The 144,179-nt window shown below is 33.6% G+C and overlaps 2 protein-coding genes across 2 annotated transcripts; one reads left to right on the forward strand and one right to left on the reverse strand.

Moving 5' to 3' along the window:
* Positions 1–5,418: 5,418 nt before the first annotated feature.
* EIF3H (eukaryotic translation initiation factor 3 subunit H) lies at positions 5,419–111,671 on the reverse strand. The gene is made up of 8 exons (XM_051971008.1): positions 111,518–111,671; positions 87,097–87,253; positions 25,024–25,191; positions 23,447–23,546; positions 21,974–22,123; positions 11,041–11,161; positions 7,239–7,371; positions 5,419–5,716 (listed from the first exon to the last, which is right to left on the reverse strand). Exons 1-8 carry the CDS (start codon positions 111,650–111,652, stop codon positions 5,619–5,621), a joined length of 1,062 nt encoding a protein of 353 aa, XP_051826968.1. The 5' UTR covers positions 111,653–111,671; the 3' UTR covers positions 5,419–5,618.
* Positions 111,672–134,984: 23,313 nt separating this feature from the next.
* UTP23 (UTP23 small subunit processome component) lies at positions 134,985–143,040 on the forward strand. The gene is made up of 3 exons (XM_051971009.1): positions 134,985–135,346; positions 140,826–141,000; positions 142,553–143,040. The coding sequence occupies exons 1-3, from the start codon at positions 135,159–135,161 to the stop codon at positions 142,961–142,963; spliced, it is 774 nt and encodes a 257-aa protein (XP_051826969.1). The 5' UTR covers positions 134,985–135,158; the 3' UTR covers positions 142,964–143,040.
* Positions 143,041–144,179: the final 1,139 nt, after the last annotated feature.

Genomic DNA, 144,179 nt, shown 5'->3' on the forward strand with positions numbered 1-144,179 from the left:
GTCAGATTTGAATTCAGGAAAATGGGTCCAGGCCCAACATTCTATCTACTGTGCCACCTAGCTGTCCAAGTATTTTCCTATTGTGATGAATTCAACCATAAAAATGGACCTACTTAGAATTATAGGATCACTTAAGTAAAGATCAAATTATTTTAATATGATGCAATTGTGAAACTATTGCTTTAAAAAAAAGGCAATCTCTTCCTTTCATATAACATAGTGTGTAATAACATACTAAAAAAAATTAATTATGGGGTTATGGAGTAAAGGAAATCTGGAAATCTGTGCAAATGTCTCATTTTAATACCTTTTAATTTCCATCAGTGTAAAAACTCAGTTAATGGAAATGATTTTTTTCTGTGTCTAAGTTGAAAGGGACACCTGACAAAAAAACAAGATCATAAGAGATAATTGTTCAAAACAGTTCCTTCAAATAACATTTCCTGTGGTCTCTACAGAGGCAAACCAATGACTTTCATGATCTATAGACCTAACAATGGTAATTTGGAGTCAGAATGATGAGCCTGAGGTATAAAGATCCTAAACTCAAGAATCGACATTAATTCTCCTTATTAAGGCAAGTTAATACTTGAAAGCAGGTTTTAAGAGCTCAATTCAATAAACATTATACACCTTATATGCTAAGTACCCTATTGCACAGGTGATACAAAAAGGAATATAGTCTTTGCACTCGAGTTTATAATCTATTAGGACATCTTAAATTCAACACAAATGCTCCATTGAGCAGAGAAATGCATATTAACACAACTGAATTTATTTTATAATCAGAGAGGCTAATAGGACAAAAAAAGGAAAATGTTGGATTTAGAGGGGATATGGGAAAAATGGGATATTAATACACTTTTGGTGGAGTTGTGAATTGAAAATATTCACAACTTTGGAGAGCAATTTGAAACTATGCCCAAAGGGCAATCAAACTGTATATACTTTTTGATCTAGCAATACCATTTCTAAGTCTACATTCCAAAGAGACACAAAAAAGGTAAAAGAATCTATTTGTATAAAAATATTTATAGCAACTCTTTCTGTGGTGGCTAAGAATTGCTGAGGCAGTTGGGTTTAAGTGACTTGTCCAAGATCACATAGCTAGGAAGAGAATTATCTTTTTTTTTAAGAAAATATTAACAAAATATGTAACATATGTATAAAGAAATTTGCCACATTAGCTGGGTTTTTTTAAAAAGAGGTAATCTACTTACAGATTCTGTTACCATTCTTTCATTATTAGTCATTGCATTGATTAAAATTTCTAAGTCTTTTAAATATGATTTGTCTTTAAAATATGATTGTTATCATATAAATTGTTCTCCTGGTTCATCAGTTCATTTAAGTCTCCCCAGGTTTTTCTGAAATCATCCTTTACATCATTTTTTTTTTTACAACTACAATAGTATTCCATTGCAATCATATACCATTTCTTTAACCTTTTCTAATTGATGAGCCTGCCTTGGTTTTCAGTTTGCTACTACAAAAAGATCTGCTATAATTTTTGTGCATATGGATTCCTTTTCATCTTTGATTTCTTCTAGTGGTATAACTGGGTTGAGAATAAGCTTAATCTAAGAACTTGCTTTTCCAAAATGCCTGGACCAATCTACAACTTTACCGATACAATAGTACACGTTGATGCCTATTTTCCCACAGCTTCTCTAACCTTTGTCAATTTTTTGGTCAACTTTATCAAGCTGGTGGTTTTATAAAGTAATCCCAGAGTTGCTTTAATTTTCACTTCCTTAATTATTAATATTTTAGAACTTTTTTATTGTTGTTATGGCTATTGATAAATTGGATTTTCTTTAAGGTACTTGCTACCATGGTTTTTTATAAGCCCTTTTCAATTTTGACTTTTGAACCATACTGGCAATAGTACTTTGGATCTAGGGAGCATAATTCTTCTTGGGAAAAACTTGATTTGGTAAAGCTTGAATTTAATGTAGAATAGTCTAGAATAGACTATTGCAGAATAGATTAGAATTGTCTAGTCCTTTTCCAAATAACATGCTAGAATTTTTATCCTTTCTTCTTTCTGTGCTGCACATGAATATTATAAAATTCACTGGGCCACCTGAAAAGAGAAGATGTCTACATAGTCACTGAAGAAAATTTACTAGTGGGGTAAAGAAAGAGGAAACAGTGAATCAAAATGTGTTTCTGGACAGAATGGGAGAATATGGTGGAAGCCTGCATGATAATAGAAGAACAAACTGATAATACCAGATGGCAACTTCACTGCCCAGCAAGGATGAAAAGACTAAATCCTGAAAGCAATTCAGGTCATCTAGTCCAACCAGCTCTGTCAAACAGCCTCAGAGAGATTAAGGGAGCTTGCTAAGCTCACACAGGTTGCAACCAGTAGAAAATAGACAATTCAAAAACCTTAACTTCTGAGGTAGGGCTTTCTCCACTGGACCCAAATGACTTAGGTTATTTGAAGTTATGCTGAAATTGTGTTCCAAAGTGATGAGTGAATGGTATTATGTGAATTACTTAAGAAGATGAGTACACTCCTAGCAGGAGTCTGCATAAAGAAGTCAAAAGTTGTAGAGAAAACTATTTCAGAATCCAGGAGGAAAAATTTAGTTATGTTTTGTTGCCTTAAATAATAGGTGAGGAAAAAATTTCTTGAATAAATGTTCTCTCTTCTCTTCTTGTGTTTCCCTCTCCTCCTTTTGTTCTATCATTCTCAGTCATTAAACCCCATTTGGGGTTTTCTTGACAAAAATATTGGAGTGGTTTGCCATTTTTTTCCTCCAACTCATTTACACATGAGAAAACTGAAGCAAACTGGGTTAAGTGACTTGTCCAAGATCACCCAAGTGTGCGAGGCTTCCTGACTCCAGAACTGGAATTTTTTAAACTGTTCTATAGCATCTTTTTTCAAGAAACTACAAGAAGGCCAGTATCACCAGTTAAGTGGTACAGTGTAAGAATGATTGGAAAATTAGGAAGGGGTCAGATTTTAAAGGATTGTTTATGATCTTGGAGGTTAATAGGAAGCCACTGGAATTTATTGAAATAGGTAAGAACATGGACAGATCTGTACTTTATGACTGACCATTTGACAGCTGAGTGGAGGATGGATTGAATGGGGAAAAATGTTGCAGGAAGACCAACTTGGCTACTGCAGTAAGTCAGGCACTGGTGATGTTGGGCCCTGGGAGATGACAGTCATCACTATAGTGTTGCCCATTTTGGAGGAAAGAGAGGATCTATAGTAGCAATGTGAAAAGATATAGTTGGTAGGACTTAGCAACAGCTTGGATGTGATGGGCGAGAGTAAGGAAGGATAACACCAAGATTTTGAGCTTAAATGATAAAAGAGGGTGCCTTGTACGGTAAATGGGGAGTTAGGAGTGATGCAAGCTTTGGGACAAATTATAACGAGTACAGACTCTTTCTGTACCAGGTCACCAGAATGATGCAGGTTAGCCACTGAATTATGGGGCACAGGGTGAAACCTCAAAAGTATATCGGGTTTAAACCTGGTGTCACAAGTCATCCCAAAAGAATCTGCAGACATAGACCTCCAAATCAAAGGGCAAAGATTTTATCGCACTGCTAAGAAGGAGCTAACTTCCAAGAGAAAGGGGTTTTAGCAACTAACAAGGGGAAAGACAAGCTCCTTAGAGAAATTCACAATTAACAAGAAGGAAAACCCTATAAAATGGAAGACACGAATTGGGAGTATGCCATTGACAAGTCAGCATGCTAAATTCAGAGAAGTTAGCTATATTAAGGAGAATGCCATTGACCTGCAGGAAAAACTCAATAAAGTTAGTGAAAAAAATTCAAGAAAGTTAGTATGAGCAGATCTTTTATAGGGGAAATAAAATCTCAGGGGTTTAATATCATGATTGCATAGAATAAAGACAGGATTGCTGAGTGAAATGAGCAGGACCAGGAGATCATTATATACTTCAACAACAATACTATATGAGCATCAATTCCGATGGACGTGGTCATCTCCAGCAATGAGATGAACCAAATCAGTTCCAATAGAGCAGTAATGAACTGAACCAGCTACACCCAGCAAAAGAACTCTGGGAGATGACTAAGAACCATTACATAGATTCCCAATCCCTATATTTTTGTCCACTTGCATTTTTGATTTCCTTCACAGGCTAATTGTACACTACTTCAGAATCAGATTCTTTTTGTATAGCAAAATAACGGTTTGGACATGTATACTTATTTTGTATTTAAGTCATACTTTAACATATTTAACATGTATATTGGTCATCCTGCCATCTAGGGGAGGAGGTGGGGGGAAGGAGGGGAAAATTTGGAACAAATGGTTTGGCAATTATCAATGCTGTAAAATTACCCATGCATATAACTTGTAAATAAAAAGCAGAGAGAGAGAGAGAGAGAGAGAGAAAGGAAGGAGGAAAGGAAAGGGAAAGGGAAAGGAAAGGAAAGAAAAAAAGGACAGGATTTGAAGAGACCTCCACTTGGGGTGGGACTGTAATCCTGCTTAAAGCTGAAAAGATCCCATCTAGGCCCTTCCCATCTTGCCAGGGAATATTATAATCCTATTAATGCTTAGGCTTTCTCTGATAACACAGTGATGCCCAGGACCTCATCATTACTGTATATTTCAAGCATTTGCTTCCTCCTCCCCTTCTTCCCCCCCATTTAAGATGTGGGGAAGAGAAAATAGAATTTTAAGCAAAATACATGTCCAAATGTAAAAACTCAGTGTTTATTTCAAGTTTCAATACTAATATCTGGCAATTATATGCCAGTTTCAAAGAAAAGAACAGTAATTAGTTTAGTTCAACTTTGTTGTAACAGACATTTTGAACAGTTTTGAAAAATCCCTGAAATATTTGTTGTGTAACTGAATATAGGAGTTGCAAAAAAGTTGTTAAGAGTAAAAAATTTCTGAACACAAAAACCAAAAATCATTTCAAAATCAAAGGTAATGTATCTGAGATGTTTCTGACAGCACTTGCCCATGTTGCATGGCACAACTTCACTGCAGTGTTGGTGCGGAACACATTCTACAGACAGAAACACCTCAGCTCAGATTTGCAATGGGAGTTCTGTAAAAAATTTTCAGGCAAAACGGGACTGCAAGTGGAAAAAGTTTAAGAAGTCCTGGTGTAGGTAGTGAAATCTTACCATGCACATAAGTCTCTAAAGCCAAAACAGTGAGCTGGTAGCAATTATAACTGACATATGTAACATTAAGGGTAGTGCTCCACGAGCAGGTTTGGGGACAACAAAGTTGAAATGTTGTGACTAAAATGCAGCATTTTCAAATTAAGGAGTGAACTCGGAGTATAAGATAAGAGGACCTAGGGAAACTCTATTCAGTATTTTGTGTATGCTTATAAAAACATAGGGAGCAAATCAGTTGCAAATCAGACTAAGAACCAAATAAGGAAACAGTAGGAATATTAAAAACAAATTTTATTTTTTCTTAAGAACAATTTTACTGCCAAAGTTTAAGTCAATGATATCAAATTATTACTATCAATTTCATTAAGAAAATCTTATTTCTTGAAAGAGCTGTCAGCCGATGACCTCAGAATACTTATCAGCACCTTATCTGGAAATAACTCATCAAACCAGAAGTAGCGGATTTCCTCTTTCTAGTTGTTGTACTCTTGGAGAGCCTGAGCCATGAAGAGTTTGCCCAAGTTCTGTGCAGTGAACTCTTTGATGTTCTGGCAGTAAGTGTTAATTTGGCCTATCAATGAAGGAGAGAAATTAAGAATGCCATGAGATTTAATTAAGTGAAGGCAATAATATCTACAATAAAAAAATTAGAATGAAAGAATTCGTTCTTATCAATTACGATGCTTATAAGAAAAGACCCTATTTAAAAAAAAAAAATAGGGTAAAAAAAAGTATCAGAATCACAGAATTTGAGAGTTGAACCTTGGCAATCAGCTAGTTGAATCAATACACTTAAAGAATCCCCAAGATCACATATTCAATTAGTAATGATCTAGTTTCTGCTTGAAAACCTCTAAGAAAAAGATCACGATGCTTCTAAAATTAGATCATTCTACTTTTTAATAATTCTTTAACTGTTGTTCCTGACATCAATGCATCTTTTAAAAACAAATTCAAATTTTAGTGAAAACACTTGCATGATACAGTATCACAAAAGAAAAGGGAAAAAACTGTTAAGAAAGTTAACTAGTTAACTTTAGTCTAATCAATCACAGATTGCTGACTACTCAGGAATATGGTTGGGATTGTCCTAAGTCTAATGGAGACGTGGCTTTTGTCCATTTTGGTCCAAGTACTGGTTTACAAAGACTTCACATAAATATAATGAGAAAGCAACAAAAATTCTAGTATCTCTTAAGTATGTAACTCTAGTTTATTTTGATTTCTAGAATTCAATGGAAACACAACTTGTATCTAAACCACATGGTAATCAATTTATAAGACTCATACTCAACTTGTAAATTATTCTGTTTAAGATAATTTTATGACATTTGCATCTTTTAAATACTACGAAATACAGTTCTAGCTCATCTAAATGGAAACCTCGAAGATTACTGTTTTGAATTTTTCAAAGATAAATGATAAACTGACTCAAACTACATCCTAATCACATTTTTTACTTCATCATAATGAAGTAAAAATCAAAAGAGATTTAATTACACTTATAATATTAATAGGTCAAGATAATATCCCATCACTTCAAGGTTGAAAGGGTTAAGAGACAAAGGCAAACCAGTCAAGAACTATATTCTTTAACTCAAATTTAGGTCCACATTAAGAGAATGGTACTTACTGCCATATGTGTAAAAGAGGGGAAAAAAGTATAAACATGTTTCTTGTTAGAGTATAATTGTCTTCTTGCTAAATTTGAAAAAGGCCTCACAATAAAACCACATAATTGTAAAGAATCTGCAAATGCAATGATGCTTTATTTAAAATGTTTAAGTTTAGATGTATTCTGAGAAAGTACTGATATATATGGCTGAAACAAAATCACTTCACCTTAAAAGAATCCTGGGACTCCAGAGAGAAAAATAAACTTGATTTTTTTTTTTTAAAGACCTATTAAACTGCTACTTTATCCACTACTAAAGCACTGGTATACTGAAAAGTAATTCATTACCACAAATCCTTTTAATGACTTTTCATTTATCCTCAACCAATTTGTGATGGTTTTTTCTTTCTATATTTTCCTTTTCTTATATTAAGTATCAATATAAGTGAGAAGAGCTGAAAAATGGTTGACAAAATACCTGCAATAAGAAGAGACTCCATCCTGGCAGGGGGCTGAAGAGGTTTGAAGAGTTTGGACATGTCCTCTTCAGGGAGAGGAGGTTCTCCTCGGCTCTGGCGCTGTAGATTTTCCTGCTGACGACGTTGCTGATACTGGAAAAGGAAAATCAAGTTTGTATTATTGTAAAATTTGCCACCAGCTTGAGAGAAAAAGGTCTCTATGATTTATGCAATAAGCAATGACTCTAAAGCTCTGGATTCTCCACTACAATCTTCTTCCCCATAAGCTATTACCTTCCTTCCCCCACTTACTTAATCGTTTTAAGGTTTTCAATTCTAATCCAAGTTCTGTATTGACTACATGACCCTATTAATACTGCAAAACCAAAGAAAAATGTCCCTTCATCTGAACAGGTGTTCTTGAACAGCTGAAAATTATTTCGAAGAATTTTGTCACCAGAAAATACTATGTAAAAACTAAATCATTTGAATAGAAAAAGACACTGTAACAGCATTTGGATCAAAAGACATGTATTTGTGTTCAACTTCACAATCTTTAAAATCTGTCTGGTCATAAAGAAGCTTAGACATGACTAGTTTGAAAAAGCAGAAAAATGTGTGCCCAAAATGAAAAATGGGGGGAATTCTCGATGATATTATGTAGTAATTTTACAATCAAGTCAAAAGCAGATTTTATAAAAAAAGGGATAAGAGGCTTGGCAAATAGAATGCCTATTTAAAGAGGAAAAAATGTTCAATAATTTCAGTAGTTAAGAATTACTTGAGAAATCATGAATATTTCCAAAGAGCTAAAGGAACTGGATAGAAAACCATTTATCCTGGTTGAATACAGATTTGCTTGAGCCAACTAAACCTCTTGAAGTTCTTTAAATTGTTTTCTTCCTTTCCTCCTTTCTTTCCTTCCTTCTTTCTTTTGCTGAGGCAATTAGAGTTAAGTGACTTGCAAGTGTCTGAGACCAGATTTGAACTTAGGTTCTCTTGACTTCAGGGCCGGTGCTCTATCCACTGCGCCATCTAGCTGGCCTGAATATATTGTTTTCTATGATTTTATGAAGAATTAAGAAGAAAATGAAAGATCAGCCTAATTATATTCCAGATAACGTCTAAAAGACTGATGATTGCATTTAAAAAAAAAAAATCAAAGAAAAAAACTATGACAAGTTATTGTTAATTCACAAAATCTGGAGCCATCTTAACAGTTCTTGATTTTGCTCAAGGAATAAAACCATCCACTAAAGTCCAATTCTAATGTATAACATGGATGTACAGATGATTTGTGTTCTCAAAAGCTCTAAGGTCTGGAAGCATCTCCCAAACTGACCTAGAAAATGTCCCTGCATGATATTTCGAGGAACAACCAGAATTCAGACTCACTTATAATGAAAGTCCCAGTAGGGAATCTTATTAATCTAAACTAAATTAAACTAAAATCGGGTAGATACTCTGATATTTATCAAAAACATACCCTGCAGCACAGGCTGAGAAAGGTCAGAAGGCTATCAAATACCAAATGTTGAAGACACAGATTATTTATGAAAACTACATTCAAAATGAACTTACTTTTAATAAGAAGATATAAGAAAATGTGTTAGTAAACTCTTGGAGTTTGAGAATCTGGATATATTCATTAATCTTTTCACTGCCTTCTTTTCACATCAAAAAAATGTCCAGGAGAAAGCTCAAATTTACCTTCTTTTCCTTTACTTTGTTGAAAGTTCTGGTAAAATGTTTAAATTAAATTTCTTTTCAATGAATATACAATAATAATTTAAAATAGGCATGGACTCATCAATATTTTAGCTAAATACTACAGTAACAAAGATATCCATGTAAAAATTATTTCACAGTTTTATAACTGTTCATAAAAAAAGTTACATATTGCCCACCTGTCTTTTCTTCCAGTGCTATTGCTAGAGATTTTCCCCTCTCCTTTCATTTTTCCCTTGGCCAGGTTACAGCCTGTGACCTGTTCATTTGCCCCATTGGCCTCCTCCAAAATGTTATTTTAAATCAGTATCAATTTAGAGAAAATTGGCCAGGGAGAGGTAAGGGAACTGCCTGATACCTTAACATGGCTAACACTACTGTTTGCTCTCTCACCTAAATTACGTATTACCATTCTCCTTTTACATAAAGAGATTTTCATTGACATATTTTGTTTCTATGTAGCCTGCATTTCCCCATATCCTTCCTTTCCCGATTCAAAGACCTATTCCTTATAACAAAGAATATTTTTAGAGAAAAAAATATGGAAAAAAAAAATCAATCAATGCTTCCCCTCTGCCCCCAATGTGACAATGATATTCAATGCTTCACAATTGAGGACTCCCAACATTATAAAGAAGAGTTATATTGCAAGGTGGAAGAATGTCTTCAAAAGAGAAAGGAATTTTACATTTCTTCATTAAGGCCAAGCTTGTTCTTTATAATTTTGTATTATTCAGTTGCCATTGATTTGTAGTGGTTCAAGTCACTAAGTATATCGCTTTCTTGAGTCTGCTTATTTCACTTTGCATCAATTCATTTATTGTACAATTTATATATTTGTTATGTTCATTGTTTCCTAAGGTACATTAACATTCTATTTTAAATTTGATCTCAGTGGCCCTGAGAATATTCTCTGAAATATAGATGGGAAAGAGGACACCATTAGAACCTTCAAAGCACTGTATATATGTATGACTTATTCTGCATAAATTAAGATGTGAAATATTACAATGATCAGAAGCAACAAGAGTTAGCAAAAGAAAAGAAACCATTTTTAGGGTTTAGGAATATTTGCATATAAGGAATTTGGGGCCATTAGTAGTCCGTCTCAGTCTCACTGAAGGCAGGATTATTCCATTTTCTATTCCTTGCATTAGGGTAAGAGGCCCCCCCTTCAGTTAGAAAAGTACTCTATTTTAGGTATATTGTGGACATTTATGAACTGGACTGAAAACATAATTATCTTTTCTAATTCTGTATACATGGAAGAAACTATATCTTGAATCACTAAAGACTGATTTATTTTAAAATTAAGAAAAAAATAGCCTTATTATGGAGGAAATAGGAAGGTGTGAGGTGGGGAATTGTTTAAATATCCAAATATAATTCAGTTGAAAATATTTTTATGAAGGCTTAATAATCTAAGAAATAATACTTTTTAAAGACATAAGCTAATTTGAAATCATCTTATCTAGGAATCAAATACTTAGGACACATTACAGCAGTGTAGTACAAAACAATTTTCTAGTAAATATAAAAGGCATGCATGGCCTTCAGGCATTACAACTAACACAAAGGTAAAATATACTTTCTATGTGAATTTATGTAAGAAAATATTCAGGTAATTTCCCCCATCCATCTTTGAACTATATTCTTCCACTTCACAGTGGTTGGCTTATTTCCTAACAAAATTCCTTGTTCTTAATCACAATTGCTCAATTTTTTAAATAAAGTAAAAATCTGCTATAAGCCACTATTAAAACAATTATAGTTAGTAATGAAACGAGGTGTGAAATTCTGGAAACTCTTTTCCAAGTAAATACATCCTTGTTATTTGCATAACCTTGGCAATGAAATCTCAGTGAAGTATGCCAGCTGATCTTACCATCACTTTTAAAAGGAACAATCACTATTAACAACTGCTAAAAACAAAAAAAAATTATAACATTAGAGAAAATATCTATACACAAGCAAAACTTAAAAATTTTTAACAGTTATCAGTTTATATTCAATGCTTCTCCAGAGATAATGTAATGAAACAGAATATTCCAAAAATAGTGGTTAATCTTTGTTAAGTCTCTACATAATACCTACCTGATGTTTCTGTTGCTGCTGCTTACTGGTATTTCTCATATAGGTGTTATATTTAACAATATCCTGGCTCATTTCATCCACTCTGTCCATCAATAACTGTAGGCTCTTCCCCAGATGATTACTGGAATTTAAAGAAAAAACAAGTTTACTTAGAAGTTGAAGGATATGAGATGAGGAAATAGGGAAATTCTATTGGTGATACAAACATTTCCCTTTACTGGGGTTCAAAATCAATCAGTTTTCTGGCTATTGAGAGTAAATTTCATACTTATAAGAAAGTCTTACACAGAAAGAATTGCTATGCTACAAAAATCTTATGTAAATCCAATAATGTATTTATATGAAATGTCAAAGAGTTGAAAATATTTTTTTAAAGATCATTAAATACATGTACAGCATTTAATGGAAGATGAAAAAAATTAATATATTAAATAAGAGAGCTTGTTAATGTTCATTTTGAAACCCTTTAAATACTGTATGAATGCTTTTTCATTTCTACACTGAGACATCTTTCTGTTGTCCTATCAAAAACTTCTTCCTCATTCAGGGAAAAGGGCTTGTAAATATTAAGGATATTCTTTGCATACAGTCCCTCCATTTTTTTCCTGCCCTATTTCCTCCTTCAATTTTTTTCTCTCTCCTCCTCTCTCCCCATCTTCCTTCCCTCTCTCTTCCCTGCTCCCTTCCTGTCTCCTCCCTCCCCTTCTCTTTCCCCACACCCTCTTCCAATAATCCAATAAATGATCAAATTAACTAAAAATATAAAGAATGAAATAATTCTTACCATCAAAGAGTTTACATTTTAATGGGGGAGGGAAGTGTTTAATATGTATATACATAAGTATATATAGAATAGATATAAATAAAATAAATGCAATTGATAATATGGTAGAGACAGAAAACAGTACCAATTAAGGGTGTGTTTTTTTTGTTTTGTTTGGTGAGATGGTAAGGAATGAAAGATTCTGTGAGGAACAAGTCAAAGATAAATGCATCCTAGGGATAAGGGTATGGCCAGTACAGAGGCACTGAGGAAAAAACAGAGTATCATATGCAAGGAACAGAGAGGCGGAAGAATATCAGTGTAGGGAGTAGAAAGCAAAGTGCAATGATGCTAGAAAGATAGTTTGGGGGCAAGAAATAAAGGGGTATAAAAACTAAACAGACAAGGGCAGCCAGGTGGAACAGTGGAGAAAGCACCAGCCCTGAAGTCCCTGGAGGACACGAGTTCAAACACTTAACAATTCCTAGCTGTAGTGCTACTATTGGGCTTCTACCCCAAAGAGATACTAAAGAATGGAAAGGAACCTGTATGTGCCAAAATGTTTGTGGCAGCCATTTGTAGTGGCTAGAAACTGGAAAATGAATGGATGCCCATCAATTGGAGTAAATTGGGTAATCAGTTGGGTAAATTGTGGTATAAGAATGTTATGGAATATTATTGTTCTGTAAGAAATGACCAGCAGGATGAATACAGAGAGGCTTAGAGAGACTCACATGAAATGATGCTAAGTGAAATGAGTAGAACCAGGAGATTATTATATACTTCAACAACAATACTGTATGAAGATGTATTCTGATGGAAGTCGATTTCTTTGACAAAGAGATCTAACTCAGTTTCAATTGATCAATGATGGACAGAAGCAGCTACACCCAAAGAAAGGACACTGGAAAATGAATATAAACTGCTTGCATTTTTGTTTTTCTTCCAAGGTTATTTCTACCTCCTAAATCCAATTCTCCCTGTGCAACAAGAGAACTGTTCGGTTCTGCACACATATATTGTATCTAGGATATATTGTTGTATATTTAACATGTATAGGACTGCTTGCCATGTGGGGGAGGGGATGGAGAGAGGGAGGGGAAAAATCGGAACAGAAGTGAGTGCAAGGGATAATATTGTTAAAAAAATGTAAAAAAAAAAATGTTGTTAAAAAAAGGGTTCTGTCAATAAAAAGTTATTTTAAAAAAATTTAAAAATTAAAAAAAAAAAAAAAACTAATTCCTAGCTTATGACCCTGGGCAAGTCATTTAACCCCAATTGCCTCAGCAAAATAAAAAACAACAACAACAAAAACCTAAAAAACTAAACAGTCCAGTTTATATTTTACAGAAACAGGAAGAAATAAGGAGTCACTGGAGTTAATAGGTTAGGAAGTGACATCGATAGAAATTTAAGGAAAAACAATTTGACAACTTTGTGGATGGGGGACTGAAAAGGAGAGATGTGACACAGGAAGACCAATTAAGAAAGTCATTATAATAGCTAGCTGCCCTAAACTAAATTTTTTTTAATTTAAATTTTATTTTATTTAATAATAACTTTGTATTGACAGAATCCATGCCAGGGTAATTTTTTTACAACATTATCCCTTGCACTCGCTTATGCCTAAACTAAATTTTTAATGACTTACGATCATTATTATGAGTATCACCATTTTATACAATGATACACATCTGTCTAAAATCTAGTAACACTTTTTAAAGTCTATGTATTTAAACTGTTTGAAATGGTTTACAGTAGTTATTCTGATCAGTTTTTATAATTTTACTATCTTATTTTTTTCCATCATAACATCTGAAATGCTGTCAATGTATGTGCCTATTGATAAGAGCCTTTTTCCCTTAGCTTCCCATTTCTAATCTTCTGTTGTAAACATAAAAACCTGATGACCATGCTAATTAAAGCTCTATATAAAGAAAGAAGAACAAAACTCAGATTAAAGGTATCTTCAAGCTTACAAAGTCCTTTCCGTCCAAATCACCAAAGGATGCAGTTAGTTAAGGTTAAGTAAATAAGCAGCCATTACTCTCATTTTGCTTCAGGAATCTGAAGCTCAAAAATCAAGTAATTTGCCTGTAGTCACAGTTAACTGTGTAGTTAACTGTCAGTTAAATTTAAATCAAAATCTTATCTTACTAAAACTCCAGTGTTTTCTACATTAGAGTAAGTCAAGCATGATGGCTGTTTAGGTCATTTCAGGTTACTTCCTCATTCTAGACTAAGCTACAATATATTTTTTTGTATCATCTATAGTGCCAAGTATGTGAAAGACATTCATTTAATGTTTTTACTATGACTACACTGCAAAAAAATCTTTACAGATTAACTCCAAATAAATAGATTTGGATTTTAGCTCTGATACTAGCAATAAGAAAGCCATGAGATAGCATTTATCAACCTGTTAACCTATTTATAAAATCCACTGGATTAGAAGATCGACAATGCTAAATACATATAAACACATAAGCTTTCAGCTTTATTAGTGAGCTATAAATGGGAGGTTAAGAAGCACCCCTCTTTTTTTTAGGTCAAGCCCAATTATTTTATTATGTTTCCCCATCATCTTCACTGTGACATCAGACACACATCAAATTCTGTGCCGTCACTGAAAAAAGAATAAATATCTAAAAACAGACAGGAAAACATTAAACAGTCTATGAAATTCTAATTTAGTTCTACCAGCCCGATAGATAGTCAATTTGCAAAATACTAAAGAGATCTCTGGTTCAGAGTTATTAACATTTTGATCACTTCTTTAGCTTAATTCGATAGAGTGTTTTGGAATAACTGAACCAACAAATAGAAACATGAACTGTATATTGGTATATCTTTCCACTGTACTTCTTACACCATTCCCAAATTTTTTATCATTTTTTCTGAAAAAATGAAAGTGATTCTACCTTGTAAATGATTCTAATTTGTTATTACTGCCAACATGTTTTGTATTCACTAAGTTATTTCTTTGTCCCTAAGTTAAATTCAAGAGTTAAGCTTTCTTTTTTTGAAATTAAGTTTAGAAGATCAGGTTTCCGGCTAACAGGTGTTCTATTCCTGTATCAGGGAAATCTGTTATCCTTGAAGAATGAAGGTAATTACCAAGGAGTCTTGAGTGGTTATCTCTATAACAATGATTGTTCTTAGAGGAAGTTTGATTCATTATTGCTGTGAAACTAGCCATGCAGGTGGACACTATCAATGAGTTTTCCATAGCAAAACAAGCATGGAACATACTTGCCATAGCAACAAGATAGAAGAAGGGGTAATTGCTAGCCCTCTATTCCAAATTTTCAGTCAGTTACATGCTTAGAACCTTGTGCCTCAGTTGAGCCTAATTTCAATAGCAGCATGACTAATTTACTGTGAGATAAAGCCTAAGAATTATCTGGATTTGCATGTCTCTTAATTATTAAAGATTTAATTTGCAATTCTTTTGAGAATGGTTTTGCACATGCTTTTTGATTCAAGTCTACTCAGGGGTAGTTACTGGCCTCAAATTTTGTTAGTTTTCTAAGGATATTGTTAGGAAAACCTTTGCAATAATTATAGCAATCCCAAAAAGAAAGTGAGTGACTCAAGATTCAATCCAACTATACATTAACTCCCACACGTATAATGGCTGAAATACCACTGTGGTCCACTCAAATTCTCAAATTCTGCCACTCTTTGGGAGTTTAGAAATCAGGTCACATTTTGTATAAGATGCTGGAATGAACTTAATTTCTGCCAAATTACTTTCCACTTTTCCAGAAAGTCTATATCAAATTATATATAATGTAATGGATTTATATTTTTAAATGTGTTACTGTTTCCAATTTTTCTTTATCTAGTTTGTTCCATTGATCATATTCTCTATTTTCTGAACCTACTGATTAACATTTTAACTTAACGAGGTCTAAAAGTAAAATTTTGCTTTTATTCTTACTTTTTAATATTTCTTTTGAAATTCTAGTGTTTTGTTTCTCCAAATGAATTCTAATATTGTTCAGTCAGGTTCAATATTGTATTTCCTTTGTAATAGTTATTACAACTAAAAGTATCAATTAATTTTGGTAGCATTATATTAAAGCCCAATCATGGGCAACAAATACATCATCATTATTTTAAATTTTTATTTCTTGAAAATGTTCTCTAATTGTATTTATCTTACCCTTAAGCATGCCCTGATATGTATGTTTTCATGTACTTCATAGCTATTTTAAATGGAACTTTTAGTTTTATTATTTCCACATAAATTTTGTTACTGCTAAATAGAAATACTGATCTTTGTGGATTTATTGATAACTACTTTTGTAACTACTAATTATCTTAATTTTTAAATAAAATCTTGCTATCAGCAAATTTGGTCTCTCCTTTTTTATGGTCATTCCTTTAATCACCTTATCTTTTCTTGCCATAGCAGCATTTCTAGAATTACATCAAGTAATCAAAATAAAGGCATTTTTGTTTTGCTTCTGTATTTATCAAGAACCTTCGAGGAGTGTCTTTCCAATGCAGATAATTTTCTATTTTATAACAAAATTTTTCCACATTAAAAAGAGAATTCTTTGACATATTAGAAATGCTAATAAGAGTAATTAGAAATAAGAGTGAGAAATTTAAGATGGGGGGGTGAAGAGATTCTCTATATGCTGATATTAAAATGGTTTATGCTAAAAAAAGAATGCTAAGAAATTATAAACTAATTAAGATGATGGATAGCTTCAGTCAAATTGCAGGCTGCAAAACAAAAACTACTAAAATCAACAGTCTACGTAAAAATAACAAAATCCAAGAAAAGGATGGGAATGGGGTATTCCATTTTTAAAATGCAAAATTCATAGAATATTTGGGAATCAACATCCCCCAAGATATTGGTTGCAACATCTGTAAAATCTATAAAATAATGCTAAAGAGAGTCAAGAAGAAAAAATGGCACTCAAGAAATGAAGGGGTTTCCAACTGTGTCAGTGGAAGGATAGAAGGGTTGATACAATCTAATGGGGAAAAAAAAAAAAGCACAAAGGATCTAAGGCCAAAGACTGGGCCTTACTAGAAAAATGGAATGAGCTCAAGTAATATAAGGAAAAATTACCAAAGGAAATAGAAAAAGTAAAAAGAGAACAAGTATATTAAAGTGTCCAGGAAGAAGCAGAAGCAGCAAAGAACAATTCAACATTACTAACGTATTTATAAAGAAAATAAGGACTAAGAAAATGATGATGTCTCTGTCAATGAGGAAATCATTCATAACCTTTTAGTGTAAAATTTCAGTATCATGGAATGATGGAAATGGGTGCATGGGGATGCTACAGAAACCAGAATAGCATTAAGATTATGGCAAGAAAAAATAAAGGAAGATGGCAAAAAAGATGCCATATTGTTTACTTCCTCCAATTAAATGTTTAGTACTTGATCTAATTTTCTCTGAAATTATTTTTACTCCTTCAAAAACTAGCCTAATAGCTAACTATATGTGTATCTAACATGCATATAGTGTCCCCAAAATTAACTTTTAAATGCATATAGGCTTTTTTTTTTAAATCTTAAAATTGCACTAAGACTAGTCATATATATGAAGTTGCACTTATGATATGCCTTCTAATTTGAGATACAGGTACACTGTGAAAATGATTCCGATATAAAAAGCTACCACTACAGGAAGCCCTTGAAAACTATCCTACTATAGAGGGTTTACATCTGGTAACTGTATGATATGTGACACTATATATTATGCTCAATGTTATGACAAGCATATTCTATTATGTTACAATGAGATTTTTATAGTTTGTAGAACACTGAAATTATTAGAATGGAATAGTATCAGAAATTTGAAAAAGTTGAATAATACTGACCTCAGAGGACATCAGGTCTAACAAATTCACTATTCTATTACAGATAACATTCACAGGAAATCAGATCAGGCATAGAGATTGATTTTATGTGAATATCTTCAGGACTAGTTTGTTTTTAGAAGTTGTAGTAATATAGTGTTTGCTTTCATTGCCAAGGAAACAAACTAAAAACAGATAACTTAAACAGATGTGAACAGAGATACAAAGTAACAAGTATACTCTGGTTCTTCCTTATCTTTGGTGTTTAAAGCCCTACACTGGCCTAACTTTAATTCTAAAATGTACAAAAAAAAAAAAAGTCACAATGATTTTTTGCCTAAGTAAAGCTTCAGACTTCTGTCGCTTTTCCTTTACCCCATAATAAAAGCTATTATGAATAATTGTAACTGAAAATTTTACCTAATAAAGTAAAAATACAGCACTATTTTTTAAAGGAATGAAGTCTGTTACTATGCTTTACTCATGATGTAGAACAAATTGACATGTAAATCAAATCACTGGGTACCCTATCCACTTGTGGGTGATGAAAGACAGGGCCCAAGCAAAATGCTTAAGGAATTGCTTAACTACAATTCTTGATGAATTTGTAAAAATATTATGGCAACTGGCAGAACAAATCAGCATACTAAATGAAGTTACTAATAAGGAAAGTGAAATGTATGGCAATAATGCTCCAATTTTAAAAAAATATTCCTAACTGTTAAATTCAATGGTTCATTATATTTTCAGCTTCAATGTTGTCTCATTTGTTCTTGCAACAAAAAGACCAATTGAGTCTTTAAACAACTTCATATGGAAAGCAAGCAGCCCTTTCCTTATTTCGTATAAAATTAAATGCAGAAGAGGAAAACTGAAATAAACATTTCTGCCTAAATCTTTGTTGTTGCAGTGAATAGTGAACATTTTCTTGGCCATTATTAAGTGCCACTTTGAATAGAGATTCCACATACTAACTCACTGGCTAATTCAAAGGGAAAAAAAGATGATTGTATTTCTTTTTGAAAAATGGTATATTCTTTTTAGGTAATACATCAAATTTTTAACCTGTTCTAAATACAACAAAGTTCAAACTTAAGAAAAAACAAAGAAAAGTAAATATAGAATTACAATAATCAATAACAAATATCACAAAGTTATAACAATAGATGCAGGAAGAATTGCCGACAAAATACTTATTCCTATTAAATATATAAATATATACACATAAATGTATGTATGTACGTATATCCCAAAACACAGGTATAAATGGAGCTTTCCTTAAAATGATAAGAAGCATCTACCTAAACCATCAGCCAAGTATCATTTGTAATGGGGACAAGCAAAGTGTTCCCAATATAGTGAGGAGTGGAACGAGAATGCCTATTATCATCAATATTATTCAATATTCTCTTAGAAATGAAGGAAAAGAAACTGAAGAACTCAGAACAGGAAGAGGTAATAACACTATCTCTCTTTGCAGATATGACAATATATTTGGAAAATCTGAAAGATTCAATTAAAAAGTTAGTTAAAACAATAATTTTAGCAGAGTAGCAGGGTATAAAATAAATCCACATAAATCATTAGCATTTCTATATGTCATCAACACCCTGTAAAAACAAAGTTAAGAGATACCTCATCTAAAAAAACTTTTAGATTGTATAAAATACCTAGGAGTGTACCTGTCAAGAGAAACCCAAGAACTACATGAATATAATTTTTAAAATAACAATTCTACATAAACTAAGTTATTCAATGCTACTCCAATTAAATTATCAAAAAAAAAAAAAACTGAGCTGGGAAAAACAATTAATTTGGAAGGACAAAAATACAAAAAAGTTTTGAATGAAATCAATTTTTAAAAAAATAAAGGAAGGGTAGGTATAGCAATATCAGACCTTAAACTGTTTATAAGGCAGTAATAATCAAAACTACCCAATATTGACTAAGAAACAGAAAAGTGGTTTAGTAGAAGAGAGTAGATAGCATAGATAGTCATAATTCTAGTAACTCTGTGTTTATCAAATGCAAAAGATTTAAATTTTGGGAAGAAGAATACACTATTTGATAAAAAATAGAGAAAATTGGAAAGCTGTCTGGCAGAAACTGGGTACACACCAGTATCTTATACCATTTATCAAAAGATTGTCAAAATGGATGCATGACCTAGATATAAAAGAATATATCACAAGAAAACTAAAACATGGAACATATTACCTACCAGATTTATGGAGAGAAAAATTTAAGAACAAACAAAAGATATAGAAATGTAAAATGGATAGTTTTGATTACATTAAATCAAAAAGATTTTGTACAAATAAAACCAATACAGCCAAGATTAGAAGGAAAGCAGAAAATGGGGGAATATGGCTCATTCTTTTACTGGACAGAGTCAAAGGCTACAAACAGGCAGTTTTTTATGAAGAATTCATATATATACATATATATATATATATATATATATATATTCATATGAAAAATATTATTAATTAGAGAAATACAAATTAAAACAAGTTTGAGGTATCATTTCATATCTACCACATAGGAGTTGGAGAAGATGCAGTCTACTACTGGTGTAGTTGTAAGTGATCTAACAATTTTAAAAAACAATCTGGAATTATACCTAAATAACATCCAAAAAGTTAAAAAAAACAAGCAAACCATATATACCCTTTCACCTGGTAATACCACTTTGAAGTCTGTTTCCAAAGGTGATTGGGGAAAGAGGAAAAAAAAATTATGTGTTCTAAAAATTTACAGCAGCTCTTCTATGATAACAGAACTGGAAATTGAGGGGAATCAACTGGGGAATGACTAAAGTTGTACTATATGACTGTACTGTGCTATGAACAATAGTGAGATGGTTGGCTTTAGAAAAAACTTGGAAGGACTTACATGAAATAATGAAAAGTGAAATGAACAGAACCAAGAGAACATCATATACAAAAACAATCATATCATTTGAAAAATAATTGTGAACAACCACCTTATTCTAAAAATACTACATATACTCAAATAAAGGACCTATGAAGAAAGATGCTCTCTAGCTCAGAGAAAAAAACTGACAAACAAAAGTATAAGTTTTACATATATTTACAAATTTATGTCAAATGGTTACCTTCTCTGGTACAGAATAGGGAAAAAAGAAAGGAGGGAAGAAACACTTTGGAACTTAAAATGTAACAATATATTTTTTTAATTTTTTAAAAATGAGTCATAAAATGAATATTTATTCATGACTATTTTAGCATTCAGTCATAGTCTAGTGCTCAGAATTTTCCTAGGAAACTGAGTCCATTGGTGCTAAACTCTTTTCATAATCCTTCTTCAAGTCTTTATTATTATTTGCTTTTTAATTCCTAGTCTTTTCCAGTTGCACATTAAACCTACTGATGGCCTGAGAGAGAATAGAACAAGGAACTTCCAATATAACCAACTTAAGCCCAAAAGTTGTAGCAGAACAATGAAGCAGCAATCCAGTGTGGTCTTCTGTTCATGTTCTGATATTTTTGGAATCACTGGAACAATGACATCAAAAACTGGAAAAAAAATGCCGAAGAAAGCAACATCCTATTTCACTCTACAGCTCTCCAACCTGCTTCCTCTTTGCAAAATAAATCAAAACCGATCATAAGTAAATACAAACTGGAGCCATCCATTGCTATCACTTTAATTTGCTTTTTCTGTATTTTTTAATGCTAAAATTACAGTTCCTTCTTAAAGAAATTTCCTTGTAAATTAAGAATAATTTTTCAAAAGCTCATTAGCAACTGAATAAGAAAATATCACCACTGAATTTTTTTTAATCTGATTTTAATTGAAGATCAAATAGTTAAACTAATATCTCACTGTAGTGATAGAATTTCTTGTCCCAAGCTTCTAGTGAATGGGAAAAAAAAATTGAAAACACTGCTTAGATAAAAAGTATATTTCAACAGACATTTATTTATTCTCTAAATGGCTCCTTAAGTATGAGGCCATAGGACAACAAAGTTATGTCAAATTTTAAAATCCCTACCACTCAAGGCATATCAAAGTACAAAACAAATAAATAAGAAATAAAAAAGTAAATTAGGAGATTATCATTTGGGTAGTAAGGATTGAAGTCCCAACATTTATTAGTTGAATGCTATTTCATGCCTATTTCTTAGCAAAGTCTAGAAAGTACTGCTAGCATATGCAGGCAACTGCTAACAAGTTTTTATGTATTTCAGTAACTGCCTAATGCTATGGGAAAACCATTTCCTTTAGGGAAGGTGAAGACTGAGTAAAAGTATCCTTTCCAGAAAAGTGGCAAAAAACATATAAAATTTCCATTAGATTAGACAGGCCCACTTACCTGCTGGCTAAACTGAGCAATTCATGTTTATCTGCCACAGCTGATTTCTTTTCTAGCTCCCACATTAGTACGTTGATCAGATGTGAATTTTTAATTATAATCGGTACTTCTTCAAACATGTGCTCAAAGGTGATGTTTGCCTTTTTCAATCTGTGAAACAAGTTAAAAATATTTCAGTCTTTATGGTCATAAATAAATGTTAAAATCGCTTGTATTTTAACATCTTTATTCCATTTAGCTTGCTATCCCTTGGAGTTAATGTTGGTTATAATACCACCCCCAAAATGGGTAGGGATTATTCTAAAGGCCAATCAAAAGGCAAATTATTAGGATAATTAAATATTAGGTTATTAGAGTATTTATTCAATTTATAAACCTAGCAATTTTACTTACTTAGTCCTTCCCTTCCCAATAGATATCCTTAAAATAGTGCCAGAAATAATAAAATTTTAATTTCATAGTCACTTATACTTAGAAGTCTATATTTACAACATGAAAAAACTCAAATAATTTTTTATGCAACAAGAAATAGGTTAGTACTCAGTAATTTAATCTTAAAAACCTATCAAAGGAAAAGAAATTAACAATTAATAGAAAGACTAAGTACCCAGAAATTAGACATAAAATAGTTGGCAATACTATCAGTGCAGTATTAAGGAAAGTTTGTAATAACATTTCTTAAAGCATGTTTTTCATTTAAAATTCTTTCAATTCTTCTAAGAGCTCACTGATATTTAAAAATCTACTGATATCTCTTCACTATCTGGGAAGCTGTATTATTTCCCCCATATTAATTGTGATTACTCAGGAAATAAATTATATAACATGCAAAAATTTCACTATTCTGGAGGGGAGGGAAGTACAGGGCAAAAGAACATTTTGAGTGCTAAGACAAAAAAATGAAATGTGAAAATTAATATGGAAAAGGTTCTAATACACAATACAAGAGAATGTTATGACTAAGTGGAATTACAAAGCACCAATACTGATATGCTAATTCCTATTGCAACTATCAATCTGATTTAAAAAATTTTGTAAAGCTTCTCCTACATAATATTTTTAACTCAAGCCTTTTAAAAGATCATTTATGTGTTCTTCCATCCTGTTAGCTGACCGAGAATGAATTCAACACACCAGAAAAGACATATAACTTACAGACAAAGTCTGGTCATTCTTCAGATCTCCCTTCATTCCATTCAATTCAACCCAACCAAATTCAGTGATTCATTTCTATAAATATATAATCTAATTTTAATTAATTGAATTTCACTTTCTGTGAAGGAGATACTAAATCTGGAAAGGGAGAAAGAGGTTTTTGCTAAGTAATTTTGACAGCCTATACTATATATAAGGTAAACCCAGTATATCAAATTAACACCTAGATAGTACTAGGAAATATAAGGTAAATTTCATCAAAATATTTCAGAAACCAAAATGTTTTAATCCCTTTTCAAAAGATCAAAAAACACTTACGCTTCAGGAGAAAAATCTTTCTCTTTACAAACTTCCATCAGTTTAGGAGTCAGCCTGTATGCCTTCAATGACAGAGACCCTTGAGCAGTTTTTATGGGATCTTGAATAAGAAAAAGAATAATTACCAAAAAAAAAAAAATCTGCCATCATTCTTTGATTCATTCTAAATGAAATCCACTGCTTTCCACATAATTATTTTGCAAAGTAGATGTACAAAAGAGAAATTAATCTGACTATAATTCAGAACAGAAAAATAGAACGCAACAGAGTAAGCAAGTATGTGATAACTAAAAATTACAAAGTATAAATATCTGTAGAAAGAAAAAAAACCCTAAAATCCTTTGAATTTATAATTTTCTGCAATTAAAAAAATACCTTTTAAAGATGTATTATTTTCATCTTAAATAAAAAGGAAATCAATTTAAATATGAAAATTATAGTAAACAGTTCCTTAAAAAATAAGTTATATCTACATTTATGTGTCCTGCTATTTCTTCTATATTTTTCACCTGATTAAATCTAGACTGCTTAGATGAAAGTGATTTCAAAACAAAGATCACAGAGATTAAGAATGCTGTCTTGACATTGTCTCTTTACATTGAGGGGAAATAATTTTGTTAAAACTAACTGTTTAAAAACTCCTACAATAAGGAAGCTTAACACTTGGAGCATGATAATGGCTCAGGCAAGCCAATATTAGACTAAAACCTGTGTTAACATTCATGTTGTCTGAAACTTAACACAGTGAAACTTTTAGCAATAGGTGATAAAATGAAAACCAAAATAGACTGAAACAAGTGGAAAATTCATCAAGGTCTGATGATGCAATGTTTCCAGCCAATATAAGTACACTTTAACAACTTGTTCTTTACTGTAATCCAATTGTTAACATACTGAAACAATTTTGGGGCAGCTCATAAGATTGATCGTATTCATTAGTATTTTTTCTGACAGATACTCAGGACGTTACATTTACTTCTCAGCTGGAAACTATATGCAAGTCTGCCAGATATGGCAAACTGTGAGTGTTTGGGGAGGGGGAGGCTATAAAGCTGTTAAATTGCCTACGGTTCTGATACAGCACAGAACATCTGGTCTGGAGAGCTTGAGGAAACACCATTAAACAGGCAGAAAAGAAAAAAATCTTTGTGCTAAGAAACAGTCCAGGTTTTGTACACTCCTGTCAGAGGTATTAAAAAAAAAAAAATCTTGGCAAGTTGTGTTATGATTGGTCAGTCACGTACAGAGCCAGACACTCTAGCAATCGGGGTTTGTTAGACATCTGGTCTAGTTCCACTAGCCCCTTCAACAAGGGAGGGGAGATGGAGGAATAAAAATGAAGCAGCTACTCCAGCATTCCAAAACATACACATCAGGGCTCTGATAGCAAGAAAAATAAACAGAAAGAAGGAAACCCTGTCTAGACTTAGCTGCTGCTGAGGCTGCTGCAGACACAGGGTTGGTATTTACTTCAGAGGGCCTGCCAGGCTACTCTTATAGACAAAAAAGACAGAATGCAAAAATAGTAGTAATAATATTAAGGGAGAAAAGAATAATAAAGAAAAATTTCTACGAACCATAAATGAGAACTACAGACTCTTCAATTGCATGTTGGTAACTGAATTGGGAATCCAGAAGAGCACGGGTTACAAAAGAGCCATAGTATGTAGACTGGTACCAACCAACATGAAGATGATCGATATTTACATGACGAAGACTGCGCATCATTTCCATCTGATATTGGACTAAATAAAAAGACACAGCATTAAATTTTTAAACCACACATAAATACAACTACATTACACAAAAGCATCTAAAACAAACTAAATGAAATATTCAAAGCATCACACTGTCCATTTCCAGATCTTTTTTAAGGTCAATTTATTTAATGCACTTGACAATTATTTCCTTCCTTTTTTAAAAGTAATATGAGATTTTGATTTAGGAAACAGTAAGAAGATGCTATGGTATTAATATAATACAAATATATAATTATTAAACTAGTTAACTTAATTCTCAATAATTTGATATAAATACTTCAAGAGGAAAATTTTCATGTATACAATTAACTTGGGCTCTAAGAGGTTAAGTTTCACTGAGGGTTATAAATGAGTTCTACCTGTTTTTCCCCCACTACTTATGTACAATAGAAAAGTTGAAACCATAAGAGGAAGCAATGTATACTAAGCTGATTGAAAAAGACTAAAAAAATATCAGAATTCCTTTTTGTCTTCATCTGGTGCCCCCTACTGCATATACTGATTTTTAAAAATCCTTCATATTTGTTACTGTGTGTTCGTCAGTGTAGCAAGTTATAAAGAATAAAAGAAAATTACCAATGATCTGAACATATTAAATAAGAAAATATTTTATAAAGACATTTTAAGTCTATAATGTGCTGAACACATTATATGTAATGGTCTACTTAATAAAGAATTAAGTTTCAAGAATCAGAAAGTTGAGAAGTTCAAAACCGTAATCTACATTCTTTAAATACACTGAGAAAAATAATCTTAAGGTTGTGAAATAATGATTTTTATTAACTTCTAAATGCATCAAAACTAAATTTTGATGATGTCTACATCTTCAACCAAGACCTAAGAATTTACTGGAAAATTTTGCAAAAGACTTATAACACACTGGAGTCAAATGGGAAAAAAAATTGCCCCTCAAAACTTTTGACTAGAGCCTCTGATTCTGGAAGGTAAAAAAGTAGTCAAAGAATGCCTTAAGTTACACAAAAAAAACTCTCTATGGAGTGGACAATTCTTACCCCTCCCCTCCAACAGAAAAGGCTAAAAATTTGCTTATTGGCATTTCCCAGTCAATTCACTGAACTATTTGAGAATAAAATGTATATTACTATTTTTTAAAAAAATATTCTTTTCATGCTCATTTTTAAAAAAATCTAGTAGAGTATAAAGGGTCTTTTCGACTCATTAGGCTATGACAAAGATTTCAGATTTCTCATTTAAAGGCTGATTTCACACAGAGCTTCTATCTAATACAGTGTTTTTTCAAAGGAATAAGAAACATGCCTAAAGATTTTCCAAGCTCTAATGTTTGCAATTCTGAATATGAATATTTTTCTTAAAAATTAATACATAATTATGACCTTTGAACAAAAGACTGAATTCATTAATTGGTCTTATATCCCAAGGAAGATATCAAAAGAATAAAGTCCCCATATATTCCAGATATTTTTTTGGTAATAGAAAGAATTAAAAACAAAGTAGATGCCCTTTAATTGGGGAATGGCTAAACACACTATGGTGTATATATATATGTAATAAGACAATTAGTACATTCTAAAAACAGTTTGATGTAATAAATGCACAATACCTAAATGAATTGATGCAGTGAAGTATACAGAGCCAAGAAAACAATCTTTAAAATAACTACAGCCATGTAAATGGAAAGAACTACACACAACCAACAACAAAAAAATCAAAAGTGATTGGGACAGAATTATAATGCTCAAATGGAACTCAAATGAAGAGAGAGGAAAAGACATTTCCAGTTCCATTCCCCTCTTGCAGAAGGTAGGATGTCTACAGTTATTACGCTACATATTTTTGTTTTTTCAATGTATCAATCAGTTGTCCCGATTTTTTTTCTCTTAAAAAATAACTACGTTTTATATGGGATAGCTATCTGGATGAGAGGGGGAAAAGATGCTGGGAATACCTACAATGATATAAGAAACAGAAGATATCAACAAACACTTATTTATACTCAGCTATTTGAAGTCTTTTTGCTATTTTATGTATTAAGTAAATCTGCCCAAAATGGCAGGATATTTAAGCATGTTTGCTAACATTACAATAAATTTGTCTTTTTGAGGAGGAAATTTTCAAGTGGCTTGGTAATTCCATGATCCGAAACAGTTCAATTAATGGCAGGAATCATTGTGTACTCTAGTAAATATAATAAAATTATAATTAGTTTCAAAAGATTAAGTTAAAAGTCTAGAACTAGTGACAGTGAACAAGGGTTAAAAAGATATTTGAAAAAAAAATTTTAATCTACTAAAACAAAAGGCCAGAGTACTCCTAATTAACTCATTCATATACAAAATCCAATATTTAAAATGTAAGCAGAGTTTAGTTTAGCATTGCTTTTGATGATCTAATTACAAAACATCACAAATATAAATCTTTTATAATGTTAGGAACTAGAAGAGACAAAGTAGGATCTCTACTAAGAAATATGTTGCTTTGTCCCTGAAAATGTCCAATCTCAGAGCTTTATATAGGAACTCCCTACCTAACTATCTCAATTTAGCCTCCACAATTTACCTGAAACTGAGAGCTTAAGTAAACTTGCTCATTTATGATAACAAAACCAATGAATAATATTATATGCAGGTCCTTCCCACCTGCAAATCCAACACTGTAAATTACACCCTCATATCTCTTTTAAAATAAGATATAACTTTTAAATATGTAGAACTTAAAATTAATCATAAATTTAAAAATTCAAAGCAATCTAAGATTACTATAATATTTAGACAAGAAAATTGAGGCCCGGAGTGAAATGATTGCTAATCAGAAGCAAAACTGGTTATCGAAACCTAAGAGGTCAGAGATTCTTGAAAGAGTTAAAGTAAATTGGTTTTACATAACTATACCTCATTGTTTTGTATAACATGTTTTCATTATGTTCACTTAGATAAGGAAACTGAGGCTCAGAAGGGTGAATTTTTGCTCATCAATCATTGGTAATAAAGTTATTTTCCAAGATATCTAGCCAATCTGTTTCCACAATGATGTGAAATTATCATTTACCCCATACATTTATTAAGGACCTTGTGCAAAAGTGATTTTTACTTATATCAAAGGCCCAATAATATTAAAAAGCACATTAAAAAAGAGAGAAAGAAATATTCTTATATGATACATTTCAACATTACCTACCTTTTCCCTTAGCTGGCAGTTATTTCTGCTTTAACTACTTGCTCCCACCTTAACACCACTCCCTTGTCCTAGCATGCACATTTTTGTCAAGTCAATCTAACCATTGTTGGTTATATCTTGATTTTGCCTCCGTAAAACTCTAAGGCAAAAATAATATATATAAATGTAAATATTTTACAAGCTATAATGAAACTGCCAATGTCTTGGTAAATGTAATCTGAAGACCTAACTACCCTGGAGTCTTCCTGTTAATCAAAGGGGTAACATACCAAGAGTACTTTGGTACACTTTGGTCTCCTGTACAAACTTTAAATGAGAATCTCTGTGTAAATTCTGTAATTAAAAGAGAGCTGCTGATCTATTCCCCACAAATCCCACCATCAAACAATGATTTTTCTAAAAAGTCTATTCACAAAGGACCTCCTCCTGGGAATTAAAGGGTCTGTCGGAAAAGGTGATTCTTGAAAGGTAAAAATAATTTTTACAAATAGTGAAGTTTCAATGTAAATGTACTTTTAAAAGTTCCTTGGATTTAACAGAGAAGGAATTTTAAATTCACTATAAATGTCTTGCTTTTAAAAAAAGGCATTTTCATATAGAAGCATTAAGCATCGTTTTAAGTGGTTATATAGAGTTCTTTCTGTCTTTACCTCTATCCTTAAGAAATGTAGCATAGTGAAAAGTATGCTAGATTTTGAAAATTAGAACCTGAGTTCAAATCCCAGCTGAACCACTTAAAACCTGTGAAGCCTGGAAAAGTCACTTAATTTTAATATCTTTCATCTTCAGGTTCTCCATAAAATGAGACTGGACTAGAGGGAACCTGTAAGATCCCTTCCAAATATTATTTTTAGACAACTTCAAGACCTGTAAGCCATTTTTATACTCAGGAAAGTAGCATTTCAAAGTAATTGGAACGATAAATAGTGCTGCTATTTCTGAAATGGCAGTGATTATGTGACAATATAAGCAGAGAAAGCTTCAACTGTTCCCAAACTTTTACAATTTTAAGCACAAAAGTTATATTCAGGAGAATCTGTGGCCAGCTATTTTCAAATATCTACTTGGTATTGAAGAATGGGAAGCCCCAAATATCTACTTGGTATTGAAGAATGGGAAGCTCCACCCATTACTAAGTGGGTATATCTTTTGATACTATTAGTAGATTGCCTAGCATTCTTGATGCTGACAGAGTCAATGTGCTGGCTTTACTGTTACATATACTGTGAAACTTAGGGGTCTATCAGTGCCAGGTCAAAAAACTGAACTGCTTCCACTTGAATTGTCTTAGGAGGATTCTGAATATTACTTGGCAAGACACTGAGATTCTCTTTCAAGGTGAATTCTGCTGGCTAGATTTCCTTCTTAAGGACAAGACCTTAAACCAAAACCAATCTGATTCTAATTGGCCACCAATAGGTCCTAAACCAAGTTCCATTTGGTCATTGCCTGGGTCCTCATCGACTGAGACTGAATGTAAATGCCAGTCATTTCTGCTTTGGCTAGAAACATAAGGGTCATCCTTTTCCAGATTCATTCATTCACTTATTAATTTATTTAGATTTTGGGGGGGCTAAGCTATGGAGGAGATTCTTGCCTCAATTGTTACCTAGCCTGAATCACTGAATTGAACAGATGCAGCCTCAGTCAAACAGAAGACCTTATCTTAAGTTCTCCCATTTTATCCAAGGCCATCTCCAGTTGTCTTGATCTAAATCTTGCCAGTAGATCCACATGGGTACAAGTTCTAGGGGAAATAGAGCAGTAAGCATGAGATCCCTGACCTTAGAGTGCTATTATTCTAACAATCTGTCAATAACCATCTTCTGGCCTTAGGAATAGTAGTATAGCACAATCCTACAAACTTTGCTGACTGTCGGAAAGACAATCTGTTAGTAAGTGACAACCAACTTCCTGAAACAAAACTGAATAGCACACCCCTTAAACTTTAAAGTCATAAAGTTAGCAAAAAAGTAACATGAAGCTTTGGTCTCTCTAATTTTATCCTATAGATTTATCTTGTTATTCCTGGTTCTTTGCTAACTCCTTTCAGAACTTGTCTGCTTCAACTGGCATTACAACTAAAATAAACTTTGCCTCTTGACTTGGAGATGGATTCAAATCTGCAAATTCTTTTGCGATAAATCATGACACTGGTCTGTACCAACTTTTTGGAATGTCCTTTTGAACCTCGACAATGGCATCACCTTCCTAATGTCATGGTCTTCTTTGAGAATGAAGGACAAACAACAGCCAAGTATTCAAATTACTACAGAGTGCACAACTCTTGATGGACTGGTCACATAGCACAAAAGGCAAATACACACTTATGTAAAAGAATATTTTATGAAAATCTCACATAAGGCAAACACCCACATGATCAGAAAAAATAGTTCAAGGACACTAAAACTTTAGTACTGGCTGTGAAATATAGGATATGCTGGCACAGGATAGTCACATGAAATAATGCACCATGCGCAAAGCAGAATAGCAATAGCACAAATAAAATATGAATTGTGCAAATTCAGAGACATCTCCATCTGAAAATGTTCTGATGATTACTTGTTCCTGACTTGTGGTAAAGCCTTCCAAATTCATACCGGATTGATTAGCCAATGTACTGTGACCCCAATACTGTGATGTCACTAGTTCTCTTCAAAAAGGAAGAATGAACAGCAACTACGAAATCTAGACTAGATATCAAAGGAGAGGAAGAACAGAAATGATAAAATCTGAAAGATCTAAATTGAAGAAAGCAATGACCAATCATGAATCTACAAAACTGATCAAATATGTTCCACTTGATATGGAACTGAGAGATTAATTTGCAGAGACACAGATTTTGAACACCAACAATGGGGGAACTTGTTTTCTTTGACTATGCACATTTAGTACAAGGTTAACATCAAAGAGAAAAAGGAAAAAGAACATGGGGAACCAGGTGGGAGGCAGAAAAAAAAATGCTTCTTGATTAAGAAATAAGATGTAATTAAAAAGAACAGATGGGCAGAAATAAGAGCAAAAGGGAGGCAAACATAAATAAAAAGAAAAAAGAAATTTTTACAGAAAGTACATAAAGTATTTTTTGAATTAATGATTGCTCCTTGGAAGCATATATAAGAGGTCATAGACAACTTTGTGAAAGCAACATGGTGCTATGAACAATGGTCTTGCATCTCACAATGATGTCCTTTTACCTAACACAGACTCTTATTAGCAATTTTCACTATTCTCATCTGAATTAATGGCAAAAAAATGTTTAAAAGTGATAGACTATCTATAAATGGAAAGAAGTGACTATTAGGCTAAAAACAAATTACAAAACATCTTTTCCAGAAAATTAGGCTTCAAATTTGTAATTTGACATTTTTATGTCAAATTGTTAGTGTTCAAGAGTAGGAAACTGTCATGCTGGTTTTAAGTTAAAAAAAAAAAATTTAGAATTAAACTCTTTCCACTAAAGGAGAAGAGCAGGTAAGTCAATGAATTTCAAAAACAAGCTATTCACTATCACTGAAGCAACTAAAATTATGAACACAAAGCAGTATCTAGAAGCAACTGAGTAAGTGCTAAAAAAAAAATTGGAAGGGCTTTAAAAGTGAGCTTCAGTTTTACACTAACCTACAACCTCTACAATTATCCTAATTAGTTAACCCTATACTAAGCCAAGGAGTAACCAATCTACAACACTGAGTAACTCTTTGCATAGCATGGCACCAAGACATTCATATTCACTTAAAAAAAAAAAAAAACCACTACCAACAACAAAGCAGAAAAAAAAAAAAATTTGTGTGTGTGTGTGTTTTGGCAACGGTAAATTTTTAAAATTTAACAATTTAAATGAACTTGGATTTGTTTTAAAAAAAAAGCTGGCTGAGTAACTATCATTTTTTAAATTTAAGTTTTAATATATGTGGCTTAGATAAAACAGGAGCATGCAATGAAATGAAAGTATATAATCTATCATCTAACAATCACTATAAAAGATAAGAGAATTAGAAATTTTAAATAAGAAAACCTCATCTCCACTTGAGTAAAAAAAAAGCCTGATGCCTTTTTGTACTCTCTATCCAGCTCTGTAATTTCCTTCTTTTACAACAATCCCAACCAAGACATACTTTAAAATAATAAAAAGAAATAAAAATGCCCCCTTCCTTTTATTTAATACATCTACTTCAGAAAAACATTTTCTTATTATAAAGTAGGAAGAAACTATTGAATACACTTGACTCAATCTAAAGAGGAGAGTAATGGGTGGGTGGGTCGGGGAGACAATACTCACTAACCTAGCAAAGCACAATGGAAGTGAATCAATAACAGAGAAGCCCTACTAAACTGGTGGAAAGGGCTCTCACAAGCTGAACATCTATGAAATACATGTAAGTCAAAGAAAAATAATAAAATAAGCTATATTTTACAAGTTACTTCTTAAGGAATTCAAAAAAATACCTTAAACAATTTCAGGAACTCATTATTTGCATATAAGCTAAGTGGTTATTTAGTCATTTGAAATTTGTAAATAAATTCAATGAAATCTATAAAAAGTGGATCAAAATTATTTGGAAAAGAAATATCTAACATTGTCAATTTGGTTATTAAGTGAATTAAATTTTGCTTAAAAGCTTTTCTTAAATTGAATAGGACTGTGTTAAGCCCTATTCAAATATCTCATTTGATCCTCACAACAACTCTGTGAAATAGATATGTTTATCACCTTCATTTTAGAATTGAGGAAACTGAGGTAAACAGAGCATAGTTCAGCAAGTGTTTGAGGCTACAAGTGATTTTAGGTCTTCCTGACTCCAGGTCCAGAAGTCTGGCCACTATATCTCTATTTATCTCTAGGTCATATAAAACTAACCACTAATAAAATCCAACATAATTTTCTAATTATCAATAACAATTAAGAGAAAAACAACACATGCTAACAGTCTATCGAATAGAAATGCTTCTAAATAGTTCAAAACTTTCCACAAAACTTCACAACTTCCTTTTGAAAATTGCATCGTACTTCACACATATGGTTCAACTGCAACTGTAATTTCCAAGGGGATCAAATTTATGTGTAATCAATAATAATCTTATCATGATATCAAGATATGAGTTTTAGATGATTTTATTAAATGAAGATTAAATACAAAGTAAAGTGCTGGGCATGAGAAATAATAGAAAAATCATTTACTAGAAAAAAAGCTCCTCCAAAGACAATGGATAATTTAAAGAATTCTAAGTTAATAAAGGTTAATTGTTTCCCAAAAGGAAAACATCTTGGGCCATGGTGATATTTTTAACAGGTATACTCCACTGCTGGATATTGATTGGGATTAAAGATGACCATGAAGGTCAGCAGGGAGATAAATAATCCCAATTAAGGGTTATTGATTCAGTCAGAATATTTAGATTACCTAGTTATCAAACTGCATGCCCTTTGATCCAGCAGTGCTACTACTGGGCTTATATCCCAAAGAGATACTAAAGAAGGGAAAGGGACTTGTATGTGCCAAAATGTTTGTGGCAGCCCTGTTTGTAGTGGTTAGAAACTGGAAAATGAATGGATGCCCATCAACTGGAGAATGGTTGGGTAAATTGTGGTATTTGAATGTTATAGAATATTATTGTTCTGTAAGAAATGACCAGCAGGATGAATACAGAGAGGCTTGGAGAGACTTACATGAACTGATGCTAAGTGAAATGAGCAGAACCAGGAGATCATTATATACTTCAACAACGATACTGTATGAGGATGTATTCTGATGGAAGTGGATTTCTTCGACAAAGAGAAGATCTAACTCAGTTTCAATTGATCAATGATGGACAGAAGCAGCTACACCCAAAGAAAGAACACTGGGAAATGAATGTAAACCATTTGCATTTTTCTTTTTCTTCCCGGGTCATTTTTACCTTCTGAATCCAACTCTCCCTGTACAAGAGAACTGTTTGGTTCTGCACACATATGTTGTATATAGGAAATACTGTCACATATTTAACATGTATAGGACTGCTTGCCATCTTGGGGAGGGGGTGGAGGGAGGAAAGGGAAAAGTCAGAACAGAAGTAAGTGCAAGGGATAATGTTGTAAAAAATAACCCAGGCATGAGTTCTATAGATAAAAAGTTATAATTATTTAAAAATTATATATTTAGATAGCCTCTGGGGAACAGGAAATATTGAAGGAGGAAGGCAGGAAGGACAGTAAGGAAAGAATATCCTCTGAAACCTATCACTGAATTTAACAGATTGGGTGAACACTGAAGTATACACAAGTTTCAGGCCTCTGTTCTGGCATCAGTGTTAACAAGTAGCACTTCCTAGAGAATGCTTCCAGCCCTCTTTTATAACAGTACCATGTGACAACCAGCATGAAGGCCCTGGTCCTTCATTTAGCTGGACAAAACTTTCACTGTGCTATTCTTCTAACAGGATGTTTGCCAAACCACACATACATTTCAGACAATGTTGGAGGCAAGTAGAATTTAGAAGAAGCAGATTCAGGCAAACATCTTTTGCATTTGAAAATAAGTTAAAATGGGTTCTCTGTACACTCAGAACTATGATGTGTACGGATTATTTAAAACGTCTGCATTCTGTCCACCAGTATGCATCAAATATTCATTAATTCACCCCCAAATAAATAAATACATCTGTTATTAATACCACCCATATGATTGCCTAAGCGTTTTATTAAGTATTCACTGTTTCTCATTAAAATATCCCACACAAATTCTCATGTACCTAGGTAATTAGTCATTCCATTCAACAAGCATCATAAATACAGTCCTGTAACATTAGTGGACTTACAAAACATTTTTAGAAAAAGAACTTCATTTTGTTCCTGGATAATTCTCCTTTAAAGTGTTAATGAGTTCTGACAAATAATTCACTTGCCAAGTAGCAAGCAATATGGATAGTAAGTGAAGCTATGCTTCACTTATATTTTGCAGGACAAGAGGAAAGGATTTTGTATTTCAAATTCCATTTTAAAAAGTTCTGAAAAAATACCAGAAATGAAAGAGTTTTTTGTAGTTGTTTCCAAGTTGGACCTTTCTCAAGACATAAATATTATGTGTTATGTAAATATTGCAAGAGATTCATACTGAGCTTTTTCAAAGCAAATAACTCAAGATATCCTTGCAAATCTATTTCATTTTAGCTACTGGTGTTAAAGCTACAAATTTATTGCTGTCAATTATGAAAGTATATGAGTAGGTAGAAGATGAAATGGAAAATTTACTTCAAGTTGGTCATTAAAAATGTCATGAGATCTGTTTCTTCACTCAATTTCAATTCTGAAATTCTACCTAGGGAACACAGAAACAAGGAGTTCACTTACCATGGAGAGCTCTCATTTATAAAACACCACGTTAACTATGTTTCAGGTAAAATGGATCATTCTGGTTAAATACAATTCATGTTTTAGCAAAAATAAAACCAACATCACTAAAACAAGAAGTAAAAGAAAAAAAACTTTCACAACAAACTTTGCTGATAAAAGTCTCATTTTTAAAATACAGAGGAAACTGATTTGAATGTAAAAGAATAAAAATCTATTCCCAAATAGATGAAAAATCAGATTAAAAACAGGAAGCTTTTAAAGGAAGAATTCAATATATCAAAAAAATCATATAAAAATAAAGAGGTGAGGAAGCAGGGAGATGGAGATCATCAAAACCAACCAATACACTGAATAAAATCTGAAAACATGAATCACATCACATGCATGCACTCCCATTTCTGCAAAGAAATAAGGTGGGGGTATCTTCTCATTTCTCTTCTATGAGTCATGATTTTTTTAAAAATACTTTTGCAACATTCTTTTTTATTGTTTTATATTTAATCTCTCCATCTAAATTGATGTAATCATAATGTTATGTTGTCTTCTAGGCTCTTCACTGCATCAGGTCATATAAATCTTTTCATGCTTCTCTGTAATCAACTCACTTGAATATATTACTATATCACAATAATACTACTATTATATTATAGGATTATAACATGTTATATGTTACATAAACACATATTATTACATGCTATGTATAACAATACAGACCATATTATTATTGTTACTATATTACTTATATCAAAATAATATTGTTACATTCTTGGATAGCCATTTCTCAAATGATGAGCATATACTTTCGACCCCATACTTAAATAATTAAATATACATGAATGATAGCAACGAACTAAAGTTATAATACCTATCAATCATATCTTTGTGTTGGCAAAGAACTAGTTATAATATCTAACACAAAGAATACTATTAGTATTTTGGTGCATAAGGGTGCTTTTTTCTTATTAACAATCTCCTTTAAGTATAATCTTAGTAAAGCAATCTTTGGATCAAAGAACATAGAACAGTTTGGTTATTAGAGTCACAATTCTAAACTGCTTTCCAGCTTTACAATACCAACAAAAATGTATTTATGTGCCTATTTTTTCTACTGACCCTTCAGCACTGACTATCTGATCAATTTACTGGATTGTTTTGGTTTACTTTTTTTGTAAATTATTTGAAATATTCTTCCTTTGAGGAAGGGGTTGGTAAGGTAATTGGGTTTAAGTGACCTGACCAGAGGGTCACAAAATTATTTAAGCATCAAGTGTCTGAAACTGGATTTGAATTCAGGTCCTCCTTACTCCAGTAGAATATTTTTTCTTGTGATTTAACAGTTTGCAGTTATTCTTTTGAGAATTCTGTTCATATCTTCTGAACACTTTACTGGGAAAATGCTTTTGGTCTTATAAGTTTTCTATGTATCCTGGCTAACACCAAAGTTTTCTTAATCGTTAAATCAGGTTGCCTGTTCTCAATCCTTATCCTATTTCATTTGACACTATTGATCACTTTCTCTTCACACATAATTCTCCATTTTAGGTTTCATGGAACTGTCCCTCCAAGTTCACCTGACTAGTTTTTTTTAGTTTCTTTCATTGGTCCATTTTCCATATCACTCCTCTGAACTATGTCTCTTTGCCAGGGATTCTGTTCTAGGTTCTCTGCATTCTCCTCTCTGCATTCTCACTGAGTAATCTCATCGAAATCCTACGGATTTGATTATCATCTTGCTAACTTGATGGTTTACAGGTAGGTTTGAAGGGTGGGCTATTCACTACTGTCTCAGGAATCGGGTTGTCATTAACATCGGTTGGTTGGTCAGATAATCTGACAGTCAGCAATGTTTATAGGACTGTGCTATGCTATTTATAAGGCCATGAGACTTTAAAATCATTGACAGATTGTTAGAACAATAGAACTCTAAGGTCAGGGAACCTCAAGATTACTGTTCTATTTCCCCTGAAAGCTGTATCCTATCACCATGACATTCAAGTGAATTGGATTTAAGTGAGAGAAGGCTGTGCAAGGTCACCTGCCTCATTTTCCCCTTCAGAATCACATGAGTCCAATGGCAAGAGTTAGACAAGATGACAGGAGATGGCCCTGAATAAAATGGGAGATTCTGGTCTTTTTAAGCTAAGGTCTTGGGGCAGCTAGTTGGGGTAGTGACTTCAATTCTGAAGTCAGGAGGACCTGAGTTCAAACCTGGCCTCAGACACAACTCTTCCTGGCTGTGTGACCATGGGCAAGTAACTTAACTCCAACTGCCTCAGCTTAAAACAAACAAACAAACAAACAAACAAAAAAAGAGCTCTGGTCTTCAATAGCCTTAATTTGACTGAGACTGTACCCATTCAATTCAGTGATTCAAGCTAGGTAGCAATAGAGTCAAGAATCTCCTCTTTAGCTTAGTACAAAAAAATCTAAAAAAATTAGTGATTGAATGAATCTATCATCTTTATTTAGGTGACTTAAGTATACAAGGTATCCCAAAAGCCTCAACAATTTTAAGCTATATTTAGCCTCAGTCTCTCCTTTAACTCTCTGCTCAGCATCTCCAATTGAACTAGATAGTTCCCCTTCTAAACTTTAATCTGGTGAAACTTAATGACACTTTCTCAGGACAATGTTTTTAAGCAATTGAATGAAATGTAAATTTTCAGCTAACTCTTAATGTAAATAATGATGTTCCTTTACTTCCTATCCACTTTCATGGACCTATGGGTAGTTATATAGCAAAAGATATCAAATGGGAAAAACATGGAGTAAATATCCTATAGCTTTTCTTGATGCTTCCTTGATAGAGGGGAGAAAGCAGCCAATCATCACCTATATAAAGAGGGTTGGTGTCAAACAAATTGGCAAGGATTCCCCTGAATGGACAGGACAGTCTAAAATAAGAGAAAATAATTAACATACTATTAACCTGGGGCTACTTGAAAATATTACAAAGCAAGTAATAGAGATAAGGCAAATTATCAATGTAATATTGGTTAAATAACATATTTTCTTTCTTATTTTTCATATTAGTAATCAAGGAAGAACAGAGGATCTAAATTCATCTATTTTTTCTCCACATTAAATATCCCCAATTCTTTCAAATAATTCTCAGCAAATGGCCTCAAAGACTTCCATCATTCTAGTTATCCTCACCTATATTTCTTATCAATGTACTTTCTGAATGGAATAAACACAATATTAAGATGAATTCCAGTACAAGCAAAGTACATACATATAGTCTTCTTCATCAAGGCAGCACCCAAAACTACATTAGCATTTTTGGTTACTCCATTAAATAACTGATATTAAGTTTTCAGGCCCATAAAACATCCAGATCTTTTTCAAACTGCAGCTAACTAAACCTTAACTCATCTTTTACTAATGAAGTTTTTTTTTTTAACCTAAATGTAAGAAATGAATTTGAACTTACTACTTAGATTCAGTCTGATGCTTCATCAAGTTTCCTTTGTAGTCCTACTGTTATGCCACAGTCTCCTTGAACTGTCCTACCTCAGTTATTCTGCCCCAATCCCTAGGTTGCAATACCACCCTTCCCTCTTAATCATCAGGATGTTTGAAAGATCTTCTATCTTAGACATCATGACCCCAGACCTGACCTACTTATCAAAATGTCTGGTGCCTCCCCCCATTCTGTCATTGATCTTCTTGATCCCAACTTGATCAGAATGTCTGGTGCCTCCCCTCACCCTGTCAGAATGGGATTGATAGTCCGATCCTACTCTCAGTGCTCTTGACTCTTCCCCTGCCTCGGTCTAACCCCCTAGTAGCTTGGAGCCACGTGTATATATGCTTCATGGGAAGTACACATTAGCTGCTTGAATGCTTTGGGCATCAGCCCTGGGGACCCCATGCCCCCTGCACATTCTCTCCCTTCCAAATAATATATTAAAAATTCTCTAATCTCTATCTTGCCTCAGTTTCTCCAGCATTATACTACTGTCATTCAATGTTTTAGCTATTTTCCAAGCTTAGTACCATCTACAAATTTGATGAGCACATCATTGTCAAATCACTTTAGTCAAATCACTGATTTAAATATTAAACAACACTGCCAAAAATGGACCTAAAATATTATACTATATAGTTTGTCACAAAGACACTGAACCATTTACAATTACTCTTTCAATCTAACTATTCAGTTTTGAGTTCATCCATTTCTCCTCATCTTCTATCCCAGTATGAGATTTTATCAAAAGATTTGTTAAATGAAGTTCTATAATAACTTCCAAAAAAGGGAAAGAAAAATAGCTCAATCTGGAATGGTCTGCTTTTGATGAACCCATGCTAGCTCTTTGTAATCACTGCTTCCCTTTCCAGTTGTTCATTTACCATATATTTAATGACTTCAATTAGAATTTTCTCAGGAATGAAAGTCCTGGCCAACACTATACAGATTAAACATTGTACCAACACTGATATACTGGCCAACCATGTACAGATTAAACTTTCATTTCAGTTTTGCTCTTCTCCAATTTTATGTTACCCCTACAGTCATCTGCAGTCTTTTACAGCTAAGGAAACAAAGAATGATAAGAGGTTAAAATGACTTGCAGAGGAATATATATATAAAAATATTAGTGTGATGCAGAGTTCAATCCTACGTCATCTTGATTCCAAGTCAAGGACTCAAAATACTAGAAAACTAGATATCTATAGTAGAAAAATCATCTAAAATTAAAAAGCTACATTGCCTATTTTTTCTTTTTAATCGAAAGATAAAGTAAATGAATTATTCTAGTTGTTATTCCACAATGACAAGTGAAATGTGGATTTATTAAAACTTCCATTAATGACAACGATTCTGAAATTAAAGTAAAAAAGTAAATCAGTAATAGAGCAAAGTATACCAATAGAGCAAATTTTGAAAATATTTTATCAATCAAAGGAAATACAGCTTATAGAAATATCTCTTTCTTTAAAGAACTTACTAATCAAAGAATAACTAAACAGAATGGTTAAACAAACTTTGGTTTAACCAGTTTGGCTACATTTATTATATAAGACAATTCAGGATTAAGTTCCAAAATGAGTAGTATTAATTATTTAGGACTTCGAAAATGGAGCTAATAGCACCATCCCTGAAGTCATGAGGACCTGAGTTCAAATCTGGCCTGTGACACATAACACACTTCTTGGTTGTGTGACCCTAGGCAAGTCACTTAACCCCAATTGCCTCAAGAAAAAAAATGAAGCTAATAAACAGGTACACTAATTAAGGTTGTTAGTTCAAAAGGAAAAAGCAAGGCAAAGGAAAAACCTACAAGGCATACTGAACAATATCAAGAACTCACTTAAAAATGATAGGCTATAATCTAAAAAAAATTGTCTTAATATTTAAATTTCTAGTTACAGAAATTCCAAGTGAAGAGTATATCTTCTTGAATATTGAAAACAAAGATAAGCATAATTACTGAGCAGGAAAAAAACATTGTGAAAAGTATAATTATATTTATATTCTTTTTTGTTTCAATTTCAAACACTGAAAGAATATATTTTATTGCATTTAGTAGCTAAATACTATCACTCACAAAATTTAAAATTCATAGAGTAAAAAATTCTAAAACATGTTTTTGTAACTATATACATTTAAAATGTTTAAACTGAATGTATCACTAAAGGGTACTCAGATGCTATAATATATTAAGACGACTACTTTAGGAGTAATTAATGAACTTGTGAATATCTACTATATGGAATTTCTGATGATAACCTATTTTATTCCCTTAAGCAAAACAGAATTAGTAAACATAACTCAGAATAAATAAATTGCTCATTGAACAGTTCTGAATCTGTAATTAGATTCATGAAATTAGAGTTTCTACAAAAGGAAATCTCTACCACTTCCTTTCAAACTCTTCCTTTCAATTCCATATACTGAATGAAAGAAGAAAGGTAAATAGATTAAGTGTATATAAATTAGTAATAGAGATTTATTATTTTCTACTGTGTGTCCATGTATGTTCTGAATTTTGAGAAGTGAATTTTACATTCATTATTTTTTTAAAAAAAGGTTTTCAGGATGATACAAAACCTAAACCAGATGGTACTACTCATATATGCTGTTCATCTACCCTATTAAGTAAAGCCCTTCTAAGCTTCTATATTGTCTCTGTCACACACACACACACACACACACACACACACACACACACACACACACAGAGACAGTTGAAGGCAAAACTGTTCATTGGGGAAAGAGTAGATAGACAAGTACCTGCTACTTTTAGCAGGCATATTCAAAGTTGGCTGTCACCTGAATGGAGAAAACATGCAAAAAGGATCATCTTCAGAAATGGAGTCAAATGAGGAATATTTTTAAAGTTGAAGAATGTCCTTCATGTTGCCCCTAAATTTTTAAATTTAATCTAACTTAATAAAAAATACTTCTATAATTTTGTTGTTTAAAAGATATTAATTACTATCCAGTGATTAACTGCTGCACTGTGATTCATTTTTTATGCATATGGTATAGACACCAAGAAGGCCACACTAACCACTAGCATACTACATGACACCACACAAAGGTGTCACAAGGAAATCACAAGGAAAAAACAAAGAAATCTGTTAATCAATTTAGCAGAATCTATTCTGCCACATATGTAAAACAGAATAAATTTATGTAGACTACATTGATGGAAACAAATCAGTTTAGGGAAGGGAAGACTTGATTTTATCATTCCTCACATATATCTTCAGGAAGCACTGAAACTTGAAGATAAAATACTTTTGCAAACAGCCAACATAAGAATCGGTTTTCTTTGACTTCATATATTTGTTAAAATGATTTTCTTTTTCCTTTTTTCTCCACTAGGGGAAAGGGAGGAAAGAAGAGATCTTTTTCCTTAATGCAAAGAGAAGGAAGGCTTGAAGAAAACATAGATAATAAGCATGACAACTTTAAAAGTTACATGTGGGAGGAATTTTAAAATATTTAAAAGAAAAAGGATATTATAAAAAAATTCATTGCTTCATGAAATTTCTTTTCCTCTTGTATTTTATATATATAGACATTTTATTTAGTGTTTCAAGTTCAAAATAAAATTAATTTAAAAGTGAAATTCTGTCAAAATTGATCACTGAATAAATGCAGGTGACTTAACAGAAAAATCCCATTCATTTAGCAAAAAGTTTTTTATTTTTAGTGACATAATCTGGGGCAATGAGATGGTACAATGAAGGAGATGCAACAGATAGCCTGTCAATACTAAGTTAAAAAAATTTTACCTTATTTAGTTCAAATTCAGTCTATGACACACTAGTTGTGTGACCCTGCACAACTCACTTAACCCATTTGCCTCAGTTGCTCATCTGTAAAATGAACTGGAGAAGGAAATGGCAAAACTACAGCAATATCTTTGCCAGGAAGATCCTAATAGTGTCATGAAGAGTTGGAAATAAGTGAATATCTAAACTGAAAATGAATGAATAACAGAAGTATAATTTTGAATAAGATTTGGGAGTGTTCCTTAAATAAGTCAATCAGATCCTTATATAATAAGTCTTGTAATTACACATATTTAGAATCCTGTCAATGTTAGACTGAAAATATGTTTATTCATTCTTTCAGAAGTCCAAACCTAAGAGATATATTATGGTTAAAAATAAAAGATAAAAAAAACACGCATGGCTGATATTATTTTAGATTCGGCTTCTTATAAATGGGGGGGAAAGAAACAAGTATAATACAAATTACATGTAAGAAAATTTACACACACACACACACACACACACACACACACACACACACACACATTAATCTGGCATTTTTTTAAACCAAAAATTTTAAGAACAATTTACCAATAAGATACAACATATCGAGGCAGAGCCCAGGGATACCTTAGCAGATTTTGAGGATGGATAAAGTAGCAAAATTAAAAATTTATGAAGCTTAATACTGGCATATTCACGTTAATCTTTTATTGTTATTTGATGAAAAAACCAGTTCACTGAAAGAGACACAAATAAAGCTGCTGAAATAGGACTACTAAAAATAACATCAACACTACAAAATACATACCCTTAAACCAAGAAAACGATTTGTTATAATGCTCTGTTCTGAGAAAATGATGGGCAAAGATTAAAAAAAAAAATCTCTTATCTAACAATGTAGAAAATAAAAAATTTAAAAGTATTATTTATAAATATAACATATTTTAATTAATTTATTTACTTATTTTGTGTATTTATGCATTTATATGTTTATACATATTTATATATAACATATAAATATACATTTATAAATGTATAGATTTTTTAATTTAATTTATTTAAATATTTTAATATAAAATAAAATATAAATAAATAAATATAAGATTTATAATTGGCAAAGACTTAGAACTTCTCAATGAAAATAGTATGGTAACGTGGGTGATTGTAAGGAGGTATTTAAGATAAAAAAAATACTGTCTCTGGGAGACTAATCAGGGGAACCAGTTTGAAAACCAAGGGCTAGAACTTTTATTTTAGAAACTATTAAAGTAACTCAAGGAAATTGTTAAATAAAAGCCACTAAAGGGCAACACTAACCCCCAACCCCCCCCAAAAAAATAACAATATGCTAAATACAGCCTTAAAGTAACAAAAATACAAACCACCTGACTACATGTGCACTAGTGGCAGTATAGCATGATTTTAAATATATCTGGTATTATTAATTCAGCAAATGGAATTTAAGTAGAATAGCATTTTGGTATCACAAAAAAAAAGGATTTTTATTGAGCCAAACAACACAGGATTTAATCAAGCAAAAAAGCATAATTAGAACAACGATGAGACAGGCACTGTACTAGACCTCGAGGATACAAAGATTCTATCTTCAAGGAGTTAAGACAAGTACATGGAGGTATAAACAAAATACATACAAAGCTGATAAAAAGTAGCCTTGGAGGATCAAGAAAGGATTCTTATACAAGGTCTTGAAGGACCACAAAAAATAAAAAATAAAAAAATAGGCAGATTTCAAGAACCTTTGTGGCAGAAAATGAATGATCACATATGGCAAAAAGCCAAATGGCTAGGTTAAGTAGATAAAACAGGATTTAAAGGAATGCCTCAGACTCATATACAGGGAATAATGAAACAAACTGGTATGTGAATGCAATGGATTATGACTACACCTGCACAAGACGATTTCAGAAAATCTTTAATAGGAACTGTGGCAGAGTGAAGTAAGCAGAACGAGAAAAGCAATTTATATAAAAATAGCACCAATAAAGAAAAATAACTTTGAAAGACTTAAGAACAATAATCAACCTAATTATCAACGGCTTCCAGAGGGTCTATAAGGAAATATTATAACAAAGGTAAAGAACTTCATAATACAGGTAAAGGGCTCAAAAGTGAGATATTTTGGGATCTGGCCACGGTGTGGATTCATTTTCCTTAACTATGCTTATTTGTGACATGAGATTTCTCCCCTCCTCCCCCCCCCCCCGTTTTTATGAGTGGCAGTTTGGGGAGAAGGGGTTAGTAACAGTAATAAGGGGACGGGGAATGAAGAAAAGGAGAAGGAGAGACAGAGAGCTATTGAAACTTTTTTCATGCACAGAAGTGAACAGAAATTCAGAAAGAAGACAAACAAGCAGAGCAGTTTTGAAAGTAACAAGTAACATGTGGACTTTATTATAAATACATATATTTAAAAGCAAGTGGCATGAAATGGGGATGCAGTTTCATATAGAATCCTTTTTTTTTTGGGGGGGGAGGGCGTTTTGCCATATGTGTGTGTATGGAAATGGTGGGGTGGGGATGGGAACTGTAAGGGGAGACAGACAGACAGACACTGCATTCCTTGACTTGACTTGACTTTCTCAGATCCTCTTTTTTTTCAATCACTTGCAATCTGTCTTTCATCTCTACCACTGAACCAAAACTGCTTTCTGAAAGGTCACCAAAGATCCATCCTTTTACTTTTAAATCCAATGGACATGTCTTCAATTCTCTGAAGCATTTGCCACTGCTAAGCCACACCCTCCTTCTGGAAACTGCTCCTAGTGCTTTTCTGAGAGAGTAATCTGACCTGGTTTTCTTTCTATTAGGTATTCTTTACTGGCTTATCATCTTTACTCGACCCCTTTTGCCTTATATCCAAGGGCTCTGTCCTGAGGGTGGAGGGGGTTCCTTTTCTCTTTAACAAATGCTCTTATGTATAAAACAATCAAATCTACATTGATGTTTTTCAGATCTGCTTATCCAGACCTAATCTTTCCTCTTCTATCTCCAACTATCTATTGGACACCTCAAAGTGAATGACCCCTGGACAGTTTAAAATTCAAAACTGAATTCATTCTCTTTTCCCCATCAAAAAAGAACCCCAAAGTTCCCTCTGCCTATTCCCCCTTCTCTATCCTCCAGTCTGAAACACCATAACCCTCCTTCTCAGTCTCCTCATCTCCCAAATTCACATCCTATGGATCCTCATTCTCACCCAATCATTTGTCAAATCATATCATTTTTACAGTGACAACATGGCTCCTGTACACTTGCTTCTTTCCTCTGACACAGCTACCACCACTCAAATACAGATCCTCATCACCTTATGCCTGGGCTACTCCAAGAGTCTTTTGGTTGGTCTTCCTGCCTCAAGTTTCTATCTACTAGACTACATCCTTATCAATCACAATGATCTACCTAAAACTGACTATAACCCACTATTCAATGAACTCCAGAATTTTTTATTTCTGACTACCTGATGGATTTCTCAAACTAGATGTTGTATAGACATCTTAAACTCAACAAGTCCAAAGCTAAGCTCACTATTTTCTTTCAAAACCATGCTCTCTACTAAAGTTTCCTATCATTGTCACAGATGCCACCTTCCTCCCAATTACTCAAGTTTGCAGCCTGGACTCCTCCCCTTCTCTCCCTCCCTTCCCAGTCCTACCCTTTCTGTCTCTCTCTCTCTCTCACTTCTCATATCCAAAATGTTGCCAAGGCACATCTATTTTACTTTAGCTACATCTCTCACACATGTCCCTTTCCTTCCTGGTGCAAATCCTCATCATGATCAACATGGACTAATATGTAAACAGCTTGCTGGTTGGTTCTCCTGCCTCTCCTTCCCCTCTCCCTCCCCGCCTCCCCAGACTATAATCTACTCTGCTATTCAAAATGATCATTATCAAAAGTACAAATCTGACTATGTCATTTTCTCCTACATTCCATTCAATAAACTTCAGTGGGTCTCTATCATCACAAAGATCAAATATAAATTACTTTGGCATGCAAAGCCCTTCATGCCCTGGCCCCTTCCAATTTTTCCAGTCTTCATACATTCCTTCTCATCCCCCATGTATTCTGCAATCCAATGATAGTGGCCTCCTCACTATTGCTTACACAAGACACACTTCATCTCCAAGCTCTGGACATTTTCGCTGTCTATCTCCTATACTTAGAATTCTCTCTTCATCCACATCTTCACTTGCCTTTCCTATTTACCTTCAAATCCTGGCTAAAATCCCATCTTGTACAGCTAATTCTTCCAATCCTTATTAATTCTATTACCTTCTCCTTGTTATCTCCAATTTCTTATACATATGTATATGTATACACACACACGTTTATTTTATTATATATACATAGTTGTTTCCATGTTGTATCCTATTAGTTTGTGAACATCTTGAAAGACTAGTGTTTTACTCATCTTTATCATTCAATGTGAAAAAAAAAATCATTGGTAAGTCTAGGTAAGCCTTTAAAATGTTGGCATTTTTCATCAGATTAAAAAAAATCTACCTCCCCAAAAAGTTTTGGAATTTTTTTTTGTCTCTGCCTTATCTCCTCAGAGCTTATGAAAGCACTTAAATGTTTGCTGACTACTAACTTTAGAGTATAATGTGCAGTGTAGGCTATCAGAAGTTAGATGAACAGAGCCCCCTCTCCAAAAAATTCAACTAATTGTTAGGAAGAAGAAAATGTTTGTTGCAGGAAGGTCAATATAAAGGTTAATGAACGCAGGTTTTTTTTAGTAATAGAACTCATCTTTTTCATTCAATGTGAAAAGAAAATCATTGGTAAAAGTTCAGACAAACCTATATAGACATTTTTCATCAGATTAAAAGAAATTTACCTCCCCAAAAAGTTTTAGAAATTTTTAAAAGAAATCTTGTTGCCATTAAGAGAATGATGAAATACAGTTTTAAAAATTAATATGCTGAAAAAATGTAATTGTTTTGGAATTAACTAAATTCCCAGATGGAAATGGAAGATTAAAACCTATCTTGAAATGTCATGAAAACTTGAAAAATAGGTATCCAGGAGATGGAGATAAACATGCTTTGATGGCCAGGAGAATTCAAATTTAAACCCCACTCAAAACACATGGACTACCTTAAAAGCGAGTCTTAAAAAATGAACAATTTACCAAAGGCATGCTTAATATACAATATTATAAAAACTAGTTTCATGACGAATCCAAAAACTGTCAAAATCTTATGAATTTAGTGACAGTTCAAATAAAATAAGTGATTACTGCATATTATAAGTTCTTTTAGAGATGTAATAGTAATTATACAAATCAATAAATTATTTTGCCCCAATTAAGTTCTCACATCATTTTATATACATATATATACTGCTGTATTATACAAATGTATTCTATCCCCATAACAGATGTCAGTTCCTCAAGAGAAGGGGTAAGTTCACCTTTATACTAATATTTACTTGGTACATAGTAAGCATTTAATAAATCCTTATTAATTATGAGAAGGAAGACAGGGAAAAAGTCATGGGGTTTAATAACAGAACGATCATTAGTAATGGCGGAGAGAGCTTTCGCAGGCAATCAGGTGGTTCTGTGTAGAGAGCAATAGATTTGAAGTCAAGAAGACCATCAAATCCTGCCCCATATAATAACTGATTAATCCTGGACAATTATTTTACTTCAGCCTCAGTTTCTTCCACTATAAGAAAATAAAGGGGGGTGGGGGGTGGGAGGAGGTAGGGGGAAATAATGCTTTCAGGGAATGGCCAGATCAATAAAGGTGATTTTTATTTGCTTTTTTTTTTTTTTTTTTTTTTAAGGCAACAGGAGGCTTAAAGGCATGCTCAAGTTGAAAGAAAAATCACTTGGTAAACATTTATCAAGCATCTATTATATGCCAAGCACAGCATAAGCACTAGGGATAACCCTCCTTCCCCCCAAAAAAGACAAAAGGACAATTCCTGACCATGATGAACTTAATGAAGGAAACAACATGCAAATAAATATATGCATAGCAAGTTATACACAACGATAAACAAGAAATAACTAACAAAAGTAAGGCACTAGAATTAAGAATGGTTAGAAAACGATTGCTGTGAAGATGTAATTTTAGTTGGGAGGATGTTCCAGAAATGGGAGAAGAAAGAATGCCCAATACTGAAAGATAGAGTATCTCATTTACAGTCAGGGGAAAAAAGACAGAAACACTCAAGAAGCGTGAGATAGGAAAATTGATGTAGCAAGGTTAACGAGGAGGGGAAATGGCCCAAAAATACTCTTGAAAAAGTTAAGCTAAAGAAGGCAGACAGGAAAAGGAAAAGAATGGGTGGACAAATTAAGAGAAAGGTTAGAACAGTACAAAGGAAAGCTGAAGTTCAAGATCAGATAATCTCAGTATTCTAAATAGCAGGTAAAACCATCCATTTAGAGTAAGAGTTACTGTGCTTAAGAAAATTAGCAAAGATTTGCATTGATTCTCTATTGTGGAGGTTCTCAAAATGTATCCTAAGATATTCAAGACCTTTTCAAGAGATTGGTTAAGTCAAAAATAATTTTCATAATAATACTAAGATGTTTTCATTTCTAACACAGAAAATATAATTATAATCTATATAAACAAAAGTTACTGGGTCTGGGAGGAGTTTTCAATAATTCAAAAATATCATGAAGGGCAGAGTTCAAAAAATTTGAAAACTGTTATAGGTAATATGGTGAAAATTTCTTTAAAAAAAAAAGTCTTTTAAAAATGAATTCCTCAGTGCATCTCTTCGATAAAGAGAGCCTTAATTGATCAAAGATAGACAGAAGCAGCTACACCCAGAGAAAGAACACTGGGAAATGAATATAAACTGCTTCCATTTTTGTTTTTCTTCCCGGGTTATTTATACCTTCTGAATTCAATTCTCCCTGTGCAACAAGAAAACTGTTCGGTTCTGCACACATATATTGTATCCAGGATATACTGTAACCTATTCAACATGTAAAGGACTGCTTGCCATCTGGGGGAAGGGGTGGAGGGAGGGAGGGGAAAAATCGGAACAGAAATGAATGCAAGGGATAATGCTGTAAAAAATTACCCTGGCATGCGTTCTATCAATAAAAAGATATTTTAAAAAAATGAATTCCTCATAAAGAGATTCTTTGCAATATGAATACCTTGAAATTTTACTACATTATAGTTGCCTGACCTTGGACAATACAAAGAGAAAGCATGATTTTTTGGCTGTCACACTTTAAAATGCCAAGTTAAACAATCTTTATGAAACCAACTTCACTTAGCATATACAACCAGATACATACAATAAGGATGTTAATTTAAGGTAATACTACCTGTAAAAGGAATCTAAAAACTTATGTTGAATCAGTCACATCAATATATTTAAATAGGTAATCTGAATGTTATCACAAAGTTTTCAAATCTTGCTAACATCCATAGATTTACACTTAATTAGACTAAATAGGCTAAGAATCAACTGGTGTTTTTAGCACTAGAAATAATTTCATGAACACATCAAAAAATTTTAAAGATAGAGAAAAATATAACCAGGACTATGAGTTCAAAGAGAGTACATTCTGTTCTCTAATTCATAACAAAATTCACATGCTCTCAAAAGTGGTAGTTAAGTTTAAAGATACAGATAAGATTAAGAGAAAGAAAGCCATGTAAGAAGTTTGAAAAGTTTGGTAATAAGAAGAGTTTAGAATTTCAGGAGGTAAACCAGATGTTTCTATATAAAGCTATGGCAGAGGGTCCAGGAGACAGAAACCCATAATGTCAAAGGCTACTCAGATCAAAGAGAATAAAAGGAGGAGCCATCAGCTACAGAACTGTCCATTATGTGGAAGGAATCAAGACACACTAAGCTTCAAGCAAAACTCAAATTGAAATCAGTTGAAGGTATTGCAGTCTAAGAAGGAATAAGAAAGATGAGAAGATCACTTCCTCAAGCACTTTACTTAGAAAAGGAAGCTTGGCAATCAGGCTAAATTCTGAGGTCAAGAACATGAGTGAAATGTATCTATTTCAGATTGTTTAAAAAAAATTGTAAGTATTTATTAACAGTCTTTAAGTCCTTTCATTTTATTTACATGGTGCATCTTCCTTGTATGCCCATCTCTAATATCCTTTAGTAATATTTTAAATGAATCTGTGCAAGTATCACTTCCCTCCAAAAAAAGTTGAATTGATGTTATATCTTCTATTATAATGTCCTTAAATAATCTCTTCTAGGCCTATAATGGTATCTAATGGTTGTAAAAGAAACTCTATAAATCATGTGTCTATATAAAATAAGCCCCAATGTTTAGAATGGTTCCTATAAATTCTAAATCTGTAACAAAAAGAAAAGGGAGACTTTACTAAGATTTTTTTTTAAACTACTAAGAAATATTTGAATTTCTAAATCTAAATTTCTCCACCTCTTAGTTTCCCTGGCTTAACTTCAAGAATCAGCTCAAAATCTACCTTCTGCAAAAGGCTCTTCTTAATCTAAATGCTTTCTCTTCCATTTATGCTGTATTTAAAGGGGGCAATATATTATATAAGCTTTACCAGCCTAAACCTGCACCAGTGCTTTTGGAATCTCAATTATGTTTATGTATCTAGTGATACAATAAAACTATTTTTGCTGTTAAAGTGGATAGAGAGCTAGCCAAGAAGCCCTGGATTCAAGTTGTTCTACTAAAACATACTGGCTGTGTGACACTACAGAAATCATTAAATACAGACAGATCTTCAAGACTGTACACAAGGTATCAATCTTCACTAGTTCAGGGAGTTTCCTCACTAAGTAAGTTCCCAATATTCAGGAAATCCCAAATTGAATTCTTGATCTTAGATCCTTCCCCACATTAGAAAGTGAATTTCTGGAAGGCAGGAATTATTTTTGCCTTTCATTCTATCTCCATCATTTAACAAGGTATGTACTGACTTAGCGACTGATTAAAGTGTCAAAAAAAGGCATCCTTAATGTAAGTATTAGACTTCTAAGCAAGTACCTCAATCTCTCTTTGTGTGTGTGTGTGTGTGTGTGTGTGTGTGTGTGTGTGTGTGTGTGTGTTTCTATCTCTGTCACACACATACACACACTCCTACATACAACCAAATATTTATAGCAGCATTTTCTTTACTGGGACCAAATAAAACAATAACAACAAAAACATAAATGCTCTTTGATTAGACAATATCTAAATAACTTCAAGTGAAACAAAAAGGTTAGCTATTATTTTCTTTCATCCTTTCTTCAAACTCTTTAAATAGCAAAGGCTTTCTGGCTACAATGGAAGGAGGTATATATTGGGAAATGCAATGAATCCATTAACAGGATGGGAGGAAGGTATAGACACATTAGGAAATATAACTGATATAAAAAATAATTTGTGAACCAGAAGACAGAAGAATTAAGGTTTCAGTTAGATGAAAAACTGCCACTTACTGGCTATGAGAGCATAAAATCAAATCATTTCTCTGAGCTTTGGTTTTAGAATTATTCTTAAAAAGAAACTAAAATTAACGAACAAGGGTATATCATAAGAATCAAATGGGCAAAAGAATCTGAAATTAATTTATAAACTAAATATTTGTCTAAATGCAGTCTTTTTAAATGTTAACATAATCCACATTTATGAAAACACTGTTTTCATTGTACCCATGCTGAATATTAAATTTTTACATCACAAATGTTCAAAAGTTGATTTAAAAAAATCTCAAAGTGATTGGCTTTCACTGACAGTACTTATCACAAAACAAATGTATTTTTCCCCCCAAACATATCTTCAATAAGAAGTAACTATGAAAAAATTTAAAGAATTTAAATTACAATGAATATTTTCTGGGTTGGATCTATTGTCCCTGTGGCCATTCACAGTCATTTCAATTTCATCTGATTGTGCGACCCTGTTTGAGGTTTTCTTGACAAAGATACTAGAGTGGCTGGTTAGTCATTCCTTCTCCAGCTCATTTAACAGATGAGGAAACAGAGGCAAACAGGATTAAGTGATTTGCCCAGTGTCTGAAGCCTGATCTGAACTCAGGAAGTTGAGGTCTTCTTGACTTCAGTTCTACCACCTAACTATAACCACCTATCTCCTCTGGTTTGGACACACAGTTAAAAAGGTAAGGGGAAAAATACCTCCTTGTTCTCAAATAATTTCAGGTCTCCAAATCTGAATTAATTACATCCCAAGATAATTAAGCAACCTATAATAGTGACCACTGAGGAGAAATCATGGATAAAAGTTACAGTAGCAGAAGACTGACACTGGACAAATGTTCTAATTTTCAAAAGAGAGAAATAGAAAGATTAAAAAACACACACACACACAAAATTAGTGCCCTTTATGTGAACAGGTAACATATTTCAATAACAGAGAAATCCTAAATTTTAATAAAGACAGGCATAAATTAATAAGAGCCAGCATGAGTTCACTAATAACAATTCAAGCCAAAGTAACATGGTTCATTATTTTGACATCTCTCAGGAAATCTTCTGTGGATATGATAAAGAAATGTAGATTTAAAGGAGGATTCTAGTGACAGGCTTCATCAAATTCTTCTCAAAGACACAGAAAGCATGTTTATTAAATGTATGGATGTTGAAAACAATGGAAGATAAATAAAATGAAAGAAAAGGAACAATATCCATACATAAGGGATGAAATGTTGAATCCATTGCACAAAATAAAATTTAATATGAAAAAATGCAAGCTCATATGTAATTTTTTAAAATCCAGCTATAAGGTAGAGAATTCATGACTCAAAAGCGGTCCTCCTCAAGGGCAAGGGCATGCCAACTGTTTCCTGGATACCAAAAACCTAACATATTTTTGGATACTGCATTATTAAAAACATAGTATAAAAAAACTGAGGGCATAATAGTCCTATTTATTCTACACTTGTCAAACCCCTTGTATAATGCTGTGTATAGTCGTAGGCCCAATTTGGGACCTGATAAACTGTCCCATGAGGACAACTATCATAGGAAAATGACTCAAAATAACCTCCAGTAAGGAATGGCTGAAGAAATCTGACCTAGATAAAACAAAAGGGAGGTACTACAAAAGAATACTCTTAACATCAAAAAATGAAATCGTAACTGTAAAACACTCAGTTCAGTGTCTAGAACACAGCAGGAGCTTAATAAGTGCTTATTCTTTTTTCTTCCTCTATATGAAAAGTTACTTGGAAAAGGACACAATTACTCTAAATATTTTGGGCTACCAAATATAGAATAGGGCTAGTTTTTAGATTCTAAACTCCTAATCCCCGAAAGAAGACAAATGGATCCAGAATAACCAAATATTAGCATTATCATAGCACCAAATAATTTTTTTGAGACCTAATCCAGGAAAATAGAGCAGATTATACCCATTGCCCCTTCCAGTTCAAAAAATAAAATAAATCTCAAAGGAATAAACTAATGGCTCTTTCTCACAAGTATTACAAAAAGTGCTGACCACTAATTTCTCTTTCCTACCTCTTACTTCTCTGTACTACAAAAATAATGTCTTTACTCATTTATGAGGTTTTTGGAAAGTAACTGAATGTAAAGTTTTAAGATTGAAACGGTAGATATATAACGGTATCAAAACATCAATGATTGGTTGGTTTTATACAACTTTTTTTTTATCATAAGAGTTCACTGGCAGATAGAAAACTAACTGTGATGTAAAAACAAAAGGAATTAATAAAAAAATATCAAGGAAATCTTTCTCCAGAAATTCAGAATTATTACTATTTAAAAAAACCAACCAACAAACAAAGATCGAAGGAAGCAGATAAGACAGTAATGCTTTTGAACTGAACACAGACTACAATCAATGTGCATAGCATGAAAACAACATCCCACTACAATGTGGTTGGTTTTTTTTAAGCTAGCATTCTGAAGATCTTATCATTAGGAATATCTATAATTCGTTCAATTATAAAAGGTTTATGATAACTAAATTAACAGGCTAATATATCTAGCAGAGTAAACAACACATTCATTTTAGCTTGCTCACTTCTGCCCTCTTTTCAAAAATCGGTATTAATAGTTTTACATATTTTTGTCATAAAACATTTTTCCTTAAATATCTGCTCATTTACCATTTTTTGGTAGAATAGACAAAATATCAAAAAGCAAAATGTTTATAGAACATATCAGAAGATTTGTACCAACAGCTTACTTGATATTATGCAAGAGAGTTCTCCTTCTTTAGCTTATGAAAGGGCTAGAGACATTTTCCTCTTATCTGTAAACAACCTTAATATGTTTAAAACAAACTTCAAATTCTTATTTCTCATAGTGTTTGATATATGAAACAAAACAGAAAGTTAACCTAAAGATAAATGAAACATCTGGTGAAACATGTAATAAGCTTTAGGATCACATCTGCTACTGAAATTAGTATTCCAATGGATAGCTACATGCTTCATACTAAACTGTAAAAGGTAACTTAAAGTAAGAAATTTATGCTATCAAAAAGTATATTATCTTTAGGAATCTGAGCCATCTTTGCACAATGCAAATAAAGATTACAGAGTTTCATTACATCATTTCTACTAGGTAGCTCATTTGCATCCAATCAGGAGAATACTTTTAAGAAATAATCAGTTATTGATTAATCTGTTTATATAACATAATTAAAATTATTAAGACAAATAGCTGCCACTAATATAATTAAGAATTTAGAAGAAAAATAAAATCAATCTTGAGTTTAAAAATCTAAGCAGTAAAATCCACATTATCAAAAACTCAAAGCGAGATACTTTCATATTCCATATTCAAAAACATTTCTTTTCCATTTACTTCTTAACCTTTTATTTTTAGTCATAAATAATCACAACAAAATATTATGCTTACTACCAACACATACTGCTCTGCATTTGTGACATTTTTAAAGGTCCCAATTCTGTCATGAAGGGTTCAAAAAACAAGGAAAAATTTGCACAGCAGGAGGAAAAACCCATTTGTTTTATAACAGCTGTGAAAAATCAGTTCTCTGGAGTAATTGAAATCAACTGCAAACTGAAGTGTTTAGAAATAAAATGTTTCCATCATCTCATACTATCAGCTACTTCCATTAGTACTGATGAAAGAGACACTAGATTTTACTCAGTGTTATTAATGCAATGAACCTTACTCATATTGGAAAGAGAATACAATCACATACTAATCCTACCATCAAACTCAGGAAGTCATCAACATAGAAAGAGAACTCTGAATTTTCTTGAATCTTTATTGTTTGAACACAGAATTAATAACAAATTTTGGAATTCTAATTACTATTTATAAAAATAATTTAGATGGCATATGCTGAAAGAAAACGTATTACTTTAAATATTAAGGTACTCAAAAGTAAGCAACAAATTAAAGTTCAAAGTTAGACTAACAGAATGAAAGAAATTGCTGTGAAGTAGCTCAACACTGAAAGAAAGCACTTGACCTAATCAATCAACCAATAATTTATAAATATCATGTTTTATATCTAGGGCATGTATCTACTTGAAGTTTACTTGTGTTATGTCTTGTGAGATAGTTTGATAGTTATGACAATGAAGAAGAAATCTCTCAGGTATTAAGGTCACTATTGTATTGTTACACTAGCTCAGCCTATTTATGAGCAATTAATAGTTTTCCCCAGTTATTCAGATCTGTACTTCCATTAGTGTTTTATAGTCGTATTTATATTTCTCTTGCATTTCCTCTATTTCTAAATTCCTTTCTAAACTTTCTGCTAGAGAATTATTGGTAATATACAGAACAGATGAATTATTTTGCATCCTGAAAAATTGTTATCGTTTGAATTAATTTTTAGTTGACTATCTGTAAAAATCAAAAGTCTTATTTCTTATTTTCCTTTACTTATTAATCAATTTTTTTCTTGATCTTTTTATCCTTGATCTTACTGGAAAGTTTTCTACTTTGTCCCCATCACATGTATGTGCATATATATGTGATTTGTAATGTAGAATTTGATAGTGGGTCACATGAACAAAAAGATAGAAGACTAGGAAAAAGAGGAATAATTAAGTAACCAGATAAAGCACAAGAAAAATAAATACATCAAAACTCCCAAAGAAAAAAAGGGTAACAAATCAGAGAAGGGGAAAAAGATCAAAGAGAAAGCAGCCAGTAGGAATAAGGCCACCTTAAAAAAAGATTAAAGAACATAGCAGTGTTTACTTAAGTGGAAAAATCATAACTTGGGAGAAAACATTAAAGACAGGAAAGTTTATCTAACTCTACCAAAAAAAATATATATGAAAACAAAACTCTATGATCTATTTACAAGAAACATGCATTTAAAAAAGTCAAAATTGGTTAGAAATCACTTTTTTTTTTTTTTTGGCAATCTATGTAATATTGCAATTAATTTTTCGTTTAGTGGTTTTTTTTTTCCCCCCTTAGAAGATGCATATAAAATCCATAGTTTCAGTGACTCCCCTTTCCCCAGGCTGATTTATGACTTGTTCCACTTTCCTTTTTTATATTATTCTTATTATTATATTATATTATTATATTATATTATTCTCCATTATTTATTCTGTGAATGTGAGCATTTTACGTATTTGTAAATATCCATTTTATTTAAGTTGTTGATTTTAATGGAAAATAACTGAGAAGATAGTTTTTAATGATATCCTATATTTGTTGTGATTTTGATTTTCCATTTTTCAAATTACCACTAAATTTTTAAAAAATTGTAATAATGTCCTGAACTTATTTGTTTTTTTAGTCTGATATCTGTCTACGGTTTTACTATTTGTCCTTATGGCTCGTAATTTGATTTTGTCTTTTTTTTTTAAGCAATTAGCTTATAGCTTTACGACTTTCTATTAGCTTTTTGAACAATTAATTTTATTAATTCAGTGAGTTTACTTTCAATTTCATTTTTCTTCTTTTAAAGAGGGGTATTATGTTTTATTTTGTTTTTTAATGTGTTGGTTTTCTAGTATATTATGTCTTTTGCAGATAAATAAGTATACACATAGAGATTTTTGTTTACAAAATGCTGCATGCCCCAAATTTTGCTATGTTAACTTATTGTTGTCATCTTTAAGGAAATTATCTATGATTTGTTCTTTGGCACACCAATTTTTTAATATTAACTTATTTAATCTCAAAATAATTTTTAAAGATTACAGAGACTCCACCTTTCTAGACCCAACTCTCTTCCCCTCTTTTCTATTCTTCATTTTTAAGATCAAGTACTTCATACTTTCTGTCTAATTAAACTTCCTCTATGAATCTGATAATCATAGAGTTTGGAAGAGATGCATAACATTTCTACATAGCAAAAGACAGAATTGATCATTGTTTAGTCCCCTGAGTAATAACTTTTTATTTTTCTCGATTTTAGCGTTTGCATTTCAAAGATTCTACTTAGCTTTAGTCTTTTTAATCAGGAATACTTGGAAATCCTCTATTGTCTTATATTTCACCATTTTCCTTTTTAGAGGATTATACTTAACTTGGCTAAGTAAGTGATATTTGCATGTAAGTCTTCTTTGCCTTCCAAAAACCAAAAACTTTCCTCTCTTAAAGTGCGGGGCATAAAATTATTTATGATCCTAACAGTAGTTCCTTAGAAGAACCTGAATTCTTGTTTCTGGCTGTTTGCAATCAACCTTTGATTGAGAAAGTGTAGATCTGGAGGAGAAAGAGGGAGAGAGGTGGGGGGAGGGAGAGAGAGGAGGAGAGGAGGAGAGAGGCGGGGAGAAAAGGAGGAGAGAGAGAGAGAGAGAGAGAGAGAGAGAATATTTTGTCTTAAGGATCTAAGATATCTGGATAATTTTTTTTTATGATTTATTGAAATATGATGTTGTAGCTCCTTTTTATCCATGGATTTCAGGTAGTACACTCTCTAAGCATAAGTTTGTTCTCTAGAACAGGTTTTTCTAAGACACATTACACTTTTTTTTTTTAAGTTAAATAAGTATATTTCAATACTTCTTTTATCTGTTTCTCATCTTCAGAGAATTTGATGCTTGGTTAAAGTTTTAAATCTCTTGTGTTAGCCTATTAATTTTCTTTTCAATTCTTTTTCTGTAGTTTATGCTTCCATTTTTTTCTACTACTGTTTTCATTTATTTTAAAAATTGAATTTTTAAGTCTCCGAATCATCTCTTCCAGATATTCTAGTTGAATGTACCCAAGCTGTCTTTTTTTCTTGCAATTTTATTCATATTTTGTTGTCATTACCTTCTTTTAAGCACTGTCTTTCTCAAGTGTCTCTATCACTAAAAATAATCCTTTTATGGGGATTTTATTGTTTGCTTATTTTTCCAGCCTACTTATTGATTCTGGATTTTATGTTATGTCTGGGCTCTGTAATTTTTGGAGAGAAGATCTAGACTGGATGTCCTTGGTGACCATACACCTTTCTTTCTGTCTCCCAATGCCTATCTGGGTTGGAAAACTGATTCACTGTGAATTTTCCCCAAAAATTCTTGATCAGAATTCAGTCTAATAGATGTTCTATTGAAGATGTTTTATTTGAAGAGTTGTTCAGGGTGAGAGGGAAGCTCATTGTACTTTCTGCTATTTTACCATCTTGGTTTTCCTCTAAGTTTATTTTTGTTTCTTCTGTCTTAAATAATGATTTCTATGATTACTACTCCTGTGGGTTTTTTTTTTTTAAGTTTAGTCAAACACAATAGTCAATGACTATAGTAATCTAGTGTTTCATAAACTTTCTGGGATAAGAACTGACTAACTGACAAAAATTGCTGGGAAAATTAGAAAATCGTATGGCAGAAACTAGGCATTGAACCTACTCCTACCAAGCTAAAGTCGAAATGGATTCATGATTTAGACATAAAGAGAAAGCACATTAGAAGCACAAAGGATAGCCTATCTCTCAGATCTGTGGAAAAGAAATTTATGGCCAAAGAAGAACTACAGTATGAAATGCAAAATTGATAAATTTGATTATATTAAAGTAAAAAGGTTTTGTAGAAACAAAACCAATACAGATAAAATTAGAAGGGAAGCAGAAAACTGGGAAAAAAATCTTTTACACCCAAGGCTTCTGATACAGGTCTCATTTCTAAAATATAAAGAGAATTTATTCAAATATATAAGAATACAAGTTATTCTCCAGTTGATAAGTGGTCAAAGGATATGAGCAGACAATTTTCAGATGAAAAAATTAAAACATTTCTAGTCATATAAAAAAATGCTCTAAATCACTATTGATCAGAGAAATACAAATTAAGACAACTCTGATATACCACTTCACACCTGTCAGATTGTCTAAAATGAAAGGAAAAAATACTGACAAATGTTGGAGGAGATGCAGGAAAACTGGGATGTTAATACATTGCTGGTGGAGTTGAGAACTGATCCAATCATTCTGGAGAGCAATTTGGAAATATGCCCAAAGGGCTATAAAACTCTGCAATAGCTTTTGATTCAACAGTGTCTTTGCTGGATCTCTATCCTCAAGAGATCATAAAAAAAAAAAAAAAAGAAAAGAAAGAAAAGAAAACAAGACCTACAAATGCAAAAATGCCTGTAGCAGCCCTTTTTGTAGTGTCAAGGAACTGGAAACAAAATAGATACCCATTAGTTGAGCAATGGATACAGAAGTTATGGTATATGAATGTTATGGAATATTAAATATTATGGTTCTACAAGAACCATCAGCAGGATGATTTCAAAAAGGTCTGGAGAGACTTATATGAACTGATGCTAAGTGAAGTGAGTAGAACCAAGAGAACACTGTACATGGCAACAACAAGATTATGTGATGATCAACTCTGATAAACAATGAAGTGATTTAGGCCATTTCCAATAGACTTGTGATGGAAAGGGCCATTTGCATCCAGAAAGGGAATTGTGGACATTGAATGGGGTTCAAAACAGTTTTTTCACCTTTTTTGTGTTTGCTTGCTTTTTGGTTTTTTCTCTCTCATTTTTTTCTATTTTTTTTCTTGTGCAGTATGACAACTAAGGAAATACATATAGAAAAATTGTAATGTCCGGGCTAGCTCTTTGGTGGGCCTCCAATTCAGCCCGAGGCATTGGGCTTAGTGAAGGAGTGATGTGAACGAGGGAGGAGAGCCGCCACATAGCTGGTCAAAGATGGACTCTGGATTGGACTCCGGAGATCATCGCAGCTGGAGAATGAGAGTCCTTTGTGATTCCTTTAAATACTCTAGTACAATCACATCACGACCTCACACAGAGCTTGTCCAATCACATTTGAGCATGCGACAACTTGTCAGGAGAGCCATCACATCACTGTACCTGATTAAAGTGAATACATCAATAGCTAGAGAATTATCATCTTGTCAACTATACTGAATCTTAAGTACAACTTTTCAGTTCCAGCCCTCTACAAAGAATTATACATGTCTAACACATATTGGATTACTTGGTATCTAGAGGAGGGAGTGAAGGGAAGTATGGGACAAAAAGTTGGAACACAAGGTTTTGCAAGGGTGGATGTTGAAAACAATCTGCATGTATTTTGAAAATGAAAAGCTATTATTTAAAAAAAAAAGTTTAAAAGTCAAGGTAAAAGATTTTGCTGCCACACCTTATTTTAATCTAGCAAATATTTCTCAAAAGAAATCAGAGATACCCACCCACATAAAAACAATTTATGCTAAAATGTTGAGATGGGGGAAAAGGGGAGTAACAGGAAAACAGAATATATTTTTAGTGGAATGGGAATTTTTAAGCAGAAATGACCAGAGTTGGGCAGGAACTTTGAAATACAAAAATAGGAATCAAGAAAAACTTAGAAAGGTAAATTATTTGATCATCCAGAAAAGCTAATGATGAAATAATGCTAACAATCTAATATCAAAGGAGAAGAAATAAATGTTGGTCTAGATACAGGGGTCTTCAAACTTTTTAAATAAGGGGCCAGTTCACTGTCCCTCAGACTGTTGGAGGGCCAGACTATAGTAAAAACAAAAACTTTGTTTTGTGAGCCTTAAAATAAAGAAACTTCATAGCCCTAGGTGAGAGGAATAAACAACCTCAGCTGCTGTATCTGGCCCACTGGCCGTAGTTTGAGGACCCCTGTCTAGAACTTTAAGGTCTTCAAATGATTTTGAGGGAAAAACAAAATTTCTAAGGATACATTAGTTCTGTTTTATTTGAAAAGGCACAAAAAAGAAAAAAGGAATACTCTAATAGGAAGGGGAGAAGAAACGAGAGAATCTTGATTTAGATATATTTCTCATAATTGAGTACATGAGAAGAATCATCAGAAAAAATTCTGATATGAAGAAAAAAGGGTTAAAGAGACTCAGATAAAAGCCTAGTGTGGAAATACATGAACTCGGGAAAAGAAAAAAGAAGAGAGGAGAGAGAACACCAGGGAAGAAGTGTCTATGCAAAACAAACTTCCTGGGATGGAGCCAAGATGGCAATATAGAGAAAGGATTCAGCCAAGATTTTTCAACATTCCCCTCCAAACAACTCTAAAATACCTCAAGTAGAATTCTAGTATGGCAAAGCCAATAAAAGGTCAAAGTGAGATAAATTCCAACCCAACACAACTTAAGAAGTCAGAGAGATCTGAGACAGAAACAGAGGGTGACTTGAGATAACATAAACTGGCAAGGGTGGGACACTTATTATGGAATTGGGCTTAACCATCCCTAATGATCAGATAACAATACCAAACTGGACTAATAAGGAACAATGCTATTGTTTACTGTGATGATGTTAAAACAACAACAAGAACAACAAAGACAAAAAGAGTCAACTTCATATACCATCTTTTGTTAAAGAGAAAAATTGCTAATTAATAGTTTTGGGAATGTAAATCAAAAAACATTTTTATTTTCCTATTTCTTCTTATGTAAAAGTTACAACTACCACTTTCCCTACCTTTCAGAATTATAATCAAATGAGATAACACATGTGACAAAATTGTATAAATTTTTTAGTTTTTATTCAAATCTAGATGGATTAATCATTCAAGTGAATGAAGGTTGAAATTACAGGAAAAAAAAAATTCTTATGCCAAGTACAGTAAGGATTTTTCCTACAATATCTTTAACAAATTGTCATCCAGTCTCTGCCTAAAGACTTTCAGTACTAGCATCACTTAAATTCTGCTTGGCAGTCCATTTTATTCTACTTTTGGAAAGCTATAACTCTAGGTAGTTTTCTTTCCCCTCCCTTTATAGTAAGCCAAAAACTGTGGCTACAATCTTTATTTATCCCAGTTCCTTAGAGCTAAATAATATAATTCTTCTAAAAGACCACAACACCTCAAAAATTTAAAGATAACTATATCAAAAACAATTACATAATACAAATCACCACAACTAGTTTTTGAGCAGTTTGCAAAACATTTTATGTTATTCCACTTAGTCTTTATAATAATTCAAAGGTAGGTGCTATTATTATCAACATTTTAGAGATAAGGAAATCAAAGATTAGAAAGGTTAAGTAAAAGTGACTTGGCCAGGTTTCTCAGAACTAGTTAAGTGTCTGAGACAGGATTCAAAAATTCAGATCTTCTGAATCCATTTACTATTTACAGTTATACAATCCATTTACTAGGTCCCCCAGCTATTTGAACTTATACTTTTCCAGGTTAAAGATCCTCAGTTTCTTCAACCTATCTTTTTACATCTCCAGTCCTCTTCACTTTGGTTAATTACTCTGGACACAATCAGATTTGATAAAATCTGACACCCAAACACAATGTTCCATATGTCATATCATTCATCACAACATCAGTATAATATAACTATTACATTCTCTTATTCAGGATAATATGCTTCTGAAAATGCAGTTTAAGATTGTTGTTCCTATAGTACTTTCCTAATCTACAAAATGAGGATGTTGAACTAATTGATTTCTGAAGTCTTTGCCAAATCCATTATTCTTTATACAAAAGTGAACAACTTTCTTCTCCCTTGACCAATCAATATAAAATTAAATGCTTTACTGTATCTCTGATAACTCCAGCACTAAGATACAAATAAAAACAGTCTCTGCTTTCAAGTAGCTTATACTCTATAGTGAAAGACAATATAAACAGGAATAAGCAAGATACTTTCAGAATACAAGGGCCTAAGGAATTTTTTTCATTTTCTCTTTTTGTCCTTATTACTACCATCTAACAGGCACTAAGCCTAAAAACCTTCAAGTCAATTTTAATTCCTCTATCCTCTCTTGAATTCTGGATTTAATCATTCCTAAATTTGTTAAAATTAAGGACTTAAGGACAGGGATAATTTTTTGCTTTTCTTTGTATCCTCATTCTTAGTACATAGTTAACCGTGAAAAAAAACTGCTTACTGATTATGAACCTAGCTCCACAAGAGCTCTTGCATTGTCATTTTTGCATTTCTGCAACAACCATCATAATTCAGGATACATATGATCTTTCAACTGGACTACTGTAATTGGCATACCTGTCTCCAGGTCCTGTCCTCTTCATAGCCCAACTATCAGACTAATACCAAAGTCATCTTCCTAACATACAGGTCTAATTTTGTGGTTACAAAAACCTTCAACATAATAACTAAACAAAATAATAGATTCTTTTTAGCCTAACATTCACAGTTCTTTGCAATCTGACTTTAGCCTACCTTTACATCCATATTTCATACTTCTATGATAGTACACAAAGCTAAAGTATACAGAAACATCTGATCTCATCTTGATTACTATATATTTCCATACCCCACTTTGCCTATGTCCAGAATTATACTCTTCCAAATATCTCCAAATATTAAAATTATTTTCTTTCATTTAAAGATTTAAAAAGTATTTGTTCTTCCAGGAAAGCTTCCTTGATAACACCATTAAGCAAACTCTATCCTCTCCAAATCTCACTCACTTCGTTTATATTTTATATTTATATTACATATATGGCAGTTTTCTTAGAATATTATTTCCTGCTGAAAACTGAGCAGATGTCCATTTATTGGAAAATGGCTGACTAAGTTATAGTATATGAATGTTATGGAATATTATTGCTCTATAAGAAACAATCAGCAGGATAATTTTGGAGAGGCCTGGAGAGAGTTACATGAACTGATGCTAAGTAAAATGATCAGAACGAGGATTTCATCGTACCAGACAACAGCAAGATTATGCAATGATCATAGGGCACCTAGGTAGTGCAGCAGATAGAGTACCAGCCCTGAAGTCAGAAGGATCTGAGTTCAAATCTGGCCTCAGTACTATAGCTGTGTGACCTTAAGCAAGTCACTCAACCCCAATTGCCTCAGCAAAATAAAAAAAAATAATAATAAAAGATTAAACGATGATCAATTTTGATGGACATGGTTCTTCTCAACAATGAGATGATTCAGACTAGTTCCAATAATCTTGTGATGATGCAAAACAGAGAGGACTGTGGGAACTGAGTGTGGATCACAACATAGCATTTTCACTTCTTTGTTGTGGTTTGCTTGAATTTTATTTTCTCTTTTTGATCTGATTCTTATGCAATAAGATAATTGTATAAATATGTATGCCTATATTGAATTTACATATAATTTTATCATATTTAACATATATTGGAGTATTTGTCATCTAGGAAAGGGAGTGTGGGGGATGGGGGGAATTGGAACACAAGGTTTTTGCAAGGGTCAATGGTGAAAAATTATCCTTGCATGTTTTGAAAAAGAAAAGAAAAGGAAGGAAGGAAGGAAGGAAGGAAGGAAGGAAGGAAAGAAAGGAAAGAAAGAAAGGAAAGAAAGAAAGGAAAGAAGGAAAGGAAAGAAAGAAAAGAAAGAAAAGAAAGAAAAGAAAGAAAGAAAGAAAGAAAGAAAGAAAGAAAGAAAGAAAGAAAGAAAGAAAGAAAATATTCTAACTTCTATTGATTGAAGAAATGAAAATCAGAATGATTCTGAGGAACTACCTTTTATCTCCTAGATTGGTTAATGGAATAAAAAAAGAAAACGACAAATGTTGAAGGGAAGATAGGAATTTTTAAAAGACATTAATGTTAAAAAAAAAAAAGTTATTTTCTGTTTGCGAATCTACTTTTTCTACAAAGCCTTACTTTCATTGCACATGTTCATACCTCCTTAGAAGTATGCATATTTTCTCCCTAAAATGTTTTCAGTAGATGTGGTTATTTTATTCTACCAAAGAAAAGAAAAGAAAAGAAAAGAAAAGAAAAGAAAAGAAAAGAAAAGAAAAGAAAAGAAAAGAAAAGAAAAGAAAAGAAAAGAAAAGAAAAGAAAAGAAAAGAAAAGAAAACAGAAAAATCTTGTTCTACCTCAATCTCTATGAGCCAAGTGCTACAATATTTCTCTAGGAAGTCTTTAATACATTACAAGATGAATTTCCCTACCTCCTCTAAATTTCCTAAAATGCTGTGCTAGAAGTGCATTTGTCAAAGCATGAATCTTGAGAAATGCTGCAGCACAGTACAGTAGAAAGAATGTTGGATTTGAAGCCAGAAGTTGGGGGTTCAAATCTTAGTCCTGGTGCTTATTATGTCTGACATTAGGCTGAATTTCACTGGAGTCTTAGTTTTTTCCTTCATTTTTAAACTCATTCTCATGATTCCTAAGGATATCAATTCTCAATTTTATTCCACAAAATAACAAAATCCCTATGAATTGCCTGATTACCCATTTCCTACAGAGCTACATTTGATTAAAAATTAAGCAAAATTCATACTCAATACAAAATCATGGATACTGCTACAGAATACCAACTAGAAACCATATTAGATGTCATATACATACAGATTATCCTACACTGCTTCAGTATCAAAGAGACAAACTACCAAATCTATTATTTCATAGTTTCCTTTTAATAACCAGAGAAACTCTTCTCTTCTCCAGTTAACATCTAAAAGTATGCATAGTTCAAACTTTAATAGGAAATTACTAGGCTTATCAAACTCCTTCTGTCACTTTCTGGTGACAGTACTCATTCCCTGAGTGTCAAGAAAAAAACTAAGTAATCCTATTCAATGTTTTCAAATTCTTAAAAAAGCCAAGTCATTACTTCTCTAATTTCTAAATCTTTGCTGCTTCTGTTTTATCAGTAGGAAAAGAAATCAATTGCAAGATGTTTCTTCGTTGTCTCCATCAGTAGTTTCTAAAGTAGACTGATTGCAGTGGCTCACTAGGGGCTTGGGACCAAACAATCTGAAGATGGGTCCAATCATATGCATGAATATTTAAATCATCAGATGTTTCTAACACAAATCCACTACCTTTTCCACCCCTTATCACCACTACTCCTAATTGCTGCCAGCTAGGGTGACAAACTTTTCCCCTTCTGTCACCTATGAAACTGAAGACATTAGTCACTCACTGATTTCTACACCAGCTAATCCAGATTATGACCACAACCCAAAACCAAAGGGAAAATTCATTGCCAATTTCTCCAGATCACCACATGGCACACTGAGAGGAAGTGTTCTTTTCAGTTATAAATTCACATGCTCATTGTATTTACAATGGCTAACTTAGCTGGAAAATCTTTTTAAAACTTTTTAAAAATTGTATAAATTTATCCTATTTCCAAGAACAAAAGGATCTTTAAAACATGAAACAGTCGTGATTATTAACTCACATTAGATAGTCATTAATTAAGTATTTGCCAAATTACTCAATTTTAAGGGTTTGTTAAAATAAAATTTAAAATTAAAATTTGTTAATCGTAAATATAAAGAATAATATGAGTAATCTTATTTGGTCCATGTCAGAGTCATGTGTTATATACAGTATGCTATTAACATTAATTTTCTAAAATGAGGACAGAGAGGTTTTTGTGTCATTAAAAACAAAAATTAACTGAAAATATTGTTTATTTCATCTTTTTAAATTTCTAATTTTTTGTGTTTTATAATGTATGAACATATTAGTGCAACAGTACATATATATATATAAAACTGTTAAATATATAATGGAACACACCACCAAATTTTGACCTGATTGAATATATATACACGATTGGGGATTAAAAAAGAGAGAGAGAGAGAGAGAGAAACCACTGGTTTAAATTTTAACACAAGTTCCTTTTAATCAAAAGTATTGGCACCTTAAAAATATATCTGAGAGAAAGAATATTATTTGCAATTCATTATTTTGCACTACAAGTGAAATTTTCTATTCTTTGACTTTTTAATATACGTATTTTATAAAGATCATAGAATTATAGATTTAGAGATGGAAGAGGGCCCTTGCTGGTCACCTAATATAGATTCATCATTTTACAAATCACTTCACCAAAACAACTCAGAAGTAGTAGCAAGATCACTACTTGAAACTTTAAAGTGAATCTTCACCATACTACCACACTATATAACAAGAGAACTACTTTACAATTTCTAAGCAGAGAAACAAACTGTGAGGAACTGTTGGTCAATTTAAAATCAATAAGAAATTAAAATAAAATGTATTGAAAATAATGAATCAATAGGAAAATGGTTTAAATAATTTTTAAAAATCTTACTGGTACATTAACTTTTTCAAACAAACTGCATTTTTATCACATTGGGATCGACACATTATATTTTTTCTCTATCTCCTATTTTACTTTGCAAAACTTGTTAGTAAAAACATCATTATGCATGATAAATTCAATTAGAAAAACCATTTAATGGCTCTGAAAGAAAACTACACACAAAATTTTATTAATAAAAATCCCTCTTCTAAATGTTTTTGTACTATTAAATCACCACACTATTTCCATTTATCAGTATTAATCAAATAAAAACATTGGGATTAAACAGCTACACTTCAAGTTCAAAGCCTAAACAAGACGAGTTTGACAAAGCAAGTTAAATTTTGTGAAAATGTTTATGTGATTCAGGTATTAACTATTAATGAAGCTAAATCTATTCTATAATGCCTCAGAGAAGTTGGTCAAAACCATTTGAACAAACACTAAATAAATGGCAATGTATCCTCATGAAAACTCATATTCATTCATTTTGCTACATTAAATGGTTGAATTATATATATATACAATAATTTACAATAGTGACAACACTAAACTGCATCTTCATTTTTCCTTTTTTAGAAGAGTATTATACAAAAGATACATGAATAAAACAAGAAGAAGCATGGTCAACTGAACTTGACCAATTGCTCCACTGGCAAGCTTTTAATCTTTAACAAGGGTTTTGTTTTACGTAAAAATAACTGTTGTGCTTATCCCTTTTTAGAATTTACTCATGGTTTGAGAAAGGCTTTTCTTTTTTCCTAAGTCTTCTTTGAATTACATCAAATTAAAGTCTAAAACACTGAGATGACAAGGAACCTTAACAATTTAAGTAGACAAGCCTTGAAATAATATTGTGATCAAAGTATCAAGCAGTCTAATAAAACCCAGGTGGCTGAGGCTTATCATATATGGTCCTTATTACCTCAATTGCCCTATTTAATCGATTTCCTGGTGTCAACAAAAGTTTCTGTTATTAATTCTTCCAGTTATGGACTTAGTTAAGTTACTTGAGCTTTCTGATAAGATAGCTTTTTGTGCAAAGAAAAGCTAAAACATGGAAAAGCCTCAGTTTAAAAGTTTTAAGACCTGTAGCCAAGATGTTAAAAAGCAGGAATAGGCAACTAGATGACACAATAGATAGAATGTTGGGCCTAGAGTCAGGAAGACCCGAGTTCAAATCCATCCCCAGAGACAGTGATCCTAGGCAAGTCATTTAACCCATTTGCCTCAGTTTCCTTATCTATAAAATAAACTGAAGAAAAAAACAGCAAACCTCTCAAATATCTTTGCTGGGAAATCCCAAATGGGGTCACAAAGAATCAGACAGGATGGAAATATCTAAGCAACAATAAATATCAAGCCAGATTAATCACAAAGAGAGCAAATGACTCACGCTTACCATTCTGCCAATGGGCTAATATGTTCACTCCACCAAATACACACACACACACACACACACACACACACACACACACACACACACACACGAAAACTGTTGCATAAAGTTACATACTTGAAATACAAATAAGAGGCTGATCCATGATAAGTAATGTTATGTGTATAAATCTCCTATCCAATGTATTAACATACACAACTTTTCTATCATTCAAGTAGTACATGAGGTATAATATGCAATAATTCAAATATTTTTGTTAATACTTTTTTATTATAATTTGCATTATTTAGAAAATAGTTCATGTATGCAGTCCTCACTGCCATTCTCTTTTAAAGAGACAAAAATGTTCCTATGAAGTTTGTCTTACAAAGTAATCATTATCAAAGATAGTTCAATTTTAAAGACAATTTATTGTTTTAGTCCTAAAAGATTCACCTTAACTGTTCAAGAATTCTAGAAGTAGCACCCAGTGTTCAAATAGATTTCCCTTTTCATATTCTTTCATTCTGCTCTCCCAGATGGTACTCACAGCAGATTGCTAACACTGCACAATGTACCATTTAACCATACTGTGTACTCAGTAAAGTAGGAAACTTGCATGACAGGCTTTATCAGTATTGTCTGATTAAGTCATCCACAAAGCAATGAAAACAGCTTCAATTCCAGCATAATCGTGGTATTTAATCAATCATATTTATATTTAAGGCAAACTAATTCATCTATTAAAACTCTATTCACTGGGATTTAATATGACAACATGAATTAAACTTTTTCTGAAATTCTCAGCTTTATCAAAATTGTTAAACTGATTTAGTACATCATATGAGAGCTGTTAAGTCACACAATGTAGAAAATGTCAGACTTAGAGTCAAAAAGAACTAAATTCAAATTCAATCTCAGATACCTGGGCAAGTCCCTTAACTTTTGTTTGCCTCAGTTTCTTCATCTGTATAATAAGGATAATAAAAACTCCTACCTCCCATGGCTGTTATGAAGATCAAGTGAAATAATAATTACAAAGCATTTAATAAATGATTATTACTTGCTACAATGCTTGGCACATAATAAGTGCTATATAAACATTAGTTATGAACAGAACACGCTCTAAACAATACTGGACTGCAGGTTAACTCAGATTAAGGCATCTTACTAAATAACTACTAAATAGCCATATAACAGTAGTTTTCTACCTTAAAGGCCACAATTTCTTATTAATTTTACTTAACATCTATGAAATATTAAAGCTTTACTATTTTCTTCCAGACTACAGACCATAAAAATGTCCCCACACATTTTCCCTTTACTTTGATAAAACTGTTGTTGTTGTTGTTGTTGTTTTAATGAGAAAGATTAAGATTTCAAAAATCATTTCATGAAAATTTTCACATTCTAGCACAAAGCAACAACTGAGCTATTGGCAAATAAGAACATCAACTGAGTAGGTTTAGCAGGTAAATACAGATAAAAATAATAGAATATTAGTATTATCAAGATGCCTCTAGGATAAATGAGGGAATCTAACAGACACATAACACATTGAGGCATGGAAATGAATTTTTAAGTCTGGATTCAACCTATCAGGGCCTCACTATTTGTGCCTCCTACTGAGCCTAAAAGATGCCAAGAGTTAAGAAATAAGCAAGTTGTACCCTGTTATTAAATGTCTCAATCAAAACAATCCACGAAAACCTTTAGCAACCTCCTCCTTCGCAAGCACCAATGATTTGTAAGTATTTATTTTAAGCTAAATTTTAATATAAATGGTCCCAACTTTTGTGACAAGTGCTCTTAGGAGCACAAAAAGACATTTTAAATTGAAATGAGCAAACATGCATTTGTTTGAACATGTTCAAAAAGCAGTGCCTGAGGAGAAAACAGAGTGGTATTTATCTTTGTAGCCACGGAACCTAAGGAGTGCCTGACATATAGAAGGTACTTAAAAATGCTCTGGGAATTGGGATTAAAAATAATATCTGTACAATGGATTAAAAGTGTGCCAGAGACACAGTAGGCACTTAATCAGTGCTTTATATTCAAAGAGATAGACCATGTTTCCTAACTATAAAGCACTACATAACACTACATAAACTACTATGTTCAGGAAACGAGGAATGAGTCTATTAAGTGATACCCAATGAACAACAAAGTCAAGTGTAAAGCAGAGAAAAGGAGGAAATGCCTATAATGAATTTTCACTTACTTCTTTGGAAGTAAAAATTGCAGACATATAAAAATGCAAGAATGGCTGATAAAGGAGACCTAAATAGGCCTTTACTTAATATGTTCATTTTTCTTGGATCAACTTAACTGAGAGATTTTAAAGAATGGGAAAGATGCTTTAAGAATCAGAAGATGTACCTAAACAGATTCAAAATTCCAGAATCCAGTATTCTAGTTTTTAATAAGCCTATCTTCATCACCATGAAGAATACCAAACTATTAGGCTGAAATTTAGGATTCACTTTGGTGCCCTAGCAATTCAATGATCAGAAGTATATTTAACATTTAATACTTTTCTTTATTATGAGATTAGAGCTTTAACAAAAATTATTACTCTTAATAAATAAAGTTAATTAAGAATAGAGAACTTCCTTCAGTAAACCAATCCAACTGTCTATAAGAATTTAGCCAAAAATCATATATTATTTGGTCTCTTAAACTATATTTTTTTTTTTACACAGGCAAATGAAGTACAGGTGATCTATAGCTTCAGAAACTTTATGATCATGCATATTCATATTTTTTCAGAACCAGACAAAATGAAGATAACCAAAATGAGATAACATTCATTTTCAGACTCTCTTCAATACTGTAAACCTAGTCCCAAACCTTGACAAAAAATACCTCAATCTGAGATAGCAGCAAATGTACAGTGATAAATGGCATTATTTAGGACAAGAGCTTAGTGGAATTGAGGCTTTAAAACTTCAGGTTCTATTGACTACCAGTAAAAAATGTTCCCATACTGCAGAGAGCACAAGAGAAAGTGAAAATTTATCAAATGAAATGTGAATTTCAAAAAACTGAAAAAGGATACCCAAGTTATAAAAATTCTTCCTTTAAAAAAAGTCATATATATACAGATTATTAACTGTCACCAAAGGGCAACTGAGTAGGCTCTCAATTTTTAAAAAAGCATCTCTGGAACAAAAAGTTAAGTCAACAAATTTACATATAATTTAAGAATAATAAGCACGTAATATACAACTGCTATCACTTTCTACTGCAACTTTTATAATCAAGTTATGTGGTTTCAGAATTCTTTGATAATAACATTGCAAATAAAAAGAGAATTTACAAGTCCACAAAATAATTTTCAGACTCTTATCCAGTAATATAATTCAACAAGTCAGCATTTTATACTATCCGCCTGACATAAATCATCTACCTGAGGTTCGGAGCTTCAAGTCAAGCCTGCATCTTCATATATGTTGAATTTGAGTTTCTTAAATACTTATTAGTCTAAATATAAGCTGTACTTTTCAATTTTTACTTACACATTTTTTAAAGTGTTCAAAAAAGCCTCATTTTAGGGGTGTAGTCTATATGTGTACTGGACCAATATAGAAATGCCATTGATTAATCGCCAATTAAAATTGAACCCCGGTAGAAGAATAAATAGATTGACATTTTCATCACCTTAAGGAATATGAATCATTACTGTGATATGTAGCTCTTATTTAAAAGCGCAGAATGTCTGACACTGAGTATTTATTTGTATGTACATTTACATATATGATACAAATTATATAAATATATATACGTGTATATAAAACTGAAATATTTCTGCAATATCTGAATAACCATTACTTTGCCAATTTCATAAACTCAAAACATTAATAATCACTATACATTTCTGTACATGCTACTGAAATAAGTAAAAACTGAAGTCTAAATATTACTAGTATATGATATTTGTGATGAAGGAAAAAGAGAAAAACTAGAAAACTTATCTGAAAAGCTACTACATTGTAAATCAAGTAGTGACCTCAGCTAAAAATGTAAGCACTGCTTTTCCACTGTAGTCCAAGTAGTCTAAAATTTACCAAATAAAAGCTACAGTACTACCACAAGAAAAGGGATACAAACCTCAAACTGCCCCTCCTTCTCTTTCCTCCTAAAAAAGGAAGTGGAAACCCCACTCTAAAATGGAAGTAGTTAAGCCATGAAGCCAAAATGGGACAAGCAGTCAACCCCAAAACAGAAAGAAACCTCATAAGCTATGAAAAAAATCATCTAAGGCTGAGTAGAAAAGCTAGGACTAAAAACTTATTGGTAAAGACAACAGGATTGTTACAGACTATTGTAATTATGTGAAAAACTACCAGAATTAACCACAAAAATAAGATCATCTATACTCTATACAATTTAAATAAATTAGGAGGTAAACTGGCCCAGAAGCTAAACTTCAAAAAAATCAAGACAATTTAAAGGAAATAAAAACAGTAGTGACCTATTAAATTGTTCTATGTTTACATATAATTTTTTTTTAATTTCAAGTTAGCCAATATCAAGCCAATTTATTATTTAATATTAACTTAAAGAAAAATGAGAAATCACATAAATATGTTTAAATTGTTCTCATTCCAAAGTTAAATGTGTATATATTTATATGTGTAAAATCTGAAATTTAAACTATTGGGAATAGTAATTTAAGGATTATTTCTTTAGACTTTAAAACCAGGAATTTAAAAAACTGCTTAAATACTGTATCCACCTGTAATTTTAAAATCTTAAAGTATTATTTTAAGTCTACTCAAAATTTGAATAGGTTTTATTTGGATTCATTCCAAACCATAGCACTTAAAAGTTTGGGGACCAAGGGAGGTCATAATATAAAACTCTTTAATTTCTTTAAGCAGAAAATTTTTTTACCTTAACCACATTTTCAATCATAGATCCATATAATGCACATGCACTTTTCTAAATTAAAACAAAAAATTGCTCCCTAAAAATACATGAAACAAATTAACTTTGCATTTTCAGGTCCTATATTCTAAAATTTAGAGAATGAAATACATTAAAATATCAGCATGGATTTTCTTCATAAATAAGCTTTAGTTCTTATGGTTTAGTGGATCAAGAGACTGTTTTTAAATTATTTTGTTTTTATTAATCAAAGACCTCTGGTGATCAGAATAACACAAGTAAAGTAAAACCTACAACTATATTACTGCAAATGCTCAGAGGGAAAAAAAAAATCAATATATGGGAAAGTTTTAATATCTTCAAAACACTTCCATGAATAACAATACAATTACAAAACCCACAGGATTTGAAATAAAATTCATTTTACAAAGTCCTTAGATGGTTATTTTTAAATGTTAATTTAGGTGAATGATTTAAATAGGGCTAAGTGCCAGTTCAGTTACTCAATTTTTATTAAACATAGAAGCCGATTTTGATATTACAATGGATTCTTTTTCTTTTCAAACACATCAAAAACCTGATGACTTTTTTCCTTGGCTACCAGACCAGTAACGACAATTTCTTTAATATAAATGTTGGGAAATGTGAAAAATTAGTATAGGGAAAACTATCTACATTCTTATTTTTAAATTTCATACTGATCAAAACAACATTTCCATTATAATTGGTGATAGCAATGCCCGAGTTGTGTTTTGTTTTTATGCTCCCCAGTGCCAGACCACAGGGTCAAAATTCGTAGGACTGAGTTTTCCAAATCAATTATTCATAAATTCAGTCTGTTCTGTGACCAAGCACCATGAACTAATATCTACAAGACCCAATTATTTGTGGACCCTTAAAATATTTTGAGAGAAACCTGGAATATCTACTTTGTCTAAGTAGTTATTAGATATTTAAACATGAATAAATAAATCAAAATTCCTCACCAGTAGTTACATAAAGCAAAGAGCATTCAATTTTTGTGTCTTTGGTGTTTTAACTACAAGCATAACTTGTTTTTTTTCACTTTTTTTTTATTGAAGATAATTTGAGTTTTCAAAATTCCTATGTATTTTGAATATTCCCTAGTATTCTTTACCTCTTAAAAGAGATAACTTGTAAAAAGAAGTATTTGGGGGGGGGGGGGGGGGAGAGGCCGGGAACAAGATAATCAAATAGCTGACTTGTATTAAGTAATGGTAATGAACAGTTAAAAAGCATGAAAAATTATTTATAATGCTCCAAAATAATTTATATTTATAAAACAATTAAGTCACACTAGGTAAAGAGAAAAAGGTAATAGTAAAGTTTTCCAGGTTTTCTATCGTTATAGCCCAAATCCTTCTGGGACTAAATAGCTCATCTCAGTATAATCCAAGTGATACATACAAAACAACAATTTTTACTCAAATACAATCAAAAATTCTCACAAATCTTTTCAATTTCCCAAAAGCTTTATTCCTATTGTAACCTTTAAGCAAACTAAATGTAATAGGAAAGAAAGTAAAGCACCAAAGGAAATAAATGATTAAGCAGAGAAAAAGAATAAGATGTTAAGTATTATTTCTTCATTTAGACTTTATTATCATACACCACTATCCCTTTCTATACTCGCCACTCCCCCAAAATAAAATTTTATTTGGAGATATTATATAGAGAAGAAACATACTATTTCTAATTCTTAACAGCTTTTTCTTTACTATAATCTGACTTTAAAAAAAATAAAAACTCTAAATATGGAAACAAAAGGATGCCAATATTATAATATTTGATCTCTTAAAGAATATGTATACATTTTTTAAAAGGAAAAAGACTTTATATAACTAAATTGCATGTATTTTCAAATATCTTTTGATTAGTCAATATTGATACATTGAAGAAATAAGCTAAAAACTCTAACACCAAAACCTATTAATAGGCAACTGGAAAGGTTACACATAATATCTCCATGCTTCTTTTTGAGAAACAACCCACTTAGATAAACCAAGGGTCATTCATTTTCTCAAATCAGGAACTGGCCAAGGCAAAATCTTAATGCTTCTCTTCATCCTTCTCCCCTCTACTCTCACCTATTCCCTCCCTGCCCCCCCAAAAAAGCAACCAATGTATTTTGGTCTGAAGCTGATCATACAAGTTATGGCTTTTTAGCACCTGTAATATTAGTTAGCCTGCTGAAAAACAAGACAGTGAATTATTAGTTCTATATTTAATCAGTGTACTTTATAACATTTTAGGAATTCAAATGTATAAAACAATATCTGAGTCTTATCAGATGAACATTTTTTTCCCTTTTCGTAAACCTCAGGTTGCATGTCTCAGAAAACAAATTAGTCCTGATTCTTCTAAGCTTGATAATAGTGCCCCCTAATGGGAAATTTAGTGAGGTCTTCAACCAATTTTTAAAACAAATATGTTTTAATATAGCCAGCCTTATTTCACAGATAAATGACACATGTGTACCCAGGATTTTTAAAAAATAATAAAATTTAATGAAAGCAAACATGGAGTGGGGAGGAGAGAGAGAAAAACTACATGCAACACTGATTTTTTAACCTTGTGCACACATCATAAATACTAACAGCTCAGAACAAGTTAACAGTTAAAATCAGCTAACAATTCCTGTGTGGAACATATTATGGATTCAGTTTGCTTTTCATGAAGCACTAGATTTGAAAAGAGCATACAAGTCTGTGATCATATGCCAAAATTTTAACCAGTTTCTTCTTCTAGGACAGCAATAGGCCCAAAAAAAAAAAAAAAAAAAAAAAAGTTTTTGTAATTGAGGTCAAAAGACCAAAGTCCAAATACCAGTTACTTACTAGCTGTTTGCCTTTGGGAAAAATCATCTTAATGGACTTCAGGATACTGATTTGTAAAATGAGGTTATTGTAGTTGATCTCTACAATCAACAAATTCCTTTCACATTCTTACCTGACTCACTTTGAATTCTGTGGCATCTTTCCTCAGATACCACAACAGTTGACAAAACAAAATTTTTAAATCTCATTTATATATGTCAAGAAGTAAAAGAATCCACTTCTGACTTTTCTTAATTTAACTTAGTTCAATTACAAAAACAACACTACCCAAAGTCCATAGTCTGTTAAGCCAAAAATTTCACTTGGGCTACTCTCTCTCTCTGCACAGACACAACATAAAATCACTGGTTAATGCACATATTGAGAAATGCAAGACTAAATGGCAATGAAATATTAATGTAGTTTTTAATCCAAATGAAGCTAGAAAGAAAGAGCATTAAAAATACTCCCATTTATATAAATTGATATATGAAAAGAAGCAGATTATATACAATAAGGACAATAAAGTAAACAACACTAAAAGCTATGAGAATTCAGATTAAATACAATGACTGCTATTGGTTCAAAAAGACCTTTATCAAAACATTTGCTTTCTCTTGGCAGCAAAGTGATAGATTTTACTATAGAATATTTTTTTATTGCTAAAAGTTCCCGGAATCAGCCAAACATTTATTTATTAAGCATCTACTTGTGTGCCAAGGCAAAATGTTAAAAGCACCAGGTTATATATAAAAAGAGGCAAAACCAGTTCATGCCCTCAAGAAGCTCACGATCTAATAGGAGAGACAATGCAAAAATAAATACAAATAAGTTAGGTACAACATAAATAGAAAATAATTAACAAGGATAAAGTCCAAGAATTGAGAGGACCTGGGAAAGATTTCTTGGAGAAAGAAGAGATTTTGGTTGGGATATAACAGAAGCCAAAGAGAATAGCAGTCAGAAATGAGGAAGGAAATCATTTCAGATCTTGCAGCCAGTCTTGGCCTACACACATGGAGGGTCTTGTTCCCAGAATAGCCAGAGCAGTGTTAATTAAACTGAAGAGTTTAATTATTGCAAGGTTGCAAGGTATAAGAAGACTAGATTATGAAGGGCTCTAAATGCCAAACAAGATTTTTTTATTTAATCCCAGATAGGAATGATATGGTCAGACCTGAGTTTTAGGAAAATCACACTGGTGGCTGACTGGAAGGTATATTAGAACCCACCAGCAAGCAGGTGTGAGTTGATGAGGGTCTGCAATACAGTAGTGGCAGTATCTGAAAGGAGAAGCAGGGCATAGTTAAGAGATGTATGTTGCAATGGTCACATTGACAGGCCTTGGCAACAAATGGATGTAGGGAGTAAGAGATGGTGAAGAATTCAGGATAACTCCTAGAGTATGAACTTGAGGGACTGGGAAGATAGTTGTGCAATAAGATTCTGGAATTATACTAAGAAATTAAGAAAATAACAAAAACGTTCTTATCTTTAACTGAGATCCCAATGCTAGGCACATTCTGAAACAGAGGTAAATAATAATAATAACAACAACAACAATAATAATAATAAGGTTCCATACACAGCAACATAGTTACTGAACATTGGAGAAAGCTAAGCAAGTTATTATACACAAATTCAATGAACTCAGGTTCAAATTCTGACTCTTCCATGATTATTATGTGTCTAGATATGACCTTACCTATCTAAGAGAGATTCAAAAATTCAAATGTTTTGTACTATGTCATGTCAACTACTGGATGACTTGAGCCACACAAGAAACCAGTCATATTGTGGATGTGGAATAGTAAATAGTGCTTCATTTTTAAGGAAATAAAACTAGTAAAAGCCAGATAAAATTGCTTCTAAATTTATGGCTATGTAGTTATCTTTTTCTAAGTGCCAACTAACTTTGCTTAGTAATTGAAAGGAAGAGTTTCCTGATACCACCATAATATGGACCTTCATTACCACATGCCCAGTATAATCGCATTTTCACATAATGGAACTTAGTACATGTGGTCATTAGGCACACACTAGGTACTACATTGGTTATAATAAATCATTTCCTTTTATGTCATATCTCCCTAATATACTATAAGCTCCATAATGACAAACATAATATTTTACTAAAATGTATATTTGCCTCAGTGCTTATCAGTGATCTGCACACAAGGATGCATAATAAATATTATGGAAATGTTGTTCAGCATTCCCTACTCCTACAACAAATTCTGATGACATTTAAAGGAATATATTTTCCAATTTATTCATGTGTACCAAGAACATTCAATGAATATCCACTGACCCATTAGATAATCCTTTAAAAATAGATTTTTAGAAAAGAGAAAGAAATACTATCTAGTTCCTCTATTCTTCAGTAACTTTTCATCTACTTGAGAAGATAGGGCAAAAAGGTAAAACCATTAAACAATAAGAGAGAATACAATTATACTTGTTTGTAATACTAAGCACCAAAACAATGATAGTTAATATAGAGTCCCTGGGTATGAATGTTTGTTGTACCAGTAACTAAAAGACAAAATCTAAACTTAGAAATCATACCTCCAAAATAACAATTTTCAGTCATAAAAGGTTCTGTATTGTTCAAAGTGTTTTCATATACATTATTTCAATCCATGTTTCCAACAATCTTAATACAGTAGGTGAGTCAGGTATTACTATCCTATATTATTGATAGATTCAGTAGCTTGGCTAAAATCAAAAGGATTGGTATTACAGCCTGATTCTTCAGTTTAGTGTTCTTTTAAAAATAAATTATTTTTAATAATGCTTAAAACATCCTACCTTAGGGAGATCAATCAAATAGTCAAACAAAACAAATAACACATTACTCATGTCTGAAAATAAACTTCATTCCACACCCATACCGGACTATCTCTCAGATGAAAGGAAGCAGGCTTCACCATTAGTACTCTTTTATAAAGATTTAAAATCGTCTAAATGTGGAAATATGTTTAGGAGAATTGCACATGTTTAACCCATATTGGATTACTTGACCTCTAGGGGAGGGGGGATAAGAGAGGGAGAGAAAAAAATGTGGAACACAAGGTTTTGCAAAGGTGAATGTTGAAAACTATCTTTGCATGTATTTTGAAAAAATATTTAAAGTCAGCAAAATTTCTATCACAATCCTTTCAATGGAACTTTATTTACATTTTTAGTTTTGAAGTTAACATTAAAAAAAATTTCCAATTCATTCTCCATACCAACTATTCCAACCTCCAAACTTTCCTATTAATGTAATGGGTACCACCACACTCAGAGCCACCCAAGTTTAAAAGACCTAGGTCTCAACTCTTCACTCTTCCTTCCTCTTCCCATATGCAATGTGGCACTAAATCTTACCAATTTCACCTTCATTACACTTGTCTGTACTCCTTTCTCTCCTAAGCTACTACCTCTAGACTTCTGGTCAGTCTTTTTGCCTTAAATGTCTATCCACTACTCTATCCACTTTACTCATTCCCATTCAGCTGTCAAGGTAATTTTGCAGATTTAGCCAAGTCAATTTCCTGAGGTCCTTTCTCCACTCCTCTGCCTCTCCTATCAATTAATATACCTGTGACTCCTTATCACCTCTAGTTACTAATACTAATACTCTTGACTTTCATACTCATTATAACTGGGTCCTCTACTACCTTTACAATCTTACATTTTATGTGCTCATAATAAGGACCTCCTCTCCACCATCTCTGCAATCCAGTGACACCATTCTTTTTGCTTTCCCTAGCACAAGACCTCCACCTCCTTAATTTTGTGCATTTTCATTGGCTGTCCAGTGCCTGGAATGCATCTCTCCTCATGTCAACATCCTAATTTCTTAATGTTTCAGTCTTTAATCTTATTTGTACATAGTTACTTTGAATGTTGTCTTTCAGATTTCACTATGACTTACTTGAAGACAGAATCCATCTTCTGCTTTTCTAATGCCTGGCAGACATTAGGCACTTAAATGTTTATTGCTTTCCTGTTTGTTTTTTATGATATAAAAATAATTCATCATATTCATATACTTCAATTTATTCAGTCATTCTTCAAGTGACAGGTAAGTACTTACCTTTTTTTTTTTTCAATCTCCTCTTAACCACTATGACAATCTAGTCCAATATTTCCAGATCTCATTTGGGATTTTTTTGGTAAAGATAATGAAGTGATTTGCTATTTCCTTTTCCAGCTCACTTTACAGATAAGGAAACTGAGGCAAATGAAATTAAGTGGTTTGCCAGGTCACCCAGCTAGTATGTGAAGTCACATTTAACCCAAGTCTTCCTAACTTCAAGTTTCGCATTCCATTCACTGCACTGCCCTTCTAAAAATTCTCCCCTTTTCCTGATGAGTTTAGTGTACTTTCATCTCTTTGTATGTGTCTATGTCTATGTGTGTATGTATGTGTATGTTCAAACCCTCCGTCAGATTCAAATAAGAGTAAACTTCAGAAGATGGCTGCTTCCCTACCTCTTCTCAGTCTTTTTTAGTCTTCTTACATAGTCCTATTTTAAGAAATAAAAAATACCACCTCCTTTTTTGATTACCCCCTTCTTGATGTTTTCTTGTAATAGTGAGTTCCTCCTTTATATTTTTTTCTCTCTTGATACTCCCAGACTAAAAATAATATATCCTTAAATCCTGTTTTTTTTTTATTTAATTCCCTCTCGGTATCATTTGAAGACATCAAGATTTTAAAGGAGAATCTGTTCCTTGCCTTTCCAGGTTTCTCTTCACTTCATTTGCATTTCAAGGTTCCTACTCAATTCTGAGATTTTTTAAAATCAGAAACATTTTGAAAGTTTTATATTCAATTATAAGCCCACTTCCCCCCTCCAGGATTATATTAAGTTTTGTGGAATTATAATAACCTTGGTTGTAAGCATGTTTTTTGGGTTTTTTTTGCATTTTAGAAATAATGCATTAAAGGGCCCTCTCTCATTTATCACAGAATCCCCCGGATCCTATGTGATGATCCTGAGTGTGATCCCGTGGTATCTGAACTGATGCTTTCTGAATTTTTTTTTTTTTTAAATAAGAAAGCTCTGGATTTGGGCTATAATATTCTTGAGATTTGTCCTTCTGGATCCTCTCAAGACATGATCAGCTGACTCTATCTTTATTTTAACCTCTGATTCTAATTGGAGTTTTCATTTATTTTTGGAAACCTAAGTGTTCAGATGATTTGTTTTTTCATTTAATCATAGTTTTCAGGGAATATGAAGGTTTTTAAATTATCTTTCCTTTACCTGCTTCCAAGATCAGTTCTTTTTGAAAAAAGCTAATTTAAATATTCTTTTAATTTTTTTTTCCAGCATTTTGGTTTTCTTCAAATATTTCTTACTGCTTCTTGATTTTTTTGGCTTACTTGAATTTGTAAGAAGTAAAAAACTCCTTGGATATGTTTATCATTTTCTCTTTGAACCCATTTATTCTCATTCCAATTCTTTTCTACCAGAGCTTTTATTTCACTAAACTATATATTGCTTTATTTCTTATAGGTATTTATATACTTCCTGCAGAAAAATATTTTTCTTTTGAATTTTTTTTCCTTTGAATCTGTTACAATTAAAGAAGTTACACTAAGTTGAAAATAAGCATTTCTGGATATACAAGAATTCTTTTAAATGATCAGCTTTGTTTCATATTTATTTATTCATCTACAATCCTTAGTTTCTGAATTAAGGCTTAGGCTTCATCTACTTCCTGTTTTGGGGTAGAACAGTAGACCCAACAACCTCGACTTGAATCACCTATGTTTCTGTGCTGACTCATGCTCTCATATTCCTAGAATTTCAGAACCTTCTCTAAAGTATATTAGTACAGAATGTTAGGAAACTTCAAGAGCTCAAAATTTTGCAGTCTAATACCAAGAATAGTGGTATACCAAACTAGTCAGTATGCTTCTGATTGCTTCTGACACCAATTCTATAGGTCTCCAACTGCCTTGAGGATTTGCTGAGGGAGTCTTTTGCTCTTGGTATCTTTGGTCAGTTTCTGGCACATTTTGAAGCTACCAAAGATACTTGTTCTGACTTTTCTATTGTCTGTGAGTTTCTTACTAACTACAATTCTTGAGGTGGAAGAAGTCATTTACTGCAGTTGTTCAATGAATTTATTGATAATTATTCCAGTTAGTGCCATCTTTTGGTTTTGGGAAAAAAAAAATACAATATAGAAGCTATTTGATGTACCTCATTTTAGAGAGCCATTTAGAAGGAAAACTCAATGTATTTTTCTTTGTGTCCATACTTTAAATTGTTTCCTGATTCTGTTTATTTGGCTCTCCATCATTCTTCATATCTTGTGGCTCCAAAGTACTGTTATATATTGAGATCCCACGATTTGTTCAACTGTTTCACCAAAGGGCATCCTTTGATGTCAATACTTTGCTATTACAAAAACTGCTTCTTTGGGGCAGGTAGGTGGCGCAGTGGCTAGAGCACCAGCTCCTAAAGTCAAGATGACTTGAGTTCAAATGTTGATCTCAGACACTTACCACTTTCTAGCTGTGTGGCCCTGGGCAAGTCACTTAACCCCAATTGCCTCAGCAAAAACAGAACAAAACAAAACAAAAAAAAAAAACCCTGCTTCTACACATATTATTTTATTTGTAAGACTTCTTTACACATGTCAACAATTGGTATTCTTGAATTTATGAAACACTATTCTATTAGGTTCAATTGCTTCTATGTCTAGGTTACCTTGCTTGGGTTTTTGATCCATTTTTTTCTTTCTAACTAGTATTCCCAATGTTCTTTATATATAATTCAGTTTTATTTGAATATATTCTTCATCCCCTGAGATTAACACTGAGCACTGAAATGAATTCATTCATTAAATAGTATCATTCAAATTGATGTATAAAGTCTGAAATTCTATAGTTCTATGAAACCTAATCTCAAGTATGCTTTAAAAATATCAGGTTTGTTTTAAGACTGGCAAAAAATAAATTTTAAACTGCAATTGTCAGCTCCATTAAAATCCTGAATGAAAAACAAGTTTAGGTACTAAAACATACTAATTAATTAAGTCTAATGGGGAGGGCTTTTGCAGACAGGCAGAATCAGAGTTAGAATGGACCTCAATTCTAGCCCCAATGATGAGGAATTGTGTCTGAGTCTATTTTATTTCAAACTATTAAGAAGTACTTCCCTGCCACTTCCCAATCTTTATCCTATTTTGCTTATACTGAAGGAAAGTCTATTTTTCTGTAAATACTTCCACATATTAGTACTGCTCATCCTCTTTGGAATCACAGAAAGCAAAACTATTACCACTCACAATATAATCTTCAAATGTTTAAGGCAGGAATCATGTTCCTCTCATATCCACAACAAACACTTCATAGTCTCTTACAAAATTATAGGATCGTGGATGTGATGCTTAAAGAATTTAAAAAGATCATTATTAAAGATCACTGTATCCAACTATCTCATTTTACAAATAAATTGAGGCTAAATGAGACCCTGACTCAGGATTATAAAAACAGAAAGTATGGGAGGCAAGACTCTAACCTAGATCCAACTGCCTCTAAGTCCAGTGCACTATAAAACACCAGACTGAGTCAATCTCCAGGCAAGATATTCCCAGTTTCTTCAACCAATCTGCATAAACTACACTTTCAAAATCCCTGAACAGTCAATTTCCTCTAAACAAAATTCAGCTTTTTCAATGATGTTTCTCCCAAAATGTGGCACCTATCATGAAAAATAATACTTAAAAAATCGTCTAACCAGCAAACTAAAGAGAAGTCTATGACTTCCAATATCTCAAGAGCCAATAACATAGCTCAAGATCACATCAACTTTTTTGGCTGCCTAAATTCTATAATAATCACAGTTCATAAAGATAATAAGATAATGTTTCCCTCCTCCTAAAAAAGGTACTCAAACCATTTGATAGTATTAAAAAAAAAAAAAAAAGGCAAGCTAGATTTGGAGTTTGGACTAAATTGTAGCTCAGCAAGAGCTTTCTAAATGGTTTTCAGCAATTCACCTCCATTTTGTGGGAGGGTTGGAGGGAAGAAGCCTTTTTCACATAAAATTGTCCATTGAGCCAGGAAAAGGCTTGCTGATAGGGCTACCTGCCTCAAATCCCTCCTCAGGTCTACAATGTTCTTCCTTCTTATCTCTGTCTTTTGGCTTCCTTGGCATCTTTTAAGACCTAACTCCAGGAAGTCTTTTCCCAGTACTCTATTTTGTATATACTTTATTTGCTATCTCCCTCATTAGATTATGAGCTCCTTGAGAGTAGGAATTATTTTGCCCATTTTTGAATATTTTGCATTTAGCACAGTGCATGGCAAATAGTAGATACTTAATAAATGTTTTTACTGAGTGATTATTCAAAGGTTACAATAGAAACAAAATAATTAGGTATTGCTGAGCGGAGGGGAGGGAATCTAGATGATGAAAATCTCAAAGTGGGGAACTATAGCAAACAAAATCAAAAATGTTAGGGAATAGACTAGATCAAAGGTGTCAAATTTAAACAATAATATTCCCCCAGTTATATTTTAATATGGTCTGGCCTCAAGAAAGTTGTGGGCAACATTAACCCCCACCTTCATGGTTTGGTACCTCTGGACATAGTTTTATTGGTGAAGTATGAACTGCTAAACATTATTTATGAAATAAAAATACCTAAAATACAGATACTAAGCAATGCCATATAAAAGCATATCATAAAAAGGGAAATTTCTAATTAATACATTAATGTCCCAACTACTTATCTTCCTCTACTCAAACAAAATAATTATGTTGTCATTCAATTATACTGAAACTCCCCTTCTAAAATGGTAGAAAATAGCTTGTTCTCTTAAATAGGTGACAATATCCCAAGGAAATCTTGTAAATGATATATTTAAAGAATCATTTTAATGATGGGAAAAGCTTCATCCAGTTCCTTCCCAAATTATCACAAATGCCAAGGCAGATAAAGCTGAATCAAATTTTACGATATATCTTAAAACATATACCCAAAAATGACCAGCAGGATGAATACAGAGAGGCTTGGAGAGACTTACATGAACTGATGCTAAGTGAAATGAGCAGAACCAGGAAATCATTATACACTTCAACAGCGATATTGTATGAGGATGTATTCTGATGGAAGTGGATTTTTTACAAAGAGACCTAACTGAGTTTCAATTGATAAATGATGGACAGAAGCAGCTACACCCAAAGAAAGAACACTGGGAAACGAATGTGAACTATTTGCATTTTTGTTTTTCTTCCCGGGTTATTTTTACCTTCTGAATCCAATTCTCCCTGTGCAACAAGAGAACTGTTTGGTTCTGCAAACATATATTGTATCTAGGATATACTACAACATATCTAACATATATAGGACTGCTTGCCATCTAGGGGAGGAGGTGGAGGTAGGGAGGGGAAAAATTGGAACAGAAGCGAGAGCAAGGGATAATGTTGTAAAAAAAAATTACCCTGGCATGGATTCTGTCAATATAAAGTTATTATTAAATAAAATAAAAAATTAAAAAAAAACATATACCCAAAGCACTCACATGCTTTACAAAAACAAACAAAAAAAAAAGGTTGACATAATAGTGACCTCAAATCAATTCTTATAATAGAAAATTAAAGTCTACTGTAGAAAAATGTTCTTAAAATGTCAGCTAATTTAAAAATACTTAAAAGGCATGAGAGAAATACTATTACCTTCATCAAAATCAGCATCATCCTCTGTGTGTTGGGGAAAGGGAAAACAATTGGTGATTTCAAGTCTGTCTTCCACTACCAGACCCAAAAGTACTCCTTGGACAACTTCATTCCCTTGTCCTTCTTCTTGGTAATGTTTAATTATTTTCAAAACAACCTAAAAGAAACCATATAAATAACTTTACAGGTATTTGCAGAGTTCCAAAATCTTTTACCAGAAAGAAAATATATGAAGTAGATTGCAATGAAGCCGAATTCAATTGATAAAAAAAAACTAGAAAATGTAACATAAAGGAGCATAATGATGAGACGGAAGAGAGACATCAACAGAAAGAACCAGAGTAGGAGACTGTATATCCTTATCAAAAGGCTGATAAAATAGTTATTTTTATTTTAGCCACGGTAACTTCGAAAAATTATCTAGTTCAAAGTTTCTGTCCATTAGTTTGAGACTATGTTTTCACTTGTCATCATTGTCTTCAGACCACAATTAACTATTTAGTTACATACTAGCAATTTGGTTATTAACTTTTATCTCAAATTGAAATGGGGGGGGAGGAAATGCAATAGGCAAGTTGGAAAAAAAAAAAGTTGCTAAAGCATGTAGAAGGTAACAAATTGTATTTTTGCCACTGTAGTAATAAATAGCTCCATAACACTGCCAAAGCTGGCACCTTCTTCTTAATAGTATCTGTTTATACTATATAGTAAAGGTACGATGCCAGCTAAAGATCTGAGCTGGGGGACTTGGGTTGAAATCTCCACTATGATGTCTTAATTGCATGACACCAGGCAACTCCCTAGTAGCTTTGACTAAATCCTAAACTTGAATTTGACTTATCTGGCTGATGAAGGAAATACTTTGTAGGTCCTCCTTACATTGAAAAGTGATAGTGCTCATTAAAACTTATTAAACTAGAAACTCAATTTACAAATTTAGAATAGAGTACTTATTAGAAATATAAGATAGTCCTTTGTCCTAAAAACTGATGAGATCTATGGAAAAGTATTCAGAAATAAAACAAAGAAACCCTTTGAGAGTTTCAGAATAGGGACCAACCAGGCCATGGAAGTAGAAGTTCTTTCTCATCAATGGGGAAGCTAGGAAGGTGAGAGAGAGGTAAAACACTTCTTTCTTCCCTCCCAACCCAGTGCTACTAGAAGAAATAGAGAATCTATCTCCTACAAGAAGCAATAAGAGAATATGGCTATTGTCTGTGGAATATGGTAAAGGTAGAGAGTTCTAAAGGATGGAAAGGTATCATTTATTTGCATGGTATTTTACTTGGGAGATTTTTAGTTACAAAAATGCAATACAGCTTTAGGCCTTTAATGGCAATGTCCATAGAAACCACAAGATGGGGATGTTACCCCAATGAAAGGCTGTCTCTCTATGCAGGTCTTCTGTCAGTATCAGTATCATAGAAGGAACCATCTAATCCAACACCTTCATCTTACATAGAAAGAAAGGGATTCAGAGGGAAGTTATCTGCCCAAAATCACATTGTAGTAAGTAGCAAAACCAGTAAAGAAACCTATCAATTCAATCCAAAATCTGCTTTTCCCTTAAGCACATACTCTGCTGTATCTCTACATTTTCTTCTTCTTCTGTCCTTTTAACTGTAAATAATATAGAAATTAAGAATTTTATTTACTTGAGTTGCCCAACATGGAAAAAGAAGGCAAATGGAACATTTTATATTTCTCTCAAAAAACAAAAACTTAATTTAATGTACACTTTTTTATATATCCCTCTCTCTGGACCAATTTTTCTTTTGAAGCTCAGTAATCCCAAAAAGAAAAGTTCCTGCAGTTGTGCTAAAGGGCTCAAATTTTTCTTGAAAATGTATTTGTCCTCAGTAAGTAAGATGGAAAGGGGTGTTCTTTCTTGGAGATTTTCTAAAATAAAATGGCTAACACTTCAGGTACTACCCCATTCTAAAGATCAGATGGAGAAAACTTACTGAATATTTTCCTTTCTCCAGAAGCTTGCTTATATAAACAAAGATAATTCCATAAACCATGTGAAGATGCCACAAAAGGCCAATAAGGTAAACTGTTCTGAACTTCCTATACTTTGCCTTATTCCTACTCCCACTGGCATACATCTTATATAATAATGTTCCTAAAATATAGTCACCACATTCTTCTGAAGTTTCTGTTCTCACTTGGAAGATACTCAGCAAGGAATCCCAAACTGCAAGAAGCCAACTAGATGTTGTCTTCTGAAATGATGCCACAGGGAATTTTTACTCCTATTCTTTATTATTCAATGTAGATGCAGCTCCAGACTACTATGCAGTCTTACTACATTAGTCCCACTAATTACTATAGCATCAGGAAAAAATAATTGCTTTAAAAAATCATTTGACTCTTACTTTGAATCTTCTTTTTCCCAAAAGATAAAAATAAGAAGCAAAAAGGGATACGAGTATATAATTCTTAATTCAATAGAGGAACAAATTAACTGTAATCGTATATATATATAAAAATCAAGTTGTAATTAGCCAAGATAGATGTTTGTGAACTGAAGCCCTTGAAAAAACAAAGCAGTTTGGCTAAATCTGCTCTGAATAATGAAAATGAAACAGTGAAGAATTTTGTTTCTATTGGCATAACTTCTAAGATTGATCTGTCAAACTCATACCATTAATTGTCAATTCCATAAGAGGCCTAAATTAATTATATTTTTAAATGAACTTTGTTTTGAATATTTCTTTAAATAGTACTTTAAACTATTCCTTCAAAGATTATAGAAAAAACTTTAAAAACAAAACCAAAAAACTTATTATTCAATGTTAGGTTTGGCAGTTCTGCCAGTTTCTTCTACCAAGTTTGTACCCTAAGGAATGGAAATGCTGTTATAGTTATTTTTTTTAACTAGCTAAATAGCCCATATGCTTTTATGAACAGTTATGTTTACTAGAATCTAGGCTGGCTGAATATGCTGGAGTGTTATTTATGACTGTTTATAACTAAAAGGACTTCAACAATAATTCATTTTTTAAGTCAATCCATATTTACCAGGGGGGAAAAAAAAAACTAGAAAAGACTGGCAGAAAAAAATGTTTGTGGCAGCCCTTTTTGTAGTGGTTAGAAACTGGAAATTGAATGGATGCCCATCAATTGGAGAATGGCTGAATAAATTGTGGTATATGAATGTTATGGAATATTATTGTCCTGTAAGAAATGATCAGCAACAGGATGAACACAGAGACATTTGGAGAGACTTGCATGAACTGTTATTAAGTGAAATGACAGAACCAGGAGATCATTATACACTTCAACAACAATATCATATGAGGATCAATTCTGATCGAAGTAGCTATCTTCAGCAATGAGAGGATCCAAATCAGTTCGGATTAATCAGTAATGAACAGAACCAGCTACACCCAGCAAAAGAACATGGGAAATGAGTGTGGACCACAACACAGCATTTACATTCTTTCTGCTATTGTTTGCTGGTTTTGTGCCCAGGTTATTTTTACCTTCTTTTTAAGTCTGATTTTTTCTTGTGCAACAAGATAACCGTATAAGTGTGTGTATGTGTGTGTGTGTGTGTGTGTGTGTGTGTGTGTGTGTGTGTATACCTTAACATATTTAAAATGTATGGGACTACCTGCCATCTACGGGAGGAGATGGAGGTAAGGAGGGGAAAAATTGGAACAGAAGTTTTTGCAAAGGTCAATGTTGAAAAATTACCCATGCATATGTTTTGCCAATAAAAAGCTATAATAAAAAATAAAAAAAGATTGGTAGAATACAAAATAGATTTGTACATTAATCTACCACAATATAGTAGCAATAGAGGCTATTTATGTAAAAGTCACATAACACCCCCCCCCAAAAAAAATTATAACTATTAACAATGGTTAAGAAAAGAATGAAGCAAGGGATCAAAGCACATATATTATAATGAGATTGCTAATATCAATATAAATCTTTGTATATTTTAGAGGAAAAGTAAGATGTGCAGGGAATTCACACAAATACACATAGCTCTCTCTAAAATATTTAGTGTCATTTTAAGTCATTAAAACTTATTTAAGCTTCTAAAGTAGTAGTACAATCTTAAACCATCTAAGTCATTAATGCTTAAAACTGCACTAAGACTTTTGGGATGCATTGCATAACACTAAGTGTCATTCCCAAAAGATAAAATAGCTTTCAAAAGAAAAATCGCAAACTATTCATGCAAAAACATGAACAAATGCTGCAGATCACTATTAAAAATGGAAAAAAAAAAAAAAAAAAAGCTCTGAATTTTCTACTCACACCAAACTGACAAAGATGATAAAATAAAAATAAGTCAACAATGAAAGGGCTACGGGAAGATAATTAACTCATTGTGGTACAATAATTCCAATAATTCTGGAAAACAATCTTCAATTATGCAGGAAAAGTAATTAAGTTGTTCATATTCTTTGACCAAACTGATCTCCATACTGATAGGCATATAGCCCAAGAAAGTCAAACCAAAGGGAAGGTCTTATATTTAAACAGAATGTAAAAGAGTAATCTTTGTAGTACAACAGACCTGAAATTCAAAGGATGCCCATTCAGGAATGTCTGGGCAAATTACAATTAAGCAATAACAATATGTAGAAAAACATGTAAAACTTGAAGAAACTTGTAGACATTTACAAGAAAAGATGCAATTAAGTAGCCAATAAGAACAGCAATGCATATTCAATGAATAAAGGGGCAGTGGATAAAGCACCAGCCTTGAATTCAGGAGGACAGCAGTTCAAATCCAGCCTCAGACACTTAACACTAGCTATCTGACTCTGAGCAAGACACTTAACCTCGCCCTCCAATTTCTTGCCAAAAAAAGAAGGGAATAAAGAAAATTAAGGGGAAAAAAAAAACATTCAATGAATACAGAATGTCATAACTGCAAAACTAAAAGGGAAACTCATATAAATTCTGATGATTAATCATGGGTCCTGAGAGAGATTCTTTTTCTATTATATTAATAACCAATTTTTAAAGCTGGAAAATGGAGGATGTTGATTGATTGAAGAAAAATAAACGAACAGATGTAAACTATGGGAACTCTTCAGCCTGGATTTCCATTTCCTATTCAATTGCCTAAAGAAAGGCCTCTTGGGTTATAGACATTAAGAACTGTTTCTATTCTATCCCTCTGGACAAGAAGGATATGAAAAGATTTGCTTTTTCAGTGCTCAGCATTAACTTAGCTGAGCCTTAAAAAAGATATAAATGGACAGTTTCGGCACAGGGAATAAAAAACAGCCCCCACTATGTGTCAAATGTATGTTGCTGCTGCTCTTACTCCAGTAAGAAAAGCATTTCCAAAAGTTATGTTGTTACATTACATGGATGCTATCTTGGGGTATGCACCTGAGGAGCAAATGTTAGAAGCATGTCTACAAAAGTGTAAGACCGCGCTAGCACTCAGGACACTCCAGAATCAGCCGGAGTCAGGATAAGCAAAAGTCCTCAGTCTTTATTCTTGGTCTTAGATGCAGGATCGGAACAGGATTGAAGTAGAATCTCCGAGACCACCTTCTCCCTCGTCTACCACCAAGAGTGTCCCTGGCTAGTCTTATTCCACCCCCTAGCCCCACCTACAATCCTCTATACACCAATTATTGAGCCAGTACAGACAGTGGAAAGGACCATTTTCCAAGCATATGCCCATAGAGTATTGTCCAATCAGTAATTAGCCTCAAGTGCTTAGATAATTGGCGATGGATTCTTGAAGAAAAAGTTTCTAAAGTTCCTCTTAAAGGACCAACTATCTTTACAGATGCATCCAAATCTATCATTTGTGCTGTATACTCTCATGATTTAACTATAAAGAGAGTAGTCAGAACTCCTTTTCAGTCCACTCAGCAGAAGGAATTGTATGCAATCATGCTGGCTCTTACTTATTATCCAGGAGATGTAAATATAATATCTAATTCGGCCTATTCAGTAGGTGTGGTGCAAAGAATTTCCACAGCCCAAATAAAATTTGCAGCCTCCAATATATATCAGCTCTTTAAGGAACTTCAAGAGCAAGTGAGAAAGCATCCAGATAAGATTTATATCTTGTATGTCCACTCTCATAGTGAACTTCCAAGTCCTATTTTTTATGAAAATTCAAAGGCAGTCTTCTAACCATGTTAGCCAATACTCCTTTATTTCAGGAAGCCCAAGAATCTCATTCTAAATATCATCAGGCTGCTCAAGCTTTACATTTGCAATTTGGGATAACAAAAGAGGAAGCTTGGAGCATAGTAAAAGCCTGATCAGCTTGCTTTCCTTTCCACACTCCTACGTCCCCTTCCAGGGAAGAACCCTAATGGTTTAAGACCCAATGAAATTTGGCAAATGGATGTGACCCATTATAAATCTTTTGGTAGTCTGTCGTTTATCCGTGTTGTAGTAGACACCTTTTCAGGATTTACTTTTGCAATATCACTAGCAAAAGAGACAGCCCGAGTAGTCGTTGAATTCCTTATACAAGCATTTACCATTATGGGTGTGCTACAAGCAATAAAAACAGATAATGGACCTGCATATACTTCTAAACATTTTGCACACTTCTGTGTACAGTATAAGATTTTACACACCACTGACATATCTTTTAATCCTCAAGGACAGGCAATAGTAGAGAGGAGAAACAGAGACATCAAGACAAAAATAAAAGAAAGGGGGAGCCACAGATAACCCTAGAGAACTTTTAAATTAAGCTCTTTATACAATTAACTTCTTGATTTTTGATAAAGATGCACTGGCTCCGGCAGACAGGTTTTATAATCCCCGGAAAGGCAGTGTACAGCGCAAGCAGCTCCAATGTAATTGCCAGGTGAAGTGGGAAGATCCAGAAAGTGGTGAATGGAAGGGACCAGAAAGGTTAAATGCTTGGAGAAAAGGGTTTGCTTGTATCTCTACAGATGGAGAAGGAATCAGATGGGTGCCAAGGAGCCTATTCTCTTTGTTCATGGGAGAGAGACAGAGAAGACCCAAGAAACATCAGATGGTTCCATCGCTGACTGTGCCCATCACTGAAAGAACATAATAGCAGTTATGGCAATTACCTCATGAACATAAAAAATTGTTAATGAGACTGATGCAGGACTTCAAAACCCCCAGGAATCATTGGATTCCCTGAGACAAGATGAGATTATTGCAGGACTTCAAAACTTGCAGGAATCATTGGATTCCTTGACACTTAAAGCAATGGACAATAGATTGGTTTTGGACTACTACTAGGACTTATGGACATCATGTTATATTACTATATATTACTATGTGCTTGTGTAATACCTCCCATGCTAATGGATTTATGTATACCTGTTTCAATTTCAGCCCAGAGGAAACCCACTAACAGTATCTGGTTTTACTCCCCATTTCCCTTTGGTGTTTTCACCTCCCTTCCTGAGAAGTCAGGGAGGGCATGGCCATCTGTGTTCTAAAACAAAAGAAAGCAGGAGATGTAGAGGGCAGAACTTTGGAGAAGTATACTTGAAACAAGATATTAACTCAGTGGAATTGGTATCTAGTTTTATATATACTTAGTACTTAACATGGTGATGTAATAGTTCTACAATTGATGTAATTTTAATAGGGTATTTAAACTGAGGACAAATGGCAGAATAGAGTACTTATGAGAAATGCTTATTAAGACAGTCCTGCAGGCGAGGCGAGCGGGCAGGCAGACTGGGTCAGACTATGACAGACACAGACTGTGAAGGGGACAATAAAGACTTTGGATTTTATTCCCGACTATTCTCGTGGTGATTATTCTTCTGAGACTAAGGCTGGTCCCAAGGCCCTCCAGAAAGCTAGCCCAGACATTACAGAAAGTTACTAAATAATTTTCTTTAATTTATTCCACCAACAAATGGGGGAGGGGGGGATTATTTGAGAGACTCGCAAGGTTTTGATTTACAAAAATTATCCCTTTTGACCGCTATATTTGAAATCCTGTTTATTTACCTATTACTATTTTTTAATTACTGAGAAAACTGAAAATAAAAAAATTAACTCCCTTGCTCACAATCAAAGGCATCCACTTGAGGTAAATAAAATATGCATACTAGTCTTCTTCAGGATTCGAAATTCAGCAGTTTGTCAACTACAGGATGACATTTAACCTTCATCACAGACATGTGAAGGAAGAAAAGTCACAGTAAACTTTGAACCACTATACGTACATGTAAGTTATTATTATGTGAGAAAAAAAGCAAACCTTTGCCCCACTTAAAAACAACAATAACAATTCATTTTTATAGAGCTCTTAGCCAGACATACTGCTAAAGAGCTCTGCAATGATCTCTTTTGACCTTCACAACAACTCTAGAAGATAGGCACAATTATTGTTCCCATTTTACAAATGTGAAAGCTGAGGTAAAAAGAGGTTAAGTGACTTGCCCAAGATCATTCAGCTAAAAAGCTCAAAGTCCAGCATTCTATATACTGTATAGTCAAAGGGAGAAATGTTCCAGGTTATCAGGTAAAATGAAACATTCTTATTTTGGCTAGAAGAAATGATTCAAGAAAGCCAAGTATATTCTTAATGTTAGGAAAGAATTGAAATTAACATCAAAGTTAAGCAACTATAAGAAGCTAATACTGAAAAGAAAAAACTTAACTGATAAAGCTATAAAAAAGATATGACATTTCAATTCAAAATTATCATACTTACTGAAGGAACAGGAAAAAGATCCATTTGCCACAGAATAATTAAAAAGAAATTAGCAGGAAAGAAAGCCAATTTCTAGAGGCTTCCTCAAGAATAGCCAAGAGGCAAGAAGAAAACTATCAGGATATCAGGATATCAGCTCAACAAAAGAATTCAAGGGGGGGGGGGGGGGAGAGAAGGGGAGGTAGGGAGGATTTTTTTTTTAATTAAAGCATCAACAAAGTTGATTCAAATACCAAAATGTCTCCAAATAACAAATTTCCAGGTACATGATTTAGACCTTAAGGGTGATATTTGATGCAAAGTTAGGAGAGCAAGAGATAATTTACCTATCAGATCTCTGGAGAAGGGAGGAGTTTATGGTTAACCATGGACTACAGAACATTATGAAATGTAAAATGAATTTTGCATTACATTTTAAAAGTTTCTGCACAAATAAAACCAATGCAGCCAAGATTAGAAGGAAAGCAGAAAGGTAGGAAAACAATTTTTACATCCAATATTTCTGATAAAGGCCTCATTTCTAAAATAAAGGACTAAGTCAAATAAGTCCTGTGAAAAAATGCTTTAAATCACTACTAAGAGAAATGCAAATTAAAACAATTCTGAAGTATCACTTTGAAGCTCTCAGGTTGGCTAAGATAACAAGAAAAGATAATGGTAAATGTTGGAGGGGATATGGGAAAATTGGGATACTAATGCATTACTGGTGGAGCTGTAAAATGATCCAACCATTTTGGAGAGTAATTTGGAACTATGCCCAAAAGGCTATAAAACTTTGCATAACCTTTGATCTAGCAATGTCACTACTGGGTCTGTTTCCCAAAGAGATCATAAAAGAGGGGGAAAAGGACCCAAATGTGCAAAAATGTTTGTAGCAGTTCTTTTTCTGGTGGCAAAGAATTGGAAAATGAGTAGATAGTAGATGGGAAATGGCTGAATAAGTTATGTATACTAAAGTAAGTGTACTAAAGTAATGGAATATTATTGTTCAAATAGCAAATTTCCATTAAAGAATTACAAGCTGAATGTGAAGCAAGGTGGCCTACCCATATCTGATCTCAAGCCATATTACAAAAAGGGTTGTCATCAAAACAATCTGGAAGAGGCTTATCAGTAGATAGATTAGGTATACAATAAACCCCAAAATCCACATTTCTCGGATAAAGAACAAACTAACAAAAACTTCTGAGAAAACTGGAAAACACTCTAGCAGAGAGATATAGATGAATATTACACATCATATGCCACAATAAGGTCAAAATGAGTACGTGGCTTTGACATAATAGGTGATCCCATAACCATATTGGAGGAGCATAAAATAACTGACATGTCAGATTTATGGATAAAGCAAAAAAAAAAAAAAAAAAAACTAAACTCAATACAGAGAGAATTATTGCTTTAAAACGGAAATTTCTGATCATATTAGAGAGATTTTGTACAAACAAAACCATTGTAGCCAAGATTAAAAGGAAAGAAGTTGGGAAAAGAATATTTTACAACAAGTATTTCTGATAAAGGCCTCATTTATCCGATATAAGGAAAACTAAAGAATACAAATCACTGCCCAATTGACAAATAGGCAAAAGATATATACAAGCAGTTTCTAGAAGAAACCAAAGTTACCTAATCATATGAAAAAATGTTTTAAATCACTATTGATCAGAGAAATGTAAATCAAACAATGCTGAGATATCATCTCACAACTAGTACTGGATTGGCTAAAATAGAAGGGAGAAATAATGACAAATATTGGACAGGATGTGGGAAAATTGGGATACTGAGGCATTATTGGTAGAGTACGAACTGATCCTTAAGGAGAGCAATTTGCAACTATGCTCAAAGGGGTATATATCTGTGCATACCCTTTGACCCAGCAATGCTAGTATTAAGTCTATACCTCAGAGATTAAAAAAAAAAAAAAAACCAGAAGCCCTATTTGTACAAAAATGTTTATAGCAGCTCTTTTAGTGGTGACAAAGAATTGGAAATTAAGGGGATACCTATTAAGTTATTGTATACAATTGTAATGGAATACTATTGTGTTTTAAAAAATGATGAGCAGGATGCGTTCAGAAAAACTGGGCTTAAATGAATAGATGCTGAGTGAAATAAGCAGAAGCAGGATAACACTGTTCACAGTAACAGCAATATTGTACAATTATGACTGAGTGGCTTAGCTATTCTCAGCAATACAATGATCCAAGACAATCCAAAAGGACTCAATGATGAAAAATGCTGTCTCTCAAGAAAAAAATAATGTAAGTATGAATGCTGAACAAAAATATTATTTTTCACTTTATTTTTATTTTGGTCAGTATTTTCTTTCACAACATGACTAGCACAGAAATGTTTGCATGATTGTATCTGTATAACCTATATCAAATTGTTTATTGTAGCAGAGAGAACATAAGGAAGAAAGAGCAGAATTTGGAATTTTAAAAAAATGTAAATGTCAAAAGCTGTTTATACATGTAATTAGAAAAAAAATGAAATATTCAAAAATTATAAAATTCATGCAGAGAAATTAAATGCAGACACACATTATCATCTAGAAGTTGCCAACCACTCATTTCAAATCGCTCATAATAAAAATCCATCAGGAAAGAATGCTATACCTCTTTCACCTCACATCTAGCATGTGACAAAAAATGAGGAAAAAATAATGATAGAACGACTATAAGGAAAAATGACACACTAATACACTGTTGATGATACTGTGAATCAGTCCAACATTTCTGCAAAACAATTTGGAATTATGTGAGAAAAATGACTAAACTGATCATAATAATTAATCCTTGATCCAACCATCTTACTTCTAAAGTATAAAGGAATTCAAAGAAAGGAAAAATCCATATATAAGAAAATATATATAGCATTCTTTCTGGTATCAAAAACCAAAAACCCACGTGCTCATTGATTGGGGAATTCCTGAATTAAATGTGATTAAAAAAAATAAGTGTGTAGTGGACTTAAAGAAATATGGGGAGATTTCTATAAGCTAATGATTAAAAGGAATGCTGGGAATAGAGTTCATCTAGATTTCAGCAAAACTTTTGATATAATGAAGAAAACAGAGAGAGAAAGATTAGATGATATAGCACTATTATCAGATAAACTTAGAAGTGGTTGGATAACCAGATTCAGAGTTCAATGTCAAGAGATTTCCAGTGGAATACCAAACACCTAAGAATCTCTTGACAATAAGGACCTAATCAGATCTATCACCTCTAACCACTAGTAGATTGTTATCTCTTTGAAGTCAGGAATGGTCATTTTTTTTTTGTCTTGTAATTCCCTGAGTCTAGTACAGAATTTTGCATATAATAAGCATGTAATAAAATAAATGGCATTTTAAAAATTGAATTGCTGAAAGATCTGCATGACCCTGAACTATATCTCAAGATGAGCAGATACTCAGAAACTCTGAAATCAGAGTGACTTATCACTTATTATGTTTTTAACTATCTTTATAAATATAATTTTTCTGACATTCCAATGTTACTTATTGAGAATGAGCCCTAAATCCATTTAAAATATTTCTTTAAAAATGGCAAAAATATAATTTTACAGCCAGTAGCTAGTAGGAAAAAAGGTCAGCAGGACAGGATGGACAACTTCGATTTGGTATATTTAAACCAATTTTAGAAATTCTGGGAGATAAAGACCCACAACTCAAATCTTACAACAATCAATCTCAGAAAAGCATATCTCAGATCAGTTTTTTTTTTCAAAGAAATTGAAATGACACAACATCTTACCCTAGCATATTTTGAAAGCAATATTTAGACTTTCATTTAAATCTGGTTTTTTGTAATGACTGACCTGTCACCTTGGCAGATTTCTTATTTGAGTAAGCTTAGATCATTTTTCTAACACTGAAAAAAGAAAGTAGTTATTGCCAGAATAGAAAATTGAAAAATAGAGGGCTGTATTAATCTTAAATAAAACACATTCTACAGCTCACTTGGGACAATGGTTCCATTTCATAAATAGCTAAGTCAAGTAATAAACAGGATTTAAATCAGAACTACAAAAAGTTCTGATATGAAAGTTTTCAAAAAGACAAAATTCATTTTGTTTCTGACACATATTTTAATATGTAATAATGCTTCACTACATTTAATCAACATAATCCCTGTAATATATTTCAGCCTAAGATATTCAGTAGCAGCAATGGTCCAAAATTAAGTTAAATGAAGTAACCACACAAAATTCAACGGGAAAACTACTTTAAGTGTAAAAATATGCAATGTACTATCAAATAATTATTTGATTATTAAACATCAAATTTAGAGACAGCTTAAAAGAAAAAAAAATTACTTGCTATTTTGGGGGAAAAAAAGTATCTGTGCATGAAATGCAGTCATTACTTTATAACCTAACACCTCCAGTTCATTTCTTTTCATCAATTTAAAAGTCCTTTATACTACTATTCCTATACATGTCCCCAACAAATCCACTTAATTCTGAGCCACCTAGCTGCCCCCGCTTACTAAATTTTCATTAAGCTCATCTACTGACTGTAGCAGTCCCTCAAAGTTCTGTCCAGGACCCTCTTCTTCCTCTATATATAATTCATCTGGTAATGTCATCAGCTCTCATGTATTCAATAATTTCCACGATGCAAGATAAGCAAGACTCCAGCCAGCCCGTCTGGGCAGGGTGGCCCCAGTGGATAGAGAAGCCAATATGGAGGCATGACGAAAAGGGTTCAACTTCACCTCAGAATTTACTCTGTGACTCTTGGCAAGTCAATCTCTCAGAGCCTCAGTTTTCTCCTCTTATCTATAACTCTTCCAGCTCTAAATCAATGATAACAAAAAGGAGGCACTGTTTCAGGAAGAATAGGGAGTTATGATAGGTACTCCACAATCTCTCTCCTCTCCTCCAGTTTAGCAGTTCTGAGCCAAGCTCACTTTCTATGCACAGCTCAATCCAAGCAAAGTAAGAACTCTTGAGCCTAGCACAAAGCAGGCTCTAAATAAACACTTATTAACTTACATTACTCAGATGTTCCAATTTCTTTGCACTAGACATTTCAATGTGTTTACACTCAATTGAAAATAATAGTCCATTCAATAAGCATTCTTTTACCCATATGATTTCTCTGGTGTGGATATGTAGGTTCTCATTTGGGAGGTTCTGCAATGTTCTGAGGTTCAATGCAATTGGCTCAATATTGTCCTTAAGGAGGAAGTATTTGGAGAACCTCATCTATAGGAAATTCCTCTTCCAAATGGATTATAAGTTGGGCTTCATCCAAGAGGGAAGCAGTTAGTTTCCTCCCTAGTGTTTTTCCTATCCTAATATTAATAATCAAAGGATCACTAAACAAAATTATTTCTTTTTTTCAACATTTCAAGAATCATCATGATTCTGATATGTATAAAAGAGGTATCTTGTTTGACAAGTCATTAAAACATCATTTTGCTCTACCAAAAAAAAAAAAAAAAAAAAAAAAGAAAAGAAAACCTTCATGATGAGGATTCTCAAATCTGCTTATCCATCTCTAAGCTCTCTCCTGACCATCAATCTCATATCTGCAACTGTCTACTGAACATGTCAAAATAGATGTTTCATAAACATCTTAAATTCAAAATGTCCAATTCATTTCATTATCTTCCCCCACACACAAATGCTTCCGTCTTCTTAATTCTTATTTAATTCAAGATGTCTCTCTTCTCTCAGTCACTCACGATCACAACCTGAGTCATCAGCCTCAGTTTCACATCCAATCTGCTGTCAGTTTTATCTTGCATATGCTCCATGCTCTCCTCTGATACTGCCACCAACCTAGTACAGGCCCCCATTACCTCATGCCTGGAATATTACAAAAGTCTGCTAATTGGTTTACCTGCCAAAAGTTTCCCCAAACTGATATACATCCTCCATTCAGCTAACCAATTAATCTTCCTAAAGTCCAGGTCTAGCCAAGACATATACACCCCCCCTCACCCTCCCCCCCCAAAAAAAAAAAAAATTCAATAAATTCCAGTGGCTATTATCTCCAAGAACAAATATAAAACTTTTTGTTAACATTATAAATCCTTCATAACTGGGACCTTTCTTACCTTTCCAGTCTTCTCACACCTAACTTCTGCTCTGTGATCCTGAGACATTGGCCTCCTTGTCATTTCAGAAACAAGATATGCCATTCTCTGGGATTCTGGCACTTTCAGTCTCTCAAGCTTGGAATCCTCACCCGGCTCTGCATCCTGTTGTTTTTAATGAATCATTTCAATCTCTCTCTACATTCACGTAGTGGGTAAGTGTAGCTAAATATTGTCACAAAGAAGAAATTGTGGAAGTAAAAACCTAGATTTTTATCATTATGGTCAAGAACAAAGTCAGGCCTCAGAGAAAAAAATTATCAAACTTCTTATAAGTTTCTTCCATATTAAAATCTAATACAGTTTATAAAAGTTAAAGAGAAAATAAAACCATAATTCCATCCTTCTTTCAATTTCATAAAAATTGGACAAATCAATTCATAATTTCACACATCCCCAACAAACTTTGTCAAAGAAGCTCAATAGGTAAACTACATTTAAAGGATTCCCAAGATCTAGGGGGAAGATTTACATGTTGCCGATTCTTTTTCTTACTTCTAATCTAAGAAAAGTTAACAATTCTAAGTAAATTTTTATATTCCATGTATCAGCTTTTCTTTAGGTGAGGTTAATATTACAAGAATGCAGAAACAATGTCTCCGAGTCCTAAATAAGACTGGAAAATCAAAAATTCCCAAACACAAATGTTACCATATATAAGATACCAGAAGTTACTAACAATATCATTTATGCCAGGTATATTTAAATTTCTTCTCATATTTTACTACTGTTTCTACCTTTGTAATCTACAATAGTTCATTTTACTCTGGAGTCCCTAAGGCTTTGTTATTATCAGAATTTAACAACACAAATCACTCTTTGTTTTCTCTTTCATTAAAACTCATTCTTGATTTCTAACTAAAATGAAAATTTTGTTTATAGTTCTTGATTTGTAATTTTAACATAGGTTAACACAGGTAACTTTCAGAACTCCAGAAAGCAACTGTTTTCCAATTTTTTTTAATACAACTAACACAAAGAGATATAGATATATACTTATATCTAGCTAGTTAGCTATTTCTGATTTGATTTCTAATCATAATGCTAAGTGACTGCAAAAAATGAACCAAAACAACCTTCCTACCAGGCATTATGTTAAAAGTACCACACCATTTTTCCAGGTTATCGGTTATCTATGATTCTTCAAATCAATGCCACTAGGTTTTCTATATTTATGTAGAAGACATTTGCTTTCTTCTTTAATACCAACTGAACTGTTTAAAGTCCTATAAGATGATGCACTGAATATACAGGCAAATTTGGAAAATTCAACAGGGGTTACTGGATTGGAAAATATCAATTTACATGCCAATCCTAAGAAAGGGCAATGCCAAAGAATATTCAAACTATCAAAGCTCCACTCATTTCATATACAGGAAAAGCTATGCTTAAAATTCTGCAAGCTAGGCTTCAACAATATGTGAACCAAGAATTACCACAAGTGCAAGCTGGTTTTTGAAGCAGAAGAACCAGAAACCACAATGCTAACATTTATTGGATTATGGAGGAGTTCAAGAAAAACAATTCACTTCTGCCTTATTAACTATACTAAAGGTTCTGCCTGTGCAGATCACAAAATATCACAAGTCCTCCAAAAGATGGTAGGATCGGATCCTTTTACTTGTCTCCTGGAGAACCTGTATGTGGGTCAAGAAATAGGTGTTAGACTCAAACTTGGAACAACTGACTCATTCAAAATTGGGAAAGTGTTCAACAATGAGATAAACCAAATCGGATCCAATTGTTCAGTAATTTATAGAAGCAGCTACACCCAGCAAAAGAACTCTGGGAAATGAGTATGAAACACTACATAGCATTCCCAATCCCTCTATTTTTGTCTGCTTGCATTTTTGATTTCCTTCACAGGTTAATTGTACATTATTCCAAAATCCAATTCTTCTTGTGCAGCAAAATAACTATATGGACATGTATACCTATATTGTATTTAACATATACTTTAACATATTTAACATGTATTGGTCTGCCATCTGGGGGAGGGGGTGGAGGGAAGGAGGGGAAAAACTGGAACAAAAGGTTTTGCAATTGTCAATGCTGAAAAATTACCCATGCATATATAAGGTAAATAAAAAGCTATTTTTAAAAATTGAGAAAGTGTACAACAATACTGTCACCTCATTTGCTTAATTTATATGCAGAATACATCATGCAAAATGCCAAGCTGGACAAATTAAAAATCAGAATTAAGATTCAAGGAGAAATATCAATAATCTCAGATATGCTTATGACACCTGATGGCAAAAAGTGAAAAGGAAATAAGAAGCCTCTTGATAAAGATGAAAGAGAATGTAAAAGCTGGCTAGAAGCTTAATATTAAAAAAAGCTAAGATCATGACATCTTTGTCCCATCATTTCCTGGAAAATAAGAGGGAAAAAAAATGAAAACAGTTTCAGATCTTATACTCTTGAATTTAAAGATCACTGCAGATGACAACTACAGCCATGAAATTAAAAGATCCTTGCTCTTTGGAACGAAAGCCATGGCAAATCTGGGCAGTAAAAAGCAGACATTATCACCTTGCCAACAAAGCTATAATTTCTTCCAGTAATAATATATGGCTGTGAGAAATGGGCTATGAGGAAAACTGAGCACCACAGAATTGATGCTTTTGAATTATAGTGCTAGAGAAAACTTTTGAAAGTACCTCAAACATCATGGAGATGAAATCTGTCAATACTTAAAATTAATTCAGGCTATTTCAGTATTTGAAAGGTCAAATATCGAGGCTTAAATATTTTTGCCACATAATAAGCCAGGACTCACTAGAAAAGATTGAATTCTGAAGGCAAAAGGAGAAGCAGACAACAGAGAACAAGACAAACAGAATCTTGGAAACAAACATAAACTTGGACAGACCTCCAAAAAATACTAAAGGACAAAAGAGCCCAACATATTATATATGATTCATAGGGGTCACGAAGAAATCAGGCAGGACTGAATGACTGAAAAATAGGTAAATTGTTGGCACAGAGGTAGGCAGAAAAAAATTTCAATTAATTGCAGGATACTATGATTTTAAGGGGCAATCACTTAACTCTTCAAGATCTACTTTAAGTACTAATTTAAAATAAAAGCCTATTTCACTTCAAAACACAACTATTATTCAGGCTCAGGAATTTCTATAAAGATGTCATTACTCATTTAAAATTTATTCCGTGCTGTGACCCTCACAAACAATAAAAAATACTATTATTATTTAGATATTCCAACTACTGCAATCTTTTCAATCTGTTCAACTTTACTGAAATGTGTGCAATTCAATTTGGAACTATGCTCAAAAAGTTATGAAACTGTGTATACCTTCTGACCCAGCAGTATTTCTACTGGGATCATATCCAAAAGAGATCTTAAAGGAGGGAAAGGGACCCATATGTGCAAAAATATTTGTGGCAGCCTTTTTATAGTGGCAAGAAACTGGAAACTGAATGGATACCCATCAATTGGAGAATGGCTAAATAAATTATGGTATGTGAATGTTATGGAATATTATTATTCTGTAAGAAACGACCAACAGGATGATTTCAGAGAGGTCAGGAGAGACTTACATGAACTGATGCTAAGTGAAATGAGCAGAACCAGGAGATCATTAGACATGGCAACAACAAAATTCTGATGGATGTGTCCGTCTTCAACAATGAGATGATTCAAACCAGTTCCAACTATTCAGTAATGAAGAGAGCCATCTACACCCATAGAGAGGACTGTGGGAACTGAGTGTGGACCAACATAGTATTTTCACTCTGCTGTTGTTTGCTTGCATTTTGTTTTCTTTCTCAGGTTTTTTTTTTCTTTTCCTTTTTTGACCAAATTTTTCGTGTGCAGCAAGAAAACTATAAATATGTATACATATATTGGATTTAACATATATTTTAACATATTTAACATGTATTGAACTACCTGGGGAGGGGGTGGGGGGAAGGAAGGAGGGAAAATTTGGAATAGAAGGTTTTGCAAGGGTCAAAGTTGAAAAATTACTCATGCATATGTTTTGTAAATAAAAAGCTTTAATTTAAATAATAAAAAGAAATGTGTGCATTTTGCTACCAAATATGGTCATGGAAGTATCCCAAAGTCTTAGTGCAAAACCTTAGTGCAAAGTAAATGGTACTTGCTTTGTATCCTATAGTGGCTACTGGATCTATTCTCTCTATCTGTGTCTAGAATGCCCTAGCTTCCCTAGAATCTTTCGAATCTCAACTACTTCTACAGAAAGCATTCACAATCCTACTTAACTTTAATACATTCCTCTGAGATTACACCAATTTATCATGTATGTATACTGTTTGTAAAATAGTTTTTGCAATCTGTCTTCCCCCATAAGATTTTGAGCTTTTTGGAAGAAAAGACATTTTTTTGCCTTTGCATCATCAGTGTTAAGCATAGTGCCTGGTACACAGTAAGCACTTTAATAAATGCTAGTTGAATGGCCAAAGGAATAAAAAACTGCATACCCCTTGATCCAGCCATCACTGGGTCTGCAGCCCAAAGAGATCATAAAAGAGGGAAAAGGACTCACATGTGCAAAAATGTTTGTAGCAGTCATTCTCGTAGGAGACCTCAACTTGCCCCCTGTCAGAATTAGATAAACCTAATCACAAAATAAGTAAGATCTAACTACACATTAAGGAGAACAGAATTTTAGAAAAGTTAGAAATGATAGAACTTTGGAGAAAACTGAATGGAGAGAGAGAGGAATATATCTTTTTCTCAGCAGTACATGGTACCCACATAAAAACTGACCGTATATTAAGGCATAAAAACCTCATCACCAAATGCAGAAAGACAGAAATATTAAATGCATTTTTTTCAAATCATGCAATAAAGGGCCATGGAAGGTAGACTAAAAATTAACTGGAAACTAAACAATCTAATTCTAAAAAATAAGCCAAAGAACAAATCATAAAAACAATTAATTTCATCCAAAAGAATGACAATAATGAGGCAACAAACTTATGGGATGCAATCAAAGAAGTCCTTAGGGGAAACTTTATATTTCTAAATGCTTATATGAATAAAGCAGTGAAAGTGATCAATGAATTCAGCATGTAACTAAAAAAGCTAGAAGAACAAATTTTAAATCTCCAATAGTGCAACAAATTAGAAATTCCAAAAATCAAAGGAGAGATTAATAAAATAAAAATTCACAAAACTATTTAACTAATACTTAAAACTAAGGGCTGGTTTCATGAAAAAAAAAATCTACAAAATATATAAATCTTTGATTAATTTTATTTTTAAAAAAAGAAAACCAAATTATCAGTATCAAAAATGAAATGAATTCACCACCAATGAAGAGGAAATTAAAACAATAATTAGACACTATTTTAACCACCTGTATGCCAATAAATCTGACAATAAGTGAAATGGATGAATATTTACAAAACTACAAATTGTCCATATTAACTGAAACGGAAATAAAATATTTAAATAACCTCATTTTAGAAAAAAAGAAATTTAAAAAGTCATCTATGAACTCCCTAAGAAAAAAATCTCCAAGGCCAGATGGATTTACAAGTAAATTCTACCAAACTTTTAAAGAAAAATTAATTTTAATATCAAAAAAATTATGAAAAAATAGTCGTCTTTTTATGACATAAATATGGTGCTGATACCTAAACCAGGAAGAGCCAAAACAGAGAAAGAAAATTATAGACCAATAAATATTGATGCAAAAAATTTAAATTAAAATATTAGCAAAGAGATTATAGCAATTTATCTCCAGGATAACCTACTATGACTATGGGAATTAGATGAGGAATACAGGGATGACTCAATAATAGGAAAATAACTAATAACAAATAATTAGAGAAACCACAAAAATCATGTTTATCTCAATAAATACAGAAAAAGTCTCGACAAAATACAGCAAGCATTCCTATTAAAAACACTAAAGAAATAGAAATAAATGGAGTTTTCTTAAATGATAAGCAGTATCTATCTAAAACCATCAGCAAGCATTATACATAATGGGGATAAGCTAGAGAGCTTCCCAATAAGCCCATTATTACCACTCTTAATCAATAGTGCACTAGAAATGTTAGCTTTCAGCAATAAGAGAAGAAAAAGAAATTGAAGGAATTAGGACAGGCAAGAAATAAAACAAACTCTCTGCAGATGATATGATGGTATACTTGGAGAATTCTAGGAAACAACCAAAAAACTGCTTGAGTTAACAACTTCAGCAAAGTTGCAGGATATAAAATAAACGCCAAAAAATCATCAGCATTTCCATACATTACTAAGAAAACCCAGCAGCAAGAGATCGAAAAAGAAATTCCATATATAAAATAACTGTAGGCAATATAAAATATGAGTCCACTTTCCAAGGCAAACCCAATTACAAAACATTTTTCACACAAATGAAATCAAGTCTAAATAACTGAAAAATATCAGTTGCTTGTGGGTAGGCCAAATTAGTGTAATAAAAATGACAATTCTACCTAAATTTACTTATTCAGTGCCATAGCAATGGATTTAGGATATGTAACAACATTTGGCCAAGAATATCAAGGGAAGTAATAGGAGGGAAAAAAAGCCTATCCATACGAAAGTAAAACTATATTATAAAGCAACAATTATCAAAACTAGCTTGTGCTAAGAAATATGGTGAATCAGTGGAATAGTTTAGGAACATAAGACACACTAGTCAACGACTACAGTAATCTATAATTTGATAAACACAAAGACTCCAGCTTCTGGAATAAGAACTCACTATTTGACAAAAAACTGCTGGAAAACTGAAAAACAGTATATTAGAAACTAGATATCACCTAACATTTCACACCAAATACCAAGATAAGGTCAAAATGCATAAGTAATTTAGTAATAAAGAGTTAATGATACCATAAGCAAATTAGGAGAACAAGGAACAGTTTACTTGTCAGATCTATGGGAAAAGAATTTATGATCAAATAAAAGATAAAAAAAAAAATTATGAAATGCAAGATAGATAATTAGATTACATCACATTTAAAAGGTTTTATACAAATAAAGACAATGCAACAAGATTAAAGGGGAAGCAGAAAACTAGGAAATAATTTTTATAGACAGTGTTTCTAATAAAAGTTTCACTTCAAAAATATTTAAAGAACTGAATCAAATTTATAAATATTTAAGTCATTCCTCAATTGATGAATAGTTAAAGAATATGAAAAGGCAGTTTTCAGATGAAGAAATTAAGGAGATATAAAGTCATAGAGGAAAATGCTCTAAATCACTACTGATCAGAGAAATACACATTTTAAAATTCTGAGGTACAATCTTACATCTATCAGATTGACTAATGTGACAAAAAAGAAAAATAATAATAAATGTTGGAGAAGAGAGCTGTGAACTGATCCAATCATTCTACAAAGCAATTTGGAATTATGCTCATAGGACTATAAAACTGTTCATTATCAGACTAATTCAAGTTTGAAGTATCATCTCATACCTCTCAGATCAGCTAAGATGATAGGAACAGATAATGATAAATGTCAAAGGAAATGTGGGAAAACTGGGACACTAATGCATTGTTGGTGCAGTTGTGAAATGATCCAACCATTCTAGAGAGCAATTTGGAATTATGCCCAAAGGACTATCCAACTGTACAAATCCTTTGACGCAGTAGTGTCATTACTGGTCTGTATCTTAAAGAGATCATAAAAAAAGGACCCACAAGTGCAAAAATGTTTGTGGCAGCCCTTTTAATGATGACAAGGAACTGGAATTTGAGATGTCCATCAGTTGAGGAATGGCTGAGTAATGGCATATGAATGTAATGTAACATTAAGGGGGACTGGGAAAGGCTTCTCTTCTTATAGAAGGCAGGATTTATGCAAGACTCAGAAGGAATCCAAGAGATAGAGATGAGAAGGTCAGTGAAAATGCCCAGAGTTGAGAATGTCATGTTTAAGGAATGGCAAGCAGGTCAGTATCATAGAATTTCAGTGCATCTAGGAGTAAGTGAGGTATAAGAAGAGTGGGAAAATAAAGAGAGGTCAGGTTATGAAGAGATTTGAATGCCAAACCAAAGGATTTTCCATTTGATCCTGGAAATCAAAGAAGACACTGGAGTTTCTTGATTTGGGGAAAGATGAGGAGGAAGAAGTATGAGTTTGGTTTAGGACATGTTTAATTTGTCAACAGGACCCAGTTTGAGTTTTCTAATAGGCTATTAGAGATATAAGACTTGGAAATCTAAGGTCATACAGGAAAGAAGAACAAAGACTCTTCATCTTTCTTTATATTCCCAACAACTACCACAGCCGCTGGCTGTGGCACACAGTAAGCTTTAACAAATGCTTATAGATTGATCTTCAGCAAGTCACTTCCCCTTCCAGACATCAGCTGCATCATCTATAAAAGTATAGAGCTACATTAGATGGCTTAAGACACTTTCTAGCTAACTATGAATCTAAGTACGTTAAGGAACAGTGGAAATACCTGTTGGTGAGAAAACTTCACTTCTAGATTCAGATCTCTTACTTGGTAGCTCCAGCAAATCACTACCTTTTTGAGTATTAGTTTATTCATTTCATTATAAGATTGAAAGAACACTTACTCCTTTAATCCAAAGGAGAGTTAAATGTTGCCACTAAGATTGTACATGTTAGTGTTTTATAAAATGTTATGTCATACAAATATAAACTACTGTCATGTGTCATGAATCAAGCCAAAACAAAACAACAACAAAAAAAATTCCAAGAAAAATTAAAAGATGATATGCTTGAACATTAAAGAAATAGTCGAATCTAATTTTTCTTTTTCTTCTCCATATAGTTTGGTGCATTGTAAATAATTATTTGGAACTACTCTCATTACCAATAAATACTTAATAACTGAATATGTGTAAGGCACTTTACAAATGAAATCTATGTATAAATTACATTAATTTTTTTTTTAAAAAGACAGAATCAAAAGCAGTGTTTGTGGGGGAAAAAAAAATTCAGCATATTCAATTTTAATTTTCCCAAGTTTTTTCCCTTTGACATAGATCTTTTGGCAAGCAGAAAAAAGGAGGAAGGGTGAGGGAAAGGGTGGACATAATGGCTATATCAATGTGAATGGAAAAGAACCACCAAGACGATAGAAAGCTGATATGGCAAAATTAAGAAAAACAAACCTGGCACCAAAGACAACATGAAAAGCTCCCTCTTTCTCACCTTTCTTAAAAAGAGGAGTCGGAGGAGAGAAAAGTCCCTAGGAGTGAAAAGGGCATATTTTGTTACATTTTTGATGTGTTGGGTGTAAATTTTTGTCCCTAAATAAAAATTCTTTATTACTTAGGATGACTCTGAGGAGGGAGGAAGGGGGAAGAAGGAAATACCCGGCTACATAAAAACAAAGTTATCTTTAAAAGTTTATTTTTAAAATGTCAAGCCCCAAATTTGGCCCTTTTTCTGCCTACCAAGCTCTTCTGCCATGCTCCAGCTCTCCAGCTCTTCCCCAAAAAACATCAGAGACACAACCTAGACGTGCATCCAGAGAAATGGAAGAATAGAATAAAGAACCAGACCATTCTCGCCTCCCTCAAGGAGCCCCGGCGAGCAAAGGCCAGACAACTACACGAGTCGAATACAGGGTTCGGGGCTGGGCGTGAGGAGTTCTCGGAAAAGCGTCCGCCCACGTGGGTCTGGGGGGCTCCACACTCACCAGTCCATCGATCTGTACTTGCTTCACAGCCGAATCTCCCGAGCTGCCTTTGCCTTTTCCTTTGCCGGAAGCCACGCCGGTTGTAGAAGTAGAACTGGTGGGGCCAGTGCCGGTACCTTCTTTACGGGACGCCATCTTAGTGGAAGGACCGGAGGAAAGAGAAATGTGAGAGACCGGAACCGGAAAAAACCCTTCAACGCGACGTAGAACTACGAAGTCCCGAATGGAGGTATAGGCTATAAGGCGTAGGAGGACGGACTTAGGGGCGGGCTTTTGCGCCTGCGCATTATCTTAAGCTCTAATGCGGGCAAGGCGGGGCGGGGCGGGGCGGGGATAGGGGCAGGGGCAGGGGCAGGGGCAGGGGCAGGGGCAGGGCCAGGGCCAGGGCCAGGGGCAGGGGCAGGGCCAGGGGCAGGGGCAGGGGCAGGGGCAGGGGCGACTTCCTGAATGCTTTCTCTTGGTGCTCTAATAGAGCAGTGCACTCTGCGATCCCTCTAAGATCCTCCCAGCCTCCCGTGAGCTAGGGTCTGCCAGTCCAGCTAGTCCAACAAGAATGTCCTCTACAGTATACTTAAGCAGAAATTCTGCAACTTCTTCCGGAAGAACACTTATCGGTAATGACTGCCAACAGGCATGCGGAGCTCTGATGCCATCTCTTTTGATCCTCACTAGAGCCTGTGAAGTATTTTACAGTATTATTCCCTTTTTACAAATGGAAAAAATGAGATTCGGATAGATTAGAGAGACTGGCCTATGGTGACATAGCAATCAGTATCAGAGTTGAGATTTGAATCCAGATCTAACTCCCACTTCATCTCGTCCTCTCCCTTAGATTATCCCCTTTTGAGTGGAATAGCATAAGAGATTCCGTCAACAACTAAAAATTTGCAGAGGAATCTGCCCATTTACAAAGGGCCTCTTTAATAATTTAATGAGTTAACATCGTTTGTCCTAACAACTGAATTTTAGGTTTTAAGTGATTTGTAAGTGTATTGATTGATCAATAATCAATCATCTACTGTGTGCCAAGCACGGTGTGCTACTAAATAATCTAAGGAACCATCAATTTGGAAAACATTTTTTTGAACATCACCTCTACTCTTAAGTAGAGAACTTATTAACTCGTTCTATAGGCGTTGTGAACTCTAAGATTCTACATTTCTAGCATTAATGCTTACTTCACACAAAGGGATACCAAGAAAAAACAAACATCCAAAAACTGTTCCAGCCCTTAAGGAACTCATATTCTACTAGAATGTAGTTCATGAAGAATGTTCCTTGACTGCAGATTTTCTTCCGTTGAATTTCCCGATTTGAAATCATAGAGAATTTGAAATTGGAAGGTATCTTAGCTATCCAAATCCTTCATTTATCTCGTTAAAAAAACTAAGACGATTTGCTTGGGAAGATCTTTTGCACTCCAGTGTGGTCTGTAAATTTGGTGAGTGAGCTACCTATTAAAAACGTTAAACAGCTTAGGACCTTGGACAGATCCCTGAAGCATTTCCCTAGAACTGTGGTTCCCAAATTCTTGTGAACAGAAACAGGGGTCCTGAGACCCTTTTAGAGAGCCTTTGAGGTGAAAACTTTTCATAATAACACTAAAATATTTTAACTCCTAACATGGCAAATATTAATAGATATGTTACACAGGGAAAAATACAAAGGTCCTCAATAATTTTTAAGTGTAAATAGGTCCTGAAATCAAAAAATTTGAGAATTCACTTTACTAAAGAGCTAGAAGTTTCTCTTAACACAATCTTATTGAAAGTGGGGTAATAAAAATCTAAAAGGAATCTATTTAATCTAAAATAGCTATAGAAAAGGAAAACAAGTTAACTCAAAAAAAAGTTTAACTCTCAAAGCTATCAACAAACTAATATTAAGAAATACAAATAAGTAATATAGATTTTTTTAAAGGCATAGGTAGAAAACATTAAAAGCAAAATACACTCAGCTCTCACAGAGACACCAGAAGCAAACTAGAATTTTTTCAAGCTATAATAAACAGATAATAAAATTTACTTTAAAAAAATTAAAGAAAATGAAAATGAATTCAAAAATTATGAAATGAAACAAAGAAGGAATAAATTAACTTTAAATCATGGATAAATAACTATAAACAATATTGAATACAGTCATTCGAATAGTTCCAAATCCATTATTTTGCCCATCTTGCTCCCCAGAATGTCTTCAGAAAGTTTTATCATGTACTTTTTAAGAACTTGCTATGTGTCAAGCACTGTGCTAAGTGCTAGAGATACAAATCCTTCCCTCCTAGAAACTACATTCTAATTGGAGAAGATAACACATAAAAAGGAGTTGAAAGAGGAAGAAAAGAAGGATATAGGAAGTCAGCTCAAAAATACAGTGATGAAGCCTGGAAAATAAAGAATGGAGAATGGAAGTTCCAGGAAAAAATTACCAATGGGTTCCACTAAATTGAAAGAAAAAGATCAGTTTAGATGCCACTTCCAATTTAAGACTTTTTCCAAATTCCCCAATATTAGTGATCTCTCCTTCAAAAATTGTTTTGCATTTGAGATGTATATGTAACATATGCACATATATTTATGTATATACACACATATGTATGTATGTGTACTTGTATAATCTTTATTTTTATAGAATATATCATGTACAGATTATATTCCATCCCCCACCCCCAAAAGAATGTAAGCATTTTGAAATTCTTATCCTATTTTTTATTCCCAATGCCTTTCATATAAGTGCTCAATAAACTCTTGTTAAATATCAAGTGAAGGCAACAAACAATTAAGTTCTTACTATACTGAAACTCAGGGCAGCTACATGTCACAGTAGATAGAGTGCTAAGCCTGGAGTCAGGAAAATTCCATTTCTTCAGTTCAATTATGACCTCAGACGCTTACTAGTTGGGTGACTCTGGGGAAGTCACTTCAACCTCTTGGTTTCATTATCCTTACCTGTAACATGAGGTGGAGACGAAAATGGCAATTCATTCCAGAATCTTTGACAAGAAAACCCCAAATGGGGTTACAAAGAGACATGATTGAAATGAGTCAACAACAGATAAGTTAAGGAAATATTATGTTTATAGATTAGCTAAATTTTAATGAAGAATTTGACATTCTCATGCTGTTTTGAGGGATGAGATGAATAGGTATAGTTAGATTGGTTTGAACCAGCTAAATGGACAGATTCAAAGAAGTGGCCAATAGATATTCAATATTATCCTGAAGTATGAAGTACCTGAATGATCAAAAAAAAATTATGAAAACCAGGAGACTTATCATCTTATCATCCACACTTATCATCAATATACCAAACACAATAAACTTGTAATTCTGGGTGGCTTTAGTACTAGAATAGACATGGCAGGGAGTCTTTGGGAGAAATGGAGTTAAAAACAGCAGCATTCATGGTCACTGACTACTAAAAGATTTCTGCATCTCATGATCTTCTTATCAGAATTGTCTTCTATGAGAGAAATTATTATTGTCAACTGGACTGGAACCAGCCTCCACTCTGTGGTTGGTCAGGGCTGAACAAAGCAGACTAAGACAGGAAGGTCAGGAATCAAATAGAAGTTTAATTTCAGAGTGAGGAAAACAGGTTTGCAAACTGAAGTCCCCCTGAGAAGGGGGGCTTGTGGTTTGTAACAGGAGTAAGACTTCTATGGATGAAAACTACAAGAGGCAGGACCCAACACAGTCATTCTTAGATCTGCTGTTGGCCTTAGCTCTGGAAAAACAGGTGTTTTTATATATCTTGATATTAGATAACAAATTATTGTGGAAATCCCTAACCTTTCCCAAAACTAACACACCTAGACAATCATCTTATCTAGATTGAGTTGTTGTTCCACCTAACTAGAAAAACTTACAAAAAATTTAATATAAAGTGAATTCTGTATCACTGTGTTCAATCAGACAAATCATTTGGGAAGGGAAGGATGAAATACTGATAAATGCTTTGTGATTGGTCAAAGTTGGAAGGAGGATCAGGGGGAGGGAAGGAAGAGCCCCAAGGGTGATTTGGAAGTAAATGACATCAGCCCCTCATTAAAATATGTCTACCTTTCATTATATTTATTCTTCTTATTAATTGTAGCCAATCAGAGTCAATTGTCATCCTCAGGAATTATCTACTTTTCAAGGGCATATAAGCATTGAGTAGGTTCCATGAGGGGTCTTTGGCATTTTAGAATATCACTGATCCCTTTTATTAAGTATATGCTACCATAATTAATAAAATGATTGATTATGAAGAAACTCTGTCTTTTGACTTTTTATACATGACATCTGCTTACCTAAACACAATAAAACTTTGTGGATGTACTTTTGCAAAAAACATTCACATGTAATAGATTATGTCATTATAAAGAGAAGAGACAGGGATGTGAAAGTTACAAAGATGATATAGAGTGGCATAGAATGCTGGACTGATCATAAACTTATTCTCTCCAAATTAAACATTTGCATTCAACAAAAGCAGCAATCCCAAGGCAACACAACTTGTGGATCCAGTCAGAATGGTTATATGATTTATCCCACCTTTGTTCATGTGTAGGAGCAAAGGGAGAAAATGGTAGAAGTAATCTAAGGCTAAGGATTATATGAAAATAATTGGTGATATGAAAAGGAAGCTAAGGATTTAAGACAATGTAGACTTGAATTGGTCCACCAATGGGTCAAGAGAAGAAATACATCCACCTTATTCTGCAATAAATCTCAGGAAAGATATGACTTATCTAAAACTACATAAGAAGTGCAGGAGGCAGAACCTTTGATTTACAAACCATATTTCTTTCCGAAGTATCAGGATGCCTCCTTTCCTTTCCTTCAAAGCCCAGCCTTAATCCTATTTATCATATTTCCCCAATAAGTTATCACCTTCAAACCAATACCAATAGGGAGTTCTATTCCTTTTCTTCCTTCTGTACTGGTGAACAACCAAGCAGAAGCAGCCTTATGAAGCAATTAAAGGTAAGGGAGAAGGTCTCTCAGGGATGCCTGAAATGAGAATTCTTGCATTCTCTGACAAAAAGTCTCCTTCATCAGGGATCGTTTTGTCATCTCTTCATCTCTAGAGATACCTAACAGAAGGAAGAAGGAAGAATCTATGAAATCTAAGGCTTGTGGCAAAATGGAATAATCCCTCTTGATCCCTAAAGATTCTCTCTTAGAAAGTCTCTTAAAAAAAAAACAAGATAAATTCGGCTTAAAAGATCTCAAAATTAAAAAGCTTAAATTAAAACAGCACTGCAGAATGACGCTTAAATTTGCTAGAGATAAATCAAACTCCCTCCTTCCTGCTCCTCTAGTTCCCCTATGCAGTCCATATCAAGAGGCTTCTGAATCCCTTCCAGAACAGGACCTTATGTCCAACAGTATTTCTTTAACTCTATCCCCCTCACCTGAACCAGATCCTGAGACTTCCCAACCCTCCACTCCTCAATACCTTTGATACAAGTAGTGGGACCCATTTTTCTTCTCCTCAGGATACTGATTTTAACCTCTGACCCCTGGGAGAAGCAGCAGACTCTCAGGGAGAGACACTCAGAACAGAGGTGCCTTTTTCAATATCAAATCTCTGCCAGACTAAGGAAAAACCTGACCATTACTCTGAGGATCCCATCCAACTTTTTGAGGGGTGCAAGACCAATGCCCTCCTTGATCTTTCCTGGGTAGATGTTAATATTAAACAATCTACCCCAGATATATGGAGAAAGCTGCAGAAGCCAGTTTGAGGCCCTCAAATTTCTTCCCCTCAGCTGCTAGAAACAGCTATTGGAGTCTTTAATGATAGGGATCAAACTGCAACAGAGGAGAGAGACAACAATATTAAAGCGACACATGGAGAACAGTCCCTACTTTTGGCTGCTGACATTTCCGGGAACCATAGAGGTTTATGCTTGAGGTGTCAAGGAAACTCCCCAGTCTTTGCCCTGAATTCGACCAGGAAGGGCACTGGAGGAGAAACTGCCTACAAGGGACAAGCTGCTCCCTCAATACCCTGCCCTTGGTAAGAGTTTGGGGCTTGGTCAAGCTCCTCCTCGTTCCACCATGATAGCCCAACACCCGACAACCCAACACCTGTATGTGACTGGTAAGACCACTAAATTTCTTTTTGCTATGGGGATTTCTTCCTCCTTGCTCTGGCATTCTGTCTCACTTGCCCCTGCCCTCATAGAATGGGGATTACAGGGGAATTTAAGAACTGTTGAGACTTTTCCTCTGCCTTGCCAGTTTGGTGACCTGTTATTTAAACACTCATTTCTTATTATTCCTTCATATCCTGCTCTCTTATTGGGGTGTGATTTAATGATGAAATTGGGGACCCAATTCTCTCTTCTCAGACCTCCAGATGGTCTTTTTGTGATGCTCCCAAAGTCCTCCCATATTTCTTCTGAAATCTGGGAGAAAATAGATTTCTCCTCTCCAGCCTTAGTCAGGATTGAGAAATTTCTTAAGCACAAACTTTTAACTAGAGAGTTAAGAGATTTGGAGCCAATTAACTGCATTCTTATCTTGATTTGCAGTCCTAACAGGCAGGGCCATGCCCTGGGAGATCCCAGACCAGTCGCCTCTTTCTCAAAGGAACTGGATTCAGTTTCCCTAAGAGATGGCCCTTCTGCCTTAGAGTAGTGGCCGCCATGGCCCTTTTAATTAAAGAACTAACTTTGGGACAGTCATTAGAGGTTTTAACCCCCAACTGGGTTCAGAGTATTTTAGAAGCCAAAGGGCATCAGTGGCTTTCTAGTAGGAAGCTTACTAGATATTAGGCTGTCCTACTAGATGCCCACCTGACTCTCCAGGTGTGTCACACTCTTAATCCTACCACCACTCAGTCAGGAGATGTTATTCATAATCGTGAGGAAGCTTTACATTCTGTCTATTACAGCCAACCTGACCTAAGGGACATTCCTCCTGACAACCCAAATGGTCAATGGTTTACAGATGGGTCAAGCTTTCTTGAAAATGGGGAAAATGAAAAGAAGGCAGATTATTCTGTGGTGACCATCAAGAACACTCTGGAGGCTAAGTCACTGTCCCCTGGGACTTCTGCCTGAAAGCTGAACTCATTGCCCTAACCAGAGCTTTGGAACTGGAGAAGGAAATGAGAGTGAACATCTATACAGACTCCAAATATGCTTTTCATATTTTGCATACTCATAGGGTTATATGGAAAGAAAGGGGACTTTTGATAGCAAAGACTTCTCCTATTGAATATGCAGAAGAAATTCTACAGCTACTACAAGCTGTCCTTAAACCCAGAGAGGTCTCAGTCATATTTTGTAAAGGGAGATTCACTTCAAGCCAAGGGGAAAAGGTTTGTAGATCTAACTGCTGGGGTTGCTGCCTGTTCACCCCTGGCTTTTATCCCTCAGCCCACCAGAACAAACACCTTTAAGCCAACTTTTAGCTGTTAAACCTCCCCGTCTCCAGAAGCCTGTTCAGAGAAGGGGCATACACCCAGAGGAGATTAGTTTCAAGTTGCTTTTGATCTTTGTCCATACCCTTACTAACTGCGCAAAGCTTTTCCCTGCAGGACTGAGAAGGCTCTAGAGGTGTCAAGACGCTTGCTAAAAGAGATCATAACTCACCTAAACCTGCTTAGCTTCTTGCAAAACCACAAATAGTCCAGCTTTTACTTATCAGGTATTTCAGAGTGCTCCTGTGAAAACTCTGGAGAAAGAAGGGTGAAATTGTCTGCGTCCTTTTTTCTCTCACTATAATCTCCTTCTTAACTTTTTCTCACTCCAAGGATGAGAACTTTGCTCCTAGCATTTTCTCCCAGCTTTTCTTGATGTCATTCTATGGCCCCTGCCAGCAGTTAACTGCTTTTTAGCCTTTCAGCTAGGGAAATCTGCTGGTAATGGGGAAGTTCAGGATTGTTGGATTGTTTGCCCCTGACCATGGCAATTTTAATTCCTCAACTCCTGACTTCTACATTCCATCATGTGGCTCCCAGGCAAATTCTGAAAAGGGCCTGCACATATGCCCCTCGTAGCGGGTTCAAATGATTTGTTTTCACCTGTTCTAATTGGGTAAAAACCTTCCCTTGTAAGGCTCTAGGATTGATATTTATATATATCCCTTTGATGGACAGGCCATTTTTCCAGGATTAATCTGGATTATAACCCATTTCAATATAACAAATTATAGAGATTCACAGAAGAGGCACTGCCAACTGCAACAGAAAATTGACTGCTACTTTCTTTTCTCAGTCACGGGGGATGAACATTGTCTCCAAGGGGCAGTTAAAGTCATCTTATTAAACCTGTTTCTTTCAACCTGGTATCAGTAGTATTATTAATAGAAGCAGTAACTAAAACTAAAAACTCTCTCAGAGTATTTGTAAGGAAGAACAGAGGAGCACAAGTCAGTGGTAGGCCAATTGTTCCAATCTAGGAAAGTATACATAGTGTCAAGATGAAGGAGAAAACTGCTTCTCACTTGTTTTTCATTATAGCATCTTTCCCAAAAATTCTCAATAAAACAGTTCCATTTCATCTCCCCCATTCAATAATATCAATGCTGGTGCATTATAAAGTATTTTCTGCAGGAAAATACTAGGCAACACATTTTATAGTAGATATTTTAGCAATCTGATGAAAATGTCCAGCTATTATAATTTCAACTGGACTTTTTACAAATCTTTTGTTTAATCCTGAATTTAAAAAGAAGTGAGTTTTATAAGTAAAACTTACTTTTCCTCCACTCTTCATTCTTCAGACTTTGTTTCCTTGCCTTTGATAAACTTTTTTTTTTCCTCAGCAACAATTAGCGGCTATTATATTGCTGGTTTTCTCATTCTTCTTCCAACTTCAAGAAAGTTATGCTACATTGTAGAGGAATTAACAATAATCACTCTAGTTGCCATATCCTTCTGAAGGAAATTTGCTGGTTTTTTTTTCCTGTGAGGATTAATTATGTTGTTTTACAGCAATCATTTATAAGTTCTTGACATTAATTTTTTTAACCACACTTTTATGATTCAGTGTATCTGATCCTGTGGGTTTGAATGATTCTTGAAACATTTGACTTCCCCATGCCTATACCCATTGCAATTTCTAAGTCATTGAAATATGTTCTTAAGGAATTACAACTTTCACATAGTTTTCCTTAGGGTAACATACATTTTTTAAAAACAACAAAAAAGCAATAAAACAGAAGTGTATGGGATTGATATCTGTAGCGGGGTGGAATTCTGAAAGGGTGTACTTGAATCTAAGACAGCAGGGTGTTTGTAGTTAAATAACCTACTCTGTGTGAGATGGTGGTTCTCTAAGCACATACTTGATATAACGTAATGATGTGGTCATTACTTAGGGTAATGTGGTGATATGATGTTCTAAGCTGTACATGTGCAGTGTGGTGTCATAATGTAGTCATACTGGGGTATTTAAGGTAGTCCCAGAGACAGAGGGCTCTCTAGGCCACAGAGCTTTCTCAGCCACAGAGAAGACTTCAGGCTCCAGACGCCAGAGTCCAGAGTCCATCTTTGACCAGCCATGTGGCGGCTCTCCTGTCTCCTTCACTTCACTCCTCCACTAAGCCCAAGACCTCAGACTGATTCCGAGGCCCACCAGAGAGCTAACCTGGACATTACAGATATCTAGTACTCTACTGACGAAGGACTACAGTGGCTGAAAAGTGAAGAAATTAGTCAATCAGCCAACTGACATTTATTAAGTGCCTATACATGCCATGCTCTATGATAAGTGCTAAGAACGGAAAGAAACGATATATATATATATATATATATATATATATATATATGTAAAACAACAACAAAAACACTCTACTCCTTTCTCTTAAGGAACTCACAACTAATGAGGGATACAACACATAAGAAGTAAGGAAAAGAGTAGGGGGATATGTTGGGCACTCTGGAATTCACACTTAGATGAGCAATTATGAAATAGGCTCCCTCCTTAAATGGAGGATCTGAAAGGAAACTCCATCATCCACCGAGGAGTCTTGTGGCCAGAGGTAATGAATAGGTGTGTTTCAGAGTTGTGATTTTACAGAAACAGTTTCTGGAGACAATGATGAAGTCTAGGACTAGCCCGATCTGATTTTGTCTATTCAAGCTCTTAGTTACATGATGTTTGGTGTGTATTTAAAAATTAATCTTCATTTTCCTAACAACTCTTCACATCTTGATCTCTTCACATACTTGAACACAGAGAATTTAGAAGTCAATTTTAGATTGTTGTGGCCAGAGGGGTTTAGTGTGAGGCTCTTTTCTCATAGACTTTTCTTTAGGCTTAGGTCCCATTCCCTGGTTAACATCAGCAATATTCCCTCTCCAAGTCAAGGGCATAGTCAGTGGAGTATATGTTCTGACTAGCTAGATTAGAATCTGTTTTGTTTTAAGAGAAGTCAACAACTTCATTGGTGATCTTACTCCATATGAAACTTTCTGGCTTTCTGGCCTCCTTGGTATGATTTTCATATTATTCTGTGTTCCTGGAATAAATGGAAAGACTTTGGAGCAAATGAAGATCATTTTCAAAGAAGTTGATAATATAATTGAGCATATTCTTGCCTGGCAAAAATAGACTGAAAATAATAAAAGAAGAAGAAGAATATGAAAATGGAGTTCTTCTATATCTTTCAATAAACATCACCTCTATCTGGAATTTTAAGCCTTATTTGGAACTGAGAGAGCCAATATATAATGTTGGTGAAAATAAAAGTTTAAATGCTAAATCTAGTTTAAGTAGGTGTTCTTTCCCCTCCCCTATCCATTTCTCATAATGTCCCAACTGCCCCAATTCTTGAGTAGATTTCAGTACAGTTGTGTTGTTTGTGGTTATCTATTAAGAATCTATTACCAATCAGTTCTAGATGGACTTGTTATAAGAAAAAAAACTACAAGAATTTTGAGGTTCTCAGCATTGGTCCCTTTGTGCATCCCTCATTTTTCCTTTGTAGAGTGAAAGGAACAGGACTCAAATATTGCATCTATTTTCTCCTCTCTCCTAGCAGAAGATTTTAGAAATTGATTCATATCCAGATGACTTTTATCTAGGACAATAGTCTAATCAAGGACAAAAATATATTTATTTCCTTCAGATAAAGCTCTGATGTTGAAAATAAAAGAAAAAATACAGTTGCCTATTTTACTCATTGTCAGTTATTTGGAGATGAAATTGGTTGGCTTATACTGTTAGAAAATTTGTGGAAAGAGATATGACTTTTTGCAAGGTTCTGAAAAAGATGGTTTGGAGGAATGGGAAGACACAATCATTTGTGAGAAAAGGTTATCCTTTTCTCCTCGTGCTATGTGTAAGACTAAATGGGTAACGGAACTAAGATTAGAACTGAGCTCTGGACTGGCAGTGAAGATGAGGAGAATAATTCTCCCTTGAAAGCCACTAATGGCTATCATGGACAGAGAAGCACAAGATTTGCATGTATTCTCATACCTGTAGTTTTAGAAAAGACCCAAAGTTCCAGAATTCCAAATGCCAGGAATGAGCTTTTCAGGGGTAGTGGCAGAGACCTACATGATTTCAACCATTTGGCAGTCAGGAAAAGGATAATCACATGGTATTATTAGTGATAAGAGGTCCTAAATCCCATATTAACAAAGAATCATTTAGAGATTCTGAATAACAGGCCCCTAAGTAAAATATGGGAAGGTTCTTGAGCAATTCTATCCTCAAATCCAGCCTTCTAGCAAGAAAAGAAGGATTTCTAAGTGAAGGTGGCCTAGCCAGTTTTACCTGATCTAAAACTATATTATAAAGCAGTAGTCACCAAAACCATTTGGTATTGGCTAAGAAATAGATTAGTTGATCAGTGAAATAGGTTAGGTTCACAGGACAAAGTAGTCAATAACTATAGTGATCTAGTATTTGACAAATCCAAAAACTCCAACTTTGGGGATAAGAATTCATTATTTGACAAAAACTGCTGGGAAAATTAGAAATTAGTATAGTAGAAACTAGGCACTGACCCACACTTAACACTGTACACCAAGATCAAAATGGGTCCATGATCTAGGTATAAAGAATGAGATTATAAATAAATTAGAAGAACATAGTATAGTTTACCTCTCAGACCTGTGGAGGAGGAAGGAATTTGTGACCAAAGAAGAACTAGAGAGCATTACTGATCACAAAATAGAAATTTTTTATTATTATATTAAGTTAAAAAGGTTTTATACAAACAAAACTAAAGCAGATTAGAAGGGAAACAATAAACTGGGAAAACATTTTTACAGTTAAAGGTTATGATAAAGGCCTCATTTCCATAATAATAGAGAATTGACTTTAATTTATAATAGTTCAAGATATTCTCCAAATGATAAATGATCAAAGGATATGAACAATTTTCAGATGAAGAAATTGAAACTATTTGTAGCCATATGAAAAGGTGCTCCAAATCACTATTGATCAGAGAGATACAAATTAAGACAACTCTGAGATACCACTACACACTTATCAGATTGGCTAAGATGACAAGAAAAGATAATGACGAATGTTGGAGAGGATGTGGGAAAACTGGAACTCTGATGCATTGTTGGTGGAGTTGTGAACAGATCCACTCATTCTCGAAAGCAATTTGGAACTATACTCAAAAAGTTATCAAACTGTTGCATACCCTTTGATCCAGCAGTGTTACTGCTGGGTTTTTATCCCAAAGAGATCTTAAAGAAGGGAAAGGGACCCATATATGCAAAAATCTTTGTGGCAGCCCTTTTCATAGTGGTTAGAAACTGGAAATGGAATGAACGCCCATCAACTGGAGAATGGCTGAGTAAAGTGTGGTATGTGAATGTTATGGAATATTATTGTTCTATAAGAAATGACCAGCAGGATGAACACAGAGATGTTTGGAGAGACTTACACGAACTGTTACTAAGTGAAATGAGCAGAACCAGGAGATCATTATACACTTCAACAACAATACCATATGAGGATCAATTCTGATGGAAGTAGCTATCTTCAACAATGAGAGGATCCAAATCAGTCCCGATTAATCAGTAATGAACAGAACCAGCTATACCCAGCAAAAGAACACTGGGAAATGAGTATAGACCACAACACAGCATTTACATTCTTATTGTTTTCTTGTTTTTTGTTTTTCTTCCCAAGTTATTTTTGCCTTCTTTCTAAATCTGATTTTTCTTGTGCAGCAAGATAACTGTATAAATATGTATATATATATATATATTGTATTTGACATATACTTTAGCATATTTAACATGTATGGGATTACTTTCCATCTAGGGGAAGGGGTAGAAGGAAGGAGGGGAAAAGTTGGAACTAAGATTTTGCAAGGGTCAGTGTAAAAAATTACCCATGCATATGTTTTGTCAATAAAAAGCTATAATAATTAAAAAAAAAAGAAAGAAAAGAAGGATTTCTTAGGCAATCCTAAATTTTAAGAGTTCTGGAACTTGAACCTCTAGAAAAATAAAGTTCTTAGACAACACCAGGGTCTTGGAAGAGGAAGAAAGAAGTGATCAAACACTTAGGAAATGCCTAATACATACCAGGCACTATGCAAATATTATCACATTTTATTCTTATAACAATATCTCTATGCCATAGCATAACTATTTTCCATTTATTTTTATGCATTCTACTTATTTATATTTAAGATATAATTTAAGTACCATGAGGTTTTGTTCAAGGCATATATGCAAAAGGATGTTAATCAAAATTTCATTTTGCAGAACTAAATGAAAGGAGAAAGGACAAAATATTAGCCACTAAAAAGAAAATCCTTAAATTTGCTGCAACACATAAAATAGAATAAATAACATTTTTCTACAGGTCTTTTGATATATGGATTGCAAAATAGGATAAAAATGATTTTGCAACAGAAACATTTGTGAAGGAATTAAATTGTACTTTTATTTTATATAAAATCATGGATTAATACCACTGTCAATATGATCCAATTACAAATGATAGACTTAAAAATTATATTCAGCTAGATTTCAAAAACATGTTAAACTTCTTGCTACTAGAAATCCCAATTTTTGCAGATAAAACTGGAATATATCAACTATTTTTTTAAAGGGTAAAATAATGCATAAAGAAATTGGTCTTTGAGATTCCTTCTTCTCCCCCATCAATAAGTAGTTGAGAGGCAGTGAGGCCCAGGGGATAAAGCTATCCTCAGAGTCAGGAACACTTGGGTTCTCATTCTGACTTTGACATACGTTGACTATGTGACGTCAGGTAATTTCAGTGCCCCAACCTACTATCAAAGACTAAATAAATTGCAGAACAGATGTAATTGCATCGGTAAAATTTTCTCATCAGGGATTACCCATATTAATAAAAAAAAAAAAATGAGTCTGAGACCTTTGCTTCAAAAAAGTTTTCTTTTCAGAAAATCCATTTTAAACTATTAAAAATAATCAAACAAAAGAATTTATTTACCCAACAGGAGTCAACTAATGACAGCATCTCTTAAAGATTTTAATGATTTCGAAAGCTATTTTATCTATGATGCTCTATCTCATCCCAAATGACATATGAAAGCATATTTCCCCTGTTGCCTCCATTTCCTAATTTTCCTCTCCCTATGCTACTAATTTTTTTTCACCACATTAATTAACTCCATTAAGTATCTTGTAATACAGTCCCAAAGCAAAATATTATTCAAATTAGTTACAGAGTACTGAATACTGTTCACCTACCTGATAACAACAGATGTTCTCTGCACTTATTGTTTTACCCATATAATCAATCCATCATGCCAAACAGATTTGCTAGTCTGAATTTATAGGCAGGCAACTCATTGATTATGTCCTAACAGGCAGGTATTGCCTCTATTCCTGTCCGGGGTAAAGATGTCTTTGGCAAACAGAAATCCCTTGAATTTTCTTTGGGGAAAGGCACTTCTTAGTAGTTGTCATTTGCCTTGGGGGAAAAATATCTTTTATCTGTCTTACAATATGCAGATATTCAGCTCACTTTCTTTAATTGACAACTGCATGACTGGAACATGTCCCTGTTGTTTTTTGGCCATGAAACTGGGAGCCCGGCTGTTAACTAACCCTTCCCAATAGGAGATGTCTCCAACTGTCATCCTCAAATCATCCTTATCTTTTATATTTTCAAAAGAAAGAAAAACTTAAATGTCAAAAGAATTCTTATAGAATATAAAGAGTTTGGTTAATTTTGCCTTGAAAATTATTTGGTTTTCCATTTTCCACCACCTTTGTGAGAAAGTATGTTGAATAAGGTTCTGAGAAATGGAAAATAAATACTATATAGATTTAGAGCTAAAAGGGATTCATGGAAGATATGTAGTCCAAACCTCTCATTTTATAAATAAGAAAATGAAGACCCATAGCAATGAAGTATTTGATAAAGGTCCACAAATAGAAAATAAAAGTTAAGAATGGAGCCCAGGTTACTAGACACCCCTTCTATAGAACTATAGGCACTTGCAAACATATTTGCCAATATAATTTACTTCTGTTTTCTGGACTTTTGCTTAAGCCTAGCAACCAAACTGTGTTAAATTGTTTGGTGATTTTGTGATAAGAATAAATGCTCAATATTTGGATATCTTTCTTGAAAAATTCTTTCGGTATAGGTCAAAATCTGTTCATCTTGGGCTAAATTCAAGGAAAAACAATGAAAAACTCTTAATAGAATTAGGTGGGTTATAAAATGAGTTTGAGTAATAATCTTGTAAAGTTCCCACGTAAAATACCACATGGAAGGGCCAATATTTAAGATTGTATTCATTATTAGCCACCACTTAACAAATTAGCAGGGATGGGTAGCAATAGGAGGCAGAATAGAATAGAGGGTATGAAGAGAAGAGACAGAAGGAATTTGGAGAAGATACCATTGCAAGAGATAAAGGGATTCCAAATGCAATATTCAAATAGACAAGTTTGCCCAGGAGTGTTGTCCTTTGTTCTTGAAGACCAAAATGACATTACAATGTTAGAGTCAAATTGCAGTGAGTCTAACTGCAGCTGATCAGACCAACATAGACTCAGAATGTTTTGCCATAGGTTGGACCCAAATAGTCCCTATGAACATTTTGGGTGGATTCTCTAATGTGTACATTTTACATGACTCAGTTTTCTATACAACTCCCTTCACAGTACCATTAAAAATGATTTCACATGCTTCATAGATTATGTAGTGTTCTTCTCTTTTCTAAAATATGATGGTTCTCTGGTAAGCAGGTTTCTCGGGGGACTTCTGGAGGCAGGTTTAGTTTCAGTTCAAAGCAATAATCACCTCAAATGCAGCCAGAGATTAAAGTACAGTCCTTTAATGTCTCTTCCAAAATAGCCCAGTAAGCTTTCCTTGGTTCTGACAGCTCTTGTTGCTTGTCTTTTAGCTCTTCCGGCTTCTACCTCTAGCTCAACTCCGACTCCTTCTCAATCTCCTCCACTGACTGACTCCACTGACTCAGCTCCTTTTATACTCTTTTAGAGTGTAAACTCAAAGGTTGACTCCTCCTCCGAGAGTGGGCTTATGGGAGTTGTGATTTGAGAATCTCCTAGACTTGTGAACTCTTAATGTATGAGCTTTAATGTGTAAACTCTCTTAAAGATGTGAGCTCTAATGTGTGAACCAATTACATAAGCATTGTTTCTATCAACTCTAATGAGTTAACACTTTGTAAGGATTATAACAATTTTCTACACAAATTAACAAACTACAGAGGAACAGAGATGATTATTGCCAGTGTCTAAAGCAAGGCTTATAGGGAGTAAATAAATGCTGCTAAATTGTAATCTTTTGATAAGGGAAGGATTGTCTTAAACTTATCTATTCCTCAGCACTGTTGATCTATGAACTCACAAGATATCAGTTCTCCTTTCAATGGTACACTTTGAAATATTTCCAAGTCTTCTTATCCTTTGAGAATTTTATCCATGTCTTTGTAGATGCTGTTCAATACAATGGGGATATTTTCTAAATATTCTGGCATTGCATGGATACCAGAGGAGCCCAGAGATTGGTCACTAGTTATCCACTGCTCTTGCTACTCCTTTTCTGTTTGTACAACCTTCTGGTGGTATCCTTTACCTTGTTTTAGCTACATAATTCATTATTGGGAACATGTTGCAACCTACTCATACTCACCATAGTTTTCTCCTATGTCCCTTAAATGACTTGGAATTCATTTGGTGATGAATTGTGTGGTCATGACATTCCACAAAGCAAAGCAAAATAAAACAAGTTACTAAGTAATCTGCAAATGACAGTGCTAAAATTACTGCACTACATAACCCCTTTCAGATGTATCTAGACAATCACTCTCTACTCAACTGCCTGCCTAACTCTTTAATATAGAAGTCAGACAAATTACCAAATCAGGCTTAGGGCTTAAAAAAAAAAAAATCATCAAAGGTCACTGATGACCTGATCTTTCTTAGTGATAAGGATCAAATGTTTTCAATTTAATACTCATCCTTAATAATTACATGCTTTATCCAATGCAAGATAAAATCAAGGTCTTGCTGCCTAAGAGCTAGTATTCTTACTTTCTGCTGTGCCCCTTTTGGTTGGCAGTGCTAAACTTCTTAGTCTAAGACAGGTTTTTTTTTTTTTGTTTTGTTTTATTTTGTTTTTATCATGGCAGTCTAGTGAAGCCTGTAAAACTCTTCTCAAAATTATTAATTTTTAAAATTTAATGATGAAAGGACATGCTAAATCAGTTAAAAGTTAGTGAAACTAAAGATGTCCTCTTTTTTTCCTCTCCAAATTCATGTACCTTCTGAACCCTATTTCCACATCCCAGGTCATGGACTACAAATTAAGAACTCTGGTCTAAAAGTTTATTCAATAGACTATTGGCTTTTCTCTGTATATGTATGTATTCTACCTTTCTGACCCTGGATCTAGTGAGTGACTAGACAAGATAAGGTTTGACCATAAAACTCTTTTCTCAGGAAATCAAATAGTAGGGACTATAATCAAATCAGAATGATTATTGCCTGTTGCAGTGAATAGAGTGGGGACCAGAACTAAGTAGAAGATCAATACTGGTAGGAGCCAATCATAGTCTTTAGGGACTAACCTAGACAGGCGTTTTGAGAGTTTTATGAGTTCTCTCCCCTGTTGGAATCGAGGAATGTTTACGAATCCAAGCATCTCAACTTTTTCTTGAGTTTGAGGGTTTTTGTTATACCTCAAACAAAATGGGGTTTAGTGAGGCCTGGTCTATGAAGAAATCACAGGAGCTATTTAGATGTATTTGTGTTTATTTCTTTTTAGAATCATGATTTAAAAACTGTATATAATTTATACTTTTGCATATGATTTAAGTTGACCTCAGAGTCAGAAAGTCCTGGATTCAAGCTCTATGTTTAGCCAAAACTAGCCACATAAGCATTGTCAAATTACTTAATTTCTTTCTACTTAGAGTTAATCCTAAAACAATTAAACTGCAGGTATCCATCTGAGAATAGGTAGAAAAATTTTCACAAGAGTATCCTCTATATACTAATAAAATATTAGTTCTAGTAAAATGTGCATGTATATACAAACGTTTATAATGTATATATGTTTTAGATGTATGTAGATGCATGTATATAATATACATATATAATTATACCTGTGTGTATATATGTATATAAATATGTAAATTCATATCTGTGCATATATACATATATACACATGTGTGTAAAACAAATTCTTAAGTTTAGAGAAGCCCTATAATTCCCTTTGAGGAATGAATTGTTATTATTGAGTAACCCTAATGCATCATTTACAAATGAGGAAATTCAGGTTCAGAAAGATAACCTAATGAAAATCCAAGTCACAATGTTCCCTGGCCCAACACACACACACACACACACACACACACACACACACACACACAATCTAGAAGTTCAGATTGAAACAGAGGTACTTTGCCTGTCATTTTAAGACTTTTCCCATTATACCACAACTTCATGTCTTTAGAGAAGCAGTGTTAAATTATGATTAGAGAATAAGATTTAGATTATATAGGAACTGAATACTACCTCAGATACTTATTTGTTATATGACTTTGGGCTAATCAATTAACCTTTCAATCTCAGTTTCTTCTTCTGTAAAATGGAAAGACCAACAGCATCTACCTAACAGGTAGGAACAACAAATGAGATACTGAATACAAATTACTAAATAAATGTCAGCTTTCATCATTAAAACCAAAATGTTTATGTACAGTGGATATATATTTTTAATTTAAACTAATCCAATAAGCTTTATTAATGCCTCCTTCTATGTGCCAGGAATGTTTAACAAAGACAAAAACCAAAATATTAAATAAGTTGATATTCTATTCTATTGATAATATGTAATGGAGGCAAGTTAGTGAAGGTGGGGTGAGGGAAGGGAATAAGCATGTATACGGTACTTATTACACGTCAGGCGTTGTGCTAAGTGCTTTACAAATATTATTTCATTTAAATTAAATAGTCTTATATCTAGGAAATCATCTGGCCTGGATCTAAATCCTGATTCTGAGTTCACATATTAATTTTGCCACTTACTACTTACTACTCTGGGGTGCAGGGAGGTTTTGCAGAACAGACAATACATTATCCGAGCTCTCCACCTTCCCTCAGAATCAATACTAGATCAAGCCTCTGATCAAAATTTGGAGTGACAGAACCCACAAATATTCAGAGTGTAATACTCTTCCACTTTAAGATATCTTGGAAGAATTTCAGAAAAGATCTATCTCAATTAGGCCGGGGGAATATTGTCCAGCACAGGCACAGTGCAGAGATATCTGGTGTGGTAAGGTCTGGCAAGGGGAATCTAGCCAAAATATAGCAGTGTTGGCTACTCTGTCCTGATTCAGGACAGTGGAAAAGCAGACCAGCTGTGAGACCTACAATGCAAGCACAGAAAACAAATTGGGAGTCCCCAAAACCCAGCATAACAACTGGGACACGGACAGGCCCATCCAGCACAATGGGAAAGCATGCAGCACCACTAGCTCCAATAGTCAGTGAGAGGCTCCCCTGAAAAAGAATCTTAGGACAGTGGATCCTAAGGGCAGAGCTCAACTTTTTAAAATGAGCAAATAGGCAAAAAAGAGCACTGACCACAGAAAGCTAGTATGGAGACAGGGAATATCAGAACACAAATCAAGAAGACAATAACAAAGGCAAAATGTCTTCAGATAAAGCCTCAGAGGGACTTATGAGAGCTCAAAAGGTTTTCTTATAAGATCTCAGAAAAAGATCTTAAAAGAAAGAGAAGAAAAATGTGGAAAAGAAATTAGAACTATGCAGGAGAATTATGAAAGTTTTGGGAAAACCAACAGCTTGAAAAAGGAAGCATAGAAATTTACTAAAGAAAACAACTCCTTAAAAAATAAATTTGGGGAGAGTCAGCTAGGTGATGCAGTGGCTAGAGCATCAGCCCTAAAGTTAGGAGGACCTGAGTTCAAATGTGGTCTCAGACATTTAACACTTCCTAGCTGTGTGATCCTGAGCAAGTCACAACCCCAACTGCCTCAGCAAAAATAAACAAATAAATTAATTAATTGAATAAAAAGATAAATTTGGCAAAATAAAAAAAAAAACCTCCTTAAAAAATAGAATTGAAGAAACAGAAAAAATATAACTCCTTAAAAAATAGAATTAGTGAAATGGGAAAAAAAAAAAATCACCGAACAAAACAATTCCTTTAAAAATACAATTGGCCAAATGCAAAAGGAATAAAAAGCTAACCCAAGAAAATAATTTACAAAAAATTAGAATTGGACAAATGGAAGCGAATGACTTAATGAAATATCATGAAACAAACAAAACAAAAAAATATGAAAAAATGGAAATGTAAAATAGCTGATTATAAAATGTAAAAAAAAATAACTAATCTGGAAATAGATCTAGGAGAGATAATCTAAGAGTTATTGGACTACCTGAAAGCCATGATGAAAAAAAGAGACTGGACAATATCTTTCAAGAAATCATCAAAAAAAAAAACAAAAAAACAAAAAACAAAAAAATCCTGCCCTGATATCCTAGAACCAGAGGGTAACATAATCATTGAAAGAATTCATCAATCACCACTTGAAAGAAACCCCCAAAATGAAATGTCTTATCTCTAGATGATTACATGAATAAAACAGAGAAAGAGAAGATCAATGAATTGGGTATGCAACTAAAAAAAAACTAGAAAAACAAATTAAAAACTCCCAATTAAACACCAAATTAGAAATTCTAAAAACAAAGGAGAGATTAATAAAATTGAAAATAAGAAAACTATTAAACTGATAAATAAGAGTTGGTTTTATGAAAAAAATCATCAAAATAGATAAAACTTTGGTTAATTTGATTTAAAAAAAAGGAAAGAAGAAAACCAAATCACTAGTTTCAAAAATGAAAAGATTGAATTTACTACCAATGAAGAGGAAATTAAAGCAATAATTTGGAGCTATTTTGCCCACTTGCATAGCAATAAATCTATAATCAAGTGAAATGAACACATAGATTGCCCAGATTAATAGATGAGGAAATAAAATACTCAAATAACTCCATTTTAGAAAAAGAAATTGAACAAGTCATCAAAGAACTCCCTGAGAAAAAATCTCCAGAGCTACATGGATTTACAAGAAAATTCTACTAAAGATTTAAAGAATAATTAATTCCAATACTATAAATATATTTGGAAAAATTGAAAAAAATGAATCCTGTCAAATTCTTTTTAGGACACAGATATGTTAATGATACCTAAACCAGGAAGGGCCCAAACAAAGAAAATTATAGACCAATTTCCCTAATGAATATTGTTGCAAAAATCTTCCAATAAACTATTAGCAAAGAGATTGGGGCAACTTAGCAACAGGATAATACATTATGACCAAGTGGGATTTATACCAGCAATGCAGGGTTCATACATCAGGAAAACTATCAGCATAATCAGTCATATCAGTGCTTACTACCCTCCTTGGGCAGATTTCTTAGCATCTCAGTGTCTTATTTTATCTTTAAAATGAGAAGCTTTAGTTAAATAATCTCTACAGTCCCTTTCAAGCTAGATCTCTAACCTTATGATCCCCTCCAGCTTTAAAACTTATAATTTTACATCTTTTAAATGTGTGTGTATACACACACATACACATATATATTTTAACATCTGTACATACTACACATACATCCCTCTTTTGAACACCTCAAGCCAAATGTCTTGTAAATGTTGAATTCAACATTTGGATGAGCATCCAAAACTGAGCTCATCTTTTCCCCAAACTCTACTCCTCTTTCTAACTTCTTAAAATCATCAATTGGCCCTATGACCCAGGCTCACAATTTAGGTGTCATTCTTGATTCCTCAATCTCATCTCATATAGCTAATTATCGTCCAAATCTTTTTATTTCTACCTTGACATTTCTCCTTTATACATCCTTCTCACACAGTTGTCACTATGGGGCAGAAGCTTATTTCATGTCTGGACTATGACAGTATCCTTCTAGTTTTATTTCCTGCCTCAAGTTTCTCTCTACTCCATGTTCTACTCCACTAGCAAATTCATCTTCTAAGAAGCAGGTCTGACCATGTCATCTTCCTAATCAATACATTCATTGGCTTTCTCAGGATCAAAATATTCTATTTGGCATTTAAAGCCTTCCTACACATCCAGTCTACTTACACTTCACTTTCCTCCCCTATACTAGTGATTCTGTCCCACCTTGCTGTTCCTCAAACATGACACCCCATTTCTGGACTCAGGGTATTTTCACCGAGTGTCCCCCATGTCTGGAATCCTCTTCCTACTCATCTATTCTTCTCATTGTCCTGTAAATCCTATCTTCTGCAAGAAATCTTCTCCATTCTGCCGGATCTGAGATTAGCTCCAATTTATCCGGTAGATAAGTAGCTACCTAGATATGTAGGTAGATAGAAAAATAGATAAAAAGTACACAGGGCTTGCATGTTGTGTATTATTTAAAAATTTTTTGGGAGCATAGACTAATTTTTGCCTTATCCTCAGCCATTAAACTGTGCCTGGAAAACAGAATTTGAAACCAAGTTGTTAGGACGACAAATCTAGCACTTCATGAACTACTCTGCCTAGCCACTTTTAAAGGGTTTTCCCCCTTAGGATCAACATACTTGAGTGCAAAGACGCATACCCTCAAAAATTTGGCCATCAGTCACTTAATCAACAAGCACTTGTAAGTGCCTACCAAGAAGCAATAAATATCCGTTGACTTAAGTTGCCTCTAAACTCCTTCTTCAGTTCTAGACTTATAATCGGTCTAATCCTAATGAACGTTTGCACATGAGTGTATATTGCTCGGTGGAGGAATCACTCACAACCTACAGAATAGGTACTACTAACTACCTATCTCCGTCAGAATCCGAGGCAAGCACAAGGACAGCTTCACTCGGCTTCCCTATAATGGGCGGGATGTAAAAAGACTGCGCTTGCGCAATTAGTGTGCGGATGCTTCAAGATTCAAGCTCCGCCCTTCTAGCCGCCCCGCCCTTTCGGCAGCGCGCAGTCGCAAAAAAAAAACCACGTTTCGGGCTCAGGACTCGTGTATGGCAAGTTTTCTTGCAGAGCTTCCGGCTCGCTGGAAGCGGGAGGCTCGAGCTTCACTTCCTGCTTAAGCCGGTTCCGGCAGTTGTTGGTGTTGCGGCTCCCGGGAGACCGGGAGGCTTCTCTTGTCTCTCTCGTGAGCGCGCCGCCGACCAGCCATGAAAATCACGCGGCAGAAGCACGCGAAGAAGCATCTCGGCTTTTTCCGCTACAACTTCGGCGTCCGGGAGCCGTACCAGCTGCTGCTGGACGGCACCTTTTGTCAGGCGGCGTTGCGGGGCCGCATCCAACTCCGCGAGCAGCTGCCCCGCTACCTTATGGGAGACACTCAACTCTGCACCACCAGGTCGGCCCGGGCGGGGCCGGGATGGGCCGGGGCGGGGCGGGGCGGGGCGGGAAGGCGTGACGGGAATTCGGACCCTGGCGTTCGGAGCTCTCTGGCCTATTTGACGCTGTGCAAGTGACTAACTCGCAAACCTCAAGTTACCTTTTCTCTAGAATAGGGATAGCAATGTTACCGGGCCTGTGTGTTTGAGGAAGGAACTTTGTCAACTATAAAGAACTATACACATTGGAAACATTGAAGAGTTTTTTATTCTGCATAAGGAGAGTAGTCCTCCAACTTAAGTGGTCTGAAGATCTCTGGGAGGGGGTGGGGCGCAGGTTTGAATTTGACAATCTCCTCCCCCAACCCAAAGATCCATCTCTCTGGCAATACAAGAACATCTACCATCTCCCGCGTTTTTCCATTTTGGCTTAAAGTTTGCTTTAGATTCTGTAGCACTCTGTCAGAAGTACCCACCCCCTGCTCGCCCCACCACGGTGGCACTTGTTTAGCGCCTTCGCTTTTTTAGAAAGAAGGAATTATCACATTTAAGTGTTATTACCACCTTATGAACTAGGTGCTATTATCCTTATTTTCATTTTTGGGAAACTGAGGCTGAGACACCAAAGTTCCTCTGAGGCAGGGCTGTTTGCATTTTTCAGATAAACACTGAGGTGGAGAGGTGAAGGGACTTGCCAAGCTTCACATTTATAAGTGAAAAGGATATGAATCCAGATCTTTCTCCAACCATGGCACTCCAAGCACTGCTCCACTTTTCCTCTAAAAGGCTTTTTTCTTAGGAGAAAGAGCTTGAGTGCAAAGTGGCACATCAACAGAAGTTTAGCCATCAATTATATGATCAGTAAGTATTTGTTAAGTGTCTGCTGTGTACCAGCACTGTGGTACATATTAAAAGTACTTTTAGAAAAATGGGATACTTCAAGAATTTATTTTTGCTATAAAAACAACCTGCTGAGGGCATCTGTATTATATAGACATACACATATAGGGCAATCTAAAGTGCTCAAGAAGTGAAATCTCGGGTCTTTAATTTTATTATTTTTAGCATTAGTTATATTTATAACATTGGAGACTAAGCTGTGGGTAGGGACAGACCCTTTCTTACTTCATGCCTTCATTTAGCACATTCGTTAGACACTTTCTGAGTACTCTGTTAGGCTATTGGAGATGCACATAGTACTTTATTCCTTGAATGTCCTCCAATTTGTTGTATTTCTTCCCATTTTTAAAATCCCAACTTTAGTGACCATTCTTGCAAAATTTTCCCTTAAGTTCATTGATGATGATACTTTTTTTTCCCTTGTACTTCACAAAGCACTTTATTTTCCATTTCTCAAATGTCCTTGTAATGTAATTTGAGTTTTATTGTTAATGATCTGTATATGAGAGCAGACTGTCTTATCATTAGAGTTAGAATGGAAGTAATTACATTTTAGAAAGTGTGTAGTCTAACCACTTCATTTTCGAGAACAAAATAAGTTCAGGGAAATATAGTAACTTAAAGCTATTCTACATTGTTACCTATCCATAACTTGCCTTTCCATTACCTTTTGTGTTGTAACCATCCATAAATCTTCAGATACTGTAATGTTACAACATTTTTTTAATAGCTTTTTATTTTTTTTTTTTTTTACAAGTTATGGGTAATTTCACAGCATTGACAATTGCCAAACCTTTTGTTCCAATTTTTCTCCTCCTTCCTCCCCCCAATGGCAGGTTGACTAATACATGTTAAATATGTTAAAGTATAAATTAAATACAATATAAGTATACATGTCCTTACAATTATTTTGCTGTACAAAGAGAATCGGACTTTGAAATAGTGTACTATTAGCCTGTGAAAGAAATAAAAAATGCAGGCGGACAAAAATATAGGGATTGGGAATTCTGTGTAATGGTTCATAGTCATTTCCCAGAATTCTTTCGCTGGTTGTAGCTGGTTCAATTCATTACTGCTCTATTGGAACTGATTTGGTTCATCTCATTACTGGAGATAGTCACGTCCATCAGAATTGATCATCATACAGTATTGTTGTTGAAGTATATAATGATCTCCTGGTCCTGCTTATTTCACTCGGCATCAGTTCATGTAAGTCTCTCCAGACCTCTCTGAAATCATCCTGCTGGGTCATTTCTTATCGAACAATAATATTCTATATACCACAATTTATTCAGCCATTCTCCAATTGATGAGCATCCACTCAGTTTCCAGTTTCTGGCCACTACAGAGAGACCTGCCACAAACATTTGTGCACATACAGGTCCCTTTCCTTTTTTTAACATTTCTTTGGGATATAAGCCCAGTAGAAACACTGCTGGATCAAAGGGTATGAAAAGTTTGATAACTTTTTGAGCATAGTTCCAAATCACTCTCCACAATGGCTGGATACAATTCCACCAACAATGTATTAGTGTCCCTGTTTTCCCACATCCCCTCCAACATTCCGCATTATCTTTCCCTGTCATTCTAGCCAATCTGACAGGTGTATAGTGGTATCTCAGAGTTGCCTTAATTTGCATTTCTCTGATTAATAATGACTTGGAGCATCTTTTCATATGGCTAGAAATAGTTTCAATTTTTTCATCTGAGAATTGTCTGTTCATATCCTTTGACCATTTATCAATTGGAGAATGGCTTGATTTCTTATAAATTGGAGTCAGTTCTCCATATATTTTGGAAATGAGGCCTTTATCAGAACTTTTGACTGTAAAAATGTTTTCCCAGTTTATTGCTTCCCTTCTAATCTTGTCTGCATTCGTTTTTTTTTTTTTTTTTGTACAAAAACTTTTCTATTTGATATAATCAAATTTTTATGTTTTGTGATCAGTAATGATCTCTAGTTCATCTTTGATCATAAATTCCTTCCTTTTCCACAGGTCTGAGAGGTAAACTATTCTATGCTCTTCCAATTTATTTATAATCTCATTCTTTATGCCTAGATCATGAACCCATTTTGACCTTATCTTGGTATACTGTGTTAAGTGTGGGTCAATGCCTAGTTTCTGCCATATTAATTTCCAATTTTCCCAGCAATTTTTGTCAAATAGACTCAACATTTCTAGAGGAAGTTTGAGGTCATTAAAGAAGCTTTGCAATTTCCCAAAAGCAATTTAAACTGTTTTCTTTTTCCCACATAGTTCTGGGTCCAACTCATTTTCCTTTCCCAACTTCTTATCCTACACATATATACATACAGTTTCTTTTTATTAAAGCTTTTTTATTTTCAAAACGTATGCATGGATAATTTTTCAACATTGACCCTTGCAAAACCTTGTTTTCCAAATTTTTCACCCTTACTCTCACTCCCCCCCTAGATGGCAAGTAGTCCATCAGACATTAAAGTTAAACATAAAACATTCATATTAAAGCAAAGATAAGAACAATACCAAATTTGAAGAAGATGAGAATTAGTTCAAGAATGATACTGTACTGGAAATCTAACATGTCATCCCTGAACAGGTGGTCCGGCAGATGTTACGGTGCAGGGAAATTCTCCTTGATTTGAAGTCTGTACTGAATCCTCTCCAACTGTTAGTAATACTTGGGGCAAGTATAAATCTTCTTTTTGCCTCATCAGAGTCATTGGATAAGATTATTTCTTCCAAGAAATTGTCAATGATTTTCATTTATAGATGAGTGACACCTTGTCACAAAGCCTATTTTATAGTCAATAAATAATAAGTACAATGGGATCTTATATTCCCTACATTTTTGAGTCAACTGTGAAATGGTAAAGATGTGGTCCATTGTTGAATGTGACTTTTGAAAGCCTGTTTGTTCCTATATGATGTTCTTATAGAACATGCTAGTATAGTTATATACGTATATACACATACATATCTAACATAGACATTATATATAAAATATAAAAGCATTTTATTTTGCCTAATTCATGTTTATCTATTTGATCTAGTTTTTTCCTCTAATATAGTCTGGCTTCCAACCTAAATCACTCATTTAAAACTATTATGTTCAAATTACCAGTTAGGTTTCACCCAATCTAAGGCATTTTCTCATTTCTCATTTTTTTCTGATGTTTTCTCAGCATTTGACACTATTCCCTCTTACCACTTAGATTCTTTATTCTCTGATTTTTTTTTATCACATTCTTTTTTCTACCTGACTGTGCCTTCTCAGTACCCTTTAACTGGTTCATTGTTCTTGTCATATCCACTAATTATAGATGTAGCTCAAGAAACTGCCTTTTTTTTTTTTTTTTTTGGTCTTTCTATATTCTCTCACTTAGTGATCAGTTAATTGACATGATTTCAAGGATTACTTCTTTGCAGGTGAGTCTTAGTTCTGACCTCCAGTCCCTCATTACTAACTGCCTATAGGATATTTCAAATCTCTTAGACATCTCAAACTCAATATGTCCAAAACAGAACTTATATATATCCTCTCCTACACACCAGTTCTTTGAGCTAATGACCTTATTTTTAGCCCAGATTTCTGCCATCCAAGTCCACCATATTCACAAACCTCTTCTTGTCCTTGACTTCTTGCCGTTACACACTCCACTTGTCTAATCAGTCTTCAGATCTTATAATTTGTAATTGTATAAAATCTTTTGCAATCATCCCCTTCTCTCAATTCTCACCACCACCCAAGTTTCAGGCATCTCTCTCTGACTATTGCTGTAATTTTCTAATTAGGCTACTTGTATGTATGAAGTATTTATTCTTTATATTTGTATTTTTAGCTACTGGCCCAATACATAGTAGGTGCTTAATAAATGCTTATAGGTTTGAGTAGTCTCTCTGGCCTGAAATTTCTTGGTATTCCAATCTGTCTTATCACTCAAAGCCAAAGTAATTTTTATGGAATGTTGATTTGACCACATCATTTCCCTCCTACTCAACACACTCCAGTACTTTCCTCTTATCTCTGGGATCAAATGTAAACTCCTCTGATTGACATTTAAAATTTTTGACAACCTGACTGCTTTCTTCCTTTTCCAGTCTCTCTATATATTATTTCCCTTTATGACACTCATGTATAGCAATATCAGACTAATTTCTATTCCTTACACATGCAGTGTCTTCTCCTGAGTCCTCTCAGATGCTAATGTCTATCTGTCCAAGCTTATTTTGTGTCTGCTTTGATGTACATATTATTTCCCTTGACAGATTGTATTTTGGGATAATGATTTTCATTTTTATCTTTTTATCCTCAGTGTCTAGCATAGTGCCTGGCACATGATAATTAGGTATTTAATAAATCCTTATTGATTGACTTTTTTTTTTAATCAAAGTTTGTTCTTTTGTATAGGAGTAGTGGAAGTTAATATTCCAAGTTAATTATTAGTTTGGGTTTACATTATAGTAGTCATGACTAATGGCATAATTTTAACACCTTTTCTTTGAAAGCAAAAATAATTTATATTTTAAATATGACCTGTTTTTACTGACATATATAAAAAAGAACCATTTCTCTTGTAAATGCTTACCAATATTTAAAAGCCTTTTTTTTTTCCAGATGTGTATTAAAGGAATTAGAATCATTGGGGAAGGAGTTATATGGTGCAAAACTAATTGCACAAAGATGTCAGGTTCGAAGTTGTTCACATTTCAAAGATGCAGTCAGTGGTGCTGAATGTCTCTTGTCCATGATTGAAGATGGAAATCCTCACCATTTTTTTGTTGCAACACAGGTAATACTGCCTATGCAAAACTATTGATGCTTAACTTTGTTTTTTTATACTGCAATAATTTCCCATTGAACCCTCCTTTAAAATAATTAGACCTGCTATAGTGCTAGAAAGTATGGATGAAGAGTGACAGAGCTACATAGGAATTTGATGTCATTCAGTTGTGTCCAACTCCTTATGACCCCATTTAGAGTTTTCTTGGCACAAATCAACTGGAGTGGTTGAAGCAAACAGGATTAAGTGAATTGTCCAGGGTTACAGAGCTAGTAAATGTCTGAGGTCAGATTTGAACATGCATTTTCCTGACTTTAAGCCCAACATTTTATCCGCTGTACTACTTAGCTCTCTCTACATAGAAATAGCAATTAACAATTCTTAATTACTACTGAGAAGGGGAATAGGAGGATATATATCAAAAGAGAACAGTGTTGGTGTACAGATTCCATTGGTCTCCACTGAGGGTAGCACATAGAAGAATGGTTTCTGGACTTCACTATTTAAGCTTTTATACTGTGGACAAAGGCTCAGAGCTCTCAAGGACCAAACTATATAGACTTTTAGACAAAGAGCCAGCAAAGCACAAATAAAAGACTATCCTGTCATCTTCAAGGCAAGAGAGTAATATAATCTGCACTAAGGAAATGAGATTTTCTAAATTTCCTAATGAGGAATAAGGAATGAGAATGAAGTAAGGAATAACTTAACTATATCATCCAACAAGAGATTTGGATGGGAGGACTGTCTATACCGAAACTCTGGATTGATTAGCCTTAATGCATCCCGCAGGGTTGCAAAACTCAGATCAGTTTTTACTTGTCCACATCAACTGACAAATCAACCCATCTGATAACAAGTGCTCTTATACAGTTTTATACATTTATACACTCTTTTATAGCCAGACACTTAATAGAAGTGGTCTATGCTGCAGATCTCCCTTCTCCTGGAAGGCTCTATATGGCCCTACTCCCTCCTGGACTTTGCAGGCCCTTCAGCTGGAGTAGCTTCAGCTTACCTTGGGTCCATACAGCTAGAGCAGGTCTAAGTTGTGGTCCCTAAGCTGGAATCCTCACTATATGGCCTGCCACCCTCCCTATTATCTTTGTACAGAGAGGAGGGAAATCTATTCTTTAAGACTGGGATTGATCATTGAAATTCATCACATTTTAGCTATATGGCTGCATATATCTTTTTCATGTTATGAATTCCTCATGCTATTCCATTTAAAATATTCTTTTATATTATTTTATCCTGATTTTGTTAAACATTTTTGTTTTTAAATGTTTTCAGCACTTCATCTGACTGAATGAAACAAAATATTCATCCTCTGTCCAGCATTTAATTCCATCTACTATTCTCAGACTTAAAGCATCTTTGTTTTAGATGTTTAATCAGTACCTTCTGCACAGGTACATAATAATCTGAAAAAGGAAATTTAAGACTCAATTTTAGTGATAACTGAGATTTTAGAAAGAGTTCTCTCTCAAAGTACTTTAGTTTTGTTGGCAGGCTGCAATGTGTTCCTGAATAATACCTGATTAATGTCTGTTTTTCACAGGACCAAAATCTGTCTCTTCAAATAAAGAAAAAACCTGGAGTTCCTCTCTTGTTTATCATTCAGAACACTGTTGTTTTGGATAAACCTTCTCCCAAAACAATTGCCTTTGTCAAAGCAACAGAATCAGGTCATCTTTTCTCTGTCCACCAAAAACAGAACATTAAGAAACTCAAAGAAGAACAAGGTCTAGTGAAAACCCCTGAACCAAAAAAGAAAAGAAAACGCAAAGGTGTGAGTGGTCCCAATCCTCTTAGCTGTCTGAAGAAAAAGAAGAAGGTGCAAGATTCAAATCAGTCTTCTGCCCCTGAAAAGAAAAGAAGAAAAAGAATTCGTAACAGAAATAGAGTGAAAGCACTTTCTGTGCCATCAGTGAGGCAGAGCGAAGAAGTACAGAGCAACTCTGTGCATTAACTGAACTGGAAAACTTTTAGGGACTGACTAAACTTCATTTCTAAAGCAAAATAAATAAAGTTTATGATTTGTGTCAATGTTTGAGTTGAAAATTAAAATATATCTCCATAAATTTGCCTAAACCTGTTGGTTCTCACATGAAAAATAAAATCAGAGTAAACAAGAATGAATATAATGCAAAATATGACAATGTCTCCCTGTGTCTTATCTCCCAGGCTCCCCCAGCTATTTTAATAGCTTATCAGTGTTTCCTGCTGGGGATATAGTAGTTCTGAACCAATCTATTGGAAATGTTGAGTTTATTGCAAGTTGGAAGTTCAAAACAAATATGACTTTAAAATGAGTAAAAAATATATTTTACTTTATGCTTGGTTTACTGGATTAGTAACATTAAATCCATTTAGTCATTGTTCTCCTTTTCCTCTTAGATTGGGAGCCAGGTTAGATGACTAACTGGAAAAATGAAATGTCCAATTTAACAAATTCATAGAATTCTTTTATATTGTTTTATTGGTTTCCTCTAGAATTTCCTTTTAAAATTTCATAATATAAAAATATTTTATAATTTTATACATGATAACACTCAAATTTCATTGATAGTTTTGTTTTTCTTAAGTTCAAATAATGTCTTTTCATTTTATATCACCATCATTTCTGGATTTACCTTTACTCTCATCCTGTCTACCCTAAAATTGAGCCTTTCCTTTTAAGGGAGGAAAAAAAAAAGCTAAGTGATCTTATCAGGTGATATATGCAAAGTTCTGCCTTTGTGCTCCCATTTTTCTCTAAAATGAGAAGGGACATGTTTCATTGTATATGTACCTGGCTTGTTACTGTTTTCTAATATACTTAGGTCTTTGACTTCCTTTTAATGATTTATATATTTACACTGTTATATATGTTGTGTTGGGTTTGCTTATCTTATTCTTCATCAGTTTATATGCTTTATCCCTTATTTCAATTAATTTGTCATTTCTTCACTATGATCAGTTATATTTATATCATAATTTTTTAGCCATTTCCCAATCAAAAGATAACCACTGTGTTTTAAAACATGTTTTTGATATGGGTTTAATCTTTTGGTTTTTTAACCTTCTGTTCCCAGCGTAGAGTTGCTGGGTCAAAGCACCTATATCCACATTTTGAACTTGTCTTCCAGAGTGGTGGGGCCAGTTTATAGTTGCATCAAGAGTGTATTAACATGCCAGAAAGCTTT

The sequence above is a fragment of the Antechinus flavipes genome, chromosome 1 (assembly GCF_016432865.1).
Source record: "Antechinus flavipes isolate AdamAnt ecotype Samford, QLD, Australia chromosome 1, AdamAnt_v2, whole genome shotgun sequence".
NCBI classification, from domain to species: Eukaryota; Metazoa; Chordata; class Mammalia; order Dasyuromorphia; family Dasyuridae; genus Antechinus; species Antechinus flavipes.

Bases quoted from the DNA above. Each gene is read 5' to 3' on its own strand.
- EIF3H (XM_051971008.1), bottom strand. From the start codon at position 111,652: ATGGCGTCCCGTAAAGAAGGTACCGGCACTGGCCCCACCAGTTCTACT. The intron at 22,124-23,446 runs GTAAGTGTTTTT...CTTGTTTCACAG, and splicing joins AAAGATTTTTCTCCTGAAGC to ATTGAAAAAGGCAAACATCA. The intron at 5,717-7,238 runs GTATTTTGTCAA...CTTCATTGATAG, and splicing joins GGAGTCTCTTCTTATTGCAG to GCCAAATTAACACTTACTGC.
- UTP23 (XM_051971009.1), top strand. From the start codon at position 135,159: ATGAAAATCACGCGGCAGAAGCACGCGAAGAAGCATCTCGGCTTTTTC. The intron at 135,347-140,825 runs GTCGGCCCGGGC...TTTTTTTTCCAG, and splicing joins ACTCAACTCTGCACCACCAG to ATGTGTATTAAAGGAATTAG. The intron at 141,001-142,552 runs GTAATACTGCCT...TGTTTTTCACAG, and splicing joins ATTTTTTTGTTGCAACACAG to GACCAAAATCTGTCTCTTCA.